The following is a 106,342-nucleotide window of genomic DNA, read 5'->3' as shown; positions in this document are numbered from 1 at the left end:
TGTATGTTTCTGGAGATATTGCTGGAGACATGCGCAGGCAACTGAGGTCAATTTATGCAAGTCTAATCATGTTTCGGGTAATTTGTCGAAGTATTCTGAACATGTGAAATGTACTTCTTTCATTTGTTTGTATATAGTAAGTAATACAACTGTTTAATAATTGCATACTCTTCACGTAATGTACAATAATGCACTTCGGTTGATTTTTAACTTGAAGGGGTTGTGCTTCACAAGTAGTAATTGCGTCAGAAGAAGTTTTATCGCTTCATAGAAATTTTGAGTACCATTTTAAACAGCTTTTGTTTCAGAGTGACAATGTTATATACAAGATAATTTTATATAAATAGTTATTTATTTCTAAGGTCAAGTTTTTGGCGTAACCAGAAACGCCTAATAAATAATGTCGGAAATGGAAAGCTGTAAAACAACAATAATAATAATGGTAATATGTGTTGTATTTTCTCCTGGTCATGGATATAAAGGTAAAGTTTATGTCACATAAAAGTAACGTACTTGTACTTTCTTTGAAAATGAATGAAATAAACTCGTATATGACACATAATGATATAATGAACCATATGCCACATATCATCATATTAAATTCAACAACAATGAATATAGCAACGTAGTACAATCAATTACGTCACATTGCGAACACAACGACAAATATGATGTGTGTATATATATATATATATGTATATCCATCTCACATTATATAGTTTATATACACAATACACATTATCAAATGCTATTATAAAGTCATTTACATTGACATATAAATCTTAAAGCAGGCACGCCATATGCTTTTAATATACATATAGTTTTCAGACAGCTACAGATAACGCCACTTAATGGTTTTATGCCACAATTAAATTTTATCATACCTGAGATAATGCTACATATATACTTAAATTTATACAAATATTTCAGACAATACTACCTTCCATTGTGTACATAACTTATAAAATTCTACCTACTTGTTTCTATTATACTCACTAATACTTTTGTCTGTGGCATCTGTTGCAATCCAATTTGATAGCTAGACTGTAGGTGTCAACCAGTCTCGGCTAATATGCCATTGCTGTCCATAAATATAATGAAATGCCTCTTAATTTGTTTTATCTTTAAACTTCTTTGCAATGGAAACCAAACAAAAAATGCTCCTTATTCATAACTTGTCAAAGTTGGGTAGGCATGTCCTGCAATTACAAAACAAAAATATCCAGTATGTGCTTGCAATTTTTCCACACATAATATGTTGAGGGGTTGTGACTTCCAAGTGCCTAAACTTAAATACTCTTCTTCCCTATTTCTTGGTATCACCAGGGTTTCTGCCACAAGTGGTGTCACCTTCACTGCGCTCATTATTTTATTTTTGCTTGTGGTTTAATTACTCAACGGGGGGTTCATTATTCGGTCGACTTGTATTATAACTTTTTGACTGCTCTGTATTGTAACAGTGTGCTCAGTTTCTCAAGAATTGACTTAAGGACTAGAACATTTTGTTCTAAGTGTATTAAACCAAAGATATTTAAATACTGCCTTATTAAAAATTCTGATTCTTAAGTTTGCCACTTGCCGACTTGTTGAGATAAGTGTTATCAAAACAAGACAAACAATTTGGATCATGGAGCTAGGCTATAGCATCTTGTATACAGTTGTTAACTCCTGGAATATGTGATCCAATCAATACCAATTTACATAATGCCAATATCCCCTATAGAAAACGTCTGCCCCCATATTCGAAGCAACGAATGGAAACATATTAGAGGAAGTGTAGCTACTACTGAATATCTGTCTGAAACTCGCGATTGAGTTTGCATTTGTGGTTCCGGTCTTTAAACTTGCTGAGCGCATCCAGAACCCTATGAAGGAAATGTAGGTTACATAACGGCGAGGACAATGACTAGCCTAACGAGAGACAGTATTTTGTTTCCACCGATGACCCGCCAAAAGAGAAACAATGGTCTTTTGTTTCTATCCATTGAGTGGGAAAGAGCCAAAAACATTTGCATATTTACTAAGCCAGTTCACCGAGACAGTCCCAGTATGTCGACACACGACAGAAAAAGGATGGCGATAGTAGTCCCAGAGTTCGAACGATTCTTGCTCAGTTTCTCTAAATATAGCGGTTTGTAATACGGTTCTCACTGCAATGTACGAGTCTAGCAAATACCTTGCAAATAAGCACTTACCAGGCGCGTCAAATCAGCTAGCCAATACACCTTAGTCTACAATGCCACGAAATATGTAGGGTCGAGCCACACTAGCTGAAACAATTAAACATTGGAGGTTTAAGGCGGCGTTGGTTCAGATACCATTGTTCTTCTTCTGCTAGTTTATCATTTATGGAAAATTTATGATGTTTAAATCTATTTATTCAAAATCCAAATTCATGCTATGCAAATTTAGTAACTGCGCAGAATTTGTTAAATTTTATGCATTTTTGTGTAGTAAATATTTGTGATCTCTGTACAACAACTTTTAGCTGAGACAATATTTTGATAGATAAATGTGTCACCTTGGGCTTATTAATCTATATTTTGGAGTCATTTGGAATTTTTATATTTAGTTATTTTTGTATGTTTTGTCTTTGTTTTTAGCTGTGCATTGATTTGTATTTCGTGTTATTTCACTGAGTATCTATGTTTAGTTTAGTACTGGAAATAAATATTTATTTGTTTGCCTCATAAATACCAAACACAACTAATCCGTTATCTGTGAAATTTCAAACGCTGGTTTATTAGATCATTATGACAACGTTAACAATATATTCATAACAATTTGCTTAATTTACTTTACATCCAGTCATACCTGTTCGATGGTTTTAAATGTTCCCATCTTTTTTTCACGTAATGTATAATTGGTAATAAATGAACTCCGACATTTACGCACTTTGGTGTTTATACACACCGGATGGAGAGGTCTCTACTAAACTTCCAGGTTAGTATTCATACCCTTGAGCCATATCTAATATACTCAAAACTAAATAAATCATTGCATAACCCAGTTTTCAAATTATAAAACAGTTATGAACCAATTTGTAGGGCGACTGTGAATGAAGCAAAGATCACTCAGATTTGTCATGGAACAGCATTTTTTGATGATTCTTCATTGATATCTCACAAGATAATTTTCAAATAAGGCTATCCTTAAAAGTTGATATTGTTGCCCTTGAAACATCATTTTTTTTCTAATTATTAATGATTGAAAATTCATGATTTATATTCGCTACTAAATTAAAGGTAGGAGATAATTAAAAAAACAATCAACAACATATATATATCTTTATTTATAAATACATTGTGTTTATAACGTGTATTACGAGGTAATACAATGTAGACAAATAATAAACAGAACTCACGTCATATGATACACGGCTATCGATTGAATTATTTTACATGGAATGTGACATTCGAATGATAAAGAATGATGGACATTTACCAAATTTAATTAATATTCTGTCTATTACGGCGCACGTTTGAAAAGTGACATTTGCATGTTTGATAAATAAAATAATTAAACGCGACGTAATGCGATGACTAGTGCTTAAATTAGTGAATTTTAGTGATGAAAACACACAAATGTTATACTATGATGCTTAATGATAATGATTATATATAATCACACGATCGATATTTACACTAAGATTGACGTCAGTAGACATGAGTGTTACGTTAACCCGAACCACAGACGGTGTACTCTGACGGGAGCACGGAAAACAAATACATCATTGCATGTACATTGTGTGCTTATCACGCAAACGCCTTACGTACGAGTGTGTCGATTTTGCACGTTCGTGATTTGTGCCTAAATTTGCTGGATTTTTTCTTTTAATTCCAATGAATAATGATAAATAATCACCACAACCACTTATTGGACTATATACAAATCTTTAAACAATTTTAAAGCAGCTCATGCAATGAAGAGCTTTAAATCTAGCCTGTATTACGTCACACTGGTATACGCACATTGTGCATGTGATATAGTCTTTGGTATAAACGTACTCCCAAAATCATTCAATACTTCAATCGTCTAAAGAGGGTAGAAAGGGTGCTTGAATAAACACCTCCGATCCTTTATAACGCTTGGTGTATATGGTCTTTTTTATTGACAGAGAAGACTGGTTTGCGACGTGGAGAAGTTAAATCTTAGTAAATTTAATCTGACCTAATGACAATGTACATTCTTAATGAGAATCATGATCTGTATATGAAAACCAAGTGTCAAACCATAGACGCATACACATTATGCATTGCCAACAAGTGATGACAGGTATTAAATCGTGATTTTTTCTATTTATGGTACCAACATATTATTTTACATGATGATTAAAAATTATAATTAACATGTGTATGTGATTCATGTTTTTAACATGTTTTCGAAAAACTGGCACACTCTGACAACAAATCCTGTGCTAGTGCCTTAACAATTATACATGGAATGTGACGTTTGAAAATACACCACTGACACCTATTATGATTTATTACAATAATCTATAATTTTAACGTACTTAAAAGATATAGTCAATTCCTCCGTCGTTCGAAGGACAAAGAGTGATTCAAATAAATACCGTCTCACTTAGTGCATATTTTCTTAATTGTAGTTTTGAGGCTGAAATGTTACATAAGTTACAGTACTATTAATTTAATACGGCATTATTTTGTTTAATCTATTCACACCCATCAAACATGATATAAATCATGATCCGTAAGGAAAACACGAAATAATATTTTCATTGAAAATTTGAACACTAGATTGGCGGATTTCATTTCAGTTTTATAGATGAAAAATTTGACTTATTTTTACATTTGATGGTAAAAACCACATCAAAATGCGGAATTTTGATATTTTGACAATTTTCATGGGTTCTGAATCTTGTTATTGAACTGAATCTCCTAACAACCGGGTTCATTTTTGCTTTTTTTTCAACGAGTTTTAATCTGTTAATTTTCTATAGGTTATATATTAAAGAGTATATATATGTGAGTGTTTCTATTTTTGTCAAAGATCAATGTCAATATTTGTGCATCTAGAGTATTTCACTGTGGTATGCCGTTTACAGTTATACATATCAGACAACGCGTTTGGGTACCACAAATACGAGAGACTGTCAAACCAATTCCACAAAAATGCGTCACCTGTAGAAAGTAATCAGAAAACCTTATAAGATTTCATTATTTCCACCACTGTCTCCAGTAAGCTTACATGAAGCTTCTCCTCTCTCTGCCGTTTACTTCACAAGAGAATACGACACAGAAATCAAAGATTATGTTGAATGGCTTTTCATTTAACAAAAGAGCCCATGGGTTGGTGCTTCTGGTAGAAACTAATCGGACTAACTAATACCACATTAAAATTAAAGCTACAGAACAGCTTTGTCGGTTCCAAGATTGAAGGCTAAACATGTTCTTATTTTCTCAGAAGATGCTTTGTCGATATATGCAAAATGATAAGTTGCTCGGTCAAAGCAATCATGTGAAACAAATGCCCAAAATTGTGGATATGACAGAAATAAATAATGGCGGCCAGAAGAAACTTTGTCTATAACAAATTTCAAGTCGACTGGTTAAAACACTAATGAGTAACGAATGCTTCTAATTGTTGTCATCGATCCAAATTATTACTGTTCAAAAGATTTTAATGTAAAGAAGCAGCACAGCAAATTTCCAATAACATCGAATGAATGTTTAAAAGTAATCAAAACTACAGCCAAACCCCGCGTCCAATCACACATGTCCATTCAAGAGTTTAGCTAATAGGTGATTTTCCGTACAACTGCGAGATCTCGCGAGATGCATGAAAGACGCACGTCGAACGTCTGCCGCAAAAATCGAACGATTTGATTTTGAACTCGAATTTCTTTTTTTCGTAGCTCACATCGACCGGCCGATCTTTGACAGAGGAATATTGCATCCAATATCCTCTTTTAATCGAAATTGTCTATCATCAAATGTGTACAGCACATTATTGACATGGAAATGTCCCCCAAAATACTTTCGCGTTTGTCGAATCTCACGCGATGTTTGACGCCACTACGACGCTATGACCTTTGTTTGTCCTGTTTTTACGTTCGATTTCACGCATAACGCGTGATTCTCGCAGTGAACGGAAAATGGTCTATTTGAACAAGCATCATACGTAGATGCTAAACAAATTTAAGTTGAATGTGACTTTGGTTTTGAAATTTTGGAAGTGTTTATGCTACTTTCGGGGCAAAAATTGTGCAAAGGGTCATGTGACCACTAACAGTTTTATTTTTGAAATGAGTAGCCATCAGAATAGATTCAAAATTTCCACTTCTTCTTTAAGTTAAATCAAATTCGAAAAACTATTTGACCAATCAATATTCTGAAAGTCAGTTACATCAGTTCTCATAGTCCCTATTGTGCTTGACAAGTTTAAGAAGTCTACAACAGTATTCAAGTTCTAGGACCACAAAGAAATGACATTATAAGAAGATAAAGACAATTTGTCAAAAAATAGGGTCCAAACGAACTTCGATCTAAAATGTCTTAGGTCGTTCGTGAATCACCTTAGACGAATGGAAAACTTATTGAATATTGAATGGCCGACCACTTACATATACTGATGGCGGCGATTCCTTTTAGTAAATGCATTACCGTACTAGTTTATTGACACTACTGAATTAGAAGATCTTAATTTCACAATAATAATGCTACTTCATTTAAGGTAGAAGCCTAGTCATAAGTTGTGCAGAATTGGTCATAAATCGCATGACAATGCTCATTAGTTTATTATGTACAATCATGAAGCTATTGTCCCATGGTACAATGAAATAGCATTATTTTGTGTGTTACAGTTAAGCTTTTTCAGAAATGTGTCCCAATGTTTCTTGAAAATTGCTATTTTTAGAACAATTCCATAGAACATAATGTTGAATGACACCCACATTTTTTAAATAATTTCGAAAAACAAAAAGTACTCAATCATTAACAATATATGATTTTTTCACCGGGCTAGATTTTGAGATACTGCATAATATCTCTGTCATAGGAGCCTGTGGTAAAAGTGTTATAATACCTTCAAAATGGCGACTTTCCACTAAAATACAACCATCAATTTCTCGGAAAAAAGGCTTGTGACCCCCAACTTTTTTTAGATCAATATTCTTATATTGCCTTGGAGTACAGTTTATTACAAAATGAATAAATTCTGGGTATTTTAGTTATGAGTAGGCCTCTACCTTAATAAACATGTTAAATATCTCGACATAAACATTTCTTCCACAAACTGCTGAGTGCACTTAGCTTGAGGGTATAGTGTATAAATGATGAAGCGAATTCTGCTTCTCATTACCATGGTGACCTGCTTTTCGTTACGCTCTTTACAGATGCATCTTTTTCAGAGCTTTGCGTTTATTCTGGCAGATACCTGGTTCACACAGATTAGGAATACACCGCTGTACAGCCAGTGAGAATACCAGTGTTCGCATTGATTCTACATCGGTGTATTTCGCAATCACACAACATTAAAAACGACGGCGTAATTTTATATTAGGCCTGTGTAGCACGTTTGCTGTAGTTATATCTGTGTTTGAACATATTCGTACCATACCACTACGGTTTTTATTGTTAATACTTCCTTGAACTTTGATGGCACTGTTCTGCGGGTTTATCTCACCCCAATTCTTTGTCCTTTTGTGCAATAAATCTGGCTATCACGAGAGGTTGCGTGTATCAATCTAAAAATACTTTCCACTTGCCAAATAGAAATCAGTAGCAGGACTTCATTATTATCCAATTATTTCCGAGACTAATCGTTGCACTGATCAGAGCGGTATGTGTGCCACTCGTCGTCATGTTGTTGTATGGACTTAGACACGAATTCCAGATAGGGTGTTTGTGTCACTGTTTATGCCACTGTCCGTGTTCACACACACTTTTGTTTAAAACAGTTAAGTCAATAGTAAACACTTCTAAATACAATAGTGAGTTACCTGTGAAATATGCAACACAACTTTAAATCCAAGTTTATTTAATGTGTATTATTATAAGTAAATATTACAAGCAATGTCTCTCGTCATTACATAATCATTGTTCACTGTTTAAGGTGTAAACAGTCATTGGTGTACATGTCAATAAGAACAAAGTTGTCATTGGCGTCTCCAGATACAGAAAAAATACAAAAAAGTAAAATGTTTAATGTTTTAACTTATATAAAACATATGTGCCCTTGAGGGCAACATGTGAATCATTCATTGATTAATATATATTTAAATTAATATCAAGCTTATGTATTAACAGATTATTGAAATTGCATTCTGAGATTATGAAATTGGGATTTTGGAGTCATTGGATTATTATATTTTAAATTGATATTCTGAATTTGCGTAAATTGCAGAAAAAAGCGAAGATTTGTCAAGATTCATTTCAATGTGACCCGCATTAATCCAGTCAACAAAATTGAATCTGTATGAATATATTAATTATGGAACCTATAGTCAAAAGCATTTGAACAAATGGAAAGCTGTTTTACCAGTGTTCGAATGTGCTAAAAAGTTATGGAATTTGACAGTTTAATGTTCATTTCCCACAACTCGCACAAATTCAAACTACAAAATATGTTTCATAATTCAAACAAGACTTGAACAAAGATTTATGAACGCATTTCTTGGTTGGAATGGTATTTGAATGCTTTTCAGCACTCGGTGATTCGAAATTTCACTGTTGTTATTGCCCATGTCCATTAGAAGCATGGTCTAATGTTAATGAAAGATAATTTTCTTGATTTGATGTACTGTTAAACACCGGCTTGGATTTTTTGAAATAATAAAACAAGTAAATTTTAGTTCTTAGATGTATTTCCTACGAATTTTGATGAAAAAGAAAATATTCTTATAATTTATTGTGAGAAGGTTCGGCATGAAGGTTTCGGTAAAAAGCGGGAAGGTCTCAGCTTGGAGCACGCGGCGACTATTTGCATGCAAAATAATAGCTTTCTGTACAGTTTTTTTCAACTGTGCAAACACCAGCAGAATGGTCCTGGAACTGTGCGAGACAGGCCTTAAAATTTCATATATCCTGTACTTTGCACTATTTCAAACCACTGCCATTGCAGAAATAGGTGAAATTAACCAGTAAGCTGAGCCACTGAGCAAATCAGCGAAAAAAGACCCTAGTGTCCAATACTTTGACTCTGGAATAAAAACAAATATAGAGAATGAGACGGGGTCCAGAGACTGGTCATGTCTGATACTGAATTCTAGACATGCAGAGACGATACATTGTCAAATTAGCATTTGATTAATTACTCGACGAATTAAGGCAGTAGTTTGAGCCAAATTCCAATTGAACACTACTGAGAGCGTTACTCTGCATATATTATATATGATGTTATCTATATCTATAACACACATTGACATACCCGCACTATATGAACAACCTCCGTGACCATAATTCTTACTCTCCTTGGTATGTGTTCTACTTCGGAAGCGGCTTCCAACATTCGAAGTTAATTATCTATTATAGACTATACACAAAAGGCGATTAGTTTTATTAAGCAAACTACAGTCTGATATGGCTTGAAACAGTTTGATGCTGTATTTGTAAATCAGGCCAAACATAAATATGATATATGTCTGGTAACCCGTCCTTGCTTAGCATTTATATTCAGACTAGTATTCACAAGAATATGCCAAAATTCGTATTCAAATTCACTACCTATTTCTGATTGCATGTGAATCAATTCTTTAAATAAAACAACGACTTGTGTTCAAATTAGATCGTTCAGTAAAATCATTTTCATTGCAAAAAGGGAGGCCAACATCCACAGCAGCATCACAACAATGTATGAACACGTAAATTAGATTGTTTCGGTGTCAGTTGTTTAATAATATAAATTTATTCCAACGTATCGCTTTTTGTTTAATTTGATTTTAATTTATAAAACCTATTCACTTCGAACACGAACAGTCAAGGCATGTCAGATATATGCCTCTGGAACAGCACTCAATAATAAAAAAAGGACCGACAGTCGACCATTTTGAATCTGCTCTTTAAAGAAATGCCGTCCACAAGTCGACCATTTAAAATATGATCTTAAAAACAAATTGATGCTCATCAAGGCAATAATGTATATACCAAGTCCAAATGCTTATTTCGATGAATAATTGACACTCAATTCCAACGACTTTTCGAATCGGATCGTGGAACGAATAAAAACGAATGAAAAGCATTTTTTCCCCAAGATGTACAATGTATGTTTAAATTTGAATGTGACTAAGTGTCATATGTCCCACAATACGGGTGAATTTTGCGCATGCACTGATGCCATAAGGTGAATCCATAAATGCTCATTTGCAGACTTCTTCTGAACTTATAGATGTGTTGGTGTGAACTTCAAACCCCTATTCTGACTATATAATAGATATAGTACAATGGCAATCATAACGTCTTTAATCAGTGTACAGGCAAACAGCTATGACGAGAGATGCATTACGAAATGGGAAAACCCGTATAACTATGATTTGCATACTGATTGCATGCCGAATTTATAGTGATTACTTGATCAATTGTTAAAATGTTCTTGAAAATGTAGTTAGATTCGAGGACAGAGATGTAAAAGTATTGGTTTACGTTTACGATATTTTAACTTCAATAGACAGACAGTTAGCATCTTGAATTTGAATAGGCACGCCTCTAAAATTCAGCCCAAGGCGCCTCACGGAGACTTTCAAGAAACTATAACTATTTCAGAAATGAAAAAGAATATATGTTGAAAAAATTGAAAATGCATAATGAAACAAACAATGATGTTTCGGGGAAACTCACACTGATGCTATTATATTAAACAACTCACCTAATCACATGATCACGTATTTTATGATTTGAGTATAAAGGTAATCTCCACTTAATTTGTTTACTTTAATATAAAACAAATTGATCATTATCACATATAAAATATATGTTGTTTTACCTGTAAATTAACATTCCGTATGACATAATGGGACAGCAATTTACATGCGCATTCCAGTGAGTATTATTCTTGATCTCCCAGATGCGTTTGAAGGTATCTGTGAACTATAACCTCATCTTCCATTACTGAGAACCAGAATAAATTTCCAATAAACGCTACACATCCAAGTCTCTTTACGTGTAACTTTTGCGTATCTTCTCTCCTTTGCTGTATGTAAACAACATTTTTTTTATTTTATTTCTTATCTATACACGTTCTTTGAATATAGGGACTAGTTTCTAAACCCCTTGGGTACTACAATTTTACAAGTTGGCCATGCAAATCTGAAATTCACAATTCCACTCTGTTTATTTTAAATAATTATTCAGATATCACTATATACATTATATGAATAATATAACACATAGAAAGTCGTTGTTAATGACACAGTCCCCATTGCAGTTTTGGGAAATATTATTCACACCAAAAATAAAGTAATATGATCAAAAAACAAGATGCTGCAAATCTGTCATATTCTATCTGATCATAGATTGTTATGAACATGTAATTCTATTTTTATAATATATGAAATAAAATTGAATAAACCATCACTGGTGATGTGACAGGTACAATTTTTCTGATGACTATGAATAGTGTATAATAGAGTGTAAATAATATCTGTAATAGTATCAGAACAAATCAGTTTTAATAAACGAATTCTAAATGTACAATCTATTTTACAATTTACGGCCATAAACATTGTATTTCTATTTGCTATTTCTCATATTTATGCAATTGATGTATTCAGACTCAAGTGAATGTCTCAGTTTCGTACGCATGGATGAGCTTATTTATTATAGCGTTGCTCAATGACAACACTTCTAACACTGTTTTCATGGCGGAAAACTATGGGACTTTACATTTTAATGAAAACGAATGCACGTGTAATGAACGTGGACCAATGGGCTATTATAACATACATATGTTTGAGAAGATACAATTTGCAGTGTATACACTTATATTCGTTGTTTGGACTGATATGCATCACAGGAGGAAATCTTGCCATTCGTGAATTTATTTTCAGACTCACTCATCTTATCTTAATGATCTGTGTACATTGTTATAATTATTATTTTTTAGATAAAAGATATTCCTACAAATGAGCATATGCGTGTATTATGATATATGAAACACAAATATATGAGAGTGTACATGAGTATTAGTGTTATAATAAAATAACGATTATCGGCAGTAGACCAAATCATGAAAAAAATCAGTATGCACATGTATCAATAGAAGCCAGACAGCCATATTTAACCTAATCACGAAATGAATATGTATGTGCTTATGACACATGTGCTAAATATCAAATGAAAATAGTACATAGGTGAATGAGAAATATATTAGTATGTATTAGTAAACTCAGAGCTTGCATCGTCCGCCACTTGACCATCTTTGCTCCGATTGTGAAACTAATTGTCATAGATGTAATGTATAATGTATGTATAACATATGAGCGGAAACCATAAAGCGTGTCCAAGACACCACATCCTCCCGGAAATAGGTGGCTGCCAGTCAACTATGAAACGAAATGACATATACATGTAATCCAACACGTATGATTCATTTGCCAAATATGAATAACCATGTTCTATAAGACTTTGAGGTACAGCAGCATGGCCAAAAGGCAAGGTGGCCACAAGTCGGCCATTTCTAAAACAAATTTGATGCCTGTGTATCCTATTATATGTACCTTACTGTGTGTAAACAAAGATGTCAAAGTATTTAAAAAAAGACTACCGGTCGGCTTCCTTGGGTTGAACATTAAACCATTGCATGTCTCACATAAAGTACTAAATATATACAAAGAATTAGACAGATTTGGTCTAGAGAATTCGGAAATATTACTCCCTATAGATGGACGGAGAATTATAAGCCACCGTTTGAAACTTTGTCCCAACGGGGACTAAAAAAATTACCAAATCTCACCAATGTATTTGGAGCATTTAGTAGTACTTTATTTTCATCACATCCCTTCTGAAATTCCTCTTCACATTTATTGCATAGGCTAACTTTAAATGTAATTCTGCTAGAGAAGTGCTTCTTGCTTGGTACTTTAACCTAAATATAAAAACGATGATTTTAGTCATGGTATATACTTGCGTGAAACAACATAAGTTCAAAGTTCAAAAAAAAACTAAAATTAAATTATCCTTTAATAATTTATTTTAATCTGGAAAAGCACATTTGTAACTGATTAGTGCAATGAACCACAACAAACATGAACACATTTTTGAGCCTAATGGTGACCACTACAAAGACAATAAGGATTTTGGTTTTCAACATATCTCGACCATAGATCCTCTTATTGATGATATAGTTACCGCCTATTGGTTCACTGCAACAACCACTGTACTATAATGATTGGTATGATTATAACTATTATGAACAAAGAATACTTTTAAATAATTTTATAAAATTGACTCACATTCATTAACTCCCAGCACAGTTTTTCGAACTGATCAACATAACCAGAGCAACTTGTAGCATTTTGGTACTTCAAGTTAACAACTGCTTTCAACCCTTCTTCGGTGATAATTATTGGTGTGTTGATATTCTTGGCAGCATTTACTGGACTATAATAACCTGTCAAGTCACCCTCAAGAATTTTGGCCGTTCTGTCCAGTAATGTCTGTATTGAATGACAATAACATATTTACTAACACAATATTTCTATCAAAGTCCGAGAAAATATAGATATGTTCATATTGCATACATAGATATGACATTTAAGATTGATACATGGCCAAAAAGTAAAATATTGTAGTAGTGCAAATTTCACTGGGGCGTTATTAAAATCGATTACATGCATAAAGCATGTTGATTTCAAATTGTTGCAATATATATTTTTTTCCTGAATAAGTACATACATTGTGTCAATACGTGATAGGCAGATTTTGCCAGTTAAAAGAAACGACAGACGATTTATCTCCGTGATATTACTTACTTCAATGAGTACACCGGGACATGTTTTTTGAACATGGTCTAATCCGATTACCTTCCCTAGGCTCTGTGGATGATACTGCAACCCCAAAAGAAAGTCTCTACAGCGTATGGTACGGCTTGTATTCTTCGAAGTCTGCACATCAACGGGCCACGTCCTGTGAGATTTATTCTGTAAATGATTTCATACAACTTCTTAACTCCTACTATTCTAATGTAGGGAGAATAGAATAGAATAGAATAGAATAGAATAGAATAGAATAGAATAGAATAGAATAGAATAGAATAGAATAGAATAGAATAGAAAATGAATAGAATTGAAAATGAATAGAAAAAAATCAAATCAAATTTGAGTCCGAAGTCCTCAACGGCAGTACTTACAATTAACGTTACTTCTAGATCACAGCTTTCCTCTGGTTCTGAGTTTACATTTTGTGACAAGATGCCATCAATGTGACATTTCATCTCATTTTTCAAAACTAAAAATGGCCCAGGACTGGCTAGATTGATTTCCATCTGTGCAAATTCGATAGTGCTGGTAACTGTCTTACTAGTCTTATCCAGTGTTTTCAATTGTGTTTGAAGATTTTTTTTTCTTCAAGCAATTCATTCAGTTTTTCAACTGCCATATCTTCCTTAAATTTTACGTTTTCACGTATTTCTGCTGCATGTCCACTAATCTGTTTAAAACATTCTTGGTGATTACTCACAAGCTTATTAATCTGTGTTTTGACGTACGTTTGTCCTTCCACAATTTCTTTTTTTGTATTATCCAGTTGTTGAATTAGGTTTAGAGAATATATTTTCTCTTTTTCAACCGCATCTTCTAGCGTAATGTAATGATGCAACGGATTTGGGTGTTCTTTGAGGGCGCACTTCAAACAAGTAGCAACTTTGTATGTTTGACAGTAAACTGAGATAGCAATAATTATTGTTTTTTGTGACCCAAAATAGACAGAGGATAACCGCAACGAATTGAAACATGATTTTTGGCCCATTGCCATTATTGCAAACTCGGCATACACAATATCCACGTAGTAAACGTTCAGTTAGGAGATTGGCAACAATCCTCAATACACGTGTTCACGTGGACATTACAGTTCGTACTTGTTGCACACAGTAATTTCGCCAACAGAAAAGCAATTACAACAAAGGCAGTTACATTAACTCAGTTATAAAGCTCTAAGCAGAACCTATGCAGTACCATGCCAGGAGTCAGTCTCGTCGAGTACCTGGTTAACTGGCTTGCCTTTTCACTAACATGCCCGTGGTTAGCCTCGTCGACCAGTCGTGCACTAAGGTGCGCTAAGAAGAAACAACTCAATTTACACAATTATGCAATTCATTTAAACATACTGTTTTGTTTATTGTAATATATTACCTTTACATTTTAAATTCATACGTTAAAACATAGTGAAATTAGATATAATTGTCATTCAGAAATATTTGATAATAAACTTAAATTAAAAGAGTTATTGTAATTGATGGGTGCGTTTAATTTACAGATAAAACTGGCACAACCAATAATTTCATAGAAATTGAAACAAAAACAATTGGCATACATATGAAACCATTTTCACTAATCAGTCAGCCAGCCACGCATATAAACTTCACTGTAAACTACCCTTAAAACAACTAACAGAACCAAACAACATTCTTCTCTAATCAGTGCAGTTATATGTTCTCAGATAAAAAAATATTTGCAATATAGCGTTCATAATGGAGAAAATAGCAAAATGTGAAATGAAGCAAAGCATCATATGTATTTTCTCGTTAAGGAGTAGCTGAGTCACTATAAGTTAATCGCCTTACATCCACCTTTCAACAGAAACGTCTCTACTCGTTAACACGCACAATGCAAAATACATTGATTCACAATTCTGATTAAATATTTCAACGAAAAACATTATTAATTTAAGTGTATTTGAAAACTGAATTTTAGTTTTCTGTAATTATCAAAATAGGTATTTCGTTTCTGTTTGAGCATACCTTCAAGCCCAAGACTAGCAGAGCGACAACGAATCTCACATTTTGCTCTGTTTTATGTGACTTGTTCTTGCATATCCATGAACATGTCACCATACCTTGCTCGGTTGTGTACATTTGTGTGTTCTCTTATGGGAAGTAAGTTGATGAGCAATTTGAGGGGGATGAGCACTGATCGAAAGTTCAGTAGTGAATGACTTGCTTGTTTGTTCATAATATTATAGTGCTGGAAATTGTCTGGGAAAAAACAATTGAAAAATACAGCAAAATATTGTCATGAAAATGATTGGTTAATTTTCTGTTTTCTGAAAATTCATAAAAAACGGTCATAAAGAAATTACTTGAGGACAAATAAAGTTAATATACCTGTCAGATGGCCATTTTAATCAAACCGCAAAACCAAATTATTACTCCCGCAATGAGTGATATCAATACGAAGTTTCAATGAAATTGACCCAGGCACCCCTGAAAATGCCAGCTGGTACAATGTCATCGAAAAGAAAACACATTGAAGTTCAAAATGATTTATACTATCATGACTTGTCTTTGTACCAACGTTTAAAAACATGGTCCGAGAAATGACATGGAACGCACGGACAGACAAATGAAACCTGGAACATGAGTTCTCGATTCGGACTGTCCGACGAAACTGAAAAAATACCTATCAAATTTTGAAAACATATTCGATGTTCACAAAGCAAGCAACATACTTGCCGTGGACGTGCTTAGACATATTATATTTGACGTCTGTGCCCAAATATCGTAATTTTTTTTTTTAATTTATTTCACGTTTCGATGTTGTATATGTTTATGTTCATAAATTGTGTATTTACTACGTTATTCCGTGTCAGATTAAATCATACATCTAACACCGAAAGCAATATAATGTATCCGTCCGGAAAACGCATTATGGGCCTGTTCGAAACAGTTACGGACATGTTCGAATGTTTTATTTCCCTATTAGGAAATTTTGCGTCACATCTACGTCATAATCCAACATTTTCCTTCGTTTACTTCAAACACAAGAGCGCTATCGAAATGTGGTTTAAATATAATTCTGTAACTGAAAGCAAACATTCACAGCGTTCTTCGCTTTTATCTAACTTTAAATTATTACTACAAGCACGGGAAGATGTAATAACCTTATAATAATGAGGCTATCGCGAGATTACGCATCGGTCGATCTGATCACCGTACTGCCTTCATGTCTATTTTGCAGTATTCTTGTAATTACCTATTTTTCTTATTTTTGGATTGGTTATTCACGTCATGCTGAATTGTTCGGTTATGGACATCGAGTTACGATCATCGAGTCACGAAAACATGATTTTACAAAAATGACCACGCCCATATTTTAGAAACCACTCCAAGATCGTAACTCGATGTTCAATTCACAGTTAACAGAACTTCGAGTTACGGGCCACATATGTTTTTGTTTTTGTCGAACGTCCGCATTTTGTTTATTCGAATTTTAATTCACAGGTAACCAAACTTCGAGATACGGGCAACATAGATTATTTGTTTTGTTTAACTTTGTATGTATTCACAGCATCGTTATAAACGACATACATTTAACAGCAAAGAGACAAATGGGCAAAAAAGATTCACAGCGACAATTAGAGGAGTCAACAGCCATTACTAGGGAATCATGGTCACTTGAGAGGTGGACTTTTAGAAACTCAATGCCAAAATTAAAGAAAATGCACAGGAAATTTATGGAAAATCAAACAGAGACAAATTCTCAACTCCTATTTGTAAGAGAACAAATAGTACACACAGAGGAGAGAAAAAATACAGTAAAATCATCATGAAAAAAATTGCGCAAACCTAAATGAAGGAAAACAATAAGTTGCATAGTTTTTTTCTTCCATCGCCCCTAGTTACTAACGCCCCCTATGTCGAAACCACCCAAAATTACCAATATGTTCCGTTGGTGGCAGTAAAACATATGACTCAGTAATTCTGCGAACTGGACAGGAACTAAGAGTAACGGGCTTTTCCACCCGGATACGTCAAGGACGTTAGAGCTTCGGTTTGTCACGATGTCGGACGATTTAGAGGACGATGATGTGCGTAGGTCATTCAAAGAAGATATGCTGACATGTCAGCTTTGCTTTGAAGTGTACACCGACCCAAAGCTTCTGCCGTGTCAGCACAGTTTTTGTGAGATTTGTCTGGAAAAATGGGTTCAGACGAAAAGAGGTCAACTGAGCTGTCCTTGTTGTCGGGCGACATGTCCACTACCGGACGATGGTGTGAAATGTTTGCCTAGGAACATAATGTTAGGAAGTTTTATTGATTATGTCGTCCGACCCGAACAGAAGCGTACAGGCGATGACGGGATACAGACATGTGAAGTGTGTGGTCCGGGTACAAAAACACACAGCCGATGTCTGGACTGTGCTCAGTACTTGTGTTCGAAATGTTGTAGGGTACACGGTAAACTTAAAATGACCAAAGGTCATACTTTAATGGCGATCGAGATATACGAGGAAGAAAAACGAAAAAACCCATCGATCGAGCAGCAATCAATTCACTGCGATAAACACGCTGACTGCGAGATTTCTGTTTACTGTCAAACATGCGAAGTTGCTACTTGTTTGAAGTGCGCCCTCAAGGAACACCCAAATCCGTCGCACCATTACATTACGCTGGAAGATGCGGCGGGTAAAGAGAAAACACATTTTCTAAACCTAATTCAACAACTGGATATTAGAAAAAAAGAAATTGCGGAAGGACACACGTACGTCAAAACACAGATTAATAAGCTTGTGAGTAATCACCAAGAATGTTTGAAACAGATTAGTGGACATGCAGCAGAAATACGTGAAAACGTAAAATTGATGGAAGATATGGCAGTTGAAAAACTGAATAAATTGCTTGAGGAAAAACAAAAAAATCTTGAAACACAATTGAAAACACTTGATAAGACTAGTAAGACGGTTTCCAGCACTATCGAATTTGCACAGATGGAAATCAATCTAGCCAGTCCTGGGCCGTTTTTAGTTTTGAAAAATGAGATGAAATTTCACATTGATGGCATCTTGTCACAAAATGTAAACTCAGAACCAGAAGAAAGCAGTGACCTAGAAGTAACGTTAATTGGAAGTACAGCTGTTGAGGACTTTGGACTCAAAATTGTAAGCAATACTGCTAATGTACAGGATATCTACATCAGTGACATCACAGCTGAAGATGAAAACATAATGGCAGTTGGTGAAGCTAGGACACTACATCCAACATGTTCCGACCACAATAATGTGTTTCATGATGCATTAGTAAAGTCAGAGCTTGCAGCGTCCGTCAAGAATCCAGTTGTGAGCGGTGCTCGCAAAAAGGTAATATTGATCTTTCTCTCAGAATAATTAATTAAATTATTTTGACTGATGATTCTATTCTATTCTATTCTATTCTATTCTATTCTATTCTATTCTATTCTATTCTATTCTATTCTATTCTATTCTATTCTATTCTATTCTATTCTTCCTACATAAGAATATTAGAAGTTAAGAAGTCGTATGAAATCATTTACAGAATAAATCCCACGGAACTCATCCTGTGCATATTTCGAAGAACAAAAGCCGTTACAGTAGAGACTTTCTTTTGGGGTTGCAGTATCATCCACAGAGCCTAGGGAAGTTAATCGGATTAGATCATGTTACAAAAACATGTCCCGGTGTACTCGTTGAAGAAGTAAGTAATATCATGGAGATAAATCGTCTGTCGTTTTTTAACTGGTAAAATCTGCATATCATATATTTACACAATGTATGTACTTATCCAGGAATGTATGCAATATGAACATATCTATATTTTCTCAGACTCTGATAGAAATATTGTGTTAGTAAATATGTTATTGCCATTCAATACAGACATTACTGGACAGAACGGCCAAAATTCTTGAGGATGTCATGAAGGATTATTATAGTCTAGTAAATGCTGCCAAGAATATCAACACACCAATAATTATCACCGAAGAAGGATTGAAAGCAGTTGTTAACTTGATATACCAAAATGCTACAAGTTGCCCTGGTTATGTTGATAAGTTTGTACAACTGTGCGGGCATTTAATGAATGTGAGTCAATTTTATAAAAAATATTCAAAAGTATTCGTTGTTCATAATAGTTATAATCATACCAATCATTATAGCACATCGGTTGTTGCAGTGAACCAATAAGGGGTAACTAACTCATCAATAAGTGAATATTTAGCCGATAACTGTCACATAAGTATAAATTTCACCAGATATATTGAAAACCAAAATCCTGATTGTCTTTATAGTGGTCGCCATTAGGCTAAAAAAATGTGTCCATGTTTGTTATAGTTCATTGTACGTGTCAGTTAAATATGTGCTTGACAGTTTTTTGTCAGATTTAAAAAAAAATCATTATTAAAATAATTTTAGTTTTTTTTCTGAAGCTTTAACTAATGTTAACTCTCTTGTTTCACGCATGTATGTACCATGACTAAAATCATAGTTTTTATATTTAGGTTGAAGTACCAAGCAAGATGCACTTCTCTAGCACAGTTACATTTAAAGTTATCCTACGCAATAAATGTGAAGAGGAATTTCAGAAGGGGTGTGATGAAAATAAAGCACTACTAAACGCTCCAAATACATTGGTGAGATTCGTTCAATTTTTCAGTCCCCGTTTGGACAAAGTTCCAAACGGTGACTTATAATTCTCCGTCCATCCATCCGGAGTAAAACAAATAAAAAAATATTGGAATTGTGAATTTGATTACGGATTATTTTCATGGTAACTTGTTTAAACTTGTAGTACCCAATGGGTTTAGAAAATAGTCCCTATATTCAAAGAACGTGTATAGATAAAAAATAAAATAACAATAATGTTGTTTACACACAGCAAAGGAGAAATGACACACAAGAGTTACACGTAAAGAGGCTTGGATGTGTAGCGTTTATTGGAAAATTATTCTGTTTTTCAATCATTGAAGATGAGGTTATAATTCACAGATACCTTCACACGCTTCTTGCAGACCAAGATCAATACTCACTGGAATGCGCTTGTAAATTGCTGTCCCATTATGTCATACGGAATGTTAATTCACAGGTAAAACAACATATATTCTATAAGATCATGATCAATTTGTTTTATATCAAAGTAAACAAATGCTTTGGGAATTACCTTTATATTCAAATCATAAAAAAATGTGATCATGTGATTAGATAAGTTATATAATATAATATGAGGTTATTACAAGAATACCTCAAAGTATGCACGAAGTATCAGCTAGAGTATCAACCGAAGTGCAGCGGAGGTCGATGCGTTGAGGTATTCTCGTAATAAACCTATTATTATACATCTTTGCGTTCCAAGGATACATCATGGGAATGTTGAAATCGAATTTTGTGTAGAGTCCGGTCAAACCCTGATGGAAGCCATGTTTGTTTTTATTATTAGAGAACGCTTACGCGTGTAATCATTCCATATTTGGAATTCGCATTTCCTTATATGGTAGAATGAACATGCAAATCATAATTGTATGCGCCACTATGTGTGTTTATTGTATTTACGATCATGTTATCGCCCTCTTGTGTTCGCTTTACATTTTGCTACGCATGCTCTGTTGGTTCTGTTTTCCCGTTGAGAAATAAACGGAGTTACTCGCTCGTTAGCGCTCCAACTGAAGTGTCTGGTTGTAGTCCAAGCTCTGTATACAACAGGTCTGTGTCCATACTGGCGATGGGTTTTCCAATTCCGTAACAATGCATCTCTCGTCATAGCTGTTTGCCTGTACACTTAATAAAGACATTATGATTGCCATTGTACTATAGATCCATTATATAGTCAGAATGGGGGTTTGAAGTTCACACCAACACATTTATTAGTTCAGAAGAAGTCTGCAAACGAGCACTTATGGATTCACCTTAAGGCATCAGTGCATGCGCCAAGTTCACCCGTGTTTTGGGACATGTGTGGACACTTGTTCCAGGGGCATAACTTTGACATGCCATGACTGTTCGTGTTCAAACTTAATAGATTTTATAAGTGTTATAATTAAATTACCTGTTTTTGTAGCTTTCTGGTGCCTTAAAGTGAACGGCGCATGACTGGTGTGACAATAGTGCTTGTCAGCTAACAAAAAGTTATACGTTGGAATAAATTTATATTATTAAACAACTGAATCAGAAACCGAAAATAATAGAATTTGCGTGTTCGTACATTGTTGTGGCCTCTCCTTTTTGCAATGAAAATGTTTTTACTGATCGATCTAATTTGAATACGAGTCGTTGTTTTGTCGTTGAAGAATTAGTTCACACGCAACCAGAAATAAGTAGTGAATTTGAATACGAAGTGTGGCGTATTCTTGTGAATACTAATCTGGGTATCGATGCTAAGCAATGTCGGGTTACCAGACATATATCATATTTATGTTTGGCCTGATTAACAAATACAGCATCAAACTGTTTCAAGCCATATCAGACTGGAGTTTGCTTAATAAAACTAATCCTTTTTTTTTTGTATAGTCTGTAATATATGATTACCTTAGAATGTTGGAAACCGCTTCCGAAGTAGAACACATACCAAGAAGAGTAAGAATTATGGTCCAGGAAGTTGTTCACTCAGTGCGGGTATGTCAATGTGTGTTATAGATAACATCAAGGATTAATGGCTTATTTAGGTTTAGAGTTCTGAGTTTGTGTTTGAAAAATGCATGTGTATAAACTTTTGGTCATGCTGCTTTTAATCAGTTGAATATATTTATTTGGTCTTATACTGAATCAAAATGTGACATTTGTACTAAAATTATGGTGACTACATTTCTACATTTCTTAAATGTGTTCAATATGTTAGTCTTTATTTCGTCCAACACTGGATCAATACTTGACCCCGTCTCACTCTCTTCATTTGTTATTATTGCAGAGTGGACTATTCATAAATAGACCTGTGTATCAGAAAATTGGATACTAGTGTCTTTTTTCGCTGGTTTGCTCAGTGGCTCATCGTACTATTTGAATTCACCGATTTCAGCAATGGCATTGGTCTGAAATAGTGCAAAGTACAGGATATATCCGCTTATGAAAATTTAAGGCCTGTCACACAGTCGTCTCACACAGTTCCAGGACCATCCTGCTGGTTTTTGCACAGTTGAAAGAAACTGTACAGGAAGCTATTATTTTGCATGCAAATAGTTGCCACGTGCTCCAAGCTGAGACCTTCCCGCTTTTTACCGAAATCTTCATGCCAGGTACCGGACCTTCTTACAACAACTCAATCTTTATAAAAATATTTTTCATCAAAATTCGTAAGAAATACATCTAAGAACTAAAATTTACTTGTTTTATTATTTTAAAAAATCCAAGCCGCTTTTTAACAGTACATCAAATCAAGAAAATTATCTTTCATTAACATTAGATCATGCTTCTTATTGACATGGGCAATAACAGCAGTAAAATGTCAAAACCAGTGAGTGCTGAAAAGCATTGAAACATTCACATACCATTCTAACTAAGAGATGCGTTTATAAATCTCTGTTCAAGTCTTGTGAGAATTATGAAACATATTTTGTAGTTTGAATTTGTGCGAGTTGTGAGAAATAAACATTAAACTGTCAAACTCCATGACTTTTTAGCACATTCGAACACTGGTAAAACAGCTTTCCATTTGTTCAAATGCTTTATATTTTAGGTTACAGAATTCATGTACTCACAACGATTCAAATTTGTTGACTGAATTAATGCGGGTTACATTGAAATAAATCTTGACAAATCTTTGTTTTTTCAAGAATTTGTAATATAATAATCCAATGACCCCAAAATCCCAATTTCATAATCTCAGATTGCAATTTCGATAATCTGTAATAAGCTTGATATTAATTTAAATATATATTAATCAGTGAATGATTTACAAGTTAATACGTGTTATAAGCATCTTAATTGTTTTTAGTGTAGCTAATTGTAAAACAAACTTAATATTGATTTTATATTGTTCATCCACAGTAATTCTTAATACTAATTTTATATATATTTTATATACCTTGAGTTTAAAATCAACCTCAACAAAAGACGCATTGCAAGAGGATATGGACACAGCTGTAATTGTAATAGAATGTTTTCATGAGTATGAGTTATAATATGACAAATAACTAAAAAATAAATAGTTTTTTAATTAAAATCTGAAAGAGTCAACAAGTCCATATATATACAGACAACATACATGTTGGCTTTTATTTGCCTTCAAGGGCACATAAGTTTTATTAAGTTACTTTTTTTTTATCTTGCACCCCATCACATCAATACGCCAGTGACACACTTTGTTCTTATAGACATGTACACCGATGTCTGTTTACAATGACCACCTTAGAGAGTGAACAATGATTATGTAATAAGCGAGAGACATTGCTTGTAATATTTACTTGTGACAATACACATTAAATAAACTTGGATTTAAAGTTGTGTTGCATATTTCACTGGATTTTGCTGACACTATTGTGAAGCACAGTTTTCGAAAGATATCAGAATCTAATAAATTAAATATCCAGCAATCAAGTGAGTTTATGTTAAGAATAAAATGGATCTGCCTTATCTGTTGGCAGAGAGTATTGCTTTATATGTAGTTAATCGAATGAACGTCTTTTATCCCAGAGTGAGCAACAAGAACATTCCGGAACATAATGTAATGATGTCAGATTAAACACAAAGCACTGGAAGGGAATATCTATAAAGAAAGTAACAAAAGCAGAATTCGCTTCATCATTTATACACTATACCCTCAAGCTAAGTGTATGTCTGAACCCTAATTTATCTGACAAATCATAGCTGGCACAATTCAACACACTTACACCTAATATTATAAAACTTGACGTATTTCATATATATGTATTTAAATGGTGAGAAATAAACATACGATGTTCACTGGATGAATTCTAAACAGTTACTGAACTTTTATTTACAACGGCAACGAGACTACATAACGATTACGGAATATTGGAACGCGTATAGAACACAGAAAATTAAAATGCGCAATATTAGAATATACGCTTTTATAAGCGTCCCAATATTTTAGACACGAAAAAAAATACCGGAAACACCGAGCGAATTTCGAAAATGAATTGAAAAATATAAATTTCTGATTGAGAACTGAATTTCGTAATTGTAATATTTGTTTGTTCTCATTTCTGAGGCTCATCAGTCAAAGTCCTATCTTGTGTTCTCGTAACTGATCGGGTATCTCTTGGGTGAATTCTCAGTGGAATTACTTGAATTATCATCTATATCTTTGATGGTTGAGTCATCGTATGTCACCTCGAGTGGATAGAATTCAATAACCTGGCGATTTCAATTGTATGACCAATTTTAGTTTTGACACTGGCTGATCAAACCGATCTCTAATGTACAATTATGCACCGCTTATTGTCACTGTATTTAATTACTACATCATCTACTTAATTTTTTTTCTGTCTTGAAACTATGGTTTCACGAAGTGCAAGTAGAAGTGCAAGACCATCTGTGCAAGAAATGTTTATGTCGAGACATTTAACACGTTTATTAAGTGAAGTGGCATTGCTTATTGTGAAATTAAGATCTTCTAATTCAGTAGTATCAATAAAGTAGTACGGTAATGCATTACTAAAATGCCATGTGAGATATGTGATGGAGTTAATGAATCACCGTCATCAGTATATGTAAGTGGTCGTCCATTCAATATTCAATAAATTGCCATTTCTTTTAAGGTGATTCAAGAACGACCTAAGACATTTTAGATTAAAGTTCGTTTGGACCCTATTGTTTTTGACAAATTGTCTTTATTTTATTTTAATGTCGTTTCTTTGTGGCCCTAGAACTTGAATACTGTTGAAAAATTCTTAATTCTCAAACAGGGGGTCTAGGCATTCTGATTTTATTGGAGTAGCATTATTGTTACAATCGCTACTCATTTCACAAATAAAACTGTTGGTGGTCACATGACCTTTTCCGCCACGATTTCCCCAAAATTAGCATAAAACACTTACAAAATTGGCTTTTTCAAAACCAATAGCCATATTAATCTGAAATTTGCATAGCATCTACGTGTAATGCTCGTTCAAGTTTGCTAAACTCTTGATTGGACATATATGATTGGACATGTGTGATTAGACTCGTGTGATTGGACGCGGGGTTTGGCTGTAGTCTTTGATTTTTTTAAACAGAAATGTGTTTGCTACATTCATTCGATGTTATTGGAATTTTGCTGTGCTGCTTCTTTACATCAAAATCTTTTAGACAGTAATAATTTGGATCGATGACAACAATTAGAAGCATTTGTTTCTCATTAGTGTTTTAACCAGTCGACTTGAAATTTGTTAGAGATAAAGCTTCTTCTGACCGCCGTTATTTATTTCTGTCATATCCACAATTTTGGGCATTTGTTTCACATGATTGCTTTGACCGAGCAATTTACCATTTTGCATATATGGACAAAGCATCTTCTGAGAAAATAAGTACATGTTTAGCCGTCAATCTTGGAACCGAGAAAGCTGTTCTGTAGCTTTAATTTTAACGTGGTATTAATTAGTCCGATCAGTGTCTCCCAGAAGCACCAAACCATGGGCTCTTTTGTTGAATGAAAAGCCACTCAATATAATCTTTGACTTCTGTGTTGTATTCTCTTGTGAAGTAAAACGCTGGGAGAGGAGAAGCTTCCTGTACGCTTAGTGGAGACAGTGGTGGAGATAATGAAATCTTTTCTGATTACTTTCTACAGGCGACGCATTTTTGTGGAATTGGTTTGACAGTCTCTCATATTTGTGGTACGTATAATTGTAGACGGCATACCAGTGAAATACTTTGTCGTGAACATGTCCTATGAGCAATTGGAAAAAAACCTGTGTTTTTCCTTGTATCAGTGATTGGACTTTTGTCTCATATTCGATGTACTTTGGTGTGTTATTTAATCTCCCACCTAAGGAAAGCACACCATCGTCATCGACAAATAAGCGCATTCTTTCAATTGTTTCAAAGAAATGATACTATATGCACAAACATTGACATTGATCTTTGACAAAAATCGAAACACTGACATATATACTCTTTAATATATAACCTATAACAGCTCATAGCGATGATTTTCTGTGATTGTGAGATGAGTGGTTCTGATCAATATTGTGTTTATATATATATATATATATCTGTTTTGTTTTGAACTGTGTGACATGGAATGTAGTGTCATCTGATTTGTTGTCACCACCAACTTTGCTTACAAATTTTGCTGTACTTACTCGATAAAGATATTGTTGTATTTCAGTAGTTATTTGTGGTTTAATCACCTAACTCCAGATCATGTTCTAGCGTTGGTGATAGTAATTATCTGTGCATATTAATTACTTTATTTGCATAATAATTACAAAATTTTTGATTTTCGGCTTTTCCGCTGATATTCCAAGTACTAATCATTACATTTGAAACTTAGTATATTTAGTATAGTCTATAAAAGTACCTTGCAAGCAGGTCACATATGACAAAGAAGAGTGAAAGTTATGGTCACGAAAGTGATTAAATCAGTGCGGCAAGTACCGTATGTCAGAGTGCACTACAGATAACGATCAGGGGTAATGTCCGATTTAGGCTTAGAGGATAGGGTTGTGGGTTCTAAATATATATGTATAATCCATTTGCCAAGCTGCTTCTAAATTAGTTCAACATGTTAATCTTTATTTGGTCTAATACTGGATAAAAAATTTACATTTTCACTATAATTTAGGTGACTATGTATTGTACATTTCTCAAATGCATCTTGTTGTATGTATGAGAAAGAATATCATGTTTATTTCACAGAATTGTCTTGTTGCACATGGTTACGATGCAATTTATTTAAGTATCCAGTAAAGCTGAAGTAGATATGTCTAAAATGTATGTCATCTTCTTGTTTATTGTTGTTAGTGTAATCCAAAAAATTGGGTTGATAGACATTTTTTTGAAAAACAAAGTCGAAATTGTTATAAAAAAAACAATTTGCATTTTTGCACAGGTTTCTATAGTGAAATTGTTTCATTTTGTCTGGAACTTTTGCTTTGTTACATGATTCCTAATATAATTAAAACATTTCACAAAATCCGAGTGCGTTTCAGTATATACAGCAAGATGTACTCTTTCATAGAAGTCCTCTTTTAAATATGTGCTTGTGATTCATGTCCGACTGCATATCATTAGGTCCTTTTTTTAATTGAAGAACAACTACTTTGAATGGGAATTATTCTGATGTACAGTCATGTACACTGTATACAATGACCACCTTAAACAAGAGATAATTCGATTATAATTACTTGTGACTTACAATACACATTGAATAAACACATTTAATTTTAATTTGTCGAATATTTCCTAAGATTTGTTTCTCCACCAAATATATATGAAGCAGTGTTCAATAGTAGCAGAATCGAAATAACATTTAACAATGAAGGGGCTCTCCTTAAGTATTTTTAAAAACATTTAGGAATTTCAAACAAATTTAATATTTGGGAAAACTTTGATGTTAAATATTTTACATTTTGTAATAATTCCCAAAACATTTACAGATTATGATATTGGAGGCATAAAAATATATATAATTCAGCCTCCATATTGGTATCCTTTTATTTTTGATCCACTATATGTCCAAACTATTCTTGTCCAGTTTTGTAAAAAATCCATAGTAACATATAAATTTGGTTCAACAGTAATAGTTTAATTTACTTGAATAAAATCCAATAATATGAAGAAGGTATATACTATATAAATTGTACAGTGGCTGTTGCTGATTAATTTGCTTTCAGTACGACTGCAATGATACGATACGTTTTGTCAATGTAAAAGCATGGTTTTGAAAGCAAATCGTCAGCAATGACTGCGACATGATAACGATGTTGACTTCATGGTCACAATTATCTTTAAGAACAAAATATAGTGTCACTATATAATGGCAAAACAAGTGCATTTAGAAAGAATATTAGCATAGAGGATCACTCGATAACATATGTAGCACTATATCAAACACTCAACCCAGAGGTGACATTGCTACAGGGAGGAATGAACAGCGATCTCAATTAATGTATTTTTCATCATTCTCTTCTATTGTTAATTTCATGTAGCGGATTGAATGAATACTTAAAGGAATGGATGTAGATCAATTTCAAATGTCGAACACGGAAGAGAAAGTTCAAACTTTGTGATGACATCTGGGTGCAGTACGCCCAATTTGCCAATCACGTTTCCATAGACAACAATCTCAGCACAACGCCCTGGAAAGTAAGTAGCATCTGTAAGGAAAGTAACAATAAACAGGTTACCATGGCATCGATGAACGGATTCTACTTCCACATAAATGCAATACATATATCCCTCAAGTTGAGTGCACGTCGGGTTACTATATTATCTGACAAATTATTGCTGTCGTAATTTACCCACATCTTGTATAAATTTGGTAAACTGCGTCACAACTTATGGAGTGATATTTTTTTATAATAATGAATGTTAGTTTACCAAAGACTACCGTTTTTCTCAAAAATCATTCTTGTTTATAAATATTGAACAAGGTTTTCTTTTGAAGAGTAGAATCTATTTCATATTTATTTACTCAGATTTGAAATGGCTTGGGCAAAATTCAAGTACATGTACATCTTTGTTTACATCCAAAATACTTCAGTATTGATGGCACATACTATTTTGTAAACGTGCGTTTTTCATTGTGTATAAAATGTGTGGAAATACTCATCCAAGTTAGGTTTTTTGTATTAACTGACACCATTCTAGTGTACATTGTTTATTGTAACTAGTATAAATAGTAAACTCTGTTTCGACAATGAACTGTTATCGTCATAAATGTGTTAAATCTTCTTCAATGCTGAGATTATCTTTCCAAAATAGCTAATTTCCTGATTGTAAATCAAATTCTTGCCATAAGTTTGTAATACAACAGTGGTAAATCTTTCCCATGTTGCGTTCACCATTTAGTGAGTTTGTTAAGTCCTCATTTCAAATTTTGAGTCAATATTATTATCACCACTGAATAATCAATCAACATTTGCAACACCTTGTGAAGCACAGTATGACCAGATCACACTACCATTATCATTGGCTATTAAGCAATGCATTTGAGTTTGTCTTTATTTAAAACTGTGTTTTTCTTCACCAACAAAATTAAAACATATGTATATTACAATAAAATGAGTATTTTTTGTTATGTGGAAATACCAACTTTTTTTTTGTTTGACTATAATTTTCAACAGTTTACGATGCCTTTTTATATCCAAATTAAGGCCTTGCACTCTTCCTTGATGCCTAACCTTGAGTGATGCCTGAAATGTAGTGACTGTAAAACGGTTTTATTTTCATCCTGCCAAACATGTCACATTGTTAGTAAAAAAAAATAACATGGCACCAATTTTCTGAGTTCAGGTCACTTGGCGCTAGGTCAAGTTTGAAAATATGGTAAAGAAAACTTTACATTATGTGATTTTGATAATAATACAGATAAGGAAAACAAATATCTTACCATCAGCACTGCGTATGTAGTAACCTGTATTGTCTTTTTTTAGAGGAACTTCTAATATTTTCATTGTTCTATCTAGAAGACCATGTATCACCTGTCAAAGTATGTTATTTTTATCAGTGACCAAAAACAACACAATTGAGCATTTAAAATTTAAGGCAAACCACATCAACATTGAACATGTACCAGACATATTTCCATGACAGAAGGGGTGCAAGGGAGGATAGCTGGTACAGGTTAATGCATTTTAGGTATTTTAAGGAAATAAAATGGAAAATTCCATTTACAGTAAAAAATAGGTTTTTACGCTTTATTCCTAATAAAGTTTATTAAAGAATAAAGTTTATTCCTAATTACATTTTTATAATATACTTGATAATTTGTGACACTTGAAAGATTTAGAGTATCAGCATAGTGTGTGACATATATAGAATCAATCACTGAACACAAGTGGATAAACTGGCACGAATATCATAAAATGTTTTCACTGGAAGCTTTAGTAGTTATCTCTTATCGGATTAGGACTAACTATAAAGAAAATATATTATAGAAGCCTAATCCCTAATAGAAGCTTGACCCATTCTTTTCGATTGAGAACTGACTTAATATGTGAAGGTACTACATATGAAGCCGTATCTCAGCTGTTACATTGTAACATTTTAATAGAAGCCGCAGTTTTTAATATTTTACAATACACGCAGGAAAAGATGTATAATGATAAGGTTGTCATGGTAATACCAAAAGGTATACACTCAGGCAGTACAGGATCACATGAACCTCTGATACAAGGCAATTGATACATTCAAAGAAATTCTTGGATATGTGCAAAATTAAAACATTTTGATCGTGTTTCTAAGTTGTAATGAACTTATTTAAAAGCACGAAGAATACATTAAAAATGTAGTGTTTTGAATAGCTTCCTTTATTTTGGAGAAAATTGATAAAAACAATTTCTACGATTCTACTGACCTCGAAACCTGGACTTTTGTTGTAATAAACAGCACATAATTTTCTGTAATTTCTAGCACCAACATCTTTATCAGCGTCTTGCACCACAATATCTGATATTTCAAACAGCTTCAAAGGCAATGGCATCTTTTTATTTGAGCTCAGAGTTTTCAGTAACCCTGGTAACAATGTTGTCCTGGCAACCTGTTGATGCGGTCAACGTAATGCACATGTGAAATGCTAAATCATTTACTATAACAATAAAAGATTCCCTACAGTGCCATATTGGATGAAGGTTCTATTGTATTCTATGTGAGTACAAAGTAGTATGCAAAAGTAGAACACTGAATCCAATATGGCACTGGTGCTATGAGGAGTTTATTGTGTTGTAATGATAAATCAATATTTGCTTGGTATTGCCCTGGACCATGCATACACATATTGTTCTATTTTTATTTCAAAACATTCTGAATGCTAGAAATTTAATTTTGCAATTTTATGCAGGTTCTGGGCCACTGAAATAAAATTTTATTTAAATCAGTGACTGAAAGTAAGACTCCAATGATAACATCAAGGGTACATCCATAGATGGAATTACACTGTAGCCTCGCTATAACGAACTCTTTGGGGGACATACAATTAGTTTGTTATAGTGAAATGTTCATTATAATGAAGTACATAATACAATGTACATTGGGTTTGTTGTGAGCGGGAATAAGGAATTTTAAGCATTCATGCTTGACCCCTGAAGAAACAATAGAGGTTATTAGTATTTTAATTATTTCCATGGTTACACAACACACATGCAAATTGGATATTATTATGCAGAGTGAAGTTGTACAAATTATTATACAAATTGGTCACCATGTTTTGACATCTGCCTTGGGAGAAACTGGAATTTTATAACCAAAGAAATTACCTGAAATTCTGCAGTTTTAGGGTTGCTTATATGCACAGCTTTTGTGTTTGCCAAATCCTTGTTTAGTTTGTCAGCAATATCTTCTCTTGAACACTGTGAATAAGAGGGAATCAATAAAATTTGTTTCACAATATATCCTAATATCTATAAAATAATTGTGATTACGATATACATTCATTACCACCATCAATAAATACAAAAATAATGTTACTTTCTTGTACTTTGAGCAAAAGAATGAGACGTCCACCAGTCGGCCATTTTGATTTAAATCAACAAATAAAGTGAGATGCATATTTTCAAATCTAGTGCAAATGGACAAGTACAAATGTCAGTTAGATGAGATTTGTATGACATCTTTCTTTCATCCTCTTCAGGAACAATGCTTTGAAGACTTAGTATCAATAATGTTTTAATATTTACTCATAAAAAAAAAAAAAAACATTTTTTGAAAGATTAATTATATTCTAAATGACAAAGCATTTCCACACCAAAGGAGTGATTCACCACTTGAGAGGGCACAACATGTGCTGAAAATGTGCTGTTTTTATTCAACAAATTTGGCTCAAATGTCACTGTCCGCTTAAGCTTCATTACGTTTTACAATAAGAAGTTAGCAATTATAAAGTTGACAAAATAGATTTTAGGAAAGAACTCTTCCAACAAAATTAACCTGCAAATGCAGCATGATCCTGAAAAAGAAAAGAGCAACATTCTTCATTTCTCCTCTCCCGGAATTATTAATGGTCAATGTCATGCAATTAACCCCCCTAAATACTTACAAGTGCAAATGTCAGTGCCTCAGTAAATCCAGCTGCTGCTAAATCCTTCCTTAGTAGATCAGTTAATTTATTAATGGGGAATTGTTCACCTATAGTAGCACATTTTGGCAGGGTTTCTGTGATGTTATTGTAGCCATATGCTATCGCTGCGTCTTCATAGATGTCGCATGCATGTATAACATGTGCATTGACGTTAAGGACCGTAGATTATGAATCTACTTGTACAACTAAACGATGTGCAATGCTACAATAGAATAGCCAGTAAATATTCAATTTTAGAACCAAAAAAGTTGTATTCCTTATGGTATAATTTGAAAATTTTTCCTCAGACAAAAAAATTGAACATTGATTAATTAATGCTTTGAAATCATACATTAAAGCTGGATTTGGATCGATAAAACATCCTCTAAAACAGGAAGCAAAACATTTTCTTCATTCTACTGTAGGTGATACACATTTCAGTGAATGCAAATTGAGTTGCAAGTTGGAACTGATGGTACGATGATGAAAAACAACATTTTTTTGTCAACAAGTCACATTCAAAGACACTCCTTCAATTTTCTTGGGCATATTCAGACAATTGCATAAACACTTGGTATACAACGTGGTTCTACTGGAATTTTATTCTTGTATCTCTCGGTAAATAATGATTACAAGCAAAGAAAGATATAAAATAACAAGCCACGCATGGCACAGTCCCAGTTAGTTATTGAATTCAAGGTTTATAGTTTTGTTTATAGTAATATAGCTGGAATGTAACCATGTCAGGAATATGATTATGATGATTGTTTAACATTAAAATGGTTGACATTTGTATCTGATTGTCAAACGAGTACTAATTACAGCATTAATTAAAACAAATTCAGTCATTTTGAATACATTTATATATCTATAACATGATATATAATGAATATATAAAATTTGAACATAATCAGACAAAGCATGTCAGAGATATGGGCATAGGGCACTAGAACCATATTCATTAAAACAAAATGGCCGCCAGTCAGCTATTTTGAATCTTATCTGAAAAACAAAATGACTTGCATCAAGGTCCCATAATGTCTAATGTATATACCAAGTTTAAACAAAATCCATCTGTAACAGCCAAGAAATGCTTGATTTTGATGATTTTTCACACAAAAATGGCCGCCATTCAGCCATCTTGAATCAGATCATGAAACAAATTGATGTGCATATGTATAATATTATGTATGTGTGAAGTTTGATTTTGATTGGTCCAGGCATGTCTAGACGCACCCACAGACGCGCGGATGCACAAGGGTCAACACATAAGTCCTCGTTTTTTTGGGACTGCGTCCAAACAGGGACTAACAAAGTTATCAACACAAAAGCAGTATAGAATAATAATGACCTCTGCTACATGTTGGTCATCTGATCACAGTACTGCCATATATACATACAGTATGTGCTATTCATTGATAACTATCATATTACTACTGTATCATACTAAACTGAAATCTAAAACCACTGGGTTGCAAGCAAGGATATCATGCCTGGTTGGAGGAACTTCAACTTTGATGTTTTCACCATTGTCTATAACTTCAGACTTCAAACACATCCGGGTCAGTAACCGTGCCAGCGTATCTGCGCTCTCACTATATAAACAAAAACAAATGTTACTCAAGCATGGTGAAGCATCCTTCAAAGTCAAGTACACTATGTCTAAGGCAATATTGCTGACAAGACTGTCGACAGTCAACTTGCTGACCTGAGAAACACTTTCCCATTTGGATATAATAATAATAATGAAATTATTGCGTCCTTAGAAATACAAAGCTTCTGTCAACTGAAAATTATAAGATTAGTTATGATAACTACTACTTGAAATTTATTGAGTTTGTCTAAGCGCATTGCATGCTGGGTACAACCTCGTAGTGAGTTTGGTAAATAAAGTCTCCATCCATGCAAAAATTTGATTCCGATTTGAGTCCTCTTAATTTATAGTAGTACATGTAAGAGTGATGACCTGGTATATTACAAAGCCTAATACTACACTACAATAAAAAGAAAGCAAGCAAGTAGGTAAGCAAGTGTCACATATAAGACAGTATTTTATTTTCTTGATTGAAATTAGTTTTTTATCATCTTTTGAAGTCATCAACAATTTTCCTCATGAAAAAGGAATGTATGATTTGTTGGCTTACTAATTTATAGTGAGAGCATATCATAATAAAGTGGTCGGTTCATCTACTATATCATTCTATTCACAAAATGTTGTCTCAAAAAAAGTTATAAAATAATCACAAAATCTCTGAGCAGAGAAGATTAAAAGGTTTACATTTAATATATTTCAATTTTGGTATCAGGGTGTGAAAGACTAGTCATTCGGTTCTTAAATACTAAAGGCATCTTAACACCGTTAAAAACAAACAATTAACTATATTTCCATGATAAAGCAAAATGCTGAGTGATTCTAATGAAAAGTATAGAACTAGCACAATTTTAAATGACCCCCAAATAAGCATACATTTCATGAATAAATAATCCAGGTGTTACAAATGTAGATTATTTCATTGGTTTGTCATAAAATACAAGATAATTCAACTTAGTCTCACTGTAAGTGAATGTTTTGTTGACATGCAACCTAGATGTAAAACATGATCTTCCATAATTTATATAAATAATTTGAGTTTAATACAAGAATATCATGTATGCACGAAGACAGTACAGTCGGGAGTATTGACTGACACGCAGCGGTGTACTGACTGAGTGCATACTTAGAGGTATCCTCGTAATAACCATATTATTATACATCTTTTTCTTCCAAGGATACATCATAGGAATGCTGAAATCCGAAAATGTTAGAACAGAATCAGCGAATTTCTTTGTGTGGAGTCTAGTCAAACCCTAGTCATAATCAAGTTTGTTTTTAATATTAGGGGACGCTTACGCACGTAATCATTCCATATTTGGAATTTGTAGTTCCTTATATGGTAGGATGAAAATACCCAGTAAAAAAACCACAAAATTATGGCACGCTGTAACTTATGGCGTTTCGGTGACAGATGTATAATAATAATATTTATGCAAATGATTGATCAATATGCAAATTAGCCTAAATAAAATTTCAGTTATTACACTTGGTTCATTATAAAAGAAGTTCAAAAACAGACTTTAATAATACCTGATGCCGATAGCTTTGTTTGTTTTCTTCACTGAAATGACTTCATGTCTGTACTGCAGCTGTGGATAGATGACCTTACTGCCATCGGGGTTGATGACCTCAACAGATTCAACTCTGAAGCATAGAACATAACAAACAAAGTGGTTAATGAAACGTGAAATATTTTATAAATAAATGAATGAATGAATGAATGAACGAATGAATGAATGAATGAATGAATGAATGAATGAATGAACGAACGAACGAACGAACGAATGAATGAATGAATGAATGAATGAATGAATGAAAACACTGTTTGAGGCTGTTATACCATTTATTAACTTTTTCCCCACTGGACTTTCTCACCCAAATTTGTCAGCTTTTTTTTGTATTCTTCAATAGTATATTTTAGTAAATTTTCAGTTTTTACTCAAAATTTTCGTTTTAATCTTCTGACAAAAAGTGCAGAATATAAACAGGTCTATTTTGTGAATTTGTGATGAAAAAATGGAACTGGTGGTGAAAAGGTTAATGTTAAAAGAGGTTGTTTTAATGGTGTGTAGGACGTGATCGCTTCATCATTCATTCAACTACAGTATTATTATAATCAGTAACATTGAATGTTGCAAGCCCTGGAACATCTATAACTAATGGATTAATTAGCCCTGGAACATGTACTTCATCTAGAATGACTAATGGATTAATTATCCCTGGAACATGCATTTCATCTCGAATAACTAATGGGTTAATTAGCCCTGGAACATGCATTTCATCTCGAATAACTAATGGATTAATTAGCCCTGGAACATGTATTTCATCTAGAATGACTAATGGATTAATTATCCCTGGAACATGCATTTCATCTCGAATAACTAATGCATTAATTAGGCCTGGAACATGTATTTCATCTTGAATAACTAATGCATTAATTAGGCCTGGAACATGCATTTCGTCTTGAATAACTAATGCATTAATTAGGCCTGGAACATGCATTTCGTCTTGAATAACTAATGCATTAATTAGGCCTGGAACATGTATTTCATTAGCCCAGGTACATGTATTTCATCAAGAATAAATAATAGATTGATTAATATTAATATTCTTACATAAAGGGTTGAGTGCAGTATCCACAGAACATAGTAACCAATGTATCCAAGACGACCTTGGCCTTGGTTAGGTCAGTAGCAGTACTTTCTATGAAGATATTTTTGGTTTTCAAAGAAATCTTCGAATGATCACCTGAAATGGTACAATATTTGTTATGCACATTTTAAAGTTGGACCATCATTGTAACTGAGTATGTGTTTACATAACAATGAATGTTTAAACTAGCAACTAGTCTTTTAGTAGCATTAACAGGAATGTTACTAAACACAACCAAATTATGTGTTGGGACTGTTAATAGTTTGAGACTTTCGTGGTGACGATCACTCACTTATTACGAACTGAACAAAAAAACAGAAGAAAGCAAAAAATAGAGAGAAATAATAATTTAATAGTATTCAAATGATGTTATTAAGGAGAGAGTAGGAAATCAAACAGGCTGTGCACCATGGTCATTACCACAGTGGAGGTCGGCACTCGCCAGTCGACCACATTTTATGCACATTTATACATAGATTCTATGACGCCGGCTGACCGCAGTTGTTTGTGGTAAATATATTCTGAAAACAATCACGTGTTTCTATGAGTTATTTATTTGGTGAGTTTTGATAAATTTATGTGACATTTGATGACTGTTGCCGAGTGTGGATGAAACAAAACCTACCATTGATAATTGGTGGCATTGATAAAACTACACCGTTGTCATCGTAAATGATCGGATAAACAGGCTTATCTCTGATAATGTGTAGATAATGTTTGATGTGGTTGTCTGAGCTGTACAGTTCCATCTGCTCCTCTCCTGTGTATTCTTTGTTCTATGAATGTAAAATAAATGATAGATACATTACGTAATCTTCAAATTATCACCACCCAAGTCATACAAGAAACGTTTCAGGTAAAACAGTGACATGACATGAAAATTATTTTCAAGCAAGCGACCTCTTTGTCAAAACAGTTCTGTTGTCTTTGTAGATTGTCTGATAATGTTCTGTACAATGAGATATTACATGTAGCTATTCACCATGGTCATTGTTCCCACAACATTCTTGCCATATTAAAACCATATTATTTTACATGGTTGTTGCCATGACAATTACAATTGTTTATCATCTGGTTACAAATCTAACCATGATTTTCTTAACATGGATTAACAATATTAAATGGAAAACAATAAACACATTGTTTGAATTTAAATCAACACTGTCTGTTCATTGAGATCAGTGCTCAAACAACAAAAATGTTCAAATATTGACAGCGACCTGTTTTTATACATCTGCAAAAAACTAGTTTTGTATTTACAGGTAAGATAGTAAATTACGAAAGTTGTCAAATTTAGAGTTGTGCTTTAATTTTAGATGAAGGTTCCATGTTTACTGTATTACAATGAACTGTGTATAGCATATAGTGGGTGTCAGTAAAAAGATCAACAGGGGTACTAAAGCAAAAAACAATAGAATGCAAGTTATGTTAAGAAAAGAAAAAATTCACTCTCCAGATTTCATAACAATGTAATTGTGGAAGCTGTGCATTTGCTGCATTGTCATTGTTAATTTCAATGCAGTAGTTTTGGAAAACCTTTCTATTTCAGAGAGTACATGTATGATATTACTCTGAAAATTATCTGACTTCACTTGTTTTCTCACCTGATTCAGTGGTTTGAATTTGATATCTTTTGGTGGTTTAGCATCATAGACAAAGGGTCCTTTTATGGTGTCCAAATCATGGGTTCCTATGGCAACAAGTGAGCGCTTCCTGAAATAAAGAAATTCCAATTCTTGTTCTTCAGTAAGCATCACCCTATACAGAACTCCAAACAAATTAAAGTTATACTGCCCTCTATGGGTTTATCTGAAAAACTTTTGTTTTCATTAAATTATTTTTGCTACAGTGTACATACACCATACCATAATGAACATAATCAATGTAGATTTTTTGCTTCCAAGTAAACTGAAACAAAAAGTTTCCATCAAGTTTGGGTCAAGTAATTTAATTTTTCATATTACAGTACAATTCTACAGCACAATTATAAATGTAAATTAAGTACCAGTATGATCAAGTCAATATTTTGCTTCACAAAAGCATTAACATAGAAGCCTACTCATAAATTAAAATACCTAGAATTTATTCATTTTGCAATAAACTGTACCCCAAGACAATATAAAGATTTTGACCTAAAAAAAGTTTGGGGTCACCAGCCATTTTTACACTATTATAACAATTTTACCACAGGTTTCTATGGCAGAGATATCATGCAATATCTCAAAATTTAACATTGTGTTCTATGGATTTTTTCTAAAAATAGCAATTTTCAGGAAATATTAGGACACGTTTCTCAAAAAGCATAACTGTAACACACAAAATAATGTTATTTTATTGTACCATGAGACATTAGCTTCATTATTGTACATAATAAATTAATGAACATTGTCATGTGATTTATGACCAATTTTGTCAAAAATTATGATTGGGCTTCTACCTTATTAAAGTAATCTAATACATTATTCATGACAACATTTGATACAGATTACAAATAAGTAAACACAAACATACTAACCGGCATATATTATGATGGAGTTTATCTTGTAAATCAATAAAACTATTATAACTATCCACACTGAATGTCACATCCCGTAATATAGCGGCCACTGCAAATGGACGAATTTGGCTAGTCTGAAAAAAAATACATAAATTGTAACTCAAAGATTTATGGCAATTCAAAAGAGCAGTTTAATCATAGCTACCCAAGTTTGCTCCATCTATTTCTCCACTTCACTACTAAAAATAATTTTACTCTAGAATATTTGCTATGTGATTCCTGTTCCACAATATATGATGTCAGTACCAAAGGTCACCCACCCACTTTAATAATTGATAAATTACATGAGCACATTTGTTGAAAAAAGTCCTATGTACATTGTATGTATATACAAAGTCTGAATGAAATATGTCAATACGCTATCAAGATATAGTTCTGAAATTTCTCAATTTTGATGAATTGTTAGCAATGGAAATGGCCTCCATTCGGCCATTTTTAAATAGATTACTAAACAATTACACGTATTCCAGGATGTATGATGTATATTTGAAGTTTGATTGTGAACATTTCAAGCCTGAACGTGATAACAAGTGTAGAGACACGAACAGATGAATGGATGTAGAAGTGAATTTATATGTTCCTATTTATAGAACATGCACTAAAGATATGATAGATTTTGAACAGACAATGTCCAAAGATTCATTCTAAACAGTCAGTTTCTGATTTGTTGTCCTCATAATAAGGTATATTGTAAAACTCGTGGGATGTTCATTCCTGCACATCTGATCACAGAACAAATAAAAGTACTCACTGCTTCTTTTATGATGAGTTGTTGCATGGCAGCGTATTTGGGAGGCATCGCTTGATACCTTGGAGATTCCATCTTCTCTTTAAAAACATGTAGACCTCGCACTAATCCTTCTAGACACAATAAGTCATATCTAGAAAAAAACATTAAAGATCAGAAAAATTTGAAATTAAACTATATTTTAATTCCTACTAACAAATAAATCATAAAATTTGATGAATTTCTTTACATTTAATCTAACCTTCTATATTTTGTTTGTATAATGTGGTGGAAAATGCACAAAATAAGGATTTTATGTCTGTGATACTACAAAGCACATTTCTTACAATTTTTTTTTTTTCATTCATCATATCCTCATCAAGTGACTGCAATCTTCCTATAATTTCTCACCTGTTGGCTGGGACTTCCACTCGATATATGACAGCATCAGACGCATCAATGCCTTTATCATCACCTTGTTCCCGTATCAACATGCCTTTTTCAGATGTCTGAAATACGAAAATATGACACAAAATAAGACTGTGATTTGAAAAAGCTGAATTGAAAATCAAAATAATGTACCATATTTCTTCAGGGACATGAATACCAACAAATTTGTGTTTTGACAATTCTAACGAAGCAAATATAGTAAAGCTCCAGTTAAAAATGGGCATGTCACAGATTTGTTATCAGAATTTTAAAGAAATTCAATTTTTAGGAAAAATTTTATCATGAAAAAATGCATATGCGCATCAAATTTGAAAAACAAATTGACTAAAAGGTGTTTTTTTTAGGCTTTATTGAAGATAATAACTGTGATAACATGCACTGAAAATCCCATTGTTGGTCATAAAATTTCAAAAGAAACATAAATTTTTAGTAATGTTCCAAAACACAACTATGTTCTAGTGACTTTTATTATACTCAGAAAGCATGCAGGGGGTTTTCTAGAAAAAAAACCAAGTGGGGGAGATAGGGTTCTCCCTACCAAGGGGTGAATTTTTTCGATAATCCTAAGTTAAAATGGAGCATTCTATGGCTTCCTTGGGGCAAAAATTACTATCAGACAAGTCACAGTTGAAGACTGTGGCCACATGTGATCACTGGTCAATCAGAATTTGATGGTTGCCAGAGAATCTGCTACCCAGGGTAAGGGGGTGCATGGCCATGGCATGAGGGCGCTACGCCCCTGTTCCCTGTTTTAAAAAATCCCTGGCGTGTATTTCAAAATAGACACCACTATGTACCATTTGTTTTATGACAGAGAGATTTTTCCACCAAATTTATTTTTATACATACTACTTGAAAATTATTATAATATATAAACATAAATTGTAGATAATCAGTAATGCTCAATCTTTTCCTACTATCTGTTATATATTGCTCAATGGTCAACAATAGGGTGGAATAAGATTCACAACTTACCACTTCATCAAGTTCCAAACCAAACTCAAAACACAATTCATCAAATTCTTCATCGGCTGAAAACAAAAAAAACAAAAAGTCATGAATAATTAATAAGCACAAAATTAATAGTTTCATTTTCTTACTGGCGACAGCGGGAGCCCCATGTAAGGAGAATAATTCCCACTGTAGTAGTTTTGATGTCTTCAAATTTTCTCCCGACAACTCCGAAGTGGTCACCTGACAGCTCAGCAAGAGTCCTTGTCAACTTCAAAGTACGTGTAAAGAGAATGCATAGGGCTCGCGACAGTGGGAGGTCAGGGTTTAGAAGATTAGCATAAACTGTGTGCTAATTAGCATATACAGAGAGACAAAAAACATGGCGGGGAGGAAAGAAGGCAGATTTCCGGGCGGTGGGTCTAAAGATGTCGTGATAGTGGTGTTCCGACAGCGGGAAATTTCGCTACTGTCGTGAAAACCGTAATATAAAGTGGGCCTTAGACTTCAGGTTAGTGATGGGGGACTTAAGAAACTATTTCTATTGTTTTATTAAAAGGTCTTGTTTCACTGATTGCAAAATCAGGGTGAGCCATTTTTTTTTTTGTCTCACAACTTTGTTATTTGTTTTCTAAATTCTTAGTGCAACAAAGGAATTCCCTTCATCTTTATAAATATTCATAAATTTCAATGGCAGTTAAATTCAACTAGCCAATCAATGAGAACATTGCGCAACATCATCATTTGAAAACATTATTCAATTGGCCAATAGAAACCTTTCTTTTCATTATGAAATTTATAAATATTGATATAGATGAAGTGAATGCCTTTCTTGTGCTGGGAGTATATTGCTAATTAACATATATGTAACATGTATCACTACACCCTGGGCCTGCAGAATATTATTTTAATTAATGTTAATTAAATTTGGAACAGTGTAACATAAATTACTTACCTTACAATGGAATCAGATTCAACAAATAAATATGTATTGGGTATCATTAAGTGAATTTTATTTTACAAAAATCGGGAAAAATTAATATATATAGTATTGATGGAATTATTTGGATTTTCAACCCTGAAGTGGGTGTGCTCAACAACAACGCCGGCTGGCCGGGTGACTGAACAGCATGTGCAATGATGTTAGAAGTGCGACATGTGGCACGGAGATCGCCCGATGAATCGAGGCCGGTACCATCATAAATAATTTTACTTACTCATTGTCGTTCCAAGAGCTTGGAAAAGAAGATCCCGTTTCACACCAATCGTCGGCATTTTGCTTAATTAGACGGAAACGAAAGAGAGAACTTTCTGATGAAAGACTCGGCAAAATGACTTGTAACCCGGAAGTGTTAAAATTGTTTGAATGAATTCTCACTAGAGGGCGCTTTTTCATCGAATTGAACAACAGCGAGGGTATAAAATTGTTTTCTTTTGTCATTATGAAATATATGGAAAAGTATTGCGTGCAGCAAAAAAATTATTTATTGCATAAATACTCTCCAATATTATAGAACGTGGCTCAACGTGTCACTATTTTTTTCTGGCAAGGAAAAAAAAAAAACAGTTTATTTTTATATTAGTTTCAGCAATGATAATGTTCCATAATTCTTTTGATTTTCAAATGATACGTTACCTGTAAATGTAGTTGTTCTTTATAACGTCAGTGATAATAGACTTCATCACATAATTTAAATCCCATAACAATGACGGTTTTCCAACTGAACGTATAAAATGACAGGGTCCTCCCAGATTTGTGCTCAAAGAAAGCCATCATCATTGGACAGAAAAATATCTTAATAATATTGAATTGATGAACTCCAATATAAAGTTGGTTATATTGATGTGACTAGAATTAAAACCCCGTCATCAGAGGAAACTTTTTTAGTTTACTTGTGATGTGAATCTACTACACACATTGATTGCACTCAACTGTCTTGTAGTACAGAAGCGAGAATTTTACGAGAATTTTGCATCAACACAGGAGACTGTACAAACTCATTCTTTGAAGAATTATTATATACAACAATTTATAAATCCCACCTTCCCCCAAGCCACTCACGTTTCAGTTTCGCATTCCCTCTCAATTTAAAAAGCATTTCACAGATACATACCGATCTAAAAATATTTCACAAAATTTATATGACAAAGATTTTATTAAAACACTGGCACTGATATCTTATCCACACTTAAATGACAAATTTAAACACACAATTATACAAGCCCAATCTATTGCGCCCTCTATGGTGAGCATCATTCCCAACAAGCAACTACTTAGTTAGATATCGTCTCTAGAGGGAGCACCTAACTGAGCTGCGAGTGAAAACTACAATACAGTTAATATTTAACTTACATTAGTTTTTGCGAATAAAAACATTTTTTTAAATAAAGATAGGGCGACAAAGAACGAGAATTCAAATTCAGGCATTCACATTATTGGACGTCAAAATATTGGACTCAAGGCTAAATTTTTTAGTTTATCAATACCCTTTTTACAGATACAATTAAACACTGACATTTGTATTTACATTAAAATATGCAATAACTATTTGTTAAATCGTCTGTCTAGTGTAAAACAACTACATTACATCACATCACCACTTTAGGGTTACGCATTTGATTGTCGCGTTTGTGTCACTTTTGTATCGATATCTCGTCACGAATTTATCACATTCAATTTATGCAAGTATCATTTTTTTCCATCACAATTTTGTAGCATATCTATTTAGTGCATTTTAAATGTTGCAATTGGTATCTCTAAACATGCATAGCTTATGCTAACTTCTAGGCTTGTTTGCATCTTAAACTCATTTCACGTGGGAGTGGAAATTTACCAAAACATTTAAATTCCCAGTGTTGTACGCTAAAATGCGTGATGGAAACTATTCGACACAAATGCTATAAAAGCGTGAATCAGAGTGACAGGATGGGCAAAAAAGCCGCACTGTACAAACTGAGAAACTGGTAATGCAATAGATCTGATATGCATTGAAGATCCCATATTTGAAATCACATGATTTGAGATATAATTGCAAAACTTAAAAAAAAAAAACATTTCTTGAAATAGTAAATGCAAATGAGCGTCTGTGATAGAACTGGTCGTCTCAGGTTTTCGCTAGCGTAATTTCGTATCCACAGAATGCATACTGTACATTTCAGCTTGTGTGATTGGACCTCGCTCAATTCAATTCCCACTATTATTACATCCATATTTCCGTAATGCCAAGCATCAAAGCAGATTTTGACCCTGTATCAAATAGGATCTTTAATGCATATCATTATTTTATAAATATATTTACAATAATTACTATACCATATTTGTTCTATTATAAGTGCATGCGATTACACAAGTTACAGAGATTTTTCTATGGTAGAAAAAAGTTAAATTTAGTATGCAGCTAATGCGATTTTTGGTTTTATAAACACTTCTATTGGAGATGTGCTTTGACTAGAGCAAATATGGTAAAATTAGCATTATTACAAAGTATTTTTGAAGGTATCTGAAGAAAAAAAACAATTAATATTCATGTGGCAAATTAACATATCATTAGCATAATAATAGAAACTGTACTTGTATAATAATAGACATTGTACTCGTATAATAATAAACATTGTACTCATATAATAATAGACATTGTACCTAAATTATCTCAATTTTACAGTATTTTTCATAGTATTTCATGACAAATTTGCAACACATTATTCATCAGTCAGTATTTAAGTAAAATTATTGATCTGGGTTGGTAACATTGCCAGAACCTTTCCTGGAAAAGTTTTAAGACAGCAATTTTGTTAAACTTTATCAATTTGTGACTAAATGGACATCAATTTGTATGCGACTTAATTGATGTATCAATACAAGTCTTATGTGACACAGATAACGTATATGCAATGAGCGCTGCACAATAAATTAGCATCTTTTAAAAATGTTAATAAATAGTTTGTATATATGTATTTGGTTTACATGCATCTCTACTGGAGATGCACTCCTAACAGAGGAAATACACCACCACCACCGCCACCGCCACCAGCAACCAATGCCACCGCCACCACAACCACCACCACTGCCGCCACCGCCACCACCACCTCAACCACCACAGCTCAATTAAAACAACAGACAGAGAACACTAGGTTTACAATTCAATAAATAATGTTGCCAACATCTCAGGGTTAGCTAAGTAATGAGAAATGTTGGGGGGGGGGGGAGAGATACAATAATGTATTCCCCACAGTGTAATGCTGAGCTTATCAATTTTATTTTTCAGTGAATCAATTTATCTTGTGTCTTTATTTTAAGTTTGTAGAGTCAATAATTTGAACATGTATGTTGAGTCTATTTGTCGAGTTTATTACACTGAAATTGTATGTTGAGTCTTTATGCAGAGATTGTATGTTGACTATGTTGAATTTGTATGTTGAGTTGGTACATTGAGTTTGTAATGGTGAGTCTATGTTGAGTTTGTATGTTAAGTATATATATATGCTTTTATATGTAGAGTTTATATATTCTGTCTATGTTGATCTAAATAAATTAAGGGTCACAGGTGCAATAAGAAACAGTAAGGATAATAACTGGAGGTCACTAGAGGTAAACAAAACATAGATACATTACACAATAAAATAAAATTGTTCTTTTCAACAAATGAAACCAATATTACTGTACTATATCCAAACATGCATATTTTTTAAAATTATGTTTCTTAGAAATAAGGGAAAAATGGCAGCCATCTTGGAATGCAATTTCAATATATATGAAAGTAGCTTTCGTGAAAACATGGAAAGGAGGAAATACTGCAAATATGCTAGAAAATAATATGTATTTTTTTTTTGAAACGCAATAAAAGTTTGTCATTTTTAAAGGGTTAAAAAAAATAGCATATTTTGTAAAAATCGTTGACGGCCAAAGAACTAGACTGGATCAAGTCATGTGACATCTGGCCGTTGCATGCTATGTATATTTCCTAATGACTTTAAATGTGCCAGTTGGATCGGCGATGTAATATTGGTCCCATATTTTACTGTACTGTGCTTTTCCCTTCCATGGTTTGAAGTTACCGTTCCAATGAACCAATTTAGCTTGGTTTAGAAACTCCTCCGAATATCTCGTACCACTCGACCAACCTGAAAAAAATGTAAACCAGATATCAGAAAACCATACTACATGCAAAATATTGACACACAATCCAAATCAATTTGTTGTAAGTATTATCAGATACAGACATTCTGGGTTACCATAGAAACAAAGAATTAGGATGAAAGAAGCATAAATTGTCAAACTAGTTCATATCAACTGATAAGAAAATTTGTTTGAAATGGCACAATTTCTAGAGTTTTAACGAACTTGTTGAATGCTGTGAAGAGATTTGATACATTGTTTTACTCAATTTAATTATAGCAATTTCCATAGGTTTCCACTAATGCATACAATGTAAATATGGGGGAGGAGGTAAAAATGTCTGACATACCATATTTGATCAATTAACAAATTTTCCCATAGACTTTTATCAATGCATAGATGGGTGTGACTCCCATAGAATATAATATATATATTTAAATATGGGGGGAGGGGGTAAACCCAAATGTCAGACATACCATATCTGATCAACTAACAAATTTTCCCATAGACTTTTATCAATGCATGGATGGGTTTGACTCCCATAGAATACAAGCAGCCTATCGGCTGAGATAGCTCCGCTGTTAGCAATGCACATTTCAATTAAAGAACTGAAGACATCATTAAAAAATGAACAATATGTATAGTATCAAAGCAATCGGACTTGCAGTTTTTAACAAGAAGTCGAAAATATCACTTTTTACCAAAAATGACAAAAATATTCACCAAAATTAGAGAATTGAAGATATCATCACAAAATGAACAAATCTGAGAGAGGTCCACATGTAGTACCTATATATGTAATATCAAAGCAATCAGACTATTGGTTTTTTACAAGAAGTCGAAAATATCACTTTTTACCAAAAATGACAAAAATATTCACCAAAATTATAGAATCGAAGATATCATCACGAAATGAACAAATCTGAGAAAGGTCTACATGTAGTATCTAAATATGTAATATCAAAGCAATCAGACTATTGGTTTTTTACAAGAATCGAAGATATCAGCACGAAACAAACAAATCTGAGAAAGGTATACATGTAGTATCTAAATATGTAATATCAAAGCAATTGAACTATTGGTTTTTAACAAGAAGTCGAAAATATCACTTTTTACCAAAAATTACAAAAATATTCACCAAAATTAGAGAATTGAAGATATCATCACAAAATGAACAAATCTGAGAGAGGTCCACATGTAGTACCTATATATGTAATATCAAAGCAATCAGACTATTGGTTTTTTACAAGAAGTCGAAAATATCACTTTTTACCAAAAATGACTAAAATATTCACCAAAATTATAGAATCGAAGATATCAACACAAAATGAACAAATCTGAGAGAGGTCCACATGTAGTACCTATATATGTAATATCAAAGCAATCAGACTATTGGTTTTTTACAAGAAGTCGAAAATATCACTTTTTACCAAAAATGACAAAAATATTCACCAAAATTATAGTATCGAAGATATCATCACGAAACGAACAAATCTGAGAAAGGTCTACATGTAGTATCTAAATATGTAATATCAAAGCAATTGAACTATTGGTTTTTAACAAGAAGTCGAAAATATCACTTTTTACCAAAAATTACAAAAATATTCACCAAAATTAGAGAATTGAAGCCATCATCACAAAATGAACAAATCTGAGAGAGGTCCACATGTAGTACCTATATATGTAATATCAAAGCAATCAGACTTGTGGTTTTTAACAAGAAGTCGAAAATATTACTTTTTACCAAAAATTACAAAAATATTCACCAAAATTAGAGAATTGAAGATATCATCACGAAATGAACAAATCTGAGAGAGGTCCACATGTAGTACCTATATATGTAGTATCAAAGCAATTGGACTTGCGGTTTTTAACAAGAAGTTGAAAATATCACTTTTTACCAAAAATGATAAAAATATTCACCAAAATTAGAGAATTAAAGATATCATTACAAAATGAACAAATCTGAGAGAGGTCCACATGTAGTACCTATATATGTAATATCAAAGCAATTGCACTTGCGGTTTTTAACAAGAAGTCAAAAATATCACTTTTTACCAAAAATGACAAAAATATTCACCAAAATTAGAGAATTGAAGATATCAACATGAAATGAACAAACCTAAGAGAGGTCTACCCAAGGTACATATACACCAAGTATCAAAGCATTCAGGCTTGTAGTTTTCAAGAAGAAATCAAAAAAGTAAAACATTGACACGGACGACGGACGACGACGACGGACAATCACTCATATAAAAATATATATATTTAAATATGGGGGAGGGGGTAAACCCAAATGTCTGACATACCATATCTAATCAATTACCAAATTTTCTCATAGAGTTTCACCAATGCATAGATGGGTGTGATTCCCATGGAATACAATAAATGCATACATGAAATGTTTACCTAGATGTCTGACATGCCACATAGGATCAATTGTAGAGTGTATCCCATAGAATACAATCAACATCGGTGGTTGTGAGGCACCACCACCACGCTGATTACCATATACATCCATACTGAAAGTAAAAACATGTTTTAGTTTATTTAAATGAAAACATGGAATTTTTAAATTAAACAGTTCTAATACATGCTTTATTAAATGAATATCTTAGCTTTTACATAGTTGGCAATTTCCATAAATGGCAGAATGAGGGCGCTATGTTGTTCCTATCGAATATATGATAGGTAAACAGACTCAATTGATATGTACTTGTAGTTTCATTTCAAAAGATCATCCTATTTTACAAGTGAATCTACACTACAATGGGTTATTCCACAATATCCTGCACCTAGATTTTTGACAATATATATTGAAGAAATAGTATTACATATATATATATGATTTGTAGTTTTATCGAAAATGTACATGGTCACTTATATTGCAAGATTTTGCAGTATATCGAATCAAACATCTACCTGAAAATTTCTGGAATGATTGATAGATATCTGGAGAACTGTTTTATTTATTATAATATGATAAGCTACAATCTGAGATGACCAAAAAATGGTGGATTCGATAAAATACTCAGACAACAATATTACATGGAACCAAAACCAAATGCTCTATTGAACAAAAATGCAGAAATGTGTCACTTGGATTTTCACTCATTTTATCACTGGTCAGAAGGTCAATATGACCCAGAAAACTACATAAAAGGTATCCAATATAAAACATCAATTGAAAATCGCGAACAGTGGGGGAAGACAGAAACTGGAATTGCAAGTTCATAATTAGCATAATACAAAGTACATGTACCGGTAACTGTTACATTAACTCACACAGTGTTAAGACTCATCCAGAATTCCAATCTTTCAGTGATTTTTCCTTCTTTCCATGCATTCATATCGACTACAAACACACCAGAATTAAATGAACATGTCCCTGGGCTCATACCAAGGGCCTTTACTTGTTCATTTTGAAAATTCAAGAAATTTGCATAGTTATTCTGTAAGAGAAAAAAAAAGAAATTGTCACTAACAGATTGACAGGAGTTTAAACAAGCAGCCAGTCAGCTGAGATAGCTCCGCTGTTAGCAATGCACATTTCAATTAAAGAACAGAAGATATCATTTCAAAATGAACAATATGTATAGTATCAAAGCAATGGGACTTGCTGTTTTTAACAAGAATTCAAAAATATCCCCTTTCACCAAAAATGAAAAAAAAATCATCAAAATTAGATAATTGAAGATATCACCACAAAATTAACAAGTCTGAAAGAGATGCACATGTAGTACCTATATATGTAATATATTAACAATCGGACTTGCGGTTTTCAACAAGAAGTCGAAAATATCACTTTTTACCAAAAATGACAGAAATATTCACCAAAATTAGAGAATTAAATATATCATCACGAAATGAACAAATCTGAGAGAGGTCCACATGTAGTACCTATATATGTAATATCAAAGCAATTGGACTTGTTGTTTTTAACAAGAAGTCGAAAATATCACTTTTTACCAAAAATTACAAAAAAATTCACCAAAATTAGAGAATTAAAGATATCATTACAAAATGAACAAATCTGAGAGAGGTCCACATGTAGTACCTATATATGTAATATCAAAGCAATCAGACTATTGGTTTTTAACGAGAAGTCAAAAATATCACTTTTTACCAAAAATGACAAAAATATTCACCAAAATTAGAGAATTAAATAAATCATCACGAAATGAACAAATCTGAGAGAAGTCCACATGTAGTACCTATATATGTAATATCAAGGCAATTGGACTTGCCGTTTTTAACAAGAAGTTGAAAATATCAAAATAATAAAAATATTCATCAAAATTAGGGAATTTGAGATTTTGACATGAAATGAACAAATCTGAGAAAGAACCATCCAAGGTAAGTACCAAATTTGAAAAAAATTTTGACTTGCGGTTTCGAAGAAGAAGTTGAAATTGTAAAGTTGACGATGACAGACGACGACGGACAATCAGTAATATGAACAGCTCCGCTGTGTTGACTTTGTCGACAGCGGAGCTAAAAATATTACCTTAGCTATACTGTATAATTGATGTTTCTATGGTCAAAATAAATATCGGTAATATTAAAGGGCGGTAGTAGTCGCTCTGTGCATGTGCGACATTTGTGTTGATAAACATTGATTTTCCCACAATCCAGTGCGCTCTTCTACTGGAAATTACAAGTATGAGGTTTGACCTGGGCGCGACTTGCACTAATTACCGCCAGTGACTCCTTCGATACCTTCCGATCACCTAAAAAATACCTAAATAATGTTTGGTAACGTCCCAGTTTGTACTCATTGATCTGCGCAACAGTCAAAGTCGCCATCTTGTTTATATGAGACCCATAGATCTTGCACATACGCGGTGCGACGACTACCACCTTTTAATATTTTAAAGATGCAGTATACACTAAATGCAATTTTAGATACTGATTTGTTCAAATTCCAATTGTTGTCGATTATTCGTCAGACAGATCCATACAACAAGCAAAGTGTTTAAATAAATGATAACAATTGAAAAAATGAAGAACGAACAAGGGTCTGAAATTTCAGACAACACAACTGTAAAATAAAAAAAAAAAAACAGACTCACCTGAAACAAGTTAAATCTTTTAGAAAGTGAACTGCAGTCTTCTGAGAAGGCCGCAATGTGCCCTGGTTTGATTCGTGTGTTGTTGAGTTGTATGATATCACCCTGCACAATAACATCAGTGTCTATGTACACAATTCGACCATTGATGTTTGGAAATAATTTAGGGATATAAAATCTAGCAAAATTCAACTGAAATCAATAAAGACATTATTTAGCAAAATGTTTATTACTGTTGCAAGATGTTAAATGCAAGAAATCGTCATTTAACTGGTTGCTAAGTCATCCCTATATGACACTGATGGCGCTATTTACAATTACCGTAAAATCTGTATTAGAAGCCGCATCCCTAATAGAAGTCGCACCAATTCTTTTTCAATATTTGAGATCCAAAAAATCATCATTTCTCATATGTGGAGATGCTCTAATAGAAGCCGCATCTCCTCTGTTGCATTGTACCATTTTAATAACATAGTTGAACTCTGGTGACCTTGCCCTTTGTTATATAATATAATTCCCTCTATCACAGTTTGTTTCAATATAAATATGCATTGTCATAATTAATTTTGAATACAAACAAGTTTTGGGGTTGAACCAACAGTGGGGAATCAGTCTACCGAATGTCCTTAAAAGATATAAATATCTTACAAAAACATTGGTGCCTTATTTGTTTAATTATTTTAAGGGACATAATTTCCAGTTTTATTCAAAGTAATTCAGATATTTTAGTATAAAAATAAATGCCTCATCGCAAAAAAAAAGTTCTGCATTTAGACGTGAATAGATTCATAAAACATGCAAGATAACAGAAAATCTTAGCTGGCTTTTGTCCAAGTATTTTGTATTACATGAAAAGTAAAAAAAAATAAAAAACACCCTTTATGAATAGCTATCATGTTGCAAGCTCTGCTTTGTATGCAAATCAACTTAAATAGTTAGTTGGTGTCCAGTGGAGGGAGAAGTCAACAGTACTGTTGCCTCCTGAGAATCTACATCTTCAAACACTGCAATCTTCGAAGTACGTTTTTAAACTAGTATTATGAAAACTCTATCATTCTGTTCTAATAGCTGAAACATATTCCTGCAAGTTTTCATTTGTCAAATGAACTGTTTGTCAAATACAGAATACATATATTTTAGAACAATTTTCTTTTTAAAATGTGGATGAAATGTTTTGCTTTTTATGTATTTTTTATGTATTGTTTTTGATTTGATAACTTTGAACTAAACAGATTTTCTATTAGCTTCAGATCTTGATCAAAGTTTGGCACCCAGTTCATAGGAGTGCTTATATTGATTTTCTCACATCTTATTTTCTGTAAAGATTTTATTGGTAGGTTTGCAAATGTGTATCAGACTGTGCAATCTCTCCATGAGTTGGTTTTGAAACCCAGTATGGGATTCTGGTATACATTACCAAGGATATTATTACAAGATAAATCATTTGCTTCATTGAACACATACAACAATGCATATTTCCACTGAGATCAGTGACCTTTGATGTGTATCACCAGTGATCAGTCAAGTAGAAACAGTCAAAATATTTTATCAGATTTTCTCAATTTTTGTATGATATTTTCATACAGGACATCTGTTGTTCAAACTCAGGGAAGACATTATACTGATGAATAAGGTGACCGAGTTTGATGAAGTTTGGAATAGAATTAGTAAAGTTGTTATGCACACAATAACAATTATTAACGACGACAACAACAACGAGGACGACAACAACAACAACAACAACGATGACAACGTCGGACAAAATCTTTCCCTTAATATACCTTTCCCTTCCATCTTTGATGGTACGGGCAAGGTAAAAAGCCACAGCTTCTAATACAGATTTTACAGTACTACAAACTGCTTAAATTTGGCGAGAAAATTTTCACAAAAATGACAACATTTTGTGGCAGTAAATATTTTACATGGTTACTAAGACAAGCAACTGTGATAATTTCACAATCTTTTTGATTCATCAAATCATTAAAATTTATAGCAGCAAAAATCAATTGATTTACAGTAGGATGTCACTGCACGCAGAACTTTTTTTTTCAAAAGAAGAAGATTAAATGGTAAGTGCCACATAATCAACTCTTGGTATCATTTTAACCTGTTTATTCACAATCAGCTTTTGCAACTACTGTAACTTTAATATATCTACATGCCATTTCAGCAAATTCAACGTACCGGTAAGGCATGAAGTAAAAGAGTTAACAGAACTCATGTCTTAGGTTGAATTCGCTAACATTTTGAATTAGCCAAGGTTACCTAAAACAACATGATAGCTAAATAGAAACTAACCATTTCTGTTCAAGTTTTGCTTCTTTCCAATAAATTTATTAATCAAAATTGATAATAATTTTTTAGTTTGTCTTCAAAGTAATATCACATTTTGGAAAAATTACAGAAATATGTTAAATATGTTTAAATAATTTAGTTGGACATACTTGTTATAAATTGTTATAAATTTCAAAAAAAAAACAGGCTTTCAATTATCAAATATATTTTCTGCTAATTTGTTATTTTGTCTTTCAAGTCGCATATTAAAATAAATGCTGTCAATGTTGCAATAAAAGTCTACTGCAATAAATAAAACAAAAGATTTGTTTTTATACTTACTGGACATGTCAATTCTTTTCTTGTTCCTTTCGCAGCTATCTTGCCCTTCGTCCAGTCCTCGTTAAACGTTGTCAATGTATAATTCAGGGTACGTAGTTCGGTCTGTGTGATCCATTTCCTACATAGGCAAAGAAAACATGTACAAATAAGTAATGTGTATGAATGCATGTGATGTCATTGACGATACGATAAATATGCGACATTGATCAGGGATTGCGTTAACCCCATATTTTGCTTCCCGGACTCCAATTATTGAAGAGGGACCCAGTTTTTCAGGCAAGCTGGGGTCCAATGTCTAATAAATTGATCCAGGGTCAAATTTCAATTTCTTAACTTTTTTTAAATGGGACTCGTCTTGTCGAGACACTAGCGCAAACCCTGTTGATGTAAAGCATTGTTAAACACAATGTGATATATATGTGACAATGAATCCAAAATATCAAGACAATGTACAAGCACTGTATTGTATATACTCGGGGGCGGAGCTACGTCACAAGACGTTCCACGTTGCTAAGACAAACACCACTGTAAATGCATTTCTATGGGCTTTGTGCGCGCTGCTGTGGAACGCCAGGCGAGCCGGTGAAAATTCGAGAAAACAACACAAACTAAAGTAATCCTGAACAACCGAATTTATACTGTTATACATGTTACACACGCAGGGCTAATCTTGTTACACTGTTCATGGGAGTCTCAACAATCACCTCAAAGTACCGTTTTCTGCGAGTTTTGGGCTTTTGTTTTCACCGCGAAGGTTGCCAAGCGGTGAAAATGCCCGGATGACCGCCCCCGAGGATATGCAAAAAAAAAACTGTACATGTATTGTACTTATCATGTGAGACCTATATTGAAAATACTGGCTTTTTAAAACAAAGTTGATAATGTTCTATAAAAAGAAACTAATTGTGTTGCTGCAATGTTCTTGCATTAACATAACCATGGCAGTCTCTTTGGTTGTTGCCAAGCAATTGAGCTGATAGTTTTTAAGAAGTCAAAAGTAGCATTTTTTACCCAACATGACAAAAATATCATCACAAAATCCACAATTTTTGTTTACCAAGAATGACAACATTCGTTTAAATAAAGGAATTGAAGATGTCTTCACAAAATGAATAAATTAGACAGAAGTTCACCCATACAAAGTACCAAAGCAGTTGAGATTGAAGCTTTCAAGAAGAAGCCAAAAATAGCATTTTAACAAAAATATTCACTAAAAATAGAGAACTGAAGAAATCATCTAGAAATGAACCAATCCGACAGAGGTCCACTCATAGCACTTACATACTAAAAATTGGAATAATTGAGCGACATTTAGAGGTTTTCAAGAGGACATAAATTGTATTTTTTACCAAAAATTACAAAAATATTCATCAAAAATACAGAATTGACAATATACTCATGAAATGAACAATTCTAACAGAGGTCCATGAAGGTACCTACAAACCACATATCTAAAATCAATTGGGCTGGTAGATTTCAAGAAGAAGTCAAAAATAGAATGACAGACAAATGGATGGACGGACAACAATGGACAATCACATACATGAACACATAACAATTATTTAAGTAACATGATGTACCTGAGATGGTCTTCACTGTCTTTGTCAACTACAAGTAGAAAGTGAACTGGACCTTTAGCATTTTTATACACACTGTTCATAGCGGCCACCATACCACCTAACGTACTACCATCTGATGTTATGAGCACATACACAGGTTCCTGGCCATGTTTCCATAGTGCACGCGTGTCTTCTGAAAGTTGAAGATAAAATTGAAGAAACTAAAAGACCAAACTTAAAGTGCAACATATATTATACTTAACAATGAGAACCAATTTTCTGTGCTAAAATTTAGTTGCACGGTCTGAATGATTACAATGCTCGAAAAGACGATTTCATGGAAATGGATAGAACATTTAACCTTTGCTTTGTATTTGAATCCAAAGAAGTTTTCTTTGGTGTTATGATTTCAGTTTTATGTAATGTCTACTCACCTTTTGTTCTGTCAACTTGATTGTAATCTGGTATCGGCGGTGGAAGGTGATATATTAGGAGGTATAATGTTATTAAGATCACTATAATAGAGGCAACTGAAAAAGAAATCAAAGAAAGCTTAGAAAGAACTCCCGTGTGCTGAGAGTTTTGGAGACACATTAAAAATTAATTCAAAATTACTTATACTTGAGATATTGATGGAATAGCTGAAAACTAATTATGCAAATAAGGTAACTAATATGAACAGATTTAGGTGTAAAACTAATAAAGTCTGCACAATGTACCAAGTTTCATTGGAATGTGATTAGAACCAAAAAAATATTAATTATTATGCTAATTAGAGAATTAATATGAACAGATTTTAACCCAAAATTAATCAGGCTGTCTATTGTCCTAGAGCATTCATGTACCAAGTTTTATTCAAATGTGATGATCAATACTTGAGATATTAGTATTAATTAATTATGTTAATTAGGTGATTAAGAAGCATAAATATTTAGCAAAAACTAATATGGTGTATAGTCTTAGGTTCATTGAAATGTGATGGGTACTATTTAAAAGTTTCATTGAAATCCAATGAGTGGTTTTTAGACATCAGTGCAACAGCCATAGAACAGCAAAAAATTAACTAATTATGCAAATTAGGTAATTAATAGGCACAATTTTTTATCTCAAAATTAATCAGGTCTCTGCATAGTCCTAGAATATCTATGTCGCAAGTCTCATTGAAATGTGATGATTAGTACTTGAGATATCAGGTGAAAAGCTGAAAATTAACTAATTATGCTAATAAGGTGATTAATATGCACAAATATTTACCAAAAAACTAATTAGGTCTCTGCACAGTCCTTAAGTAACTATGTACCAAGTTTCATTGAAACGTGATCATTACTACTCGAAATATCAAAAGCTGAAAGTAAATTAATTATGCAAATTAGGTAATTAATATGTACTGATATTACCCTAAAAACCATCAGGTCTGTGCAGTGTCATAGGACACCTATGTACCAAGTTTTATTGAAATGTTATGATTAGTACTTGAGATATCAGTGGAAAAGCTGAAAATTGATTAATCATTATGTAAATTAGGTAATTAATAATATTAACAGATTTTTACCCAAAACTAATCAAATCTGTGCATTAGTTCAGAGCATCCATGTGCCAAGTTTCATTGAAATCCAATGAGTGGTTCTTCAAAAATCAGTGGAAAAGTCATAGAACAGCTTAAATTCAGTTAATTATCATGCAAATTAGGTAATTAATATTCATAGATTTTTACCCAAAACTAATCAAATCTGCGCACTAGTTCAGAGCATCCATGTGCCAAATTTCATCAAAATCCAATGAGTGGTTCTTCAGATATCAGTGGAACAGTCTTGAAACAGCTAAAAATCAGCTAATTATCATGGAAATTAGGTAATTAATATTCATAGATTTTTACCAAAACCTAATCAACTCTGCGCATTATCCCAGAGCATCTATGTACAAAGTTTCATCAAAATTTGATTAGTGGTTCTTGAGATAACGGTGGAACAAAAAAAGTGACATACAAACATACATACATACATACATACATACATACATACATACATACATACATACATACATACATACATACATACATACATACATACAGACATACAGACATACAGACATACATACATACATACATACAGACATACAGACAGGGTAACTGCAAAGACTCCCTTTTGTGCTTCGCACACAGGAGTCAAAAAAACAAGTTTAATTGCTAGCTTAGCTTGCTTTCAAAACTGATACATATCTAAATTGAGCGGAGTAATCTTCCTATCTCTTTCTCCCATAAAGCACAATCAATAATAACAGAAAACTTCCTATATCCGGATCTATACAGAATATTAAAGTGCATTGAGGAGTGCCAATGATTTTCCCTCAAAGTTTCCAATATACAGTCTGGTATACATCTCATTTTATTGTATAGCAGACTCAAATATAAGTAATCTGCTTTAATAGAAGACATGTATACACCAGCGTCTTAACTTCTACATTGCCCAGGTAAGTGCTAATTTCTGATGTTTATAGCCGAGGGACTGTAATATAATCACAACGAACTGTCACTAATTTTATCTGTCCCCCCAATACAGTTTTTAAGAAAACTCCTCACCTTAACTCCAAACCTTAGTACTTCAGTTATCAATTCAGTTGTATTTCTCCCTCTGTATAACAATAGGTGTTCTCAAGAGGGGCATACACTGTTAATTTGAGGATCAATAGAGGGAAGGATTCTGGTTAAAGTTAGGATTAGAGGTGGGGTACATTGGAAAGTGGTTCCAAGAATTTCCTACGATTCGGGGGATTCTCTAAGACAGCAATCAATACTATCATTACTGAAAGATCATGTTGTTTAATTTATTTTTTACGATCATCATCGTGATTTTAAATGTAGATCAAAGTCAAAATTCTGTTGTATTTACCTGTTGTTGGGTATACTCTGACCATATTTGATTCTGCATGTCAACTTTCTACCCACTTCATACAAATGCCGTCCGCGTCGTCTTCGAGATTCCGACCACAACCAAGAATGGGCTTCTGACCTTGTTGTGAAGCCACCTAGGTCGCTAAAAAATTAACTATGAAATTGTTTTTGAAAAATCCCTTTTCAACTCATTTTCTGTTGAAATTGACAATTTTGTTTTTAAAAAACTATGACCTTTAAGTTATATAAACATCGTAAAATCAATATCCATTGCGTTTTAATGAGGACTGATTCCAGTACCGTAATATCACCTAGTTAGGTAGTCTGGGTTTTTTCCCGCGATTACTTCCGGGTTATTGTAGATGCACACTTCCTGAATATCGGTAACATATTGTATATTTCTGCCAGTTTCGGTCTATTTGCCAGTGTTTCAGCATGTTAAAATTATTTAAATCATGGACAACGCACATGGTAAGAATTTATGTTATTGAGTTTCACATTGTCTGCAATATCCAATTGATCAAAGATTCGAAGATTTTATTTTTGGTGTACATTGTATGTTATTTTCAGACGTGTCCTTACATCGTTCATTTCATTTGTAACTAAATATGTTCAAAATATTGCCCATCAGTTAATACTGAACCTTTTACTGTTAAAAAATGATCTGGTGTGCATAATCCATGGACGTCAGTGGCCGTTCATTTTAATGGGTCTTCATATTTATGCTACCATATTCTGGCTTTATACCGTAATATGCCGCATGTGTTTGTTAAGATTGATGAATAAACCTCTCCAACAAAGGCACGGTGGTCATCTTACCAGCCGTCCTATTTTAGTCAATGGTTTCAACAGTTCAACTGACGAGAACCCAGTGCCACTTTAATTGCGTACGAGGGGAATTCCCCGAATCTCCATGGCCTCCAAATGATAAACACTGCTCACATTACGGTAGCGTTGTTTTCACAGGCCTTACCCAGTCAAATGTACAGCTGATTACAATGTATGATTGCGTTCACTGGCTATCATTACGAGGTGTTGATGGAAAGATCTTGCAGACATATCGATTCTATATTATAAACTAATATATTTCCTGTTTACAAAATTAGTATACACACAGGGTCGTGAATGCATTTAGTGAGATAGACACCACTTGTACTTTTGAGCTTAAAGTGTCTAATATGTAGCAGGCAATGCATTGTGAGCAAATGCAGCTGTGGAATTTATTGATTTACTGTAAAATACTTTATTTTAGCTTGAAATTAATTTCGCTGAAAAGACTTTTTGGGTGTTTTGTATGGAATTTAATTTCACTGATCTTTGAAAAGTTAAATGTAAAATATAGGAAAAAAGTTTTATTCACTGGATTTTATTTTCACTGAATCATTCCTTCAGCGAAAATAGCGAAAATTTATTCCAAGTGAAAATAGAGTACTTAAAATAGAAATGACATATAGGTAACCATATAAGGTCAAAGCATGTGAACTTCGGAAGTCAAAAGTTATTAGTTCATACATGTATATGAGCGTGATTCAAGATTGTGCCGCGTATGATTTGTTTGCCATCACTGCTCAAAATTACTTGAAAAAACATTAAGAATTAAACTATTGAGTATGTTGTCAGCATACGATTACCTTATCATTGAAGAACATTTCTAAAGATGCATGAATGATCTAGATAACTCACTTTAAACAAACAACAAACAAAATGGTGTCATCCAAATCTTGAAGTGCATTATTTTTTAGTTCTTATTGTACATAGATTTGTACATTTGATTTCTTCTACTAGTATATGCTATATATATATATATATATATATATATATATATATATATATATATATATATATATATATATACATGTGTTATCTAAAGAGCTTGCTTCCTGAGAGACTCGTGGCTTGCTATGATCGATATTAGTTACGTATGTAAGTCCTTGATTATGTTCGTCTACAGGACTACAAAGGTCAGAAGCTGGCTGAACAGTTATTTCAAGCTATTATAATTCTATTTGCTGTAAGTATCATGACCTGATTTTATTATGTGTATGTATAATATCAAATAGCAAACCATTAGATGATCATATTGATTTTTAATGTTTTTATGAACAAGCATAAATCTAAAAATTTCAAGCATGTAAACATTTTGTGTTGTCCAATTCATGCATTCAAATATCCCACTCAGAGTAAATGTTTTCTGTGAGGTGAAGCAAGTTAAGGGAGGTGGCCGTCATGTCACGATTGTGCGAGATTTGAGTTGGTAAACAATGATTTTCTCACGACCCAGTGAGCTCTCCCAGTTCAAGTATGAATGCATTGTTTTGGTGTGGTTTTGTGGTATAGCAAAACAACTTAATATTCCATGCATTCCAATCATCACAAGAATTACCTAGTGAAACCTTGGTAGTGTCTAATTTTGTACATGTTCATCTGCACAAAATCAAAGTCGCCATCTTTTGTTAACATGGAACGAACATCTCACACATGCAAGGCAGGATGACTACCACCCTTTGAGCCTCACTGTGGTGGCCATTGTAATAAAATATTGAGGTTCATAGTACAAAACTACTAGTTGGGGTACACATTGTTTTTATTTCAAGTATCTATATTTCAATGAAACTTTGCACATAAATGTGCTAATTAAGATATATGTACATTAGTTTAGAGTTAAAAGCCATGCATATTTAATTACCTAATTTACATAAACTAGGTTGTTTCTGATATATCGTTATTTTTCAATAATTAGATTTAAATTAACCCTTTGAAGGCCATAATTTTTTCCACCAAACTTTTGGTGAAACATTTTTCTTATTTTTAGGTATTTTTTTTTTTTTTGATAATTTTGCACCAAATGAACATCATTTCCTAGTGACTACAGTAAACTCGGTGCATGTAACGATGTACAGTCAAATTTATTTCTCTTGCTTTCAAGAGTTTTCTATTAGTATTATAAACTTCAATACTGTGAACCAGATTGCTTTTACATAAAATTGTCTATCTCAAAGTTCAAATCTATATTAATCACCAGGATCGTTGTTTCAAAGTATAATCTTAACTTGGTAATTAATTTTAAACATTCCATATTTCTACTTCATGTGCCTCCAATATCCATCCATTGAAACTCCATTGCATGTATTTTGCCAAATTTTCAATTTCAAAATGAACATGTATGGTATATCTGCTATGGAAATAAGTTTGGGTACCTATGCACTTTGTCTTTTTAATATTTGATAGAAGTTCCACCAAAGACGCTAGTGTCTTTCTAGTGTCTTTGGTTCCACTCAGCAAAATATCCAAAAAAAATGTATATTTTTTACTCACTCATCATGTCCATTTCGTTTTTATTGTAGGTGGTTGGATTTATATGGGGCTACATGTGTGAGCAGTTTGTACAAACCATGTATGTTTTAGGAGCTGGCTTTGTTCTCTCTTGCATAGTAAGTATAGAGGCCTATAAACCGTTTTTTTATCTAAATCGGGGATACTCTCACCTGGTGCTCTCTTACCGAATTGCCAATTGAACTTTCAAGTCATAAATATATTTCTTGAGCCGCCCACTTTGATGCTGTTGTAAAACATGAAATCTTTCTCAAATATATTTTTCTCCATGACAACTTCCCAGCAACACCAGCTGACAATGTGTCTGGGCAACAAATACACTAAAATCACTCCACAAATATTTCAATGGCGATAGATACACCGTTAAAACGGCACAGAAACCTTTCCAGTTCGATCCGCCATCTTGTTTCTGTGCTAGCTACTCTCGCCTATGTGTGCTCCCTCTTGTTCATTTTTCTAGAAAAAAACCTGTATAAACTACATTAATTTTATAAGTGTCAGATTTTCATGAATAATGAAACATTGATCCTGACATTTTGTTCATTCTGTTCTTGTAATCTGCAATTTATATAATGTTTATAGAGATTGTAGTAAGCAAAAATACTGTATTTGGTGTATATGTATTAGAAGCACGTCCAATAAAGTGCATAAAAGTTCAATTTTTGTCTTTATTCAAATTGCAAATTGAATGTAAACATACTACTCTATGTGTAGTTGTATCAAGGGGTCACTTGTTCTACCTGATAAAATGGAAATATTCGATTGGACGCATCTGTAAATCATGAATCAAATTTGACACACTTTTTAGAGTTAGTGGATAAATAAAACATGCACACAGCTAATGTAATCTCCCATCTCTCTCATCCCCCTAAGTGCGAAATTAATATAACAAAAATGTTAACAACAGTGTGATTTTTGTGCACAGTAATTAATATCATTTTGTACCCTCTCTGCCCAAAATGAAAGAATTAAGTTTTACGGCAATGAACATAAAACCAAATGGTGGCATGTTGAATTGCCAGAGAGGGCGCACTTTACTTATACACTATTACTGAACAGGATGATGGCCAAGTGGACCTTGGCTGGTGATGAGTGTTGGTGGGATTTTAAATACACTAAACTCACTGTAGATTGACATTTGTAAACATCTGACAAGTTTACTTAGTATTGCGTATAAAGTGCATTCACTTTCAATTCAGCAAATAAAAAAAATTAAACAAACATTACTATTACCTGGTACATCACTCACTGAGGCTGTCTTGACCTCATTGTGGATTGCAAATTTCTGTTCACCATTTAAAAAAAACAAATTAAATGGTGGTGTTTGGTAATAACTAGGAATGTACTAGGCATCATTAGAGTGATGTATATCAAGTGAAACCTCACAGATTTTTGGCTACAGGGATTATGAAGTCCATTCTAAAAGTGTTGTTACACTATGACCTGAAATATACACAGCACATATTGAAAACAGTCACCTGACTAATCTGCATTCCAAGCCTCGGTTTCAGAAATGCAAAAACTCAGCAACAGCCACCCACTGATAGGAACAAATTCAAATGAATTCTGTGGCACTTTTTTTATGTAACTGAGATTTAAAAAGCACAAGGGCAGGGGAGTGGTACTCATATCTATATATGTAACATTACATATGTATCAAATATGTGCACTGTGACATCCACAACTCTTCACTGATTACCATTAAATCAATTCTTCACTTTCCTCTTCTTTACAGTTAACATTACCACCATGGCCGATGTACAGAAGATCTCCTATAGAGTGGTTGAAACCACGACCAGAAGAAAATAGCGAAGATATCGGTAAAGACAAAGATAAGAAGCAAATAAAAAAGAAGAGCAAATCCAAATAACTTTTATTAAAATATTTATAAATGTATTTCACAAGGAATTAAAGTTTAAGTACCACACAGAATGTCAGTTTTTATTTAAATGTTCAGCCACGATAATACTTATGACACCCATTACAAAAATTTAAAAATGAAGTTATGACACATTGTGCTCATGCAGATGATACAAGCATTTTGATTGGACACTTGGTTTGCGAGATATAGAAAACACATTTCCAAGAGGTAATTAGATAATTGTACAACATTTAGTGACCAGACAAAAATAATCTGTCACAAAATGACTATATGAATATTATGAAATTAAATTTAAAAAAGACACCTAAACACAACTCTTATTGCAATTTGATTGTATAAAGCTTTGCCGAACTAAAACTACAGATGTGCAGTTACAGAAAAAAAAAATGAACTAACTATATCAAACATTGTGTATAGCATTGTACTTTACCAGATTTTAGATTGTACATCACAACTCCAGCAATCTCCAGTAGAAATAATTTTAGGATGTCCAGGAAATACAGTGTAGAATGAAAACAATTCACAGACCAAATGTGTGGTAGTTTACACTTTCATGTATTTGTGCTGTTGTGGGAGAATAACTCTCAATTCCTAAACATTGGTTGCAACAGACTTTTCAAAATGTGTAACTAAACTGGAAACAAAGAACATATTGGCAGCAGATATTCATAAGAGCCCCCCTCTCCAAACAGTAACAATATAACAACTGCATCTCCATATAATAATCTGATCAGGTGTACATGAAAATATATGTATTTTTTTTAAAGGAAACAAAATTCTATAACTCCTTGGTGTTAAATAAAAAGTGTTCTGTAATTTTTTTTATTTTTCTGCCAAATGTGTAACTAATTTTTTTCATCAGTGAGTTGCTGCCCCCCCCAACCCCCACCCCACATACACATACAAAAAGGGAATACTTGCTTATACCCCTCACCTAATGAAGAATAAACATGTACTGTGGACTTGTATAATAAATGACTTTCTCCCTCAATATTGTTTTTTCAAATTCAGTTAGAACAGTCTTATAATCACAAAGGACCTACATTTGCATATGCGTGTGCTACTGTGTGAACCATCTTTAATTGAACGGGCATTTTCAGTTGGTGTGTTTAATTGCTTTAGCAATGGTTTAGCGACATGAACATGAATTGTGATAAGGATGCCAAATATTGAATATTATGTAATAGATTTTATTCCTGTACAGTAAAGAATTAAACATGACAAAGTGTTATGAGTATGTACTGCTTGTATCAAATTTCACTAGTTTTTTATTTATCCATGTGAATTATTGATATATATATATATATATATATAGGTCAATATCCACTTATATTGGATATTTGTATTTCAGTTATGAAATATTATCAAAGACTAGTATGTAAAAAAAAAACAATTCTATCATTGATGCAGCCTATGAAGAATCCAAAACTCTTGTGCGTGACCCATGGCTTAACTTTATACAAAAATTACTAGTCATAACAGATCTAATTCAGACCCACATCAGAATAATTTTTGTGATATTTTTAAAGAGAAGCTCAAATGTTTGTACCGTATGAAGTGGAAAAACAATTTGTTGAACAATTGTAAGCTTGACTTTTACAGGTGTGCTAAAGAAAATTTTGAATTTGAACATTATTTGGAAAAAATAAAAATCATAGAATAGTTTGTACTAAATTTAGAACTTCTGCACATTTTCTTCCCATTGAATCCGGTAGACATAAAGGCATTTTGAAGGAAAACAGGCTATGTAAACTCCATGAATGCAATGAAGTAGGGGATGAGAAACATTACATTTTATATTGTGATAATTGTCAAATCAAAGAACAAAGATCTAGATTCCTTGCAGCTTTATACATCTATGCCCCAAAGCTGGAAGATTTTAGCATGCATGAATTATTTCCTATTATTGTTTCAAGTAATGATTTTTTCATTCTTAGCATTTTTGCAAAATTTATTTTCTGTATTCTTTATATGTTTTAGTACTGTAAGTTTTTGTTGTTCTGAATGTTTTGTTTTGTTATTGTTATTTTTGGACTTTACTCAAGATTTCATTGGTACGATCCAAATAAAAAATTCTATCTATCTATCTATCTGTCTGTCTGTCTGTCTGTCTGTCTGTCTGTCTGTCTGTCTGTCTGTCTGTCTGTCTGTCTGTCTGTCTGTCTGTCTGTCTATATATATATATATATTTATAGTTGGAATTTTAAAATGTCATTTCAGAAACTGTTATTCAAAGCCAGGTGATAGTAATTTCAAACAGTTATCGGGATAAAGTTTTTTTTTTCATAACGATTGGCAAGTGTACATATCAAAAACATATATAGAACCAAATATAAACCATTATAAACCTCTTAACTGTGTTACACTGTTTAGATCTGTACATGTGTTATGTGAAGATATCCATACAATATTCTGACATCTAGATTAGTTTTATCAAATAAATGTTTATATTTTCAGTCACAACAATATATACTCCAAGTATTCGATTGCTCGTCATCTGTGTGTTATGTAGCATCCATTCAATACAATAATTGTTAAATTGACCTACTTGCTCAGTAATATAGCTTATTACATGTGTGCAATGATTGGTACACGTTTGCATTGTACTATGAAATTTCATTAAATTCAAATGATTAACCAATTATGAACCATTAACAGTCAGCTAACCGTATTAACGTCTTCTCAAATAATATATAAACCAATAATATAGGAGCCTTACAGCAAGTATAACGTTATTCTTGGCACTATGATAAGTTATCACGTATTTATGACTAGAATTGCGTAATGCTAATTCCCAACTCGGAGGATTGTTATATTACGTGATACCCTTATGACATACTTTCTGAATATGGTAAGATGCATTATTTGCTCTGTACCCCTGCTGCTGGTAATTGGCATAGCTAATTCAGCAACCTTAACGTTATTAATATACATACCCATGCTTACCATCAGGAGTACAGGACAATTTTTTTTTGAATTGACATTAAGCAGATAAAGACACCCCATTCAGATACCCAAGAATGGGTCAAGCTCTACTGTAAATTTATTAGTACAATTGCCCCACAATAGAATAAAATAACATAAAGAAACATAAAGGTTATTTTAAAGTTGATATCAAATTCCCCACACACAGGAACGCCGTGGCATTTTAAATTTCAGTTAGGCACTAGTTTGTACGTAGTCAAATTCTTTTGCTGTCACGTCTTCCCTAGAGATAAACGTTAATAGCCTATTATACCAGATTTCCCGTAGCAGAAGCTCGCACAAATGTCAGGCACAATGTTTTCAAAGTTTGTTTTACACTATAGAGAGAAACATTGTTTTTCATTAATTCTGTTCTACTGGCAATTCAACAGAGTAATAAACTACTCTTTATAAATGAATGAATAAATCTAAATATAGACACGCTGTGTTCGTGACGATATTACACAGAGCCTATTACACCCTCAAGTTGAAACATGATGCACCGTATACTAGAGTAAATTACGAATTAAATTCAGTTATAAGGTCAGTTTGGGACTTTTCAGATGTTTCGATGGATATGGGTCATTTTTCTGTAGGTGTTCTATTGGAAATGTGACTCGTTATTACGTCTTCTTGCAACTATATATGGTGTTATATTGCAGTTTATTTTTATTTATTTTTTATTTAATAAAAAAAGCCTTTTTGTCAAATACCATCGAAAACGTAAATTACTGTTAAATGTGTTATATGCATGGCTAATGTAATGAAAGTATACGTTTAATTTTACTCTTTGAGGAAAGTAACTTCACACTGAGGCAAAATGTCGTTACCTGTTAAAGAAACAAGATAAAAGAGAAATTATAAATACAATTTGAAGTCTAATTGCCTACAATAACTAAACATAAAGTAGCTTAAGTTAGCGGAAAGTGTATATATAGAATTCTCTGTTTGCTATCTAACCTAAAACCATTAACTACCATATATTGTTTGCGAAATCTCGCGTTATGTGCAGAGTCGTAAACAGGACAAACAAACAGTATACCGCGGTCGTGCAGGTATAGGAACGAGCTGATTGTGTTCCTATAGGAACCCTCAGTTATGCAACACATTGCTGGGTGTATTTGTTTATTCCTGTTATAACATTTATTTCTTAGTTTGACAAACTACCTGAAACTGTCTGATTCAACAGAAAAACAGTGAAATTAGAAACTGGTCTATTCTGAAGAGAAGTGTCGCTTATTGGGAACAGAAGGCATGGTTAGAAGTATAGACGCGTGATATAACTAAATATATTGATCTTTTCCAAAAACTCGGTCATCGGTTTCTTTGGTAATGCACGCCTGACCGACTGGTCACATTAGGAAATTATACACAAATCTACTGTACAATTGAAAAGTGCAGAATGTATAATATCAATTCATCGCGTACCTGGGGTGATATGAAGGGAATCACGTGATATATTACAACGTATCACTCGGCGTGTAACTTGAATTCAATTTCACTTCTAATGACAAAACATGGTCTTAGAAATTTACTCACATTCACTATGCGCACACGTTAAGAATACATTAAAAGTATTTCACTCCTGGCTACAAAGAATAGTTTTACTTTAAAAAGGGAAAAAAATTATATCCATGATTTTTCATCTATACACCAATATAATGCTCCTATACATCAATAATATGTATAACCTTAAGGTAAATGCATTAATATAATACACTTATACGAATAATCTAAATCTATATCAGCAAGGGGAAAGCTATATCAGATTAAACAGTCTCGGGATGAAACATTATAATTCTCGAGCGTTGAATTGCGTGACATGGATACGTCTATGCTAGTTGCTATAGTAACACAGTGTGTATACATATTTGATGTTTGCTTGTGCGTCATCCGTTTTTTAAGAAGAAGTCGACCACATCTATATACCCATTCATCCATACAACAGACGTCCTCCACACAGCATCATCGGTATAGCTCGGCGGACATAGAACTGTTCATTGGTTCATGCATTTTGGATATACTAGACGCACAAACATAACTTTGGTAAATGATGGCATTTAAATGCAATCCACGAATAAGATCAACTGAAAAAAATTATTGGTATGTCAGAAATAGTGTTTATTTGACAACAATAACGACGACATAAACAATAAGTCAATAGTGAAAGCTCTGGTTTTGTTGATGATTATGAGTCATTATATCAATTGATTTTACTCGTTCAAAATGCTAAATAACTGTTACGACAGTATACAGTGTTCAATTATAGTTTTATATTTACAGTGTTTTAATAACCATTAAATAAGTCCCGTTTTACTGTTGTTGGAATTAATAATATCACCAATGGTAACAGCGGAGATTAAAGTGTGAACATATAATTAGTATCACATGGTTCAACAGCCATACGATTTTCATCCTTTGCAGATTTATTTCCGGTTTGTTTCAAATCTCCGATATTATAAAGCGTCAACAAATGAGTGGCAAAATTTAGGGATTGACTATTGGAGCGAAAATCTAGCGGAAATTGTGCAATTTGAGAAATAAATTTGCAGTGAATTATTTTACCCCCTTTTTTTTGGAATTATATTGTTTTCAATGGGAGGGGTACAACAAATATTGTGTTGCCTGAAAGGAAGGAGCTGATTAAGGTACAAACATAATTCGCGATCGTAAATACGCGTGCAAATTACTTTCGCGCCTTCAACTTTCTATAAAGGAATTACATTTGGTTGGCCGGGCGTGAATATATATAATTCATAATAAATCACGCATTCAACCAATGAAAAGAACGTTCTGAAATACATCTTGTCTTGATGTTAATTGGTTGAGCGAAACACGTGACTTTCAACATTAGCATAGTCAGCATTGTGTTGGAGTATATCTACTTGTGTTTGCCAAAGATGAAGCAACGTCTAGAGTGACGGTGGAATGAAACTGAGTTTAAATTACACACTAAAGGTAAGTTTTTTTTTATTAATTATGAGCTCTGTCACAATAGTTTATGACATTCGTTTTCCTCATATGCTGATTTACTGGTGAGAGCTTAAATGAGAAACTGTAACAGCTAGTCATTTCATGTGTTATCATTCAAATTAGTTCTCATTGAAATGTTATACTGGTTGTCACATGCGTGAAATTCGACATCAGTTTGGCTGACGTTTAATGTGATGTCGATTTATAATGTGTTATTGAATTATTTCTGCTTAGCTTAATACTAATATAGATTTATGATTTACAGAATATGTATAACTTGATATGGATTGCAAAACATACACCGATGATGATTTTAAATTGGGTAATCGTGTGTGTTGTCGTAACGTTTGAAAAATGAGTGGTTGCTTATTGGTGTTTATTGAGAGGGGACTTAAATGTTAGTGCCACCTCCCCTTCCGAGCTATAAAAGTATCATTTTCCCAGTACAATCAGGGACGCCCTAGTCTTCAATATAGAATAAAGAATTGAAGTTGCATTCCCTCATGTTCTATATCAAGCCATAAAATGTAACCACAAAAAATGTTTTATTTCGAACTTCAAATTTTATTTCGAATATCTTGAAGCCTGATCTAGTTTTATAGCAAACGTTACTTCGTGGAATTCCTAAAACTAAGTTGTTTTGATTCATAATGTTTACCTTCTGCCTGCAAGATTTCGAATAATTAGCTAAACGTCCGATTGTTCTTGTGTAATGTGTGTAATGTAATCTTCTAAGTCCCAACAGTATTCCGTTGACAACAAATGCATGATATTTCCTTCATATATATTCAAAAATTTTTGAAATGGATGGTAAGTATGGCGAATTAAACTTTTTGATTTTCAGTCGTTTACGTGGACTTCTATTACAGGGAAATAATGGCTTGTCATGACTGAAAAGTTCCGAAAATTGTGTTTGATGAAGTGACTATGATTTAACTTATTTGTACTATAGCTTTCCAATTCGGCCAACCTAATGACTGCCGTGAATACTCGTAGCAAAATTGGTAGTCAGTTTGTCGCATATTCGGAGTTGTCGGTACTTTGATCTTATATATCACGGCATAATTAGGTTATGCCATGTAGTATGTCATGTATGACATTCTAGAACGGCCATTGACAAATGTAAGACTGCCATGGTGACGTGAGCGATTATATCTATGCAATCAGGAATTGTTTCTAATCGAAACGGACATGGAAGAAATATAAAACGGTGAAATACGAATGGATAAAGTGATAACCTAAGTTTATCTTCATTCAGAGTGCGTGTAAACGTATGTTTGATTCGAGTTGCCTAGTTTGCAAAACACACCACGCAGTATATTTTAAAAATTACACTGCCTTTATCTTCGATGAATATATGGCAGCGTGTATCTAGTGAACTGATTGTGACCAGCTTTGAATATTGTCATTCGTTGTCAATTTATATTTCTTTTAGTGATGATTGTTTCGATGAATGTTTTTTTTTTTGTTAATGGTAAAAAAATTAGTGGACCACCATTTATGTTTATTTATTTCACATCTATATCTACAGTTCCATATTTTTGTAAATTTGGGTAATCATTTGTTTAATCTGTGTTTAAGCTTTGTTGAAACTTATATTTCGAATTTCGAGCTATGGAAACTGGTTTAAATGAAGCAATGGGAAGTAATCACGTTAAGTTACAACAATAGTAACTTCTGTCGAAACTGGAAACAAACAAAATCTAAAAACTTCATGCCTTGACGCATAAGATACACCATCCATTATATACACGTAATACGATGCATTTCCCGAGTTCATTTTTAATTATTTAGAATCATTGCATTTTGTCTTCTCCGAAAGGATTAAATTATTTATTTAACAGTAACACTGGATTTCAGATGCCCAACATGAGACGTAATCGCGCCCATTTGACCTGTAATGTTTTGAATTGCTATAATATATATAGACTCGAGATTATTATTGTGTTCTGTTGTATATAAAAGGTTTCCGAAATAATTTTATTATACTTATTTTGCTTTTTAAAAAAATATTAGTATGCGCACAACACGAACAAAATACATGCATCTTACAATTGCAATAGTTTCACATTGATGGTTTATGTAATATAATCTGTAAAGAATCAATTGTTAATAATAAAACGTGTAGCAGATAGTATTGCTTAAATTCAACCAGTAATTTTCGATATCAGACGAGTTCAAATCAATAAAAAATATAAACAGCTTTTTCAGAGTCATCAATAAAAAAGTATGCCTCGTCCAATTGTGAATGTAGAAAATCTAACGAGACACTACATAGTAATATTCTCTGTAATAAAGCTCCGTTAAAATAAACAAGGAATCTGTGCAGCGTAATTATATTGAATGCTGGTTACCGGAAACAAAATTTAAATATTTTGCATTGATACCGAACACCAAATTAATACCTCCTCCAATTGAACAGGTTGTATAACGGTTTGTTATCGAATCTGTATTCAGTACTGCATTCATCAGTGTTCGTACAGTCAATTTTCAATACCAATCTTAAAAACTAATTTTTCGTCTAGCTTTTGCAGTAAGCTAACATGCCGATCTTATTGTATATGCTAACAACACCACCATCATTATATCAGTAATACCGGAAAACGTTTGCTCCCTGGAGAACAGGGACGTCATGACCGGATAGTATGTAATGTAATTTAAGGTGGTAAAACAAATAGGTCGCGTTGCTATGGGAATATTCATATTTCTAACTGATGACACATTTGTATGTACAGATCTTCAATTAGCCGTTATAGTAAGAACAAACATGAAACTCATTAGAAGACTCCGTGCCTAGGCAGCCATGGACTTTGTAGGGCAAACCATATACCAATGCATCTATATTATATATTTTTTGATATATTTAATTTTAACAGTAATGAACTTTGACAAGGTCAATTAGATATACGTATATAACCTATAACCAAAATAACCATATATTTGTCATAATGACCCATGATGAGTAATAACGCTTAATCAGTAGTATCCTAGTCTCACCTCTGTGTAGTCGCTTTTATTCTTCTATGACGGAAACATGCCCTATTCTGGGCGAAATAGTCAATTGACATTGTTGTTCGGTTAATAATAAAACAAATTAGGGATGCATATATGTTAATCAGTATGGGTAACACATGAGCTGCAGTGTTGCATTCTTAAAATAAATGTCCTTTCATTTCCTGGTATTTCCATAACAACATGTAACAAAGAAATAAAAGTTAACTAGTGTCTATGAATAATTTAATGAGGGGAGATGTGGTACTTTGTCTAACAGTAACTTGAAACTATTTAGCCATTATCTTCTGACAGAACGGAATGATGTTGACCATTGTTGCGATCAGTTGCCAAAACCGTCACCATAGTTTGGTCACATGCGTGATGACATCACATCCGAAACGGTCCCCAGAACTACTGCAAATGGAAATTCTTAAAGTGACGTCATAATTCGAATACTTTGATGACACGTGCGGGAATATAATTAGATACATGCCCATGTCATCACGTGTTGACCTAAATATTGTGCATTGTTGATACATATTTGAAGACGTAACGTAACATTATTTGACGAAATGTCAAGAAGTTAATTTCAATCGAAAAATGCATGAAAAGTGCATCTCATCTTTATGATAGTCAGTAACGGTAGAACTAGGTAAATTACTTTCCACCCAGATGGGCCTGAATGGTTGCAGGAAATGAGTACTGTAAATACTTTATTTTCGCTTGAAATTAATTTTCGCTATTTTCGCTGAAAGAATGATTCAGTGAAAATAAAATCCGCCGAATGCACCTTTTTCCTACATTCAACTCGTCAAAAATCAGTGAAAATATATTCCATACAAAACACCCAAAATGTTCTTTAGTGAAAATGAAGTTTTACAGTACATTGTATTGTTACATTATGTGTGCTTACAAATTGAAATATTTCAACTATAACAGTCATTTTCAATGTGTTAATATTATGTGAATAATATTTGTCATTATTCCAGGATTCCAACAAGATTCAACCCTCTATAAGTCATGGAGGCCAACCATACAGTGGAAACAACTGTGTCTTTGTCTGTTGTACAGTACAGATTAAACGTCATCTACGTTATAATTGGGTCAATAGGGTTGGTCGGCAACATGTTCGTATGTTTCGTATTCTGCCGCGTTCGACGATTGCGATCCATCACACATCTGTTTATAATGAACCAGTCCGTCATCGACATGTGTAGTTCTCTCGTATTCCTCGCTCTGAAGTTTAGACCACTCCGAATATCTGCGAAAGGCTTGGCTGCAGAATTGTACTGTAAGTTCTGGCATTCTGAATATCTCATGTGGTCGCTGTTTCTCACCTCCACTAGCAACATGTGTGCTGTAACTTTGGAACGGTACTTCGCTATATGCCACCCAGTTTTTCATCGAAACCACTTCAGCAAGACCAAAGCCAAGATCACCATCGTCATCGGGTGGGTTTGGGGGTTGCCAGTTGAGCTCCTTTGGGGGCTCCCTTTCTATCACACTTCTGATGGCTGTGCTATTAAATACATCGGCTTCTATTATAATGTTGTTTTTGGTATTGGTATATTCAGTATCGCTTGGCTTATACCTTTGATATTGATGGCTTTCTGCTACGTTAAAATTCTGTTGAAACTGCGCAATTCAAATGTTCAACCAACTGATGGTAATCCCGATGATAACAAAAACTTTACTCTACGACGAACCCAGAAGAACGTTGTGAAGATCCTTTTGATAGTTTCTATAACGTACGCTATTTGTTGGGGACCAAACGAAGTTGCACTTCTGCATTTCAACCTTGGCGGGTATCTAGATTTCACCAGTGATTTCTACTTGTTTTCTGTTGCGTTGGTCTTCTGTAACATGTGTGTAAATCCATTTATATATGCCTTTCAATACAAGGAGTTTCGTAAAAATATCCCAGTAGCATTTGGATGTCAATGGAAGACACCAACAGACACTGATTTGGATGGCGGTTTGGAGACGAGTATGACGGGGGCAGAAGGGCGTCAATCAGTGTAGATCCTACAAAGAATAGTAATGTCAACTTGTTCTGCAGTCAAAGGTTAAAGTCAAAAATTTCATGTGTGATCTTGTACGTGTGTCATGGTTGTCGTTCAGCTATTGTGAAATTGACTGGCAAACATAATTAAGTGCAATATGACTTATATCAAAGTCAAGCAATTTACTAATTGATTATTATCAAATAATTTACTTATATTATTTGGCAATATTTGCGGAGTCGAGTTAGTGATGCGTGATATATTTTTTTGAGTACATCACAAAACATGTGTTGATTATCTATCACAAGATTGGTATACATATTGCTATAAAATACGTGAATACCAAAAATAATGAGCATTGGAGGGACGGCAATGTATGAAAGATCCTTGGTTATTATAGAAAATTATATATGACGACTTTGACACTGAGGTGAAGTCTTTAAATTTCACTGTTACAGAAAGCAGAACCAACGTTCGCCTTCCCATCATGCATACTGGAATACATGTTCATGACAGTGTGTTTCATAATAAGATCAAAGATGGTCGACTGACAGCCATCTTGTTTTTTTAAATGCGCTATCTTAGACATTCATTGTCTTCTTTTGTTCAAATTTGGTACATGCATTATACATGTTGTGGTACATTTCTGTAAATATTTGTTTGGGATCAGAATCAAAATGGCCGACTGGCAGCTATATTGCCTTTTTGAAAATGTACCGTTTTCATGTTTTTCATGTTTATGCTAATTAGATTCACAATATGATCACACTTCTATATCTCTTTCACCTATGTACCATTTTCATTGATATTAAATTAGTACATGTGTCGTGAATAAAAAGAGGTTTGATTTGATCATAGATGGTCGACTGGCTTGTATAGCCACCTATGTATGATTCTTTTGTTATGATTAGATTAAAAATGGTCTACTGCAGGTAATCTTTCTTTTTCACTATACAACTATATACATACTTCCTATGAGAAGACTCATATTTTCATCAACATAACACACGCACATGGTTATTTGTAGCAACATCTTCCAAGGCTCGTATTAAATATTCACAGTCAAAAGAATCAATAACCTGCGCCGTGAGTCTGATTGTAAATTAATTCATCAATGGCACGATTTCCTCCCAAGATGCATAATAGCTTGTACAATAGATACACTTTAACTGAAACTCGAAGTTGTATATTTTCAAAAATACAATATGTGTACATAAAAGAATAACAAGGTAAAAAAAACATTACACATAGGTGTGGTCATTTTGGAGTATTTGTGTTCTAAATATTATAAAAAAATTATATGTAGATATCCCTTGCTGTGCGTATATTATAAAATTAATTTTATTAGATTGATATTTTATTGTGTGCCATCAGACAAGCCATATATTTGTATTTGGTAAAATAAAATAAAATAAAATAAAATAATGTAATTATGTATTTATACCAAATAACCCGCTTTACGCTATATCACAACCTTTGTTACTGTACGTTATATGATATTCCTTTTTTTGAGGCAATGCAGACATGTATTATTGTTGTTATTTTCTTTATATTCAGAAAAGAAAGACATGTAATTTATGTGTTATATTGTATTATATTATTTCATGTTATATTATATTAAAAAATGATGGAAAATCTAAATAAAAATATATAAATAATATTGAAATTAAAGTAACTTTTCTATATAGTTATTTGGATCAGCATTGGAATGTGGCATTTGCATTGTACTCTGCAGTCAGGATTCATGTTATCAGTAAATCGTCACCGGCGGGCATTTCCCTAAGTAATAATGTTCGTTAAGTCACTTTGATTTTGGAATACAATTAAACGTAGTACTACCTTCCTGAAAGCGATACAAGTACCCAGTGAACCCAAGAACAATTTCAACAAACGGTGTATTATACATGTATTGTTTCAATGGAAAACACTCGACATGCATGTTTTATAAGTGTTTACGTATATGATATGTACAAATGGTCATAAGAGTAACTAAAGCACTTTTCTTTTATTTTGAGGCACTTCAGAAAACAAACAAACATGCAATGTTTAAACCTAAAACATCCGATCATATACAGGACACTTAAGTGTGCCGTCTACGGATTGCATCTATAATAGACACAATACTTATTATCGACTGTATGCAGAATATTTATTGGAAAAAAAAAACCTCACACACGTCAAATTTGTCAGCAAGTCATACTGTGCATGTGGCGATAAATTTACCGATTTTAGTATTTTGCGAGTGTGCATACCATGTACCTGCCACAAGTTTAATAACCGATGGAATTAAACATGCACGGTGTTGTTATCAATGTTCGAGCAAGTAAGCTTGATGACGCTGCTCTAATCAGCCATTAATTCCCTGTGATCTAATCATTAGATTCAATTTCTTTACAACTATTATTCTATTGGCGGAACCTCGGTGTTGAATTCCAATATGGTGATTACCACGAACCTATGCGAATTGCGTCTAGTTTAAACGAGCTTCTCTGAAATTTAATTAATACAATAAATATAATATGAAAACAAATATTGAACACTAAATAAGTTTGCTAATTCTTTGGAAACATTTTGAAATACCTTTCGTAAACGACGGTGGACATTAATGTATGTTGTGTGATCTATACCTTAAGTATCTGGTAAAATAACTTGTGTCGTGGGCACGCTCATTCATGATTGAATTAAACTATCGGGAGTGTGTGAACAGGTGGCATATTCGCTGAAGAAGCAATAACAACTTGACCCGAATGACGTCTTTTTTGATTTTCTGAGGAAACAATAGAACCGAAAGTTACCTGAAGGTATGATGATATTGTTACTTCGTTACAAAGCGTGTAGAAAGTGTAATTGATAAAGCCAGCGTCGGCAGTTGTGTACTACATTGATATTTGCAGCGGCCTCCATTCATTTCTTTATGTGCGGGATAACTGATTGAACTCAAGTTCATGAATTTATTGATTCAAGTATCGCATTGCTTAAAGCAATAATGATAATTATTTGAACATTACTCACTGCATTTTGATAAATTATACTTTTCAAATTTTATCAGAAACGATCGGAGCGGACAAGATGATACTGCTAATATTCGGAATTAATTTTGTCCTGTTAATATGGATTATTGTTGGTTCAGTGTCCTCGTTTTCTATGCGAGAAGAACTTTGGTTTAATAGGTAAATATAGTTTCAAAACTATCCGTTTAAGGGGTGATTTTAAACATGATAAAAATAAGCAATCAACCCATTTGACGGGTAGAAAAGGAAAAGATGAATGAAATAGAATAGATGTAGTGCATATATTTAGAGTCGAGGATTGGATGTGAATGGGATCGCAATAGATGAAATTAATGATTTGTTATGTCCCACTATTTTTCCCCACGAATTTGATGTGCCCGGAGGAACTGCATCCGAGACAACAATACCACATGGGATAAGATTGGGCCTTTTCATTTATGTCAGTGAGAAAAAGGTTCAAAAAGATGTTATTGTTCATTTCAGTTAATTACTCATCTGTTTTGAATGTTTACAAATATGGGGTATTGTATCTACAGTTTCACGAAAGGTTTGAATTTCAGTAAACACACTTATTCAGCTGCAAACGACACTTTTTCAAGCGATTGATAATATCTTTTACAACAACTATACATGTCTCATTAATGAATATATTTAGGAATACATTCTTATTTGACTATGTGATTTGTTTATCGTTTGTTATGATTACTGTATAATAGTGCAAAGTGTCTTATCATGAAATGCATTATTTGATATATTTTGTTTTCAAAAATGATAATGTTAATGATTTTTTACCATGTTATCAGTGTAAACACATTTTAAAATGTGTCTCTGTTACGAGCACTTGTCAATATTCAGTTTGTGTTTTACTTTTCAAAGTGTTGCGATGATAAACACTTTTTCAATATATATTTCTGGTGGGAATTCAAAATATGTGTCTAGTGAAATCAATTTTCAAAGAGTTGTGATAGTAAACACTTCATTAAAACATGTCTTCGATTGAGACATTTTTCTACGTGTCGTAATTATAAAATGTGTGTCTAGTAAAAACTAATAAACACGTTTTATACATGTCCCTGGTGGAAACACTTTACAAATGTATGACCTGTAAAAACACTTTTATAAAAGTGTTGTGATAATAAGCACTTTTTATATATGTTTCTGGTCAAAACACATTATAAAGTGTGTGACTAATAAAACACTTTTAAAAGTTTTGTGACAATAAGCACCTTATATACATGTTTCTCTTGAAAATACTTTTAAAAACGTGTTTTTTAATCTTCCCACTTTACATAATGTGTTATGGGCAAAAACATCCCTGAAATGTTCCAATAAAAGTGTTTCCATAATATACACTTCTCGCAATTATGCAGATTTTAAACACTTTAAATGTTTTCTCAAAAAACGGTAAAAATGTTTTATTTTGAAACCGCAGTGTTGTAAAATAACTTATTTGCGATTTTAAGAAAAACACTCAATGTGTTTAATTATAAATCACATCATGATTTTGAAGTGGGGACAAAAATGTGTCATATTTTAAAACACCTAGATGTACAGTGCAGCCAGCATAGAGACAGTCATCATCGTTTCTGAAGTGCCACATTTACGACATTTACACGATATATAAACAGGATGCCATCTATAAACAAGAATGTTTCATGTAGCGCCTTCCCACTAGTTTACAATCAGGGACGATGCAGAGAAACCTCTGGGGACTGCTAGATACCTGTCTTGATTTGATTTGAATTTGTATTCTTCAATCTATAGTACAGAAAAATATCACCATAGAAAATCTACATTTCTGAAGCATTCAATAGCGATGCAAAACAACTTCTCTGGGTATTTTTTTTTAAATATTATCCAGTAAATTAACCCACAACATGTCCCGTTGGCAAGCACAAAGGGTTTGGTTTTTTATTTTATTTTGTTTATTAAAGAAATAACCAGCGAATACAAATCATATGTTTATAACGTAATAAATTAGAAAGTCCTGACAGTCCGTGAAGTAATAGGCAACTATCACATCATTATTGAAGAAAAATTAGAGACAATGTCTCAATATGAATATAGTTGCGATGGCAATAAAACATTGGCACAGCAATGAAGTTATCAAAATACTAAAGCCCATATATCGTATATTTTGTAGATAACGACTGGTCTTAATATTCAATACGTTGTTTGGCTGATTTAATGAGCTTGAGATAAATACAATAAAACTGTTACAAAGATGATCGCAGATGTCATTGTCTGATCTACACACCAGGTTTCACACAGAAACTATATGATATATGCCATATCTGGAGCAGGATGTGTACATCTTTCGGAACACTTGACATCACTTTAAGTAGGCCATACATCTCTTTTTAATACTGATTTTATGGTGTAGTGTGGTACAGTTGTCAGCAGGTTCGTTCTATTCTTCTGTGTTAATTCCATTTGTCTACTAACTTGTAGGTTTTCTGCAAGAAAACAGACACGTGTACATTCTATTGGTAATGAGCTAAATTGCGTTTAAACAAACATATTTTACGTATTTTGTATATATTGCTATGAAACCCATATCGAACACTAGGCAGTGTGCTGGCTGCTACCACAATTACATACTATATATAGGTATGTGTCCTCATTGTTGTACAGATGCTGCCAGATTTTTTTACTTGAAAGATGTTGTGTGTTTTGTGTCACCATAATTTCATCATCATATTGTCCCTTGAATACGAACACCTAATTACACGTAGAACATTTTCACGGGATATTTGAAACTGAAATTGTCATCTATCTGTAAGGCCTTCGCTGATTGACTGCTGAGTTGGAATGAAAATTCGTCGTATATTATTTATCAGTTACCCATAGAGTCAAATTCAAAAAGAACAACAAGATACGAGGCTAATAAACTTTATTCTGTTTCTTTGTCTGTAAGTTCAGGTTGATGCATCATAGAAAAATAATTATTGATGGAAGGATTGCTGTTGGAAAGTGCATCATCAATATACCTTAAGCTGAAATTGAATGATTCCGCCATCCTATGTATTTTATTTTACATTCGGTTCTGAAGAAATTCGGCCTCGTACAAATAAAGAAATAAAGTAGCAAAGGAGCATGATTAATTCTCTTTGGAATGTCGATGTTTTGTTGAAAAAACATGGCCATTAAACTACATAAATATGTTTTTAATAAAATATCCAAGCATAGTTATCTTCTTTAGTCAAATGATAAATAATTTATGCACAATTTTATTTTGTTCACCTTTATGAAATCCCTAAATTTCGCTCCCATACATTTGAGTTGGAAGTGTTGTACCGTCGAATATTTTAAAAGCCAAGTTCACATCAATATTAGCAAATCTGGAAATACGTTACTTTATCCGGAATAAAGCCTTAGATGTTTAGCAAGCTAAGGTGTGTTGTGCACGACTCTGTCTTTAGTTGTACCTCGGAACCATTTTCAGTGGTAAAGCTTCATGGTTGCTATAAGGAGTCTCGCCATGATACAAATACATGATGGAAGTATGTTGCCCTGCTGAACACACAATTCACATTTGAAAAAATTAAACATTCCAACCAGTGATCGAATGTATGTTATAATATTTGAATATATAGAGTGCAAGATATCCTTCCTCTCTCTCCCATGCCCACTTTCGCCAATTTGTAGAATCATAGAAAAGAATTGATTTGTTTCATACTTCATGAAAGCTAAATACAACCTACGCTTTGGGAATAATTATCTATATAATAATGAATATGCTATGAAATGATTATCATCTATACTCAGCATGTACTTGACTTCTGTGATCTAAACTGATGATAAAGTTGTAAGTAAATGCATGAATAATTCATTGTTTATGTACTTCATACTGTATGCAACATTATATGCCATCGATATGTCCGATACACAATATAGATATTTTAACATTACTGTCTGTAAATGAGAAAACAGTATGGTACAAATTATATCGTTAACTTTTTAATTGTTATCAGTATCGATGAAATGCATCATGCTAAATCTAAGCTCTGAACTATTTTGAGAGAAACCATTATTACGATGAAGTGTTTACGCATACGGTAATGGTATCCGACGTTAAAGCATACGTGTTAGCCAGTCGACTACATTCAGAATAGGTCAGGCAACAAGAAGCTCTGACGAACATGTTAATGTATGTTAATATTTGATGAATGTTGGTGGTAACTGAATTATTCGATGACGAAGTAGGGTTTTCGCATAAAAATCAACCCTCCTAACCACAAACACTGTTTAGAAATGCCGAATGGTTTAACAATGGGAACAAACCGAAGCTGAACAGTCTACGTTTGGTGTTTTCAGCTGATATGACGACTATGAAAACAGGTTAATCCCAGTCTGAATGGTCTACGTAAAACTTGTTTTCGTATTTTTATACATTATTCACATATACAAAAAACTAAAGATTAGTCTCATGTTGACTTGAAGATACTCATCTAAATCATTTACTGTAACAAATCCAGTGTTACTGAAAATAAATAATTTAGATTCTTTTCAGAGGTGAAACTGTATTTTTTTAAATAATGAAAAATGAACTCGTGAAATGTATCGTACCATGTGTGTATAATTGATGAAGTACCTTGTTTGCTCCCAGTCTACGACTGAGGTCATTATGCAATTCGTAATTCCTATATTTAATATATATAATATCAAATATTTAGTGGAGGAGATAATATCTAAAGGACAAAATCACCAACGTGATTGATTTTGCTACTTTACATGGAAACTATTCTTACTCGTACAAGTGTTGTAGCTGAGTGTGATTCGTTCAAATTTCTTCGTGTAAACCGGAAGCTCGTAATTATGATAACGGTGACTTTTAAAATATCAATCTTTACCCGAAATATAAATAAGAACTGCAGTTCTCAAAACAAAAGTAACATTTTTCAACCAAAATTAATAAAAAAATAAACACTGAAAGGGAAACATTGAAACACACATCACTAAATGATGAAAACAGACTGCGACGGACAGTTATTCAGATACACCCCCACCCACCCCTTCTTCGAAGATACAACCGGATAGACCGCAAAGTATTTTTAAATTTATTTTTGACAGATGCATTTCATCCATGCCTGTTTCGAGTGGAACATCACCTGATGGTGTAGTTATCATCGCTCACGTGACTTGTAGCATGTATTAAATTCGCCAATTGGCGTTCTTAAAATTCTGTGATTACGTCATAACCTAGTTATGTCGTGATATACAAGATCAGAGCACCGACAACTCCAAATATGCGACAAATTGACTACCAATACTACGAGTATTCACAACAGTCATTTGATTGGCCGAAACTCTCCGATTGAAAAGCTATAGTACACAATTTCCGTACCTGTTCAGCCATGACAAGCCATTATCACCCTGTAATAGAAGTCGACGAAAACGTTTAATCAAAAGGTGTAATTCACCATTACTTACCATCCAGTTCAAAAAAGGCGTATCCTTTTGAAATCTGATACATAGTTTCGAGCGGCAAGCATTTCATTGTCAAATACCCGACACATTTCCCCCGCTATACTCCTGCGCCTAGTCATGGAGCTGTAAATCTATCGCAGTCATTCGACAGCTAACGTCAAGGAAAATAGGGTCGGTTCAATTTAGGTCTCATGCTTTGTCTGTGTTCCTGTACAGCAGTTGTCTAATTTCGTATCAGTCTATTACATATTTTTACACATATCTGTACTTCTAGACCAACGTAAGTAACAATGAGTACCCCTTCGTTTACAACAATCAGAAATGTTTAGTTCTCAGGCATGCTGCATGACCACCTTTCTCACTGAGATGTCGTCTATCAACCAATTGTCAATATATTGTACATTGTTTGCATCTGTGCGATCAATGGCACGTGATTTTTAACTGCATTGTGTATGATTTGTTACAATTCTCCAGATGCACCAACAAACTACTTTGAAGCCCAAAATAAGCTAATCAGTGGATATGATTTCACACTTTACCTACAAAAATCCTTTGTTGGAGAATAAAGATGGCGGACTACATAAAGTTGAATATCTAGAAAATGAAAAGAAATATAAAAAAAGTAAATTGCATTTGTGGAGATCTTTCATCTGGAAGAATTGTTTTAGCCTTGACTTCCCATTTAATCTGCACGACGTGATATCGAATCCATGGTTAAAAATACCCATAATCCAGGGTGTGTGTACATGTGTGTATTTTTTCAGAGACATTCTGCGCATGAAAAGGTTTTGAAGTCATCATTCTGCAAATCGATCGCATTCTGTGAAATAAATTTTATAACATCTATGCAATGTCTAGACTGAGACATTGTAAACATTGCTGCCGAATTACATCGTGATTCCAGGCCCAGTGTGGTGATCGCGAGATTGTCTGAGGCTGAACAAGTGTGTTTTTCGTAGTTTTTACCGGAGCTAATATCCAGGATGAAAATGATGACGTTAAAATTCAGTTATCAAAGGTTCAGATTTTGTGCTCCAAATACGCGCTGCCAACCAAATAAAAATCTGTACAGTAATTTGCACACCAAGGGTTCGGGGGGGGGGGGCGGGGGGTATGTAAAGTTATGTACCACGCGTGCGCCACATAAGAATCAGGTAACAAACAGGCTAACAACCACCCGTGGCTTCTTCGTAACCGTCTTTTAACTGTCAGTATCCATTATGCTTAGGGCAGTGAGCACGGGACATAGAGTAGTATAACTTTATTAATCAAAAATGGTGTATTCGTAATGGATAATGAACACATTTATGAATTTAAAACCTGGGGAATGTGATTAAAAAAAATTGTGAATTGCCATTTTAAAAATGACTTGTACAATACGCTCACTCCAAGTGAACGACTCTAAGAGTAACATTACAATATATAATTATATTATAAAAAGTAGATAGATTTCATAGTTGTATCAAAGTTTAGTCTATTGGATGGCATTAGAGATACCAAGTGAGCCAATGTAAATTGGATAAAAAGACACATTTATCTCTGGAAATATAGATGCCAGACCAATGTCCAACTGCACCAAGATTATACATTGATTGATACTATACAAGACAAGACATTGTTTAAGATGATAGATGTCAGAATGGCAACGACTGACATCGGACATACAAGTTAACTATACCTTGCCTTTTCATTTCATTACAGGTAAAGAAAAATATAAATAGTGTCAAAATACACTGAAAATTCAAGTTAGAATAGAATAGAACACTTGACAATTCTTTTTTGGTTTCTACACATGTAAAAGGAAGTAACGCTAATCAATGCCAAGATAACTGGAGTTTAGGACGGATTTTTTTTTTATCTCAGCTGGATAATAATGACCAGCAGTACCAAATATTGTCAAATATTTTGAGTCGCTTATTTTGTGTTCTTTGAATCTTCAAAATTCAACCTATACGACTGCTCTTTAAGGTAGCAGGATAGTTTTTTTGCATGAAAAATATAAACACCTATAATCCGAATAAATTTTACAAGAAACCATACAATCTATATATGTTTGGAAAGCTCTTGACTTGTATTTTCCTATTATTAATATTTTGTGAACATTGTGTTTGTTTTAGCGTCACGTGATTCTGAAAATCAGCGGGGCTGATAATTTAACTAACGTGAATTCAATTTTAATTGTCATCTCTACAGTCATTCATGCGATCAAAAACTTTACACTGTTTTGAAGCAAAGGTCATGAAGTTTAAATCCGTATTTCTATTTTTTGCATTAAGTTTTTTTTTCTTTCCGAAAATCACAAATTTCAAGCACGTTTTTTGGTGTTAAAGTTAGAGTATACCGGTGGTTTGCGCGAGGTTTGTGAAAAAACGCAATAGAATTTTGCAAATATGTAAATACGGATATGAAGCCAACATATCCAAGAGTAAGAAAAGCTAAACGGGGACATCGTAGCGCTATTCCCTGAAACGCCATTTAAAATTAGGTCAACGGTAATTGGCAAAAACCGAACACCGAGAAATCGGCACTTTTATGATTTCAAACTTCAATCAACGTTAACTCCCGTTTTAGCAGCAAAATTTACATGGGCTAATTGTAAATGAAATGCTTTGAAAGTTGTTTTCGAGAAAAATCATGAACCGACATTTATATCTGTGAAAAACTTTGTTTTTTGGCCGTTTTCTTTCACGCTATGGAGTTTTGTGACGGTCTGTGCTGATAACGAACGGTGACGTCATTCATTAAAGCTTGGATTATGCAAAGTGGGCGGTTCTGTTTGCGAGTAACAAACAATACAGACACTACACTTGGCAGTTGAAGTGTTTGCAAATACAGTGTATTTATTTTTGGGCCGTTGTGTTTGTAAACTTATTAGTTCAAGCATGCCACGAGTTTCGGAGTCTCCTGGAGGCAGCTCGTACATACTGGCGATAGGGTGGACCCGTTACTGGTTGAGGTAACCCCCGAGGTAACCCCTAATAGCTTGACAGTTTCACCAGAGCGCGCCGTCCCTTTCCAATCGCTCGCATTCCAATGGCAGCTTTTCTATTTATTTCGAAAACTGCTTCCTTTTTTCGGGATGACGGGAAGCTAGGCTGGCTCAGTTTTGATCGAATACAACCAATCTCCTTGCGTGCAAAGAAATTCAAACTGACTGCCTAGACCGTGAAGCCTGCGCTCCACTAGTGAGATATTGCCTACTTTGCAAAATTGACAAATCTCTTTTTCTAGGGCGCCATTCAACAGTGACATGTCAACGAGTCGAATCTCGCCGTTTTCAAACGATCGGCCGTGACATTCACTCTCACTTTCTTCTTCTACGTCGGAAGGTAACAATATTTTCCTGCGAGATACAGACATCTCTCGAACGTTTTGAACAGGAGTATCACCCACTATATCGAAGTCTGATTCATCGGACTCTCAGTGTCACGGTAACAATTTCTTCGCCCACTTCATGGCTGACACTGGTTTCGACGGGGAAATCCGTTCTATACGAACCCAGCATCGTCTCTTTCAACATCTTTTTTGACAAGAGTGATCATTCTTTTGACGTTTTTCTTCTTTCTTCCTCGCTTTCTTTTTCTTGAAAATTTTCGCGTGCTTACTATCTCGTCCATAATTAGTGAATGACAACTAAACTAAAGAATTACTGATAACCCTCTCCTTCTTTGCATATTTTGCACATTAATGAAGGAAGCTGCCCTGTTTTTTAATTGGTGTGAATAGAATAATTGTAAAATGTGACCCAGTGATGTATGCCGGCATGTAGCATTTCCTGTGCTTTAAAATCAAATCCCGCAAAACAGAGTTTTACCGTCACTTGACAGTAACCTCGGGTCTTATACTTGTAGATGAATCTCTTCAATATTTAATTGTAACCGGGCTCATTGTTATCATCTATAAAAACTACCTAGATTTTAGATGATCCTTTATTTTTTACCGAAGTCGTACGAAAAAGTCAACCCTTGCCTTGCGTGAAACACTGGCCCAATATCCGATGTCAAGACGTCGGCCCGGGGGAGGGGGGAACGCTACTATTTCGTTGCCGTGCGTTTTGTTCGCATGAGCACATTAGATAAAACAACCAAGTATTTATCAGACAGATTTATTACATGTAACATAATTTACGAATTTAGAAAAACCTAAGCATGCAAGTATGCCTACTTGGTGAAAACTCCTTTGAAAAATGGATTATATAAACCAGGTCCAAGCATATTATTATCATTGATCAACCTTTACATGTAGTTTGTGGCCTGTTATCAGAATTTTCATGCAATTCATAGCCACCACAGATGGCCGTATTTTATTGTTTGCAACCATATTTTGTAAAAGGGAGCCCCCTTCCAATGTAACTGCATTACTTCTGGACTAAGAAACTAACCCTATGGTCAGGCACCTTTCAATGACAAAGCCAAGAAAAAATATTACAGAAATTTATTGTTAGTTTTTATTCTGTTAACATATAATTACATTGAAGTGGTACATTCATGTACTTTTTTGTTTATTCAAAAGCGAGTGTTTTGTCTTTGTTGTATTTCCTTGTCTAGAAAGGCAGCAGTGCACATGTCTTATCAGCTGTGTGTAAACTACAAACAGATATCTTATCAGTTGTTTGTAAATAGCAAATAAAGAAAGTGGCCCAACTTAAAACTATTTACCCTCAGTTCAGTTATGTTTGTAAACCATGCATATTAATGAGATGCACTAGTTTGGTGTACACTGGATAAACAAAAACTTGGCCATTTGTTTGCACACAAGAAAAAAATCAGTTTACTTGTACAAGATATTTTTTTTTTCAATAAAATAAAAACACTAATGTATGTAGCATGCCTTAGGGAGCTATTCGTGTGATTTTCAAAAAAAAATGTGAAAAGTGCCCAAAAAACTATTCTGCTACCTTAAGGATCTAAGGTTAGGTATTTTATTTGTACTTTACATATAAACTATCAAAGCAAACATGTTAGCCATTTTCGAAAAAAATGCATTATAAATTGTTCAATAGTTTCAGGACTCTGATACATCTTGGTTTGGAGAACTGATGTACAATTCCATGGTTACAAATTGGCATGACCTTGCAATTAAAATTAAATTAAAGCAAAGCTGTATCTGTGTCGAATACAATATTCTCAAATGTGGACTTTACTTGAGATTCAATTCCAAATTATAAAGGTTTTCCTTCCGGATACTCAATCATATCTTCAATGGTACTTTTTACGATATCATTTTCTAGGTACATGTTGTTGATTTCCAGAAGATTCTTAATGCTGCTCTCATAATACACCTTGCCATGTGTGCTCCTTGTAGTAGGATTTTTTCTCTTTCTTGCTGTCCAGTTTTCAGACCACTTGTCCAGTAGTTGATCAGTAACATCTCTATCTAGCCTGTATGCACGTGCAGCCATAGTACGTCGTCCAGAATCATCTATTCCCATGTACTCTGCCAGGAGTCTGTGGTCACGACCATTTGGAATTTCGAGTTCAAGTTGATATACCAATTTCCTCCTTGCTTGGTGCTCCATCCATTTCACATCACACTGGATACCATATTCTTTCAGAATTGTCAGGTCAAATCCTGGAACCAGTAAATCACTTACCTCTTCTTCTATACCAATATTTTCATTATACACCGTAGTTTTCATATCTTCTGCCTGAAGTATTTGTTCGATGGAATAGGATACAACTTTATTGAGGTCATGGTGGTTTCGCAAAGAGTAAGCACTAAGGATGTGAAATTCCACGTCCGCGCCAGGGCTTGTGGCATGTAGAACCTGGCGAATAGTAATCGTCACCTTTTTCATTAATGAGTAACACTCTCCATGCTGATTTCTACGCTCACACCTAACTGCAATATTAACAGCACGCTTATCAGCAGAAAGAAATACCAGCGCTTCAACGATATCACTCACTTTGATACCATTTTTCCATATACCGCTTGGTGGCCGTTTTAATTTTGTATAAAGATCATGGAGACGAGCTTGCAGTTGTGGAAAAAAATTTGGAGAAAACATATCAGCAAAAGATTTGCATTGAAACCTTCTACCAAAGTAAAAGTTTGTTTCGTGTTCCTTCTTCCACTGATCTTGAGGCATGTCTACTGATAGTAAATTCGGTATAATGTATTTGCCTTCATGACCACCACCATAATCATCTTCCCCTAATGGGACAATTATTTCAAATTGTGACAGCAAGTTTATCAACAAGTCCATGTTTGCTTCTTTAACAAGTACATCTTTGATGTCATCAAAAGTATATACAGTCTGCTTCTTTAACTTCTTTGTGTACTGTACAAACAAGTCAGTTGCCATGAGTGGTCCGATTATCCTATGACAAAACCACTGTGAATCAAGTATTATTACATCTTCCATATTTGACTTGGTACTTCTGATAAACAGGATCTAAAATCAAATGAAAATAATGACATGAAAATATATTAGATAGCGTGTCATGAAATATTAAATTAATAAATCTTCTCAAAGGCTAACTACAGAAGGAGATATTAAGGTATAGATGCAGGTTCGTGGGCACTTGGGAGTGAATTTTCTTGTTTTTTTGCTTTTTATTACCCAAACAGCCTTGGCTATAGACTGTTAACATTTCGCAGCATTATGAATAGTGGAAAATACTCAAAAGACGAGTTAAATATAGAAAACAGGTACAAACATTCTCTCCTCTTTTGAATGCTTAGTAAAATTTAGCAAGGCTGTACATAAATAATCAAAAAGAAACATGGTAAAAAAAGTAATGACGGGATCTCCATATTATGCACTATATTTAACTTTTTACAAAAACATAATTAAGGTTTAAATTTGGAACTGTTACAGCCATTTTAATTATGAGCATTGGCAAACTTCTTACTGAGTAAATGGTTATGCAAATTAGCCATTATCTCCACTTGTGTTTTTCAGTTTACCATGTAAGTTCAAATCTAAATAGCTCGCACAATTCTTGTTTATTTGAGTGAAACTTTCACACAACGTTTATCAGTTGTCTATTAACAAAAGGACGTCCAAGCGTATATGTAATATGTTTTGTTTTCATATTATAAAGTTGTCAAGCAGGATGCGTGCCGTACATTCGATCCCGGTCAGTATTTCACACTTCGAATGTCATTGTTCGAGAATGCAAACCTTTAAAAATAAGCCCAGACGTCTTTTTTGTTCGTAGAGACGTTGTCAAAATAGTATGAAAATATCAAGACAAAAACTGTGGGAGCTACTAGTAATTAATTTTCAATCTCTCCAACCAACCAGAAAACACGAACGGAGATAATGCCTGTTTTATGAAAATGACGTTGATCGTCCACAAAAATGGATATTGCATCACAACGACATGCATCATACACTGATAATGTTCAATTGTCAGATAAAAAAATAAAATAAAAATATTTACAATACGAGGGAAACGGACGTAAAATCGTCCGCGTTGAAAAATTGCTTGAAAACTTTCATGGCGTCGTGTTATCATTTCCACTTAGGGAGGGGCACAATGGATTACGTAAAGCCGATGAGATATTCATACAGTTATATAAACATAGCGATCGCCATTGGGTGGGTCATGGAAAGGACTAGTACTACTACCTTCCATGGGTGGATTGAGTCTAATTTATCTTTCCTCAAACCTTTAAAAATATACTCTGTATGACGCAGTTTTTCACGATCTCCGGTGAAATTGACTGTGCGAAGTTAGACGACCAGGTTGAAATGGGCCGTAATATTTTGCTACACAACGGCTATCGCAGTTTTTGTACTCAATCACTCAAACGCCGGTGAGAAAAGGTCGAAATGGAAGACAACTATTGTAAATCGAAACAGGTTTCATTCAACTACGAGCAGACGAAACGGGTTGATACAAATTAAAACGAACCCTGACCTCTGGAAATACCTCATTCATAGAGTGCCTTAGTACCAGAGGTCGCCGAGCACAGCTGTACAACGTACTTGCGACATTGCTACAGATGCATGCTAGCTGACAAGGGGGTTTCCGATTAAGGTAACCAAGATGGCATCGCAGAGTGCGTGATTTTTCCGCGGTGTTTAAAAACAGCATCTCGTTGCCGATGTTTCTGTAATTTCCGGGGTACTTTTTATTTTTAATTAACCGAGCATTTAACGTTTGTGTATTTTGCCACTTAAAAGTTAGTTATCGATGACAGCACAGCAATGGTGTTTATCCATTGCATCGCAATGCTATCGGCACGGTGATTGTTCAGCGAAACGAAAAATGTATAATTAGGAAGTTTTATAATGCCTTCGGAGAAAAAAAAATGCGTGAAAAAAAAATACTTAACAGTACACCACTGGAAGATGCCAGGCTAGAAGTTGTCGACAAGTTGCGAGATAAGCGTGAACAAGTTTACTTATCATTTACAACTGTATGTTTTTTGTATTCCGCTTGCATGCTTGAAGCGTCTACGTCTTGTCCGTTTTTGTTTTTTTTTGTAGTTTGCGAGATTAGTTGATAGCGCTTGAGGTAAGTTAAACAGGGTCGCGGACAGGGAGTAACACATCGCTGTAACTGAGGCCAGCAACTCATATAACATCAACAGTGACTTGTCAATCAAAGAGCAACGTAGACAAAATTTCGGTACTTTTAATCACATACGCGTGCCTCGGTTCCCTATATTTTAAAATCGATTTTTGAGTATGTTCCAGCATTGACAATGCGCCGAAATTTTAACACTAACTAGCCAAGACTGTCTAGGTTAGGAAAATCAAAAAAAAAATCACCCCTAGTGCCCACGAACCAGCATCTATACCTTAACAAAACAGACAAGTATTAATTTGCATAACATGCATTTCCTGTTGACAGGACTACTGTTGGTATAAAAATTCTTGGCATATGGTGGCCATTCGTTTATTCTATTGTATTGTACAATGCGTCAATGAACTTGAAATTCAAAATGTTTAAAATGAAGGTTTTGCTGTTTTATTTATTGCAACGAAACAAAAATTTACGCGTTTGAAAGTAATGCCCCTGAGATGCATTTGGTAGTAATTCGTTTATTTGATCTTCAAAAGTATAAATGTTTGATTTGTTATAATAAATAAAATCGCAAAATATTAGTGATTTTGAAAACCTGTGCATCGTTTTTAACATTCTGAATCCAACACTTTGCCCTAATCTCAAGTTCATATATGCATTATACAATAGAATAAACGAATGGCCACCATATGCCACGGATTTATGAAGATTCTCGTAAACAACATAAGTATCAGCTAATAAATGTTTAAAAATAAAGATACACATGTCTTTGTAATGTATTCAATATGTATGTTTATGTGCGACATTTTACGGATTAGGAATACTATTTATTAATAGGTTGAGTATATGCCTTCCAGAAACTATTTAAACCTTTCGTTAATAACATAGATACCTCTCCATAATCATAAAGATACTCAGTTGCTTTCCTCAGGAAATCTTCTTCTATTGATGAATTGATGTCTTGTTTAACATTGATGACAAAATCTGTCCAATACATAACAGGAAATAATTTACGTTCCTCAATCCACTTTTCCTTCATATGAAGTATTTTTGCACATATTGCTGGCATTGGTTCTGATATCTACAGAGACAGACAACAATACCTTAACTCACTAATTTAATGCATAACTTTAATTCATATGTAAGACAATCAATTCAAGGAACATTAATGAATGTAATCCCATATTTGTATCATACATGTAATTTTTGCTGTTTTCCCTGAAGTAATGATTTAGTGAAAATAAAATCCAGTGAATATACCATTTTTCCCTATATTTTACATTCAACTCGGTAAAAATAAATTCCATACAAAACATCCAAAAAGTCTTTTCAGCGAAAATTAATTCCAGCTAAAATAAAGTAAAATACAGTACTACAATATACACTTCAAACATGTAGGCTAGTTAACTGAGATTATTACTTGATATTCTTATCTTATCACGAAAACAAAAATCGTGCAATTCTAATACTGTGAAATGACTAATTTTCACTGGGTTTAAATTTCGCTGATTTACCATTTCAGGTTTTTTTAGAGGGGTTTAAAGTCATGGCTTTATCAGTTAGATAATGTGTTCTATGCTAAATATTACATTTTCACTGAGTTTTAATTTGACGCATTTTCCAGTCAGCGAAATAAGCAAAATTAAAACCCAGTTAATAATTAACCCCTCTACAGTACTACCCCGGTACATACACATATTTGAATGTATACACGGAAATATGTGTAATATACTTACCTCAATCACTTGTTCTTTCCTATTTTTCAGAAGTAGTCGCAAAGCATCCATACTAGAACTATCATAATCATGTGCATTGAGAACCAATACTTTATCTATGACATTTATATAATGACCAAATATCTTTATTACCTCCTCTTTTATTGTTTGAGCCATTTTGATAGCTGAAACAAACAATAGTCTTACCCATTATATACATATATTACATTTTTTGTGACAATGTTAAATTCCACTGAGCAAATGAGGGTCTTTTTACTTATTCAGTGAGAATGCAGATAGTTCATTTTTTAGTGCTCTCCTTCCAATTTCCTGACAACCTTTTGACAACAAACAGAAATAGCGAGAATATAAAAAATTCGCAATGACATGTATAACAAAATATAGAAGGCATGCTAAACATGTTAAAAATTAAGACATGTCATGTCATTGCTTTTCCCCAGACCTAGTCAAATTCTTTTTCGATATGCATGCATATCAGAGGTATATATGTTTTTGTAAAAGTAAAATTGTTTTAAAAGTGGCTGCCATGCATCAAAACTTGAGAAACGGTTATAAATGCGCAAGGAAGTAGACACTGTGTCATATTATATGTTGGACTTGTCTTCCGGAGCATGCAATGAATGATGGTAAAAAAAATTCAATATCTGTGAACATATAGGGCAAGTCCTATAACTTGCATGTACAATATATCCTGGTGTTTTATAAAGGCTCTGAATAACAGTGTCATAAGAAAATGTGGAAAAAGAACGTTACATAAAATAATTGGAGCAAGCATGCTTTGCATGCTGATTTCAGAGTACCTGGGAAAAATGCTTCTTTACCGATTGAGAAGTCAGAAAATATTACATAGCGCACTTGGGTATGAGATGTTAAAAAGGAACATTTTCGTCATTGATACGTTTGTAAATGTATTGTCAATTTAGTGGCAAGGCGCTTTACATGGTTGTGAGTTTGACCCTCATGTGTGGATGTTTATATTTTTGTAATATGCGTACCTGTGATGTGTACCTGAGTGGAAACTTAAGGTACAGATGCAGTTTACCTGACAGGTATTTTAATTAGACAACCAAGAGGACCTCCCTTGTCCACAAAACTATATTTTCGGAAGCTTATTGTATGAATTATAACATTTTGTAAGTATTTATTGTATGGACACTGTAGTTTAAAATATGCACAAAAATGTGCTTTTTTGGTCAAAAGTGATTTAAAAAAATTAGATTATAAACCATGCCTCTGTTTCCTGTCAAAATTGGTTTACAGGTACATCTTTTTATTATTTTATTACAAAGCAAAAGGCCATTGGCCCAAAGAGCAAATACAGTTCCACTTAACAATTGTTACAATAAAGAAAACAAAAATCATTTAAGTTCTGCTTTTCATGGCGAAATAAACATAACTCGCTAACTGATTTAAAATTACATCGTTTCTTGAATTCATGAGCGAGATAAATTTGTTGTAAGTGGGGTTGGTGCGGAACCATACAGGCAAAAATTCTGCTCTAATACGTTGATAACGATGGCAAATAGCTATAAAATGATATTCGTCTTCAACATAAAGTTGATTTCGTTCAACACAGTATTCACACAATCTATTATCGAGGGGAACATTTTCATGTCTTCCCTTTTCAATATGCAAATTGTGAGAAGAACAACATAACCTTGACAATGCAGCTCTGAATTTGAAAACATGGATGCAAGACAAATATTTTTCTTGTTCAAGTGACGACTTAAAACCGAGATAGGAACGGAGTTTGGGGGAAGAAGCAGTGTCGTCGTGCCATACTTGTTGCGCACAATTTTTATTTCTTTGTGTGAACTGCGAAAGAAATACACTTTTCGAGCCTACACCTTGGTTCAGCCATACATGACCGAATCCAAAGCAAAATAGCAAAATTTTTACATTAAAAGCCCAATTTACCGACGTTATAACACGTTGGTTGGATAATCTTTTAAAGTAAATAACATAGAGAGGAAAACGACCACATTCGCCAACAGCTGATAAATCGCTTGAGTTATTACTCACACCGAGTAGAAATTTACAAAATTGATTCTGAACTTGTTCAATTAGAGGAGCGTTCTCGTAACCCCAGATTTCATTACCATATAATAAGATTGGCACAATGATGGAATCAAATAATTTGAATGAATCAGATGTGGTCATACCACCAAGTTTTCGAATCAATATTTTAAGTTGAAACATTGCTTTTTTACCCTGTGCTGATTGGTTTACTATGAAGAAAATGCCGTCTTGAAAAATGTCTACAAGTTGTCAATTATGCTGGGCAGTAGCTAAAATTTCACTAATTCCAGTTTATGCATAAATTAACACCCAGGCTAGTTGTATGTGCGATTGTTGTAACACTATTCAACCAAAAAGAATGCCCCGACAGCGTTTTGAAGATAAACACATTGTCAATCATTTGTGAACATTTGAATAGAAAAGGTCAAAGCATCTAGGAGCTATGTTATGTGCACTAAAAAGAAGCTGAGATAATTGCTAATTTGTATATTTTATAGTTGAGTAAAAATATATGCTGATTTACATCACCATTGGATTTAACAGAATTCCACTAATGATTTTAATTTCAAATTTTCACAGAATACAGATGTTCATACAAGCCATAAAAAAAATATAAAAGTGAAATTTGTCAAAATTTGCAAAATAAACTGCATCTCTACCTTAACTGAGTACGTCATACTGACCACGAATACCTACTTGGCTATATATGTATGACATTGTCTGTGATGTGGTGAATTTGGCTTATGAATGTTCAACAAGTCACCTTGGGGGAACGTTAAGACGATAGAGCCGTTGACTGTGGCGTACTGAGGTGTGCAGTGGGAAAGTTCTTGAGAACTAGTGTGTGCATGTTTATATGTTCGTAATTTGCCTGTACTTATATTTCTATTATTGAAATTTTGACAACTGAGGTACAAGAATGGCAACTGAAACTTGATGTATATGGTGAGTTCAAAAGTAACAACAAAAAAGATATAGCAGTATTTTTTCAGTTAAAGTGCACTTGCACTCATTAACAAGCTTAATGTGCTTCTTGCACTGTTCACATGTTGAATCTGAATTTGTCATTTTTTAGCAGAGACAAACAAAACAGTGATCTCTGTGATGCACTCAGGATAAAAAATAAATTTCATTTTTTACATTGGTTTATTTTATCATAAAACCACAACATGTATAATTCACATTGCTTCTTCATGCCACCAACTGTGAGTAAATTCATTTTAAGTAAGTTAACGACATCATGATTGCAATGAGGCAGGGTACAAGAGAGTTGTAACTAAAAAAATAAATATTGAAATACAGTTCACAAATGATAGGAAGTTTACCTTACCTTCAGACTGATAATTAAACTGTTCCGCCCAATCACCTCTGCTTGCTACTAAGATTACAGTCAGTTTAACTCCAGACAAGCATGATGGGTTTCTAACTTTCAGCATTTGAAACCAGTTAATAATCTGAAAATAAACAGAAATATCACTTAAACTTTTCATTACCAGACTTTCTCGCCCAAAATTTACTTGTTCCTTGTATTCTTCAGTATTTGTCAACAGACAAAATTTGCTTAAATTTTCAGTTTTTACTCAAAAAATATTGCTATTTTTGTCCCAAGTACAGATTATAAACATGATTATTCTGTGAATTTGTCATGACAAGCCATGCATGGGCACAGTCCCTGTTATTTATCAAATCTAAGTTATATAGTTTTGTTCATAGTCACATAGTACAATACTTGTCAATATTGAGAGATATTCCACTGGAACATCATTATTTGAAACAAAATGGCCACCGGTTGGCCATTTTAAATTGGATCGTCAAATCAATATATAAGTATAATGAATATATAAAATTTGAACATAATCAGTCAAAGCACCTATAAGATATATCTTTAGAACTGCATTCATTAAAACAATCAGGGAACCATTATGTCTAATGTATGTACCAAGCTTGAACAAAATCCATCCATTTTTCACTGCAAACAATGACTGATTAGGTTTCTGGCATGGGATTTGATCTTCCACTTGTAAAGTAAACTTAACTGCTACACCCAATATAAACTATATACACTTTGAAGAGAAAAACAGAAATATAATTTTTGGAAAATCAATCCATAAATGCCAACTATACCTATAACTACACAGATTAATTAACCATATATATAAGTTTGGTAGCAATCGGCTGAATATTATTGAAGTTATCGCACCAACAAAAAAATTACAAAGTTGAATGACAGACTTTTTGCCACTACTATGACTTTCCCTTTATGTGCGGTGTTCATACTTGAAAAAAACAGACCAAGGAATGCCTTAGAAATAGTTGGATGACATATTTAAATGTTGTTGTTTCAGGGATTTTGGGACAAAAAATTATTTGTTGATTATCAATCCTCAAATTGAAAAACAATTAGACATCCATATTCATAACATAATATCTTGTCTGTATAGCAATTCCGATCATACAACCCATTAAACTTTGCCTTAGCACCAAAATTGAACAAATATACCGATAGTTGTAAGTCGGCCATTTTGTATCACATCATGAAACTAAACACATGTATCAGTAAACCCATCATGTGTTTCACGTCAATACTAAAATTGAAAGAAATCAGTCCCTGCCTGAAAATTAAATGCCTGATGACATATTTAAATGTTGATTGTTTTTAGGACAAAAATGGCTGGCTCCATATCAGACAGATGTTGAAAATGTTCATCTCATCCTCAGAATTTAGACATAACTGATATAGTTACCAGTGGTGCCCGATTTTTCTCACCGGCATCCACTACCAATATTCATAGTTTCAACATTTTGTAAACCATTTCTGTATGTAGCATCAAAGGTTCTGTTAACTGCATTCCAATTAATTAATGGGACAATAATGAATTGAAAATCACATTGGTATTCCCTGTGGGGTCTCCACTTGTAATCTCCGAAAAAGCTATTCAGTTTGAATGCATGTGTTGATACATAGATTTGGCCATTAACAGACAGATAATGATGTCAGATAGATCATGACTGATCATGACTAGTTAAACTCAAATATGCACATGTGCTTTTACTGAAACCTGCACTTTAAATTATTGGTGTTTTCAGAATGAACCATCTTTTAAAATAATTATCTTCTTACCCGGTTCATTTCTCTCTCCAAAATATCCAGAGGTCTGGTCACCTTCCCACTTACAAAGTCACAAACCTGGTACATTGCAATTATAGTAGCTTTATTTGCATGTAAAAACATAGCGTGACTGCAGAAATAACTCTCTTGTCCTGCCATATCTAATATAACCATTTTACCAACACCTGGCAATTCTTCTTTGGATATGTCAATGCCTGGGGTCAGCACATACTTATCTTCCCCTGGTGCAGGACCAGCTTTTGATTCGGATGTCTGGAATATGAGAAATATTTCATAATATAACTCCATACAATTTTATGATGGCAATGCAAACATGTTTATTTTTGTTAATCACTGATATTAATATCATGTCATGTATATTTAATGAACATGTGCCTATAATTTGCCATTTACACCTGATCATAAGCATAAAACGTGATCATAACAAATACTCACTTTGAGTAGGGAGTTCTTTAGAGTAGTTTTACCTGCACCTCCATCTCCACACAACAGTAGTTTTGATGTGTCAATGGGGATTCCTGGTTCAGTTTTTAGTTCTTTATAGACTCGTGCCTGTAAATTTAGAACAATTGTCCTGGGTAAGGTTGTATATATATTAGGTAATTGCTGGTTGGCAGAATATATATCAGTTTAGTATTTGACATATATGATTGAAAAAACAAAACAAAACAATACCGCTTTCACTTTCATCAACAATATCTCAGCTCCCTTGAAATATTCATCCATGAGATCACTTTCTGTACCAATTTTAGACCTCACATACTCAATTGGGGTCTTGCCGTCCTACAATTTAAATTGAAATGCTATTATTAAAACTTCAAGTCACTTCAACAGCATCTGCAAATTAACTTAATATACTTAATAATACCTCTTCAATTTTAAGTCTCCTTTCGACAAGACACATTTATTACATTGACATATCTGCAAGCTACGAACTACATTTTGTAGAGATCAACAAATCAGAGAAATATCCTATCTGATAATGGTGGAGAATATCCTGCAAAAATGTGCTTTATTCATAGCAAATGAATCCAGCTAAAATCTAATCATATATGCGTGAAGGACAAATTAACTCATGCTAAGAACATTTAGCATTAACTTTTGAAGTTATTTGGTAATTCTTGTTTCCATGTTGTTTCCATGCTTTCCCAACACTGATTAATACTTTCTAGGGTAACCCCTCCTGCAAATTTCATGAGAATCCATTAAAACTATTTTGAGTTATAAGTGAAAAATCATTCCTGAAAGTGCTGTTTCCATGGAAACCATACTCAGATCTCTACCAAAACACAGAAGGCATCCCAAACCCCCATCACTAATGCAAATTACATATTCTCACTAATACCTCTAATGTGATAATACTCCATCAACAACTTTTTGAGTCATAAATAAGGAAATTCCTGAAATTGATGGTGACATATTTAACCTGGAAATATATATTCATAATTCTGCTCATTATTTATATTCATAAGTGAATCATAAGCATACAAGTAAATTACAAACCTTATTTGGTGTTATCATATCAATATTATTGTCCAGTAAAATCGTCATGATATTCAATGCATTACATTTATCTTGTGATGTTGTGAGAAATGGGCTGTACACATCTATTATTGCAAACAGTGCATTCTCTTGTTTCTGAAAAATAATATTGGAAAAACATGGTTTCTGTGGTGTTTCAAAACAACTGTAAGAATAACTGGAAAACAAAAATTCAGTAAAAAACAAAACTAACACATTTAATGTGACAGTTTATGATTGCGTTATTGGTCAATTACAATTATACATAATATGTATAATGCATGTACCAAATTTGAACAAAAACTGACAAAATACAAAATGGCTACCAATCAGCCATCTTTGATTGAATCAGTAAATCACTGCATGTGCAAATCCCAGATAAAGTACTAGACACATGCAAAAAATGAACAGATTTGGTCCACAAGGTAATGTAATATGACTCTGGAAGGACGAAGAATGAATTATAAGTCCCCGCTTTGAACTTTGTTCAAACAGGGACTAAAAAGTGGGGGCACATGTTAGAAGAACTGTGCAAAATATTTCCTTTCACTTAGTTAGCTGTTTTTTCAAGACGCTTCTACTACTATCTCAAACCTTTTTAAATTTTGCAATATTTTTCCCACATTTCAGGTGAAGAGAATTCTGTTTTTTGGATTGCACCAAATTTACAAGATGCGTAAACTAACCTTATTACGGTGACTAACATCTGCTGATTTAGATAATAAGAGTTTAACAACGTCCAATGAATTTCCATAGCATGCTCTCATCAGTGGTGTGTTGCCAATCTGTAATGTAAAATCAAAACATACAAATTTATTATCAATCTGCAAATTCAACATTATACCATAATTTTATGCATAAGAAATGTTTTTGATTGATCACCAGCAGGTGATTTTCCGTTCAACTATGCAATTTCTCAAGTTGCGTGAAAGAGGCACACCGAACATCTGCCGCAAGAATCGAACGATTTGATTTTGAACTTGGATTGCTTTATTTGTAAGCTCACATCGAAAAGCTTATCTTTGACAGGGGAACATTGCGTTTGAATACACTTACTTCATCAAAATTGAACATCATCAAATGTATACAGCACATTATTAAGCATGGAAATACCCCCCAAAATACTTCGCGTTTGTCGAATCCCACGCGATGTTTGACGCCACTAAGACGCTATGACCTTTGTTTGTCCTGTTTTTACGTTCGATTTCATGCATAACGCGGGATCTCGTAGTAAATGGAAAATGGTCTCTTGGCCAAAGATTATTGAAAACGAAAAATTAATCACATAAATGTATGTACATGTAATGCTTTTAATTTTATCAATGTTGTAAATAATTTGTTTAATAATAATAATATCAATAATAATTCAGTTAACTTTAATAAGTTTTGTTATGGATCGTAAAAGTCAACTTCCACCTTTCAAATTCCAACACTGTTACTTAAATTTATCTTATTTTAATTATATGAATTATAGAATGTACACATTGTTTTATTTCACTAAATTCTGAGTGAAACCACTATTTGTTACAATTCCACAATTTAGTGGTGAATTTTTACATTGCATAAATCCATACAAGTGTACTCACATCTTCGACAATATTGGGATTGGCACCATTGTTTAATAATAAGTCAACTATGGGTATTTTTCCATACCATGCAGCACAATGCAATGGAGCACGCTGAGCCTGAAAAACAAGAGTACAATATAGCTTTCATTCACATTGCAATTTAGTAAATTTTCATTAGTTTTCATCGCTAAAAATGTGATTTATTCATTTATTATGCACCAAACCCATTACGATATAAATATATCTTTGGATGATGCATAGTATACACAAAAGCTGATGTTGATGCGCATCCTCACAATGACGCTACAAAATATCATAATTTATTTCAATATCATAAAACTCGTTTGATTTGATCTGCTGAATATTTTGTTCTTAATTGATATTTTATTATTTAGATGACAGATTAAATCATACTATCCCTATACATGAACCTCGAAGCAAACATATCTGCATAGATCCATGCATGTGTGTATACTCATGATTTCCCAATGTACCTGTTTCGAAATATACGTGTATGTACTTGGAATTGGCATCAGTAAAGTATTAGTGTATTCTTATAAATATGCTTAAAAGTTTGTTTTGGTTTTATCAATATGAAGCTAAGCATAAAATGGAATAGCTAACAGTTGGACATTTATACTTATTGACTTAATACCTATGGTAAAACAATATACTTACTGCATTGACAGCATTCACATTGGCACCTTTATTTATTAATGTCTCCACTGTAAGTATATGTCCATTCCGTGAAGCACTATGTAATGGAGTGTTTCCGTTCTGGGAAAAAAACGAAAACATTACATGTACATTAATTTGCATTGTAATATCGTTGTGCCACTAATCTGATGAGTTTATGCTCATAGATGTTACACATCAACAAAAGAATATACTCACTGTATTGACAGCATTTACATTGGCACCTTTATCTAATAGTGTCTTCACTGTAAGTGTATGTCCATTTCGTGCAGCACTATGTAATGGAGTATCCTTTCTCTGGGGGAGGAATGAAAACAATCAATCATTTTTGAGCAGGCCAATGAGTTAGCTTATCTCCTGCATAAGCTTAAAAGCCAATGCTACAATTTATTTCTGCACCTTGCCTAATTGATTTAATTTAGGCTATTGACAGCTTGTTAATTTGCATTTATTAAACTAAGCAATGTCAAAACATGATAATTTATAAACATTTGCAAATGATGGTAATGGCATTCCATTAGATACATTACTGTCTGATTGTTAATTTCATAATGGAGTCTTTGTCAATGGCATAGATCTAGCTGGCATGTATAAAGATGCATTTGATTTGCAGACACAAAAGAAGGATAATAATGTCAATAATTTTATTGAAACAAAAATAATTGGCAAATGAAACCATTATTCATTGCCTTTGCACTAAATTTAAACAAAATCGGTTAGTGTGCCAGAGAAAAATCTAAAAACAACTAAAAAATAAAATAGTTTGTTATATGTCACTGAAACCCCAAAAATTGGTCAAAAAGTGTCAGAGAAGTTAGTAAGGGCACTTGAAAATAAAACCTGAACATGACAGTCAGTAAGGATTCAAATCAAATCACATAAAACATGGAGTTGTGATAATGTCAGAAATTTGTCAAAGATCATAAACATTTATGATGATATGAGATAAAGATCTCATGAGTAACACATCAATGAATAACCCAATCTGATTAAAATCTGATGTAGTGTACGGGCTTTAATTATTTTGGCTATAAACTTATTTTAATTTTAATTTTTATTACTTTTGTTATTAATGCCCTTTTATTTTATTTTATTTTTTTACTTTGATTTTGATTTTGTTAATTCCGCCCTACCTACATCTGAGCCGATGCCTATGTAACGAGATATCAACGAGACCCACTATCGACGATTTTTGTCAACGAATCACATACCTCCTTCTATAGCGCACATGATGACGTCACCGGGTGGAGTCGGGTGGCAAACACACTCAAATAAAATGGCGGATTATACCGACGTTAGCGACCGAGAATAACACGGCTTTTCGGTAAGTTTATCATTGTCAAATGCAACGAAAGTCATTTTTATGTTAATATTGTGGCTCGAATGGTTCGACTTTAGATCGTTATTTTGCATAGTTATTCTGGGAGTGACGATTTTGTTTCCGCCGTTTCGACCGAACACCAGTGTCTTTTTCCAGTCGCCTGCCCTGGAGACGGGTGATGTTTTGTTGAAGATCGGGCCAACATCGTCTACGGTATTGAAACCGTAGCTGTAAATATTCATCAAATTGTATCATCATTTTGTACATTATACAATAACTCTTTATTAAAGTAATTGAGCTGATTTGGACTGGAATAAAATATTTTTTATTAGAACACATCGCAATTGATCAGGAAATATTTTTTTGCTCCAATTTTCTGCGTCGATGCCGTGGGCCGGTGACCGTTATACAATTTAAAATCAGTTTGCATTGTTTACTATAGCTGTTTACAGTGTTCTAATCATTACGATTTACTTATTTTTTGCTTCCATTCTAGATAATTATGCTCAGTGATGTAAAATTGAAGCGATGACTGAATGAACGAACCTTGGTTGGCGAAGATGTATCTGGAAGTGTACACATTTGTTGGAAGTGAAAAAAATATTCAATGTAATGACAAAAATTGTAAAATGCTGTGGAATTTCTTTAGCAAATAAAAATATAATAGCAATTTTCTATTAATGATTTATTCAAGTGGGCAAAATATAATGTACAGAAAGATTGCCCGTAAAGTATCGCTACACTGAAAAGTAAGCAACCGACAGCCTGTATAAAAGGGGGGCTGTGATTGGCTGTTACTTATGCGAGATTTGAATGGGACTTACATAGGCGTCGGATCAGATGTAGGTAGGGCAGAATTAAAAAAAAATCACAAAATCAAAACCAAAGTAAAATAATAAAATAAAAGGATAGCCACAATAATTAAAGCCCGTACACTACATCAGATTTTAATCAGATTGTGAATAACCAATAGCATCACAGAATAAGTGGGTGCTTGGAAATGTTCTATTGCATAAACATTCAGAATCGCAAAGCCGATGTATTTAACATGATTTGCGAATATGCAAGGACACAAACGGTCTGACATGAACACAAACCAGGTCTTTCACACTCCCTAATTTGCTATAAGATTCCTAGAAACATAGGTTTCTTTTGCAATTTTGTTATGATATCACAATTTGCGTGGCTTCTTCACTTTGTGTGTGATCTTCAAAACATATCACACCCTTGCATACCCTAATCTTATAAATTAATATATAATGAGGTTATTACGAGGATACCTCAAAGTATGCACAAAGACAGTACAGCTGGAGTATCAACCGACAAGCAGCAAAGGTTGATGCACAGCGTACTGTCTGAGTGTATATTTTGGGGTATACTCGTAATAACCTTATTATTATACATCTTTTCCTTCCAGGGATACACCACACCATGGGAATGTCGAAATCCAAAATTTTTAAAACAGAATCAGCGAACTTCTTTGTGTGGAGTTCGGTCAAACTCTAGTGGCAGCCATGTTTGTTTTTATTATTAGAGGATGCTTACGCGCATAATCATTCCATATATGGAATTCGCATTTCCTACTATGATAGGATGAAAATACCCTGTAAAATACCACAAAATTACGGCATTCTGTAACTTATGGTGTTACAGTGTATAATAATACACAATATCAGCAAATCAGGAATTATTCAGCCACAAAATGATTTTTGAGAATTATGGATTATATTTGCAATTTAAAATGTGTGAAAACAATTAGTCGATAATCGCATACTATAATATTCTTATTGTGTAATATTATCACGATTTAGTGATGACCTCAGACACATATATACACCATAAGTATACTCACGTCATCGACAGCACTAATATCAGCACCATTATTCAATAATAATTCTGCAACTGATGCATTCGCTCCAACCAAATGTAATGGAGTCAGCTTCCACTGTATGCAAATGAGTCACATGAAAGTTGATAATTAGCAATGAGGAATCACTCTGCTGAATTAATTAATTGTTTAATTTATCAATTATTTGATTGATTTAATGAAAGAAT

At 33.5% G+C, this 106,342-nt stretch overlaps 6 protein-coding genes and 1 long non-coding RNA gene across 9 annotated transcripts; 4 read left to right on the top strand and 3 right to left on the bottom strand.

Moving 5' to 3' along the window:
• The first annotated feature begins 17,865 nt into the window (after positions 1–17,865).
• On the top strand, positions 17,866–24,793 carry LOC144349925 (uncharacterized). 2 transcript variants are annotated; one of them, XM_085490475.1, is made up of 8 exons: positions 17,866–18,460; positions 18,488–19,244; positions 19,441–19,599; positions 19,779–19,982; positions 20,399–20,530; positions 20,776–20,982; positions 22,401–22,505; positions 22,798–24,793. In XM_085490475.1, the coding sequence occupies exons 1-8, from the start codon at positions 17,949–17,951 to the stop codon at positions 22,843–22,845; spliced, it is 2,124 nt and encodes a 707-aa protein (XP_085346601.1). In that variant the 5' UTR covers positions 17,866–17,948; the 3' UTR covers positions 22,846–24,793. The 2 variants fall into 2 exon arrangements, with proteins under 2 accessions (XP_085346601.1, XP_085346600.1); XM_085490474.1 differs by having other exon boundaries at positions 17,866–19,244.
• A 3,761-nt stretch (positions 24,794–28,554) lies between these two features.
• On the bottom strand, positions 28,555–43,340 carry LOC102810415 (phenylalanine--tRNA ligase beta subunit-like). Its single transcript, XM_085490473.1, has 15 exons — positions 43,194–43,340; positions 42,001–42,056; positions 40,987–41,084; positions 40,600–40,729; positions 39,807–39,922; positions 38,896–39,004; positions 37,917–38,067; positions 37,255–37,387; positions 36,170–36,283; positions 34,534–34,640; positions 33,025–33,206; positions 32,246–32,338; positions 31,348–31,530; positions 30,382–30,472; positions 28,555–29,146 (listed from the first exon to the last, which is right to left on the bottom strand). Exons 1-15 carry the CDS (start codon positions 43,249–43,251, stop codon positions 28,995–28,997), a joined length of 1,773 nt encoding a protein of 590 aa, XP_085346599.1. The 5' UTR covers positions 43,252–43,340; the 3' UTR covers positions 28,555–28,994.
• A 773-nt stretch (positions 43,341–44,113) lies between these two features.
• LOC100369313 (glycosyltransferase 8 domain-containing protein 1-like) lies at positions 44,114–59,352 on the bottom strand. Of its 2 annotated transcripts, XM_085490472.1 has the most exons (9): positions 59,225–59,352; positions 58,915–59,002; positions 56,771–56,866; positions 56,358–56,529; positions 54,778–54,895; positions 52,165–52,353; positions 50,378–50,544; positions 49,502–49,614; positions 44,114–47,097 (listed from the first exon to the last, which is right to left on the bottom strand). In XM_085490472.1, the coding sequence occupies exons 4-9, from the start codon at positions 56,447–56,449 to the stop codon at positions 46,925–46,927; spliced, it is 852 nt and encodes a 283-aa protein (XP_085346598.1). In that variant the 5' UTR covers positions 56,450–56,529; positions 56,771–56,866; positions 58,915–59,002; positions 59,225–59,352; the 3' UTR covers positions 44,114–46,924. The 2 variants fall into 2 exon arrangements, with proteins under 2 accessions (XP_085346598.1, XP_006815098.2); XM_006815035.3 differs by lacking the exon at positions 58,915–59,002.
• A 222-nt stretch (positions 59,353–59,574) lies between these two features.
• On the top strand, positions 59,575–64,491 carry LOC100368568 (signal peptidase complex subunit 1-like). The gene is made up of 4 exons (XM_002733586.4): positions 59,575–59,697; positions 61,178–61,237; positions 62,571–62,657; positions 64,295–64,491. The coding sequence occupies exons 1-4, from the start codon at positions 59,662–59,664 to the stop codon at positions 64,427–64,429; spliced, it is 318 nt and encodes a 105-aa protein (XP_002733632.2). The 5' UTR covers positions 59,575–59,661; the 3' UTR covers positions 64,430–64,491.
• A 9,901-nt stretch (positions 64,492–74,392) lies between these two features.
• Positions 74,393–75,394, top strand: LOC102810302 (mu-type opioid receptor-like). The gene has a single exon (XM_006815044.2). The coding sequence runs from the start codon at positions 74,393–74,395 to the stop codon at positions 75,392–75,394; it is 1,002 nt and encodes a 333-aa protein (XP_006815107.2).
• Positions 75,395–88,249: 12,855 nt separating this feature from the next.
• On the bottom strand, positions 88,250–103,479 carry LOC102810199 (death-associated protein kinase 1-like). The gene is made up of 13 exons (XM_085508446.1): positions 103,456–103,479; positions 103,165–103,263; positions 102,949–103,047; positions 102,289–102,387; positions 101,389–101,487; positions 100,685–100,819; positions 99,857–99,964; positions 99,617–99,733; positions 99,173–99,433; positions 97,382–97,505; positions 94,033–94,196; positions 93,189–93,377; positions 88,250–90,210 (listed from the first exon to the last, which is right to left on the bottom strand). Exons 1-13 carry the CDS (start codon positions 103,477–103,479, stop codon positions 88,978–88,980), a joined length of 2,751 nt encoding a protein of 916 aa, XP_085364572.1. The 3' UTR covers positions 88,250–88,977.
• A 689-nt stretch (positions 103,480–104,168) lies between these two features.
• LOC146733968 (uncharacterized) lies at positions 104,169–104,957 on the top strand. The gene is made up of 2 exons (XR_014931674.1): positions 104,169–104,290; positions 104,784–104,957. It is a non-coding gene; the product is annotated as an uncharacterized LOC146733968 (long non-coding RNA).
• The last annotated feature ends 1,385 nt before the right edge of the window (positions 104,958–106,342 follow it).

Source organism: Saccoglossus kowalevskii, chromosome 15 (assembly GCF_978046115.1).
Source record: "Saccoglossus kowalevskii chromosome 15, keSacKowa6.1, whole genome shotgun sequence".
NCBI classification, from domain to species: domain Eukaryota; kingdom Metazoa; phylum Hemichordata; class Enteropneusta; family Harrimaniidae; genus Saccoglossus; species Saccoglossus kowalevskii.
This window is presented reverse-complemented; position numbering and strand designations above follow the sequence as displayed.

Coding starts and splice junctions, on each gene's coding strand:
- LOC144349925 (XM_085490474.1), top strand. CDS start 17,949: ATGTCGGACGATTTAGAGGACGATGATGTGCGTAGGTCATTCAAAGAA. Junction 19,600..19,778: donor CCGGTGTACTCGTTGAAGAA/GTAAGTAATATC, acceptor CATTCAATACAG/ACATTACTGGACAGAACGGC. Junction 19,983..20,398: donor TGTGCGGGCATTTAATGAAT/GTGAGTCAATTT, acceptor TTTTATATTTAG/GTTGAAGTACCAAGCAAGAT.
- LOC102810415 (XM_085490473.1), bottom strand. CDS start 43,251: ATGCCGACGATTGGTGTGAAACGGGATCTTCTTTTCCAAGCTCTTGGA. Junction 37,388..37,916: donor AATGCCACCAATTATCAATG/GTAGGTTTTGTT, acceptor GTACCATTTCAG/GTGATCATTCGAAGATTTCT. Junction 30,473..31,347: donor ACAAAAGTCCAGGTTTCGAG/GTCAGTAGAATC, acceptor ATACTTTGACAG/GTGATACATGGTCTTCTAGA.
- LOC100369313 (XM_006815035.3), bottom strand. CDS start 59,249: ATGGTCAGAGTATACCCAACAACAG. Junction 56,530..56,770: donor TCAAGTTGACAGAACAAAAG/GTGAGTAGACAT, acceptor TTCAACTTTCAG/AAGACACGCGTGCACTATGG. Junction 49,615..50,377: donor TGGATGAGTCTTAACACTGT/GTGAGTTAATGT, acceptor TTTTACTTTCAG/TATGGATGTATATGGTAATC.
- LOC100368568 (XM_002733586.4), top strand. CDS start 59,662: ATGTTAAAATTATTTAAATCATGGACAACGCACATG. Junction 61,238..62,570: donor CTATTATAATTCTATTTGCT/GTAAGTATCATG, acceptor TTTTTATTGTAG/GTGGTTGGATTTATATGGGG. Junction 62,658..64,294: donor GCTTTGTTCTCTCTTGCATA/GTAAGTATAGAG, acceptor TCTTCTTTACAG/TTAACATTACCACCATGGCC.
- LOC102810302 (XM_006815044.2), top strand. CDS start 74,393: ATGGAGGCCAACCATACAGTGGAAACAACTGTGTCTTTGTCTGTTGTA.
- LOC102810199 (XM_085508446.1), bottom strand. CDS start 103,479: ATGCCATTACCATCATTTGCAAAT. Junction 103,048..103,164: donor ATGTAAATGCTGTCAATACA/GTGAGTATATTC, acceptor TTTTTTTCCCAG/AACGGAAACACTCCATTACA. Junction 100,820..101,388: donor ATGTTAGTCACCGTAATAAG/GTTAGTTTACGC, acceptor ATTATTTTTCAG/AAACAAGAGAATGCACTGTT.